At 43.7% G+C, this 144179-nt stretch overlaps 1 protein-coding gene across 1 annotated transcript; it reads right to left on the minus strand.

The window, feature by feature from the left end:
* Positions 1 to 9146: 9146 nt before the first annotated feature.
* On the minus strand, positions 9147 to 105535 carry LOC309569075 (vomeronasal type-2 receptor 26-like; the record flags this gene model as incomplete). Its single annotated transcript, XM_082274838.1, has 5 exons — positions 9147 to 9431; positions 12008 to 12299; positions 86795 to 87698; positions 102258 to 102381; positions 105491 to 105535. The coding sequence occupies 5 exons, from the start codon at positions 105533 to 105535 to the stop codon at positions 9147 to 9149; spliced, it is 1650 nt and encodes a 549-aa protein (XP_082130964.1).
* Between the last annotated feature and the right edge of the window lie 38644 nt (positions 105536 to 144179).

Here is a 144179-nt window from a genome sequence, read left to right on the forward strand (position 1 = left end):
ACATCTGTAACTGAAGCCAAGCTAGCCAACAAGCCACCATTAGAGGAAGGAAAATCCTTGAGAGAATAAATTGTAAACTGAAGCTTAACCTTGAGGAAATCCTATGGGGGTCACATTCACAAACTCACAAATATAGTATATTACACAAGAATCCACAATTGGTGTTTGTGATCCAATAAGATAAGATTTACTCGAGGTTAAGCTTCAAATGTACAAGTTATTTCTCTCAATGATTTTCCTTCCTATAATGCTGCACCGTGGCTGGCTTGGTGTCAGTCAGTTGTCTAGAAGAAAATACACTTTAATATTATTTATTTGGTTGAGGGTTAAATGAACCCCTAGTACTTGCCTAGACACTTTTAGTGTGAAGCAACGGAACGGATTATGGATTGGAAATGGACACATTGGACAGGACAATCTTCAAAAACAAACCATCAGTGCTATAAAGCTATAAAACAAGACTGGTGATGTGACTGACTGGTGACTGGCGGCAGACTGAATTAGTAATTACTAATTCATTAAAAACATGAATTAGTAATTATTTCAGTGCTTAGCATTTGGGAACATGTAGGTTTTTCTGTAAGAACACTAGATGATCCACATGCTCAGGTTTAAGACTGCTTCTTTTCGCTGTTATAACATCTCCTGCAGTAGAGAAAACCCGCTCTGCAGATACACTTGTACCTGGGATACACAAGTATTGCTTTGACAGCTGAGAGAGGAGGGGGAATATGACCTCATGCTCACGCCACCATTTTAAAGGGTCCTCAGTGAGAGGCAGAGGTGGGGCTTTACAATATTTTTCCATTTTGTCTTCTGCCTTGGCATAGGGGGTCTTAGGTTCTATTGCACCATCAGTGAAAGACTGCCCCAGCAAAGTCATGAGCAGCGATGTTGTGGCCTTTTTTTTGGGAGGAGAATGGCTGTCCTCAATGGGTGTTGTTTCTTCTTCCACAGTTGCTTTTTCCCTAGGCACTTCATCCACATTTGTCCTTCTATTAGATGTAATCTGTGTGTTTGAACAAAAGATAATAGTATAAGAAGAGCTGAACTGACTAAGAGTGTGATTCATTGATGAGGTGTGGGAAACTGCACGGTAATCCATACCATACAGTTCCACTTCCCACACCGCATCAGTGAATCAGGGCATGTTATTACACAACACAATGTAGCTGAGCTTCTAGCTGTCTGGCAGGAAACATGATGAAATTCTAATTACCTCCAAAGATGCAGCCTCCTCAGTCACTCCTCTGTATATCTCCGATCTCTCCTCCTCTGTGAGAATAAAAGGCAGTCCTTTAAAGCGAGGATCCAAAGCAGAGGCTGCATGAAGGATCTTCTTCTCTGCCTCACTGCTGTACCTCTTCAGGAGATCTGTTTTGATGGCATTCTTGATCTCATGGGTCATGGCTGTGTCTCCCATGGTGTCTGTCATGCTCTGGAGCAGTTGTGCATTTAGAGGGGCAATGAGAGACACTGTTGGGTTGCGCTCTTCTGACATCAGCAAGGTTGCATCCTTCATTGGCTTTATTGCACTCACAGCGTCCTCTGCATTTGACACATCTGTTTCATTGAGAGTGCAGAGATCAGACTCTCCTTTTCTGACTTCTGGAGACAGCAAGGTGGCACAAACTGCAGGTTGTTGTTCTAAGAACCTCTCGACCATGTCATATGCGCTGTTCCATCTTGTTGGCACATCAGTTATTAGCTTATGATTCTTCAGGCCCAGACATTTCTGTTTCTCTTTTAGACAGTGGCTTGCTCTAGTGCTGCGATGGAAGAATGTGGATATTCGTCGCACTCTGGCGAGAAGCCTGGAGAGTGTGGCCCCTTTCAGTGCCCGCTGACATGCAAGATTGAGTGTATGGGCAAAACATTTAACATGAGGAAATTTACCAACTTGAGCTGCAACTATCATGTTCGCCGGTCACAAGCACTACAGATTTATCAGACAGCTGCCATTCTTCCACAACATGAGACAATAGCTCTGCCAGATGAGCACCTGTGTGAGACTCATAAATGGCTCTTGTTTGCAACACATGTGACAAGACCTGCCAGTCCTTAGTAACGTAATGTGCTGTTATTGTAACATAGGACTCCGTTGTGACTGACGTCCATGAATCACACGTTATTGCGACTCGACTGGCTTGCTTCATTGACGCAAGTACCTGAGCTTTGGTGTCGTGGTAGAGTGCAGGTATAACGTTTTCTGTAAAGTGTCTGCGTGATGGGATCTTATAACGTGGCTCTAGCGTCTTCACAAGGTAGCGAAACCCGGCGTTGTCCACAACTGAGTAAGGCCGTAGGTCCTTGGCGATGAAAGCTGCCACAGCTTTGGTTAGTTTCTTCCCTTTTTCTGAGTTGGGCGGATAAGTTGACAGTATGGCATCAATTCTTGGCTGATCTGGGTCTAGCAGTCTTTCCTTGGCAGTGGTGGCACTGCTGGTGGCGACAGGTGTTACTAACTCAGAGTGAAAACGGCTAACATGGTTTCTCAAGTTCGTAGTATTCCCTAGGTATTTAATTTTTGTGTGACAGGCTTTACACACGGAGTGTGTCTTGTCCAACTCACGCTTCCCTGTGTGTTCGTAAAATCCGAAATGTGCCCAGATGATTGCTCTTAAAACGCTAGGTGCATTTTTTATCTCTCGATCTTTTTCTCCTTCTGCCATATTTACCACCATACTACCACGTATGTGACGGAGACGGATGACGTAAGTTGCCAAACTCTGTCAGTGTTTAAAAAAAAAAAAAAAAAAAAAAAACTTGTAAACTAAGCCGCAACAAATCAACAAAGCAACATCTTTCATAAAATATGACTGTCTGTCTGTCTGTCAGACTCCCTTCCTTGCATGCACTGAGCCAAAACCCCCGGGGCCCCCCCTTACCCCACAGCTGCCTGTGACAGTGACAGTGACACTGACAGAGACCCCCTTCCCCCCACAGCTGAGCTGACTGCAGTCTGACACACTGACAGAGACCTGGGTGGATGTCCCACACCTTCCCCAATCCCCCACAGCACTGACAAACACTGAGAGTGAGTGAGTCCCCCCCTTGCCCAGACCCCCACACTGACAGAGACCTGAAAGTCCCACACCTTCACCAATCCCCCACAGCACTGACAAACACTTGAGTGAGATTGAGTCCCCCCCTTGCCCAGACCCCCACACTGACAGAGACCTGGATGTCCCCCACACCTTCCCCAATCCCCCACAGCACTGACAAACACTGAGTGAGTCCCCCCCTTGCCCAGACCCCCATAGCTGACTGACACTGACACTGACAGAGACCCCCAGGCCCCCACTGACTGACCCCCCTGGCTGCCAGACTGCCACAGCAGAACAGTACCCCCGGGCCCCGACCGACCGTCCCCTGTCCCAGCCCCCCCCCCATCACAGACATCCCCCAGAGATACAGACGAGAGACCCCCATGAATGATAACACAATTATCTGTTCCGACATACCTGCTGTGTGACTGTGTGGGTTGTTGTGCACTGCATTGCAGAGGAGGACAGGTGCTGTGCTGCTCTCTGGGCTCTGTGGCGGGCGGCTGGCGTCACTGGCAGTGGCGTGGCGTGGCGGCTGGGCCTCCAGGGCCTGTCGGCTACGGTGAGGTGAGGCTGGCGGCGCTGGCTGGCTGCGATGGGGACGCACTTGGGGCTCCTCGCTCCTGTGTGTGGACTCACTGGACTGGCGGCTTCTGGCTTGGATGGCTGGCTGGCTGGCTTCTAGGCCGCAGGTGGGACGCCGATACACGCGGGGGATGTCTTGCTGCGCCTTGGCCCGGGTCAAAGAGGCGGAAGGGGAGGGACGGAGCCTTTTTATTAAGCTCCCGCCACTAACCCACCAATCAGCTGCCGATCCTGCGATCTTGTGATTTTTTATTTTTTTTTCCCTTGCGCGATAGGGCGTGGCCGCGGCTGATGTCGTCATTTCGTATAATCGATTATGCCGGCAGCCCGCATCGATGCAGAATCGCGAGGGGTCGAATCACGATGCATTGATCTTTCGATTATATTCCCCAGCCCTAATGATAGAATTATGCAGTGCTTCTACTTGTACTATATATCCATGCCACCACCATGTGCACAGTAATCTCCCTGACTACTCAATGGCATATGAAATAATACAAAAAAACAATAACAACAACAAACTTGTGTTAAAATGCAGGTGGGAGGCTTATTGGAATCTGGAAGCCCCTTTTAAAAATAAGGGGGCCTCCAGATACCCCCCCTCCCATGTGAATGAGTAAGAGGGACATAGTAGTAAATATTTATGTGGGGGTGGGGGCGTGTCACAATCAAATAAAAAAAATCCCTTTTGGCTATTATATCATAATAGCCAAAAGGGACTAAGAGAACCCCAAGTCCCCAATCATGGAGCCTGGAGTAGAGGGATGTTTGGTTTGTCATATAATACACAGAAAGGTAAATATATAAAATGATACAAAATCTTTATTAGTGTATAAAATATGATATAGGTTTGTAAATTACACAATGTGTCAAAATGGTCCACTAGGCTCTACATTGTTTAATTTACAAACCTATATCATATATATACTATATTTTCAAAAGTATTGGGACACCTTTCTTTACACACACATGAACTTTAATGGCATCCCAGTCTTAGTCCGTAGGGTTAAATATGGAGTTGGCCCGCCCTTTGCAGCTATAACAGCTTCAACTCTACTGGGAAGGCTGTCCACAAGGTTTAGGAGTGTGGGAATGTTTGACCATTCTTCCAGAAGCGCATTTGTAAGGTCAGGCACTGATGTTGGATGAGAAGACCTGACTCTCAGTCTCTGCTCTAATTCATCCCAAAAGTATTCTGTTGGCTTGAGGTCAGGACTCTGTAGAGGCCAGTCAAGTTCCTCCACCCCAAACTTGCTCATCTATGTCTTTATGGACCGTGTTTTGTGCACTGGTCCAAATCATTTGGTGGAGGGGGGATTACGGTGTGGGGTTGTTTTTCATGGGTTGGGCTTGGACCAGTGCACAAAGCAAGGTTCATAAAGACCTCAACCCAATAGAACATCTTTGGGAAGAATTAGAGCGGAGACTGCGAGCCAGACCTTCTCATCCAACATCCGGGCCTGACCTCACAAATGCGCTTCTGGAAGAATGGTCAAACATTCCCATAAACACACTCCTAAACCTTGTGGACAACCTTCCCAGAAGAATTGAAGTTTTTATAGCTACAAAGGGTGGGCCAACTCAATATTGAACCCTACGGATGTGCGTGTAAAGGCATGTGTCCCAATACTTTTGGTAATATAGGGTATATACAACTAAAATCATACTTTATCCCTTGTATGAAATAACACATAGGAAGGAATTTTATTTGGTCTGTTTCTCTCCAATCGATCATTTTCCTTGTTTATAATGTCTGAAATTAACGTTCCAATAAATATTTGTAATTGGGGAAGTGAGGTGGTGGACTACTAATAGCGATGGAAAATTCTGCCACATATTATTTTAATATCTATTGCTGATTAGCACTGTATTACTACTCTTCCTCCAAGTGCACAGAGATCTGTACAAAGCAGGGCCGTCCTAGATCATGCTCCAAGATATGCTTAGTCAAGGTGTATCCTGCAGGTTTCAGAGAAAAGGCAATCAAGATGTACAGAGTAACAGATCTCTGGCAAAAACAGAGTTCTTTGACCTCTTCGGTGACAAAGGAAGTCCAACTCCATACACCTTGAAGACTTGTTCTGGAGTTGTAGAGACGACAGGGAGAAGAGCAAACAACTACATCATTGAGTCATTAGATGGAAAGACAAAGGTGACTCTTCCTACCCTCATAGAATGTGATGAGATACCAGACGACAAGTCAGAGATCCCCACACCTGAAGTTGCTCGTCATCACCCTCATCTAGTGAGAATAGCCGACCAGATACCAGCACTAAATCCAGATGCTGCAATCACCCTTCTACTTGGGAGAGATATCCTCAGAGTGCACAAAGTCAGAGAACAGTACAATGGGCCACACAACGCACCATTTGCACAACGCCTTGATCTCGGATGGGTCATCGTTGGAGAGGTATGTTTAGACGGACTGCATAGACCAGCAAAGGTAAATGTTTACAGAACACATCTGTTACAGAATGGTCGTACATCTTGTCTTTACCCATGTACCAACAGTCTACACATTAAAGAGAGATTAGGTAACCTAACACATCAGCGGAGTATCCAGAGGTGCATGGAAGACTTCGCCTCAACTGGAGATACAGATGAACTGGGTTGCAAAGTGTTTGAAAGAACACGAGACGAAGACAAGCCAGCACCCTCGGTGGAAGATACACTCTTCCTTGAGATCATGGACAGAGAAGTCTTCAGAGACAAGTCAGGCAGCTGGGTAGCCCCTCTACCATTCCGGTCACCACGCCATCGCCTTCCTGACAACAGGGTACAAGCTGAAAAACGCTTCACGTCGTTGCAACGCACTCTACAAAGAAAGCCAAGTATGAAGAAACACTTCCAAGCCTTCATGCGAAAGATCTTTGACAACGAGCAAGCAGAAAGGGCACCACCACTACAGGAAAACCAAGAACACTGGTACTTACCAATATTTGGGGTGTACCATCCTCAGAAACCAGGTCAGATACGTGTAGTATTTGACTCTAGCGCGAAGCATGAAGGCATCTCACTAAATGATGTTCTTCGCAGCGGACCTGACCTGAACAATACACTCCTTGGAGTACTCATCAGGTTCAGAAAATAACTCGTAGCAGTAACAGCAGACGTACAACAGATGTTCTACTGTTTCCTTGTTCGAGAAGATCACAGAGACTACTTAAGGTTCCTGTGGTATGCAGACAAAGACTTTAACAAAGACATCACAGAGTACAGGATGAAGGTACATGTGTTTGGAAACAGCCCTTCTCCAGCTGTAGTTATCTACAACTTGAGACGAGCAGCACAGCAAGATGAAGGACATGGTCAAGAAGCCAAACAGTTCTTCATGAAGAACTTTTACGTAGATGATGGACTTGCTTCTTTCTCCAGCAACGAAGAAGCTATTAAGGTCTTGAAAAGTACAAGAGAAATGTTGGCAGAATCCAACATAATATTGAATAAGATAGCTTCCAACAGCAGCAGAGTTATGGAAGCATTTCCAACGGAAGACCGTGTTAACCACTTGCCGACCGCCGCACGACTATCTACGTCGGCGGTCAGCCCCTCACAGGCAAACTAACGTAGGGCTACGTTGCTTGCTTGTGAGGGTCTAGGGAGCGAGCGCGCGCCCCCGGAGGCACGCTCCCGCTCCCGCGTGGTCACGGACCCCCCCGCGCGTGTGACCAGCGGACCCGATGTCCGCCGGCCACTCGGCGATCGGCGGGGGAGAGGGAGAATGTCAGGCAGCTTGTGTAAACAAACTGCCTGTCATTCTCCTCGCTGCAAAGACACTGATAAAACGGATCTGGTATGTAGATCCGTTGATCAGTGTCCTTACAGCTAGAGCCACAGCCAATCACAGTAGAAACCACGCCCCTAGGGACACACACAGCCCCTCCCTTCCAAATAAAGTTAACCCCTTCACTACCAGTGTATTTTTACAGTAACAGTGCATATGTATAGCACTGATTACTGTAGAAATGTCACTGGTAACCCCAAAAGTGTCAAAAATGTCAGTCAAGGGTCCGATCTGTCCGCCGCAATGTCGCAGTACCGCAAAAAAAATCGCAGATCGCCGCCATTACGCGTTAAAAAAAAAACCAACAAAAATGACAAAAATCTTTCCCTTTGTTAGTAAACGCGATAACTTTTGCGCAAACCAATCAAAATACGCTTTTTGCGATTTTTTTTACCAAACATAGGTAGCATAAAACAAATTGGCCGAAAATTTTTAAAAATTTTGATTTTTACATTTTTTTTTGGGGGAATTTCATATAAAAAAATGTGAAAAATATTGCTATTTTTGCAAAATTGACGCTCTTTTTTTGTTTATAGCGCGTGATCAAAAAATCGCACAGGTGATCAAATACCACCAAAAGAAAGCTCTGTTTGTGGGAAAAAAAGGACGTCAAATTCGTTTAGGTACATCGTCACACGACCGCGCAATTGTGCGTTAAATTCACGCAGTGCCGAATCGCAAAATACCCCCTGGTCGGAATGGGGGTAAAATCTTCCGGGGCTTAAGTGGTTAAAGACTTCAAAGACTTGGATCTAGGAACACCCTTGCAGAGAAGTCTTGGGCTTAGTTGGGACCTGAAGACTGGCAGTTTCACCTTCAAGGTCGCCAGAGAAGTGAAGCCATTTACAAAAAGAGGTGTCCTATCTACAGTCAACAGTCTTTATGACCCCCTGGGATTCGTAGCACCTATCATCATGCAAGGCAAAGCTCTTTTGAGACAGTTCACTATTGAGCAAGAACAAAGTGACTGGGACGTACCTCTACCTGAAGAGAAGGAAATGCAGTGGAAGTTGTGGAAAGACTCATTGTTAGAGCTTGAACAACTCAGCATCCCAAGACTGTACGCACCTGTTTCCTAATCTGCTACAAAGAGAAGAGAAATATGCGTATTCTCTGACGCTTCCACTATGGCTATCACAGCTGTAACCTACCTTAGGGTAATAGACACTGAGGGACAAAGCCATTATGGGAAAATCTAAACTGGCTCCGAGACCTGCTCATACTGTCCCAAGTCTAGAACTTTGTGCTGCTGTCTTAGCTGCAGAGATGGCAGACATGATTACGACAGAACTGGACATTGAGATCCATGCAGTGAACTTTTATACAGACAGCAAGATTGTGTTAGGATATATTTACAACGCTTCAAGAAGATTTTATACATACGTGGCCAACAGAGTGACACGTATCAGAAAGTCTACAAGTCCAGAACAGTGGCATCACATCAGCACGGACAAGAACCCAGCTGATCACGGGACAAGACTAATGTCAGCCGCTGTACTCAAGCAAACTAACTGGTTCGTAGGTCCTTCCTTTCTTGGTAAGCCAGAAACCAAAGAGACTACTCAGGTAGAGAGACTTTTCAGCTCATAGAACCAGATCAAGACAAAGAGGTAAGACCTCAAGTTGCAGTTTGCAAGACTTTAGTTACAAGAGACAGTCTGGGTGCCCATAGATTTTAAAGGTTTTCCAGCTGGAAGTCGCTGACCCGTGCAATCGGAAAACGTATCTGTCTAGCCAGATACTCCTGCAGAGCTACCAATACTGATCAGCGTAGCAAAGACCACCTTGAACAAGCCAAGGTCACGATCATCAGATGCGTCCAGCAGGAAGTCTTTAAAGTAGAAATCCAAAGCCTTCTGAAAAAGGAAGAGATTTCTCGACACAGCTCGCTCCAGAAGATGGAACCAGTGACAGCTTCCACAGGAGACTTTGACCTCAAGGACTTGTACACCAAGCAATGGAGACAAGTTCAAAGTCTTGCGGACATTTTCTGGAAGAGGTGGAGACAAGAATACCTGGTGACACTCCAGTCACGCAAGAAATGGCAAGATGAACAAGTGGCCTATTGGACTCATTGTGGGAACTGATCCTAGTAGTGATGCTAAAGTTGAAAAGTTGAAGTTACAGTTGTTAGACAGGGCACTCCCAAGGTGTATGCTAGGCCAATTTCTGAAGTCGTTTTACTTCTGTCCAATGGTTAGTGGCATAACAAAAAGTATGCCAGGTGGGGAGTGTGCTGCCTTCGCACTGTATATCTTGTACCTGGCACTCAGCAGTGTCTGTCCCTTTAAGACCCTCCATTTTCTTGTAGCCTAGGGGCGGGTCTTCTCCCTTCTGCTTTGGGCAAGTCTAAACTTGTCTATCCATTCCAGCGTGAGCCACCATAGGGAACAGACATAGGACCTCTCAAGCTAATCTATTGCAAATCTGATGAACACCAAAAGCCTGTAAGTAAAGGATTTGCTAGTTCAGCCTGTATAGAGGGATGTTAGACCTTTTTTATAGATAATATGTGTTCCAGTATGTAGTAAGCACGTGTTAGTTAGTCCCTATCTTCTGCATAACTATGTATAATGTATGATGTTGAATAGCCATACTTATACCGGTCTTTCATATGTTTGTTTTACAGTTTTACCACACGCATACTTTTATGTCCTCTAATGTCCACCACATATCTGCTTATTCATATGTAAAGGCACATGTATGGATTATATCTCAGTAAAGGTTGCATCAAAGAAACCAGCGCTTCTTTCATTGAGATTTGGTTATTACTTGATGTGAAGCTGTGTACCTCAAGCAACACACAGCCGAGACATTACAACAGTTACACAGTAGGTGAGGTTGAATAAAGACAATAGTCCATCCAGTTCAACCTGTGTAGGTGTGTGTGGACATAATCATTTCTCATACCCCTGAATGTTTTCATCCTTGAGATGTACGTCCAAGAGTCTTTTAAAAATACCCATACTCCCCGCAGTTACTACCATTTTGTGGCAGGGCTTTCCACAGTCTTGTAGCCCTTACTGTAAAGAACCCCCCGCGTAGCCTGTGGTTAAATATATTCTCCTCTAAACGCATTGTATGGCCTCGTGTCCTCATGCATTCCTTGCGACTGAATAGTTTTTTTTTCTGTGCTCAGATCACCATTGAGGTATTTTTAAATTGCTATCATGTCCCCTCTCACACGTCTCTTCTCCAGGGAGAATAAATCTAGTGCTTCTAAATGCTCTTCGTAATTAAGGTCCTCGAATCCCCTAATAAGTTTTGTTTCCTTTCTCTGTACTCTCTCAAGCTCCAACACATCCCTTCTGAGGACTGGCGAACAGAACTGGACAGAATACTCCAGATGTGGTCAGACCAGAGTTGTCTAAAGTGGTAGGATTATAGTTTTATCTCTGGAATACATCTATTTCCTTATGCATGCCAAAATTCTGCCAGCTTTGGCAGCTGCAGCTTGACATTGCATACTATTGCCTAATCTATCTTCCACCAAAACCCCCAGATCTTTCTCCATTTTTGATACCTCCAGAGGTTCCCCCCATAGCTTGTATATTGCTTTTATGTTAGTGGTCCCTAAGTGCAGTGCCTTGCACTTATCCACATTAAACCTCATTTGCCATGTAGTTACCCAATGTTATTTTGTTCAGGTCATTCTGCAAGATTTCTGCCTCCCAATGCAAAGTTATTGCCCTGCCCAATTTTGTGTCATCTTCAAAAATTGAGATTGAGCTACTGATCCCTTCCTCAATGCTGTTTATGAATAAATTGAACAAAATTGGTCCCAGAACTGAGCCTTTGGGAACCACATTTACCACCCCAGACCAGTCCGAGTATGCATTGTTTATTACCACCCTTTGGACACACCCTTTAACCAGTTCCGTATCCAAGAGCAAACCTTATAGTCGATGCCTGTCGCCCTTAATCTATAAATCAAGCGCTTGTGGGGAACTGTATCAAACGCTTTAGCAAAATCCAGGTACACCAAATCCACTGGTCTCCCACTGTCTACCTCACAACTAACCTCCTCGTAGAATGTTAACAGATTGGTTTGACAAGAACGCCCTTTTGTAAACCCGTGCTGATTACTATTGATGATGTTGTTTCGTTTAGAAAACTCTTGGATATAGTCCCTTATCATCCCCTTGTAAAGCCATTATTATTTCTGATGTTGGCCGCCTGAGAACTTGTCAAAACTTAAAATCCAACAGACTCGGTGCACATAACAGGGAAGAGATGGAGACTGCAATGACATCATTGACCAAATATAGCCATGGCCGGGGATTAACAACCATGTAAGCCAATAACATTGATGACTTTGCAATTCCAAGCTTCCTAAAATACTACTTCTATATATGATCAACAGGGGGCTGAATGGGAAAAAGTTCAGGCATTTGTCCATATTCCAAAACAGTCAAAGATTGGACTGAACCATTGACCCATCCCTTCACTGCACTGCCTTCTTTTATTAGAACAATGTTATACTTTTGTGACGCTTTGCCACAAGGGCTTTTTGTCCCCCTTTGACCCACCTCACCATAAAACGACTATCTGTCCTAACCGTATGTAAAATAGAAAATTCTGCTTTTCTTACCTGGGTGTAACCATACAGATTCAGCAGCTGTGCCATTTGGAGAGTGGTGTCAGAATTGAGATCTCCAATGAAACCAGCCAGAGCCCCCCGCTCCATACAGGAATAATTTGGAGCTTCCATTGTATGTCCAGACAATATCTGTAGAACATCTTTTATAGCTTTATTCACATGTCCACAAGAATCATACACATGATATCCCAGAGATATGTTGGGAAGAATATCTGGATTGCTGTTTATCTCATCAATAGCAAATATAAAAGCCAGGAGATGTCTGTATTCTCTGTCATAAACCCTGCAGACAATGGATAGTTTAGCAATGGTCTAAGCACAAGAAAATCTTTATGGCAAATTGTATGACACATTTTATCTGCAGATCTATGGTGGGATTGGTGGCCGTGTGCATTGCATTGTGAAACACTATAGTGAAATTCAATCATTCCTGCACTTATATGAGCTATAGCAGTGGTTGGCAATTTAGGAGGCATAGAGGACCTCAGCTTCAGCCCCTGACATCACCAAGTAACCGCACATTATATTCAGTAGATGTAATGCTATGGAAGAGGGTCAGAGAATGCAGACGAAAGCCCCGTACACACGTAGCTATTGTCGGCCGAACGATCGGCCGTCTTTTGTCCGGTGCTGTCCTGTCGGCTGAAAAGTGCTAAAGACTGCACACGAATTTTGTCGGCAGACAACAGCCGACTGCAGAAGTGATGTCATGTGATGGTTAACTTTCCGTGTCTTTTTTCTTTTCTGAGCATGCCCAGTCTTGCTAATCTGCTGTTTGTCGGCCAAATTCTGTACTGACTTGCAAACAATCGGCCGTTCTGGTGACGGCCAACAAAAATTTTAAAGTCTGCACGCCAGATTCTGTTCGGCCGAAAATTCGCTGTCGGTTGTCGGAAGCATCATACTAACAAGCCGACAATCGGCCGATCAGTCGGTGGCCGAATATTTACGGCCGACAATCGCTACGTGTGTACGGGCCTTTAGTAGAGTAAAGGGTCAGAGACAGGGCCAGTTGGAGCCTGCAGACATGCCATAGGAGACAAGCAGGCACTGCAATTTGGGGGGGGGGGGGCGGGCATGTACCAATACCATAATAAAAAAGTGTCTCTCCCTACACAGTAGTTTCAGCTCTCCATAAAAGCTCCCACACATTAACAGTATGGCTGATTTAAGTTCACTTTGTTTTCATAAAGTTGTCTGGTTTATTGATTCCTTATTATATTGGCTGCGACCAGAATAATGACTAGGGAGGAGCTTCCGGTTGGGTTGAAGGTTCGGACCAAATTTTGCTTGTTTGGATGATAGGTAAACAGCTGAACTAATTTTATGTTTGGCCCGGTCAGACCTCGGGCAAGGCTGGAAGAGATACATTTGGTATCAGTATTACTACCACTGATAAATGTGACCGCTTCCCTTCTGGCTGCTTATTAGGAAACCACAAATAATCCGCTCTGTCACTAAATCGTGTTGTCGGGATAGATCTGAAATGTTAGACAAAGTGATTGATGATGGATTTACATTATGGAGATTTTTTTTTTCTTTTAAATAAAGGACATGTCAAAAATTGCAGTGTTGTTATTTCTTTACTTTTTCTATGAATGTGTAGGGGTACTGTGTACCACTTACTAATTCACATAGGAAAGAGGGCCTGTATCTGGGGTTTCCAATAATCCCCCCCAGAACCCCACAACCACTAGGCCAGTGTAGTGGGAAAGAGACTTGTGTCCTCATCATTCTGGTGTTTTGCCAGTGGGACCCTCCTGGAAAGGTACCCCCCCCACCAATGTTAGGGGCATGTGGGCTGGTATAGTTCAGGCGGGGAGGCTGAATTCCTACTTCCCTTTTCCTGTCCTGACAGGGGGATTGATCATATACAGAATGGGTCAGGTGTGGATTTGGTTGGAACCTATTGTTTTTTTTTTTTTCTTTTCTTTTTTTTGCCTGGAATTTTTCATCACAATCAATATCAAACTCAAATAGTCTGGCATGAATATTTATGGGGGGAGGCCATTTTTGGGGAGTCCCCCCTTGATATCTGACCCTCATCGGGGATAAGGGTAATTCATACATCTTTAGGGGGAATTATACACTTTTATGTTTTGTGTGGGGTCCACCATTATTACCCATCCCAGACCCTCACCTGGGATAAGAGTCTGCCATAGATTAGGTGAATCCTCAGCTGTTTGGTCGGTGGCTGAAGCTGTAATTTACCAGCAATTTAAACTTATTTTTTTTTTCATCTGTAAATGTAAATGCTGTAGTAGGTTGTATACATCATGCAGATGTGTCACTTCACTGGCAGAGTCAGGGCACCCCCAAGGAGTGTTAGTTATTTTTTTTGTTCCTGTTTGCTCTGCCTATATTACCTCAAACAGTCTAATCATGCCCCTCCCCCCCCCACCACCACCACCACCACCACAATTTTTTGGTCTTTATCTTTAACAACAAAACAATCCTCCCATATTCTAGAGTTGAGGAGAAGGGGAGACATTCTATAGTTTAGCAAAAGAAACTTGGCAGGGCTGACACCTTGTCTTGCAATTTTATTTCACAAATAGTGCAGTGCTGTCAGCCCACAACAGGAACCGATCAATGGGAATTTTTCTGTGACTGCATTGTCTTTAATCCTTTCACTGTCAGAGACACTTTTGTATGAAATAATAAAATGCCTGATAATTAGTTAAAATTCCCCAAATATTATTTATTTTATGAAAGCAAAGACCCTGCAGAATACCATGGTGGTAGCTCTAAGGTTTTATGATATTAGAGTAGCTGTTTATGAAATAAACAATTTCAGTAAAAATACAATAAAAGTAATCTTACTGAACACAAACGACTTTGGAACAACTTTTTGGTAAAATATAAAATATGAAGTTGTTCCGAGTAAATAGAAACCCAACATGTAAAGCCCTAAAATTGTGCAGCCGGTGAAAAGGTAAATGCAATGCCGGCCATCAGAAACAGAAATACTATATAATGTTATTGTGACGCCTTAAAATGCCTTTCCAACCAAAACCTTTTCTCTTTTGGACAGCCACTTTCCGGGGCTCCATTAGAGAGATTTTCCCTCACTTCCTGTCCTGCAGATAACAGATTTACCAGACAGGAAGAAAGGAAAAATCTGCAATAGGGACACAGACAGAAATAAATGACTGACAGGGATTCCAGCCTTCCAGTACTTTACTAAAACTGTGTTCATTTCTGTGCTGCTATTGGAGAGATTCCCTCACTTTCTATGGTAAAATGTTATCTGCTGGACAGGAAGTGAGGGAAATCTCTTGTTCCTTGTAGAAGTCACATGTTTCCTGGAAACAATTGAGCCCCAGTCTGCAGTCAGATCCTCTTGCTGTTATGGAGCCCCAGATAGCAGTAAAAACCTGAAAGGGATTCTCTATCATTCCACACTATATTCAAACCTAAAAAAAAAAAGGTTTGGGGTCATTAAGTGAAAAAGTCATTTCAGGTCCCATTCACACTTGTGTATTGTGGTAAAAATGCTCTCCTTAACACGTAACAATGCATGACAAAGCACCTTCTCTATGGGCAGTGCAATGCGGTGTCATTCATTGTGAATTGCACCCCAATGTATTGTACAGTGGATCCCAACACACAACGCACCTCTAGGCACCATAATACACATAGCATGAGCTGAGGGGTGCTGACTTATTAAAAAAAGGGTCATGCATGATTTTTCATCCATTGTGGTGGATTGGCAGCTATTCATAATGAATGAATGTGACCATTAACACCCGGCAATGGAACACCTAAATGTGAATGGACCATATGTGGTTTTCATGAACACATTCAAGGATATGCTTTGATTTTATATAAATGCAATGTAACAGACTGAATGAGTCCTGCACATTATCACACAAATCTCCTAAAGACACAGCTCTGTAGATCAGATTGGAAGTTTTACATTTTATTTTTTTTGTCAAAACATTTTATTGAAATTAAACATAGTACACAGAAAGCATTACAGATATGCAAAGAAAAACCGTAGAATGTGCCGACTTGAGTCATTACATACAGTTAGAACTGGAGCAACAAACACAACGATATAAACCAATCTAACTGTACCTGTAATTGAGAGTACTGAGACAGGGAAAGCCTTACAGAAATAGTAGGGAGTGGGGGGTCAGAAGTTTTACAATTCATATTTCACTTACGCTGAACACATGAGATTTTTAATACGTTTTCCCTTCTGATTCCACACTGACACTGCAGAATGTACAGCGAATATCCCTCCTATAATGATGTCTCCATCCTGAGAATACTTGTACTCAAATGTATAATTCCCCATAGTCATATCACAGCGGTGAGCAGAGTTCTGGGTGTCAGATGTGCAGGGGGTCACACACAAAGCCAACAACCACAATATTCTATGTGGGTATCTGAAGACAACATGGCCGGGTCTCTGATAGACTCCAATGACTTCTTCCTCTTCTCCTGACCTCATCATCACTGACAGCAGCACAGGATCCTGACACTGATTTCATGGCTCAGCTGAAGGCTGTGAGAGTGTCGGGTTTATAAAGAATAATTCTGTTATTTATTACTGATAGACTGGAATATGAATCTGCTTATAGAGAAGGAAAAAAAAGGCCAAACCTAAAATACACAGAATCCATCTTTGTCAGCACTGTAGAAAGTGAAGGTTATAAAAATACCATTATGACATATTGTACATGAAACAGAAAAAATGAGACGTTTGATGGCCAAGAATGCTATATTTATTAATATTATTATCGTCCTCCATCCACTAACTCACTCCCAGGTGATCGCCAATCACTTAAAAAATAAGATTGGGGCAGAGTCTGGCCGCAAACCAAGATGGCCGAGTGATCTCTCCTCACTACAGCCACGGGGGAACAAATAGTGTTCATAGCCCACACCAGCCACCGAATTAATACCACTGGCAGAGCACTGATCCTTGGCAACAATGCCGACATGTCCAGGAAGCAAAATTCGCCCACTGGGTCCCGCAAACTAACAGAGTTCTTCAGCAGCTCACAGCCCCAAGATTTCCAAGTTGGCACCAGCTCGAGACATAGAGCAGCGCCTCCGGCTGCTAACTGAGCCTCTCCTCCGACCCCTGCATGCTTCTTCAGCAGCATCCATGGGCTGCACTATCCCACCAGGGATTCACTCCAAGGACAGCCATAAAAGAGCAGTAACATCTCCATTTCCCTCACCTTCACAGCTAGCACCAGTGAGTAAGAAACATATTTCCTTTCAACACCCTCATGCTTCTGACCATGAAACTGACTCTGATGAAGAACATGAAGCCTTCCTAGCTGGTCTGCACACCACTGACAATCCAGTGTCTGAGACTACCCTGAAACACATGCTAATATCGCTACAAAAAGATCTCAGGATGGATCTTCACAGGTCCATATCCCATATGCAATCCTAAATATATGACCTGGGAGATCGCACTGATACTGAGGAGAAACAACTCCATTCCTATGTTGGGGCCTATAATGAATTGCTAGACGCAATTCAGAGGTATTTCAGAAAATGACTCCTCTGCAGATCTTACTACATATTTTCAGCAAATCGGTCACCATACTACATCTAAAACAAGGCATGAAACAACTGCAAAATGTGGGCTTTTCCCCTTCATCAGGACTTTCCAACTCTAACAACATGCCCTCAGCCCGCATCCTTGAGCCCTGGCACTGTGTGAACAACACCTGAGTTTGCCTTTACTTGGGATTCACCTTGACATACTGCAGCCTTACAGTATCTCACAAAAATGAGTACACCCCTCACATTTTTGTAAATATTTTATTAGATCATTTTCATGTGACAACACTGAAGAAATTACACTTTGCTACAATGTAAAGTAGTGAGTGTACAGCTTGTATAACAGTGTAAATTTGCTGTCCCCTCAAAATAACTCAACACACAGCCATGAATGTCTAAACCGCTGGCAACAAAATTGAGTACACCCCTAAGTGAAAATGTCCAAATTGGGCCTAATTAGCCATTTTCCCTCCCAGGTGTCATGTGACTCCTTAGTGTTACAAGAACTCAGGTGTAAATGGGGAGCAGGTGTGTTAAATTTGGTGTTATCGCTCTCACTCTCTCATACTGGTTACTGGAAGTTCAGCATGGCACCTCATGGCAAAGAACTCTCTGAGGATCTGAAAAAAAAGAATTGTTGCTCTACATAAAGATGGCCTAGGCTGTAAGAAGATTGCCAAGACCCTGAAACTTAGCTGCAGCATGGTGGCCAAGACCATGGTATACAGAAGTAAGTGTTGGCCTGTATAGGCCCCAAAAATTAGCCCACATGGGTTTAACTGACAGCAAAGAATATAGTGTATTTCATGGCTGGAGGTATATTAGGCATTCACACGGTATACAGAAGTAAGTGTCGGCCTGTATAGGCCCCAAAAAATAGCCGACATGGGTTTAACTGGCAGCAAAGAACGTCGTCTATTTGATGGCTGAAATTAGCCCACATGTGTTGAACTGACAGCAAAGAACATAGTATTTGATGGCTAGAGGTACATTAGGCCTTCACAGGATAAAGAATTAAGTGTCGGCCTGTATAGGCTCCAAAAATTAGCCCACATGGGTTTACCTCACAGCTAAGTACGTAGTATTCTGTGGCTGAAGGTACATTAGGCATTCACACAGTTTACATAAGTAAGTGTCAGCCTGTATAGGCCCCAAAAATTAGCCCACATGGGTTTAACTGACAGCAAAGAACGTAGTATTTGATGGCTAAAGGTACATTAGGCTTTCACAGAATACAGAAGTAAATGTCGGCCTGTATAGGCTCAAAAAATTTGTTCACATGGGTTGAACTGACAGCAAGAACGTAGTATTTCATGGCTAGAGGTACATTAGGCGTTCACAGGATAAAGAAGTAAGTGTCGGCCTGTATAGGCTCCAAAAATTAGCCCACATGGGTTTACATCACAGCTAAATACGTAGTATTCTGTGGCTGAAGGTACAATAGGCATTCACACAGTTTACATAAGTAAGTGTCGGCCTGTATAGGCCCCAAAAATTAGCCCACATAGGTTTAACTGACAGCAAAGAACGTAGTGTATTTGATGGCTGGAGGTACAGTAGGCATTCACAGTATACAGAAGTAAGTGTCAGCTGTATAGGCTCCAAAAATTAGCTAACATGGGTTGAACTGACAGCAAAGAACGTAGTATTTGATGGCTAGAGGCACATTAGGTTTTCACAGGATACAGAAGTAAATGTCGGCCTGTATAGGCTCCAAAAATTTTTTCACATGGGTTGAACTGACAGCAAAGAATGTAGTATTTGATGGCTAGAGGTACATTAGTCTTTCACAGGATACAGAAGTAAGTGTCGGACTGTATAGGCTCCAAAAATGTATTCACATGGGTTGAACTGACAGCAAAGAATGTAGTGTATTTGATGGCTGGAGGTACAGTAGGCATTCACAGTATACAGCGGTAAGTGTTGCATGTATAGGCCCTAATAATTAGCCCACATGGGTTTAACTAGCAGCAAAGAACGTAGTGTATTTGATGAATGGAGGTACAGCAGGCATTCACACAGTATACAAAAGTAAGTGTTGGCCTGTATAGGTTCCAAAAATTCGCTCACATGGGTTGAACTGAAAGCAAAGAACATAGTATTTGATGGCTAGAGGTACATTAGGCATTCACACAGTATACAGAAGTAAGTGTCGGCCTGTATAGGCCCCAAAAATTAGCCCACAGGTTTAACTGACAGCAAAGAACGTAGTGTATTTGATGGCTGGAGGTACAGTAGGCATTCATAGTATACAGAAGTAAGTGTCGGCCTGTATAGGCTCCAAAAATGAGCTCACATGGGTTGAACTGACAGCAAAGAACGTAGTGTATTTGATGGCTGAAATTAGCCCACATGGGTTTAACTGACAGCAAAGAACGTAGTGTATTTGATGGCTGAAATTAGCCCACATGGGTTTAACTGACAGCAAAGAACGTAGCATTTTTGATGGCTGGAGGTACAGTAGGCATTCACAGTATACAGAAGTAAGTTTCGGCCTGTATAGGCTCCAAAAAAATAGCTCACATGGGTTGAACTGACAGCAAAGAACATAGTATTTGATGGCTAGAGGTACATTAGGCATTCGCACAGTATACAGAAGTAAGTGTCGGCCTATATAGGCCCCAAAAATTAGCCCACATGGGTTTAACTGACAGCAAAGAACGTAGTGTATTTGATGGCTGAAGGTACAGTAGGCATTCACAGTATACAGAAGTAAGTGTCGGCCTCTATAGGCTCCAAAAATTAGCTCACATGGGTTGAACTGACAGCAAAGAAGGTAGAATGTGATGGCTAGAGGTAAATTAGGCTTTCACAGGATACAGAAGTAAGTGTCGGCCTGTATAGACTCCAAAAATGTGTTCACATGGGTTGAACTGACAGCAAAGAACGTAGTATTTGATGGCTAGAGGTACATTAGGCATTCACAGGATACAGAAATAAGTGTCTGCCTGTATAGGCTCCAAAAACTAGCTCACATGGGTTGAACTGACAGCAAAGAACATAGTATTTGATGGCTAGAGGTACATTAGGCATTCACACAGTATACAGAAGTAAGTGTCGGCCTGTATAGGCCCCAAAAATTAGCCACAAGTTTAACTGAAAGCAAAGAACGTAGTGTATTTGATGGCTGGAGGTACAGTAGGCATTCATAGTATACAGAAGTAAGTGTCGGCCTGTATAGGCTCCAAAAATAAGCTCACATGGGCTGAAGTGACAGCAAAGAACATAGTATTTGATGGCTAGAGGTACATTAGGCATTCACACAGTTACAGAAGTAAGTGTCGGCCTATATAGGCCCCAAAAATTAGCCAACATGGGTTTAACTGACAGCAAAGAATGTAGTGTTTTTAATGGCTGGAGGTACAGTAGGCATTCACAGTATACATAAGTAAGTGTCGGCCTGTATAGGCCCCAAAAATTAGCCCACATAGGTTTAACTGACAGCAAAGAACGTAGTGTATTTGATGGCTGGAGGTACAGTAGGCATTCACAGTATACAGAAGTAAGTGTCAGCTGTATAGGCTCCAAAAATTAGCTAACATGGGTTGAACTGACAGCAAAGAACGTAGTATTTGATGGCTAGAGGCACATTAGGTTTTCACAGGATACAGAAGTAAATGTCGGCCTGTATAGGCTCCAAAAATTTGTTCACATGGGTTGAACTGACAGCAAAGAATGTAGTATTTGATGGCTAGAGGTACATTAGTCTTTCACAGGATACAGAAGTAAGTGTCGGACTGTATAGGCTCCAAAAATGTATTCACATGGGTTGAACTGACAGCAAAGAATGTAGTGTATTTGATGGCTGGAGGTACAGTAGGCATTCACAGTATACAGCGGTAAGTGTTGCATGTATAGGCCCCAATAATTAGCCCACATGGGTTTAACTAGCAGCAAAGAACGTAGTGTATTTGATGAATGGAGGTACAGCAGGCATTCACACAGTATACAAAAGTAAGTGTTGGCCTGTATAGGTTCCAAAAATTCGCTCACATGGGTTGAACTGAAAGCAAAGAACATAGTATTTGATGGCTAGAGGTACATTAGGCATTCACACAGTATACAGAAGTAAGTGTCGGCCTGTATAGGCCCCAAAAATTAGCCCACAGGTTTAACTGACAGCAAAGAACGTAGTGTATTTGATGGCTGGAGGTACAGTAGGCATTCATAGTATACAGAAGTAAGTGTCGGCCTGTATAGGCTCCAAAAATGAGCTCACATGGGTTGAACTGACAGCAAAGAACGTAGTGTATTTGATGGCTGAAATTAGCCCACATGGGTTTAACTGACAGCAAAGAACGTAGTGTATTTGATGGCTGAAATTAGCCCACATGGGTTTAACTGACAGCAAAGAACGTAGCATTTTTGATGGCTGGAGGTACAGTAGGCATTCACAGTATACAGAAGTAAGTTTCGGCCTGTATAGGCTCCAAAAAAATAGCTCACATGGGTTGAACTGACAGCAAAGAACATAGTATTTGATGGCTAGAGGTACATTAGGCATTCGCACAGTATACAGAAGTAAGTGTCGGCCTATATAGGCCCCAAAAATTAGCCCACATGGGTTTAACTGACAGCAAAGAACGTAGTGTATTTGATGGCTGAAGGTACAGTAGGCATTCACAGTATACAGAAGTAAGTGTCGGCCTCTATAGGCTCCAAAAATTAGCTCACATGGGTTGAACTGACAGCAAAGAAGGTAGAATGTGATGGCTAGAGGTAAATTAGGCTTTCACAGGATACAGAAGTAAGTGTCGGCCTGTATAGACTCCAAAAATGTGTTCACATGGGTTGAACTGACAGCAAAGAACGTAGTATTTGATGGCTAGAGGTACATTAGGCATTCACAGGATACAGAAATAAGTGTCTGCCTGTATAGGCTCCAAAAACTAGCTCACATGGGTTGAACTGACAGCAAAGAACATAGTATTTGATGGCTAGAGGTACATTAGGCATTCACACAGTATACAGAAGTAAGTGTCGGCCTGTATAGGCCCCAAAAATTAGCCACAAGTTTAACTGAAAGCAAAGAACGTAGTGTATTTGATGGCTGGAGGTACAGTAGGCATTCATAGTATACAGAAGTAAGTTTCGGCCTGTATAGGCTCCAAAAAAATAGCTCACATGGGTTGAACTGACAGCAAAGAACATAGTATTTGATGGCTAGAGGTACATTAGGCATTCGCACAGTATACAGAAGTAAGTGTCGGCCTATATAGGCCCCAAAAATTAGCCCACATGGGTTTAACTGACAGCAAAGAACGTAGTGTATTTGATGGCTGAAGGTACAGTAGGCATTCACAGTATACAGAAGTAAGTGTCGGCCTCTATAGGCTCCAAAAATTAGCTCACATGGGTTGAACTGACAGCAAAGAAGGTAGAATGTGATGGCTAGAGGTAAATTAGGCTTTCACAGGATACAGAAGTAAGTGTCGGCCTGTATAGACTCCAAAAATGTGTTCACATGGGTTGAACTGACAGCAAAGAACGTAGTATTTGATGGCTAGAGGTACATTAGGCATTCACAGGATACAGAAATAAGTGTCTGCCTGTATAGGCTCCAAAAACTAGCTCACATGGGTTGAACTGACAGCAAAGAACATAGTATTTGATGGCTAGAGGTACATTAGGCATTCACACAGTATACAGAAGTAAGTGTCGGCCTGTATAGGCCCCAAAAATTAGCCACAAGTTTAACTGAAAGCAAAGAACGTAGTGTATTTGATGGCTGGAGGTACAGTAGGCATTCATAGTATACAGAAGTAAGTGTCGGCCTGTATAGGCTCCAAAAATAAGCTCACATGGGCTGAAGTGACAGCAAAGAACATAGTATTTGATGGCTAGAGGTACATTAGGCATTCACACAGTTACAGAAGTAAGTGTCGGCCTATATAGGCCCCAAAAATTAGCCAACATGGGTTTAACTGACAGCAAAGAATGTAGTGTTTTTAATGGCTGGAGGTACAGTAGGCATTCACAGTATACATAAGTAAGTGTCGGCCTGTATAGGCCCCAAAAATTAGCCCACATAGGTTTAACTGACAGCAAAGAACGTAGTGTATTTGATGGCTGGAGGTACAGTAGGCATTCACAGTATACAGAAGTAAGTGTCAGCTGTATAGGCTCCAAAAATTAGCTAACATGGGTTGAACTGACAGCAAAGAACGTAGTATTTGATGGCTAGAGGCACATTAGGTTTTCACAGGATACAGAAGTAAATGTCGGCCTGTATAGGCTCCAAAAATTTGTTCACATGGGTTGAACTGACAGCAAAGAATGTAGTATTTGATGGCTAGAGGTACATTAATCTTTCACAGGATACAGAAGTAAGTGTCGGACTGTATAGGCTCCAAAAATGTATTCACATGGGTTGAACTGACAGCAAAGAATGTAGTGTATTTGATGGCTGGAGGTACAGTAGGCATTCACAGTATACATAAGTAAGTGTCGGCCTGTATAGGCCCCAAAAATTAGCCCACATAGGTTTAACTGACAGCAAAGAACGTAGTGTATTTGATGGCTGGAGGTACAGTAGGCATTCACAGTATACAGAAGTAAGTGTCAGCTGTATAGGCTCCAAAAATTAGCTAACATGGGTTGAACTGACAGCAAAGAACGTAGTATTTGATGGCTAGAGGCACATTAGGTTTTCACAGGATACAGAAGTAAATGTCGGCCTGTATAGGCTCCAAAAATTTGTTCACATGGGTTGAACTGACAGCAAAGAATGTAGTATTTGATGGCTAGAGGTACATTAGTCTTTCACAGGATACAGAAGTAAGTGTCGGACTGTATAGGCTCCAAAAATGTATTCACATGGGTTGAACTGACAGCAAAGAATGTAGTGTATTTGATGGCTGGAGGTACAGTAGGCATTCACAGTATACAGCGGTAAGTGTTGCATGTATAGGCCCCAATAATTAGCCCACATGGGTTTAACTAGCAGCAAAGAACGTAGTGTATTTGATGAATGGAGGTACAGCAGGCATTCACACAGTATACAAAAGTAAGTGTTGGCCTGTATAGGTTCCAAAAATTCGCTCACATGGGTTGAACTGAAAGCAAAGAACATAGTATTTGATGGCTAGAGGTACATTAGGCATTCACACAGTATACAGAAGTAAGTGTCGGCCTGTATAGGCCCCAAAAATTAGCCCACAGGTTTAACTGACAGCAAAGAACGTAGTGTATTTGATGGCTGGAGGTACAGTAGGCATTCATAGTATACAGAAGTAAGTGTCGGCCTGTATAGGCTCCAAAAATGAGCTCACATGGGTTGAACTGACAGCAAAGAACGTAGTGTATTTGATGGCTGAAATTAGCCCACATGGGTTTAACTGACAGCAAAGAACGTAGTGTATTTGATGGGTGAAATTAGCCCACATGGGTTTAACTGACAGCAAAGAACGTAGCATTTTTGATGGCTGGAGGTACAGTAGGCATTCACAGTATACAGAAGTAAGTTTCGGCCTGTATAGGCTCCAAAAAAATAGCTCACATGGGTTGAACTGACAGCAAAGAACATAGTATTTGATGGCTAGAGGTACATTAGGCATTCGCACAGTATACAGAAGTAAGTGTCGGCCTATATAGGCCCCAAAAATTAGCCCACATGGGTTTAACTGACAGCAAAGAACGTAGTGTATTTGATGGCTGAAGGTACAGTAGGCATTCACAGTATACAGAAGTAAGTGTCGGCCTCTATAGGCTCCAAAAATTAGCTCACATGGGTTGAACTGACAGCAAAGAAGGTAGAATGTGATGGCTAGAGGTAAATTAGGCTTTCACAGGATACAGAAGTAAGTGTCGGCCTGTATAGACTCCAAAAATGTGTTCACATGGGTTGAACTGACAGCAAAGAACGTAGTATTTGATGGCTAGAGGTACATTAGGCATTCACAGGATACAGAAATAAGTGTCTGCCTGTATAGGCTCCAAAAACTAGCTCACATGGGTTGAACTGACAGCAAAGAACATAGTATTTGATGGCTAGAGGTACATTAGGCATTCACACAGTATACAGAAGTAAGTGTCGGCCTGTATAGGCCCCAAAAATTAGCCACAAGTTTAACTGAAAGCAAAGAACGTAGTGTATTTGATGGCTGGAGGTACAGTAGGCATTCATAGTATACAGAAGTAAGTTTCGGCCTGTATAGGCTCCAAAAAAATAGCTCACATGGGTTGAACTGACAGCAAAGAACATAGTATTTGATGGCTAGAGGTACATTAGGCATTCGCACAGTATACAGAAGTAAGTGTCGGCCTATATAGGCCCCAAAAATTAGCCCACATGGGTTTAACTGACAGCAAAGAACGTAGTGTATTTGATGGCTGAAGGTACAGTAGGCATTCACAGTATACAGAAGTAAGTGTCGGCCTCTATAGGCTCCAAAAATTAGCTCACATGGGTTGAACTGACAGCAAAGAAGGTAGAATGTGATGGCTAGAGGTAAATTAGGCTTTCACAGGATACAGAAGTAAGTGTCGGCCTGTATAGACTCCAAAAATGTGTTCACATGGGTTGAACTGACAGCAAAGAACGTAGTATTTGATGGCTAGAGGTACATTAGGCATTCACAGGATACAGAAATAAGTGTCTGCCTGTATAGGCTCCAAAAACTAGCTCACATGGGTTGAACTGACAGCAAAGAACATAGTATTTGATGGCTAGAGGTACATTAGGCATTCACACAGTATACAGAAGTAAGTGTCGGCCTGTATAGGCCCCAAAAATTAGCCACAAGTTTAACTGAAAGCAAAGAACGTAGTGTATTTGATGGCTGGAGGTACAGTAGGCATTCATAGTATACAGAAGTAAGTGTCGGCCTGTATAGGCTCCAAAAATAAGCTCACATGGGCTGAAGTGACAGCAAAGAACATAGTATTTGATGGCTAGAGGTACATTAGGCATTCACACAGTTACAGAAGTAAGTGTCGGCCTATATAGGCCCCAAAAATTAGCCAACATGGGTTTAACTGACAGCAAAGAATGTAGTGTTTTTAATGGCTGGAGGTACAGTAGGCATTCACAGTATACATAAGTAAGTGTCGGCCTGTATAGGCCCCAAAAATTAGCCCACATAGGTTTAACTGACAGCAAAGAACGTAGTGTATTTGATGGCTGGAGGTACAGTAGGCATTCACAGTATACAGAAGTAAGTGTCAGCTGTATAGGCTCCAAAAATTAGCTAACATGGGTTGAACTGACAGCAAAGAACGTAGTATTTGATGGCTAGAGGCACATTAGGTTTTCACAGGATACAGAAGTAAATGTCGGCCTGTATAGGCTCCAAAAATTTGTTCACATGGGTTGAACTGACAGCAAAGAATGTAGTATTTGATGGCTAGAGGTACATTAGTCTTTCACAGGATACAGAAGTAAGTGTCGGACTGTATAGGCTCCAAAAATGTATTCACATGGGTTGAACTGACAGCAAAGAATGTAGTGTATTTGATGGCTGGAGGTACAGTAGGCATTCACAGTATACAGCAGTAAGTGTTGCATGTATAGGCCCCAATAATTAGCCCACATGGGTTTAACTAGCAGCAAAGAACGTAGTGTATTTGATGAATGGAGGTACAGCAGGCATTCACACAGTATACAAAAGTAAGTGTTGGCCTGTATAGGTTCCAAAAATTCGCTCACATGGGTTGAACTGAAAGCAAAGAACATAGTATTTGATGGCTAGAGGTACATTAGGCATTCACACAGTATACAGAAGTAAGTGTCGGCCTGTATAGGCCCCAAAAATTAGCCCACAGGTTTAACTGACAGCAAAGAACGTAGTGTATTTGATGGCTGGAGGTACAGTAGGCATTCATAGTATACAGAAGTAAGTGTCGGCCTGTATAGGCTCCAAAAATGAGCTCACATGGGTTGAACTGACAGCAAAGAACGTAGTGTATTTGATGGCTGAAATTAGCCCACATGGGTTTAACTGACAGCAAAGAACGTAGTGTATTTGATGGCTGAAATTAGCCCACATGGGTTTAACTGACAGCAAAGAACGTAGCATTTTTGATGGCTGGAGGTACAGTAGGCATTCACAGTATACAGAAGTAAGTTTCGGCCTGTATAGGCTCCAAAAAAATAGCTCACATGGGTTGAACTGACAGCAAAGAACATAGTATTTGATGGCTAGAGGTACATTAGGCATTCGCACAGTATACAGAAGTAAGTGTCGGCCTATATAGGCCCCAAAAATTAGCCCACATGGGTTTAACTGACAGCAAAGAACGTAGTGTATTTGATGGCTGAAGGTACAGTAGGCATTCACAGTATACAGAAGTAAGTGTCGGCCTCTATAGGCTCCAAAAATTAGCTCACATGGGTTGAACTGACAGCAAAGAAGGTAGAATGTGATGGCTAGAGGTAAATTAGGCTTTCACAGGATACAGAAGTAAGTGTCGGCCTGTATAGACTCCAAAAATGTGTTCACATGGGTTGAACTGACAGCAAAGAACGTAGTATTTGATGGCTAGAGGTACATTAGGCATTCACAGGATACAGAAATAAGTGTCTGCCTGTATAGGCTCCAAAAACTAGCTCACATGGGTTGAACTGACAGCAAAGAACATAGTATTTGATGGCTAGAGGTACATTAGGCATTCACACAGTATACAGAAGTAAGTGTCGGCCTGTATAGGCCCCAAAAATTAGCCACAAGTTTAACTGAAAGCAAAGAACGTAGTGTATTTGATGGCTGGAGGTACAGTAGGCATTCATAGTATACAGAAGTAAGTTTCGGCCTGTATAGGCTCCAAAAAAATAGCTCACATGGGTTGAACTGACAGCAAAGAACATAGTATTTGATGGCTAGAGGTACATTAGGCATTCGCACAGTATACAGAAGTAAGTGTCGGCCTATATAGGCCCCAAAAATTAGCCCACATGGGTTTAACTGACAGCAAAGAACGTAGTGTATTTGATGGCTGAAGGTACAGTAGGCATTCACAGTATACAGAAGTAAGTGTCGGCCTCTATAGGCTCCAAAAATTAGCTCACATGGGTTGAACTGACAGCAAAGAAGGTAGAATGTGATGGCTAGAGGTAAATTAGGCTTTCACAGGATACAGAAGTAAGTGTCGGCCTGTATAGACTCCAAAAATGTGTTCACATGGGTTGAACTGACAGCAAAGAACGTAGTATTTGATGGCTAGAGGTACATTAGGCATTCACAGGATACAGAAATAAGTGTCTGCCTGTATAGGCTCCAAAAACTAGCTCACATGGGTTGAACTGACAGCAAAGAACATAGTATTTGATGGCTAGAGGTACATTAGGCATTCACACAGTATACAGAAGTAAGTGTCGGCCTGTATAGGCCCCAAAAATTAGCCACAAGTTTAACTGAAAGCAAAGAACGTAGTGTATTTGATGGCTGGAGGTACAGTAGGCATTCATAGTATACAGAAGTAAGTGTCGGCCTGTATAGGCTCCAAAAATAAGCTCACATGGGCTGAAGTGACAGCAAAGAACATAGTATTTGATGGCTAGAGGTACATTAGGCATTCACACAGTTACAGAAGTAAGTGTCGGCCTATATAGGCCCCAAAAATTAGCCAACATGGGTTTAACTGACAGCAAAGAATGTAGTGTTTTTAATGGCTGGAGGTACAGTAGGCATTCACAGTATACATAAGTAAGTGTCGGCCTGTATAGGCCCCAAAAATTAGCCCACATAGGTTTAACTGACAGCAAAGAACGTAGTGTATTTGATGGCTGGAGGTACAGTAGGCATTCACAGTATACAGAAGTAAGTGTCAGCTGTATAGGCTCCAAAAATTAGCTAACATGGGTTGAACTGACAGCAAAGAACGTAGTATTTGATGGCTAGAGGCACATTAGGTTTTCACAGGATACAGAAGTAAATGTCGGCCTGTATAGGCTCCAAAAATTTGTTCACATGGGTTGAACTGACAGCAAAGAATGTAGTATTTGATGGCTAGAGGTACATTAATCTTTCACAGGATACAGAAGTAAGTGTCGGACTGTATAGGCTCCAAAAATGTATTCACATGGGTTGAACTGACAGCAAAGAATGTAGTGTATTTGATGGCTGGAGGTACAGTAGGCATTCACAGTATACATAAGTAAGTGTCGGCCTGTATAGGCCCCAAAAATTAGCCCACATAGGTTTAACTGACAGCAAAGAACGTAGTGTATTTGATGGCTGGAGGTACAGTAGGCATTCACAGTATACAGAAGTAAGTGTCAGCTGTATAGGCTCCAAAAATTAGCTAACATGGGTTGAACTGACAGCAAAGAACGTAGTATTTGATGGCTAGAGGCACATTAGGTTTTCACAGGATACAGAAGTAAATGTCGGCCTGTATAGGCTCCAAAAATTTGTTCACATGGGTTGAACTGACAGCAAAGAATGTAGTATTTGATGGCTAGAGGTACATTAGTCTTTCACAGGATACAGAAGTAAGTGTCGGACTGTATAGGCTCCAAAAATGTATTCACATGGGTTGAACTGACAGCAAAGAATGTAGTGTATTTGATGGCTGGAGGTACAGTAGGCATTCACAGTATACAGCGGTAAGTGTTGCATGTATAGGCCCCAATAATTAGCCCACATGGGTTTAACTAGCAGCAAAGAACGTAGTGTATTTGATGAATGGAGGTACAGCAGGCATTCACACAGTATACAAAAGTAAGTGTTGGCCTGTATAGGTTCCAAAAATTCGCTCACATGGGTTGAACTGAAAGCAAAGAACATAGTATTTGATGGCTAGAGGTACATTAGGCATTCACACAGTATACAGAAGTAAGTGTCGGCCTGTATAGGCCCCAAAAATTAGCCCACAGGTTTAACTGACAGCAAAGAACGTAGTGTATTTGATGGCTGGAGGTACAGTAGGCATTCATAGTATACAGAAGTAAGTGTCGGCCTGTATAGGCTCCAAAAATGAGCTCACATGGGTTGAACTGACAGCAAAGAACGTAGTGTATTTGATGGCTGAAATTAGCCCACATGGGTTTAACTGACAGCAAAGAACGTAGTGTATTTGATGGCTGAAATTAGCCCACATGGGTTTAACTGACAGCAAAGAACGTAGCATTTTTGATGGCTGGAGGTACAGTAGGCATTCACAGTATACAGAAGTAAGTTTCGGCCTGTATAGGCTCCAAAAAAATAGCTCACATGGGTTGAACTGACAGCAAAGAACATAGTATTTGATGGCTAGAGGTACATTAGGCATTCGCACAGTATACAGAAGTAAGTGTCGGCCTATATAGGCCCCAAAAATTAGCCCACATGGGTTTAACTGACAGCAAAGAACGTAGTGTATTTGATGGCTGAAGGTACAGTAGGCATTCACAGTATACAGAAGTAAGTGTCGGCCTCTATAGGCTCCAAAAATTAGCTCACATGGGTTGAACTGACAGCAAAGAAGGTAGAATGTGATGGCTAGAGGTAAATTAGGCTTTCACAGGATACAGAAGTAAGTGTCGGCCTGTATAGACTCCAAAAATGTGTTCACATGGGTTGAACTGACAGCAAAGAACGTAGTATTTGATGGCTAGAGGTACATTAGGCATTCACAGGATACAGAAATAAGTGTCTGCCTGTATAGGCTCCAAAAACTAGCTCACATGGGTTGAACTGACAGCAAAGAACATAGTATTTGATGGCTAGAGGTACATTAGGCATTCACACAGTATACAGAAGTAAGTGTCGGCCTGTATAGGCCCCAAAAATTAGCCACAAGTTTAACTGAAAGCAAAGAACGTAGTGTATTTGATGGCTGGAGGTACAGTAGGCATTCATAGTATACAGAAGTAAGTTTCGGCCTGTATAGGCTCCAAAAAAATAGCTCACATGGGTTGAACTGACAGCAAAGAACATAGTATTTGATGGCTAGAGGTACATTAGGCATTCGCACAGTATACAGAAGTAAGTGTCGGCCTATATAGGCCCCAAAAATTAGCCCACATGGGTTTAACTGACAGCAAAGAACGTAGTGTATTTGATGGCTGAAGGTACAGTAGGCATTCACAGTATACAGAAGTAAGTGTCGGCCTCTATAGGCTCCAAAAATTAGCTCACATGGGTTGAACTGACAGCAAAGAAGGTAGAATGTGATGGCTAGAGGTAAATTAGGCTTTCACAGGATACAGAAGTAAGTGTCGGCCTGTATAGACTCCAAAAATGTGTTCACATGGGTTGAACTGACAGCAAAGAACGTAGTATTTGATGGCTAGAGGTACATTAGGCATTCACAGGATACAGAAATAAGTGTCTGCCTGTATAGGCTCCAAAAACTAGCTCACATGGGTTGAACTGACAGCAAAGAACATAGTATTTGATGGCTAGAGGTACATTAGGCATTCACACAGTATACAGAAGTAAGTGTCGGCCTGTATAGGCCCCAAAAATTAGCCACAAGTTTAACTGAAAGCAAAGAACGTAGTGTATTTGATGGCTGGAGGTACAGTAGGCATTCATAGTATACAGAAGTAAGTGTCGGCCTGTATAGGCTCCAAAAATAAGCTCACATGGGCTGAAGTGACAGCAAAGAACATAGTATTTGATGGCTAGAGGTACATTAGGCATTCACACAGTTACAGAAGTAAGTGTCGGCCTATATAGGCCCCAAAAATTAGCCAACATGGGTTTAACTGACAGCAAAGAATGTAGTGTTTTTAATGGCTGGAGGTACAGTAGGCATTCACAGTATACATAAGTAAGTGTCGGCCTGTATAGGCCCCAAAAATTAGCCCACATAGGTTTAACTGACAGCAAAGAACGTAGTGTATTTGATGGCTGGAGGTACAGTAGGCATTCACAGTATACAGAAGTAAGTGTCAGCTGTATAGGCTCCAAAAATTAGCTAACATGGGTTGAACTGACAGCAAAGAACGTAGTATTTGATGGCTAGAGGCACATTAGGTTTTCACAGGATACAGAAGTAAATGTCGGCCTGTATAGGCTCCAAAAATTTGTTCACATGGGTTGAACTGACAGCAAAGAATGTAGTATTTGATGGCTAGAGGTACATTAATCTTTCACAGGATACAGAAGTAAGTGTCGGACTGTATAGGCTCCAAAAATGTATTCACATGGGTTGAACTGACAGCAAAGAATGTAGTGTATTTGATGGCTGGAGGTACAGTAGGCATTCACAGTATACAGCGGTAAGTGTTGCATGTATAGGCCCCAATAATTAGCCCACATGGGTTTAACTAGCAGCAAAGAACGTAGTGTATTTGATGAATGGAGGTACAGCAGGCATTCACACAGTATACAAAAGTAAGTGTTGGCCTGTATAGGTTCCAAAAATTCGCTCACATGGGTTGAACTGAAAGCAAAGAACATAGTATTTGATGGCTAGAGGTACATTAGGCATTCACACAGTATACAGAAGTAAGTGTCGGCCTGTATAGGCCCCAAAAATTAGCCCACAGGTTTAACTGACAGCAAAGAACGTAGTGTATTTGATGGCTGGAGGTACAGTAGGCATTCATAGTATACAGAAGTAAGTGTCGGCCTGTATAGGCTCCAAAAATGAGCTCACGTGGGTTGAACTGACAGCAAAGAACGTAGTGTATTTGATGGCTGAAATTAGCCCACATGGGTTTAACTGACAGCAAAGAACGTAGTGTATTTGATGGCTGAAATTAGCCCACATGGGTTTAACTGACAGCAAAGAACGTAGCATTTTTGATGGCTGGAGGTACAGTAGGCATTCACAGTATACAGAAGTAAGTTTCGGCCTGTATAGGCTCCAAAAAAATAGCTCACATGGGTTGAACTGACAGCAAAGAACATAGTATTTGATGGCTAGAGGTACATTAGGCATTCGCACAGTATACAGAAGTAAGTGTCGGCCTATATAGGCCCCAAAAATTAGCCCACATGGGTTTAACTGACAGCAAAGAACGTAGTGTATTTGATGGCTGAAGGTACAGTAGGCATTCACAGTATACAGAAGTAAGTGTCGGCCTCTATAGGCTCCAAAAATTAGCTCACATGGGTTGAACTGACAGCAAAGAAGGTAGAATGTGATGGCTAGAGGTAAATTAGGCTTTCACAGGATACAGAAGTAAGTGTCGGCCTGTATAGACTCCAAAAATGTGTTCACATGGGTTGAACTGACAGCAAAGAACGTAGTATTTGATGGCTAGAGGTACATTAGGCATTCACAGGATACAGAAATAAGTGTCTGCCTGTATAGGCTCCAAAAACTAGCTCACATGGGTTGAACTGACAGCAAAGAACATAGTATTTGATGGCTAGAGGTACATTAGGCATTCACACAGTATACAGAAGTAAGTGTCGGCCTGTATAGGCCCCAAAAATTAGCCACAAGTTTAACTGAAAGCAAAGAACGTAGTGTATTTGATGGCTGGAGGTACAGTAGGCATTCATAGTATACAGAAGTAAGTGTCGGCCTGTATAGGCTCCAAAAATAAGCTCACATGGGCTGAAGTGACAGCAAAGAACATAGTATTTGATGGCTAGAGGTACATTAGGCATTCACACAGTTACAGAAGTAAGTGTCGGCCTATATAGGCCCCAAAAATTAGCCAACATGGGTTTAACTGACAGCAAAGAATGTAGTGTTTTTAATGGCTGGAGGTACAGTAGGCATTCACAGTATACATAAGTAAGTGTCGGCCTGTATAGGCCCCAAAAATTAGCCCACATAGGTTTAACTGACAGCAAAGAACGTAGTGTATTTGATGGCTGGAGGTACAGTAGGCATTCACAGTATACAGAAGTAAGTGTCAGCTGTATAGGCTCCAAAAATTAGCTAACATGGGTTGAACTGACAGCAAAGAACGTAGTATTTGATGGCTAGAGGCACATTAGGTTTTCACAGGATACAGAAGTAAATGTCGGCCTGTATAGGCTCCAAAAATTTGTTCACATGGGTTGAACTGACAGCAAAGAATGTAGTATTTGATGGCTAGAGGTACATTAGTCTTTCACAGGATACAGAAGTAAGTGTCGGACTGTATAGGCTCCAAAAATGTATTCACATGGGTTGAACTGACAGCAAAGAATGTAGTGTATTTGATGGCTGGAGGTACAGTAGGCATTCACAGTATACAGCGGTAAGTGTTGCATGTATAGGCCCCAATAATTAGCCCACATGGGTTTAACTAGCAGCAAAGAACGTAGTGTATTTGATGAATGGAGGTACAGCAGGCATTCACACAGTATACAAAAGTAAGTGTTGGCCTGTATAGGTTCCAAAAATTCGCTCACATGGGTTGAACTGAAAGCAAAGAACATAGTATTTGATGGCTAGAGGTACATTAGGCATTCACACAGTATACAGAAGTAAGTGTCGGCCTGTATAGGCCCCAAAAATTAGCCCACAGGTTTAACTGACAGCAAAGAACGTAGTGTATTTGATGGCTGGAGGTACAGTAGGCATTCATAGTATACAGAAGTAAGTGTCGGCCTGTATAGGCTCCAAAAATGAGCTCACATGGGTTGAACTGACAGCAAAGAACGTAGTGTATTTGATGGCTGAAATTAGCCCACATGGGTTTAACTGACAGCAAAGAACGTAGTGTATTTGATGGCTGAAATTAGCCCACATGGGTTTAACTGACAGCAAAGAACGTAGCATTTTTGATGGCTGGAGGTACAGTAGGCATTCACAGTATACAGAAGTAAGTTTCGGCCTGTATAGGCTCCAAAAAAATAGCTCACATGGGTTGAACTGACAGCAAAGAACATAGTATTTGATGGCTAGAGGTACATTAGGCATTCGCACAGTATACAGAAGTAAGTGTCGGCCTATATAGGCCCCAAAAATTAGCCCACATGGGTTTAACTGACAGCAAAGAACGTAGTGTATTTGATGGCTGAAGGTACAGTAGGCATTCACAGTATACAGAAGTAAGTGTCGGCCTCTATAGGCTCCAAAAATTAGCTCACATGGGTTGAACTGACAGCAAAGAAGGTAGAATGTGATGGCTAGAGGTAAATTAGGCTTTCACAGGATACAGAAGTAAGTGTCGGCCTGTATAGACTCCAAAAATGTGTTCACATGGGTTGAACTGACAGCAAAGAACGTAGTATTTGATGGCTAGAGGTACATTAGGCATTCACAGGATACAGAAATAAGTGTCTGCCTGTATAGGCTCCAAAAACTAGCTCACATGGGTTGAACTGACAGCAAAGAACATAGTATTTGATGGCTAGAGGTACATTAGGCATTCACACAGTATACAGAAGTAAGTGTCGGCCTGTATAGGCCCCAAAAATTAGCCACAAGTTTAACTGAAAGCAAAGAACGTAGTGTATTTGATGGCTGGAGGTACAGTAGGCATTCATAGTATACAGAAGTAAGTGTCGGCCTGTATAGGCTCCAAAAATAAGCTCACATGGGCTGAAGTGACAGCAAAGAACATAGTATTTGATGGCTAGAGGTACATTAGGCATTCACACAGTTACAGAAGTAAGTGTCGGCCTATATAGGCCCCAAAAATTAGCCAACATGGGTTTAACTGACAGCAAAGAATGTAGTGTTTTTAATGGCTGGAGGTACAGTAGGCATTCACAGTATACAGAAGTAAGTGTCGGCCTGTATAGGCTCCAAAAACTAGCTCACATGGCTTGATCTGACAGCAAAGAACATAGTATTTGATGGCTAGAGGTACAGTGTGCATTCACACAGTATACAGAAGTAAATGTCGGCCTGTATAGGCCCCAAAAATTAGCCCACATGGGTTTAACTGACAGCAAAGAACATAGTGTATTTGATTGCTGGAGGTAAAGTAGGCATTCACAGTATACAGAAGTGTCAGCCTTTATAGGCTCCAAAAATTAGCTTACATGTGTTGAACTGACATCAAAGAACATATTATGTGATGGCTGGAGGTACATTAGACATTCACAGTATAGAGAAGTAAGTGTCGGCCTGTATAGGCTCCAAAAATTAGCTCACATGATTTGAACTGACAGCAAAGAACATAGTATTTGATGGCTGGAGGTAAAGTAGGCATTCCCAGTATACAGAAGTAAGTGTCGGCCTGTGTAGGCTCCAAAAATTAGCCTGTATGGGCTTAACTGACAGCAAAGAACGTAGTGTATTTGATGGCTGGAGGTAAAGTAGGCATTCACAGTATACAGAAGTAAGTGTCGGCCTGTATAGGATCCAAAAATTAGCTTACATGGGTTGAACTGACAGCAAAGAACATAGTATTTGATGGCTAGAGGTACATTAGGCATTCACACAGTATACAGAAGTAAGTGTCGGCCTGTATAGGCCCCAAAAATTAGCCCACATGGGTTTAACTGACAGCAAAGAACGTAGTGTTTTTCATCACTGGAGGTACAGTAGGCATTCACAGTATACAGAAGTAAGTGTCGGCCTTTATAGGCTCCAAAAATTAGCTCACATGTGTTGAACTGACAGCAAAGAATGTATTATTTGATGGCTGGAGGTACAGTAGGCGTTCACAGCATACAGAAGTAAGTGTTGGCCTGTATAGACCCCAAAAAATAGCTCACATTGGTTGAACTGACAGCAAAGAACATAGTATTTGATGGCTAGAGGTACATTAGGCATTCACACAGTATACAGAAGTAAGTGTCGGCCTGTATAGGCCCCAAAAATTAGCCCACATGGGTTTAACTGACAGCAAAGAACGTAGTGTTTTTCATCACTGGATGTACAGTAGGCATTCACAGTATACAGAAGTAAGTGTCGGCCTGTAGTTTAGGATCCAAAAATTAGCTAACATGGGTTTAACTGACAGCAAAGAACATAGTGTATTTGATGGCTGGAGGTAAAGTAGGCATTCACAGTATACAGAAGTAAGTGTCGGCCTGTATAGGCTCAAAAAATTAGCTCACATGGGTTGAACTGACATCAAAGAACATAGTATTTGATGGCTAGAATTACATTAGACATTCACACAGTATACAGAAGTAAGTGTCGGCCTGTATAGGCCCCAAAAATTAGCCCACAGGTTTAACTGACAGCAAAGAACGTAGTGTATTTGATGGCTGGAGGTAAAGTAGGCATTCGCAGTATACAGAAGTAAGTGTAGGCCTTTATAGGGTCCAAAAATTAGCTCAAATGTGTTGAACTGACAGCAAAGAACGTAGTATTTGATGGCTGGAGGTACATTGGACATTCACACAGTATACAGAAGTAAGTGTCAGCCTGTATAGGCACCAAAAATTAGCCCGTATGGGTTTAACTGACAGCAAAGAACGTAGTGTATTTGATGGCTGGAGATAAAGTAGGCATTCACAGTATACAGAAGTAAGTGTCGGCCTGTATAGGATCCAAAAATTAGCTTACATGGGTTGAACTGACAGCAAAGAACATAGTATTTGATGGCTAGATGTACATTAGGCATTCACACAGTATACAGAAGTAAGTGTCGGCCTGTAAAGGCCCCAAAAATTAGTCCACATGGGTTTAACTGACAGCAAAGAACGTAGTGTTTTTCATCACTGGAGGTACAGTAGGCATTCACAGTATACAGAAGTAAGTGTCGGCCTGTATAGGCCCCATAAATTAGCCCACATGGGTTTAACTGACAGAAAAGAACGTAGCATTTGATCGCTAGAGGTACATTAGGCGTTCACAGGATACAGAAGTAAGTGTCGGCCTTTATAGGCCCAAAAAATTGCCACACATGGGTTTAACTGACAGCAAAGAACGTAGTGTATTTGATGGCTGGAGGTACAGTAGGCATTCACAGTATACAGAAGTAAGTGTCGGCCTGTATAGGCTCCAAAAATTAGTTCACAAGGGTTGAACTGAAAGCAAAGAACATAGTATTTTATGGCTAGAGGTACATTAGACATTCACACAGTATACAGAAGTAAGTGTCAGCCTGTATAGGCACCAAAAATAGCCTGTATGGGTTTAACTGACAGCAAAAAACGTAGTGTATTTGATGGTTGGAGGTACAGTAGGCATTCACAGTATACAGAAGTAAGTGTCGGCCTGTATAGGCTCCAAAAAGTAGCTCACATGGGTTGAACTGACAGCAAAGAATGTATTATTTGATGGCTGGAGGTACAGTAGGCATTCACAGCATACAGAAGTAAGTGTCGGCCTGTATAGACCCCAAAAATTAGCTCACATTGGTTGAACTGACAGCAAAGAACATAGTATTTGATGGCTGGAGGTAAAGTAGGCATTCACAGTATACAGAAGTAAGTGTTGGCCTGTATAGGCTCCAAAAATTAGCTCACATGGGTTGAACTGACAGCAAAGAACGTATTATTTGATGGCTGAAGGTACAGTAGGCATTCCCAGTATACAGAAGTAAGTGTCGGCCTGTATAGGCCCCAAAAATTGGCCCACATGTGTTTAACTGACAGCAAAGAACGTATTGTATTTGATGGCTGGAGGTACAGTAGGCATTCACAGTATACAGAAGTAAGTGTCGGCTTGTATAGGCTCCAAAAATTAGATCACATGGGTTGAACTGAAAGCAAAGAACATAGTATTTTATGCCTAGAGGTACATTAGACATTCACACAGTATACAGATGTAAGTGTCAGCCTGTATAGGCACCACAAATTAGCCCGTATGGGTTTAACTGACAGCAAATAACGTAGTCTATTTGATGGTTGGAGGTACAGTAAGCATTCACAGTATACAGAAGTAAGTGTCAGCCTGTATAGGCCCCAAAAATTTGCCCATTGGGTTTAACTGACAGCAAAGAACATAGTGTATTTGATGGCTGGAGGTACAGTAGGCATTCTCAGTATAAGTAAGTGTTGGCCTGTATAGGCCCCAAAAATTTGCCCACATGGGTTTAACTGACAGAAAAGAATATAGTATTTGATGGCTAGAGGTACATTAGGTGTTCACAGGATAAAGAAGTAAGTGTCGGCCTGTATAGGCCCCAAAAATTGGCCCACATTTGTTTAACTGACAGCAAAGAACGTAGTGTATTTGATGGCTGGAGGTAGAGTAGGCATTCAAAGTATTAAGAAGTGTCGGCCTGTATAGGCTCCAAAAATTAGCTCACATGGGTTGAACTAACAGCAAAGAACGAAGTATTTGATGGCTGGAGGTACAGTAGGCATTCACAGTATACAGAAGTAAGTGTTGGCCTGTATAGGCTCCAAAAATTAGCTCATTGAATATTTCATTTTTTTTTTGTCACAGGTGTTTGAAAAATGACTAAAAATTTTTTTTTTTTTTACACAAAGTTTTTATGAAATGATATATCACACATGCCATGGGTATATGTGCAATTACACCCCAAAATATATTCTTCTGCTTCTCCTGAGTACAGGGATACCACATATGTGAGACGTTTTGGGAGCCTAGCAGTATAGGGGAGCCCGAAAACAAATCACCACCATCAGAATTTCAAAGTGCGTACATTTTTCATTGCATTCTCTCACTACCTATAATGGTTTAGGAGGCCCTGAAATGTCAAGATACCACAACCCCCCCCCCCCCCCAAATGACCTCATTTTGGAAAGTAGACACCCCAAGTTGTTTGCTGAGAGGAATGGTGAGTCCATGGAATATTTTATTTTTTGCCACAAGTTTTGGGAATATTACAATTTTTTTTTATTTATTTTTTTAACACAATGTTGTCACTAAAAGATAAATTTCTCACACATGACATGGGTATATGTGGAATGACACCCCAAAATACATTCTGCCGCTTCTCCGGAGTATGGGGATACCCCATGTGTGAGACTTTTTGGGAGCCTAGCTGTGTTCGGAACCCCGAAAATCAATCACCATCTTCAGGTTTTCTAATGGTGTCAATTTTTGATTTTACTCCTCACTACCCATCACAGTTTGGAGGCCCTGAAATTTCAAGATAGCACAACCCCCCCCCCCCCAAATGACCCAATTTTGGAAAGTAGACACCCCAAGCTATTTGCTGAGAGGCATGGTGAGTCCATGGAATATTTTATATTTTGCCACAAATTTTTTTAAATTTTTTTTTTTAACACAAAGTTGTCACTAAATGATAAATTGCTCACACATGCCATGGGTATATGTGGAATGACACCCCAAAATACATTATACTGCTTCCCCTGAGTACAGGGATACCCCATGTGTGAGACTTTTTGGGAGCCTAGCTGTGTACAGGACTGCGAAAACCAATCAACACTCTCAGGTTTTCTATAGGCGTAAATTGTGCATGTCACCTCTGCACTACCTGTCACAGTTTCGGAGGCCCTAAGATTCTAAGATAGCACAACCCCCCCAAATTACCCCATTTTGGAAAGTAGACACCCCAAGCTATTTGCGGAGAGGCATGGTGAGTCCATGGAATATTTTATATTTTTCCACAAGTTCCGGGAAATATATATATATATTTTTTTTTTACACAAAGTTGTCAGTAAATGATATATTGCTCACACATGCCATAGGTATATATGAAATGACACCCCAAAATACATTCTGCTGCTTCTCCTGAGTACAGGGATACCCCATGTGTGAGACTTTTTTGCAGTCTAGCCGAGTACAGGACCCCGAAAACCAATCTCCACTTTCAGGCTTTCCACGAGCGTAAATTGTTGATTTCACTCCTGACTACCTATCACAGTTTCATGGAAGAGAGGAAAGCGCCTCTTGAGTGTTGTAAACAATTTATTAACAATAAAATAGTAGTAACTCACATGGAGGTTATAATTACCGTGTAGGGCGTCACGCTCCGGAGGCTGGATGTATGCTGAATCCAAGTGGTGTCCGGCAGTCCGGGAAGGCTATGGAGACCTGCTCTGACATCTTCCGGGTGGACACGGTGGGGAAGCTTGAACAGCGGCCGGCGGCGTCTGACGTCACGGGTGCAGAGAAGGGCAGTGAGGGCAAGCCGGGCTTCACAACGCGTTTCGGAGCATGCCTCAATATCGGGTTCAGGTATGCGCACTCCTTTCTCCAGTGTCCAGGCCAGGGGGAGAGAGCAAACTATATAGTCCACGGGTGGGCGTGTACTATAGTAAAGGCGGCAATGCTAGGAACAGGCTTAAAGTGGCAATGAAGTCTATGGAAACAACAGAAACTGCACTGCTAGTTGTGACCACTCTTTGCCTGGATGGATTGTAATTGTGAAAGTATATCAGTAGTAGCAGTTGTAATAGCAATAATATCATTAATGTGACAGCAGTAATGGTAACAACAGTAAAAACAATAGGAGAGGGTATACATACAAGGCTCCCTGTAAAGTTAACAAGGCTGATATGGATGCAGGGAGAAAATTGTGTGACAACATTATTTTAGACTGTACCGGTCTTAGTAACTGTAAATAGGAAAAATGTGGGAAGGACTGTGTGATTAATGATTGGTATATTATATGTAAATTTTATATGTATGTGGGTGTAAGGATGATGATAATGGGTATGGTGATAGTGTTCACTGGGATAGGTAGATCATGGGGATAGTACTAAATATACAAAATAAGTGGTACATTATTGGTAAAAATATATGATATATATAAAAAAAAAAATATATATATATATATATATATATATATATATATATATATATATATATATATATATATATATATATATATAAAATATATAGGTGGAGATCGAATGAAACCAAAATATGGGCCAAGATAGGGGATTGATATGTGGGGAAGGGGGGGGAAACTAAGGGGGAGAGGAGGGGGGAAAAATTAATATAATAATATAATAATGAATAAAGAGGAGGGGGTTTTGGGGGGGGGGGAGAAAGAGGGGGTGGAAGGCTTGGGATTATATTTACAAAATGTGGTATTGATGAACATGACAATGTATTATATTATGAAATAAACCTGAAATAGCAACAAAACAATGTTAGATGGGGCAATAGTGGCTGGATGGGTAGTGGGGGGACTAGAGAATGGTATTAACGTCGAGCTCCTCATTTAACCCGTTAGGGCTGAGGCTGTCTAAAGTGTAGATACAGAACTTTTCACGTTCACATAGTAATGCAAAACGTTCTGCTGCTGGTAGATTTCTGGGGATGGATTCGAGGATCCAAACCCTTAGTCCGGCAGTGGATTGTTGGTGAAAATCTAGAAAATGTTGGGGGACACTGTGTAGGTCACAACCAGTTTTGATGAAGCGTCGGTGTTTACCAAAACGCTGTCTTAAGGGACAGATGGTGCGTCCTATGTACAGGAGTGGACATGGACAGGACAGGCAGTACACTACATGATCAGTGGAGCAGTTATGGAAATCGTTGAAAGTGTAAGTTGTACCTTTATGAGAGAATGATTTTTGACCATGTTGTACAAATTCACATGTCTTGCAGAGGGCTTTTTTCCACTGAAACATCCCTTTAAGGGGTACGAGACAGAGGGGATTGGATTTGGGTTTTTTTAATTTACTAGGAGCGATTTTGGCCTTGAGGGAAGGTGCCCTACGATAAGTGATCTGGGGTTTATCATGAATATTGGCGGAAAGGAGGGGATCCTGTTTCAGGATACACCAGTGTTTTAAGAAAATGCTTTCCATTTTTTTGTGTCGTCCATGAAATTGGGTGATGAATCGGACAGTAGAGTCGGACGTGGGGTTGTCTTTTTTGGGGGGTTTTCCAGGAAGGTAAGTGTTATAAGCTGTGTCGATCTGTGTGTTAGGGTAACCCTTGTCCAGAAATTTATTTTTGAGATGGTTGCTTTGGATGATATAATCTGAGTCTCTTGTGCAGTTTTGCCGGAGACGGCAGAACTGCCCTTTGGGGGTATTTTTTACCCATAATTTAGATATGAGTTACCAGCAGTTGGTTTGGTATAGTTGTGGGAGATTATGGTGCTGCCATCATGGCCTAGCTTTAGATCTAAATAGGCTAGTTTCTCATGATGCCAGGCAAAAGTGAATGATAGGCCAAAAGGGTTATTATTGCAGTGGTTTACAAATTCTTGAATGATGGTGGACGGGCCGTCCCAGATGATAATAAGGTCATCAATATAGCGTCCATAAAATATGAGGTGATGGGTGTACGGGTTATTGTGCCAGATGAATGAGTTTTCCCAAAAACCCATCGTGAGGTTGGCATAGGACTCCTCCCTAATTTACCTATCACAGTTTCGGAGGCCATTAAATGCCAAGACAGCACAACCCCCCTTCCAAATGACCCCTTTTTGGAAAGTAGACACCCTAAGCTATTTGTGTTTTGCAGATCTCACTTTTTGTCACAAAGTTTTGGAAATTGAAAAAAAAAAATGAGAGCTGCAAAATACTCAAAATGCCTCTCAGCAAATAGATTGGAGTGTCTACTTTGCAAAATGGGGTCATTTGGGGAGGTTTTGTGTCATCTTGGCATTTCATGGACTTCAAAATTGTGATAGGTAGTAAGGAGTGAGATCAACAATTTACGCCCTTAGAAAGCCAGAAGGTGCGGATTGGTTTTCCGGGTCCTGTACGTGGCTAGACTGCCAAAAAGTCTCACACATGGGGTATCCCTGTACTCAGGAGAAGCAGAAGAATATATTTTGAGGTGTCATTTCACATATACCCATGGCACGTGTGAGCATTATATCATTTACTGACAACTTTGTGTAAAAAAACAAAAAAAAAATAATAATAATAATTTTCCCGAAACTTGTGGCAAAATCTAAACTATTCCATGGACTCATCATGCCTCTCAGCTAATAGCTTGGAGTGTCTACTTTGCAAAATGGGGTCATTTGGGGGGATTTTGTGCTATGTTGAAATTTCAGGGCCTCTGAAACTGTGACATGTAGTGCAGAGGTAAAATAAGCAATTTACGCCATTAGAAAACTTGAAGATGGGGATTGGTTTCGGGGTCCCGTACACAGCTAGGCTCCCAAAAAGTCTCACACAATTGTCATCTTCCCGAAATTTAGGGCAAAATATAAAATACTCCATGGACTCAATATGCCTCTCAGCAAATAGCTTCGGGTGTCTACTTTTCAAAAAGGGGTAATTTGGGGGGTGTTTGAACTGTCCCAGCATTTTATGCTCAATCTTATCCACACATCACCCACTCTTCTAACCACTTGAAAACCAAGCCTTTTCTGTGACTTTTTGTTTACATGAAAAAATATATTTTTTTTACTAGAAAATTACTTTGAACCCCCAAACATTATATATTTCTTTAAAGCAGAGGCCCTACAGAATAAAATGGTGGATGTTGCAAATTTTTTTTGTCAGATTGTATTTGCGCACAGATTTTCCAAGCGCAATTTCTGCGAAAAAAAAAATTAAATTTATTGCACAAATACACTATATAATTCCAATTTGTTTGGTAAAATTTAAAAGATGATCTTATGCGGAGCACATAGATACCAAACATGACATGCTTTAAAAATTGTGCGTGCCTGTGCAGCGGCAACAAACTAAGTACATTTTTAAAAGCCTTTAAAAGTCTTTACAGGTTACCACTTTAGACATACAGAAGAGGTCTACTGCAAGAATTACTGCACTCCACTTGGCGTTCGCGGCAATACCTCACATGCATGCTGCAATTGCGGTTTACATATGACACTAGACCAACGCTTGCGTGCGCCATTGCGCGCAAGCACGGGGGGACAGGGCAGGGGCTTGATTTTTTTTTTTTGCATTTTATGTTATTTTGACACCTTTCCTTTAATTTGTTTTTTAATCATTTTTATTGTTATCACAGTGAATTTAAATATCCCCTATGATAGCAATCTGTAGTGACAGGTACTCTTTTTTAAAAAAATTGGGGTCTTTTAGATGCTAGATCTCTCCTCAGACCTTAACGCATCTGACCACACAAAAATTGGTGTGATAAAATACTTTCCCAATTTCACAATGGCCCTGTTTATTTCTGGCGAAACAGAAGTCCCAAAATGCTCGTAGCTTCCGGTATCTTAGGCCATAGAGATGATTGGAGCCATTCTCATCTCCAATTAGCTCTATGGTTAGATAATTGAACCACCGGCTGCACTCTCGGGTTAACCGGTGGGACAGGAGAGCCCGAGAAAAACCACGGAAGGCGGCGGTGGGAGGGGGGTCCTACACTGTGTCGTGCTGTACCCTACCTTAAAACTCCACTAGTGTATGGTAGCGCTCAAAACATTCCCCGATGCAGAGACCAGGTTGGTCAGGACATTTGGGACAATAAAAGCGGGTGTCACGCCTACATCCGCGCCTGCTACAGACACGACATCTTCTTTGGGGGTAAGTTTGGGTAGGGGTACGTGGGAGGACATATGGGAAATGTCTCTCATGAAGCTCACTGCATCTGGAAGGGGAAGTTGGGCAGGCATGCCTCCTGGGTAAAGGTAGGCAAGGATGATCGCTTCCTGGAATTCCTGGAAGGATCCAGTTCGTCCTGACACCCTGTATAGGACAAAGGCGTTCATCATAGCCAATTGGTATAAGTAAACAGACACTTTTTTGTACCAGCGTCTGGCTTTACGGGCAACTAAATACGGCTCCAAAATGTGGTCGTTAAGGTCCACCCCTCCCATATTAAGGTTATATTCGTGGTCACAGAGGGGTTTCTCCATAACGCCAGTTGCCGTAGGAATTTGGATCGTCGTGTCTGCGTGAAGGGAGGACAGAACATAAACATCCCGTGTATCCCTCCACTTCACTGCAAGCAATTTGTCCGTTTTCAAGCAGGCTCTCCCCCCGACTAAGATGGGAATTTACAAGCCGTTGGGGGAAGCCCCGGCGATTAGGTCGCACGGCGCCACATTGTAACGCTCTGGCGTTTATTTTAGTGAACTGGATTTGCAGTTTCCACTCAGTAGTCCTGTAGAGATGTGTTGAATCACCATATCCAACTCTCCAGACTCATCATTGTGGCCCAGCCTGCTTCAGCATGCACATACACAGACACTCAGATAAGATGTTCCTGGAGTGATAGATTGTATGTGATAGTATAGAGGTGATGTGCTGAAGGGACAGGCGTGAGTAGTGATAGCAATGATAGGCACTCAGGTAGTAATGTTCAGGAGTGTTAGCAGATGGTGATAGATAGTATGCAGGTAGGTTAGCAATCATGTACAAGTAACAGGTGGTAAGGGACAGCAGATGAAGTGTACAGGAGATGCTAACTTAGTGCAAGGATATAGATGGTAGTAGGCTCAAGAGCTAGCAATCTAGGTACGGTGCAGATGATAGATTAGCAACAGTCTATAGTATACAAGAGTAGATAGTGTAAGTTGATAGGAAGGAATCCCCTGCGGGGTACTTATCACTAGTTGATTTAGCGAGATGAGGGGTCCGGTAGTGAGATAAGGATCAGGTAGCGAGATACAGGACCAGTAGCGAGATACAGGATCAAGTAGCGAGATACAGGATCAATCCAGGTATTGTGGAAATAGCTGGAGGCTTCGGCAGCGTCAGACAAGGCTGTATAACAAGCGGTTTGCACGAACGCCTTGTGAGTGAAAGCCGGCGATTGAAATAGCCGCTCAGAGCGGCGCCTAGTGGTGACGTCATGCGGTGATTGAAGAGATAGGCAGCTATATGCGTTCCACCTAGCTGAATGGTGGAACGCAATGCGGAAGAATTAAACTAGAAGGGTACCGAAGGTACCAGAATCTTACACACATGCGCCAATTTGTAATTCAGAAAGATGACTAAATAGTGGCACGCTTGTGTAGAAGTTGTCCACGTACAAATGGTACCCCTTTCCGGATAAGGGTGACAGCAAGTCCCAAACTATCTTGCCGCTGCTCCCTATGTAGTCTGGGCAGTTCGGGGGCTCCACAGTGCTATCTTTTCCCTCATAGACCCGGAAACTAACTGTATAACCTGTGGCCCTGTCACATAGTTTATACAGCTTGACCCCGTACTTGGCACGCTTGCTGGGGAGGTACTGTTTCATAGCAAGGCGGCCAGTAAATTTAATCAGGGACTCGGAGTCGTCAACGCAGACAACTTGTTCGGGGGTAAACAAGGCTGCAAACCGCTGAATGAAGTGGTCTATGAGGGGCCGTATTTTGTGGAGCAGATCATATGCAGGGTCTCCCCGAGGACGACAGATTTCATTGTCACTGAAATGCATAAATTTGAATCATATTTCGCCCTGGACATGGAGCCAGAGTACATGCGCATATGGTGAAGTGGGCTAGTGGACCAATATAACCGCAATTCAATCTGTTTAGTTATGCCCATGTGGAGGGAAAGGCCCAGAAAGATTTTAAAATCGGAAACCGTTATAGGTTTCCAGCCGATTGGTCTGGCAAGGGGCGAATTTGGGTTGGCGGCGATGAATTGTTGTGCGTATAAATTTGATTGATCCACAATAGATCTGAAAAGATTTTCCGTGAAGAACAACTCAAAAAATTTCAGGGGCGTAAAACCAGCTGTCTCCACGTGGATTCCAGGTTGGGCAGTAAATGGGAGAAGTACTGGCACTGTAGAATCAGTGGGTTGCCAATTGGGATATGCCAGTGCATCAGGGAGGGCACTATGGGCTCTACAGGCCTATCTTCGAATACACGGTGGCTGCGGGCCACTACTCGTGCTAGCCAACGCACCAGCTTCAACTGCACTTATGGGACTCGCCACGTCACCAAGTGATACTGCAGTGCTGGTTGTAGTAGGTCAAGGGTGTACTAGGCCGCTGGCGCTTGCTAGGTCGCCAGAAGGATGAGCGGCACTAGTAACGACACTCTGCTCCATACGAGCACCCTGTGATTCCTGCATGTCAACAACTCTAGAATGGGGTCGGGTACGCCTGGGTCTAACAGGGACCCATCCGTCGTCGGAACTATCTGTGAGGGAGCCGCTGCTGTCATCAGGTTCGTACACTGACAGTAATTTGGCCAGTGTAGCTTCCCCATCGCTATCATCTGACACGGCCAGTATACTATAAGCCTCTTCACCACTGTACAAATGTTTGGACATTTTGGTAACTAAATTTACCTGTACAGTGGTGTTGACTCACAGGTAATAAAAGCAGCTGGTTGTCATGGAATATTTCAAGTGCTACCAAAAAAAACTGCTAATGCTAGCAGGGATCAGGCCTGACTCTGCTAACACAGCGGTTTTGTGTGTTGTGTTTTTTTGTAAGTGACAGTAATCTATTGATTACTACACTTACCTGGGTGGGCTGAGAAGAGGGGTTAAACGCAGGCGCTGACAGGAATTAGTGCTGACCGTGCAAACACCGCATTTTGAGAACACTAAACTATGGGGACGCTAATATAGTTCTGATCAGATCAGATATTGATCTGTTCAAACACTATACTAGTAATGGAAGTGTATGTGTGCGTATGTGTGTGTGTTTGTGTGTGTGTTAATCACGGGGTTATTTCTAACTATGCGCCGTGGATCTGCGCTATCTTAGACTCACGCTAACACTAGCTAATGTCACCTGTGTCACTAATAAAAGTGATCAGAAAAAAAACTGTACACTATAAAAGTGACACTGTGACAGGGCAATGAAGGGGTTAACTGGGGGTGATCGGGAGGGGGGGTCAGGGGGATAAATCTTTATTGGGGGGTGGCGGGGACCCTAAACCTCCTTTGGGATAGAAACTAACTCGCTAGCGCAAACTCAAGTCACAATCACACTGATACAAAATACAGTAAAAACAGTATATAGGTGACATGGGTGGGGGGGTGGGGATTGGTCAGGTGACATGGGTGGGGGGATGGGGATGTAAGAGTTTGGACCACATTGTAATGTTTTTTTATGTATGAAATATTCCGACACATCTCCTCCAAATGTCTCATCACCTGCCCCTCCCCCGCACAGCAGTGTAAGGGGTGTGTCCAGTGGCATTAAGCTGATGATGATTGGTGCAGTAGATGAGGAGGATTGTCAGTTCATAGATTAGCTTCATCAGGAGATATAGGAGGCTGGTTAGGTGACATGGGTGGGGAAGGGGGATTGGTCATGTGACATGGGTAGGGGAGGGGGATTGGTCAGGTGACATGGGTGGGGGATAGGGATTGGTCAGGTGACATAGGTGGGAGATGGAGTTTAGTCCGGTGGCACAGGTGGGGGATGGGGATGTAAGAGTTTGGTCCACATTGTAATGTACTTTTATGTATGAAATATTCCGACACTTCTCCTCCAAATGTCCCATCACCTGCCCCTCCCCCGCACAGCAGTGTAAGGGGGGTGTCCAGTGGCACTCTGCAATATTATATAATGACAGAGACTAGGGTTGAGCGGACACCTAGATGTCCGTGTTCGACGGGTTCGGCCGAACTTTAAAAAAAAGTCCGGGTCCGTGTCCCGGACTTTTACCGAACTTTTCCCAGACACCGAACCCCATTGAAGTCAATGGGGACCCGAACTTTCAGGCACTAAAATGGCTCTAAAACACCAAAGGAAAGGGCTAGAGTGCTGCAAATGGCAGCAAAACGTAATTAAGAGCATGGCAAGTGCTCTGCAAACAAATGTGGATAGGGAAATAACTTAAAACAACAAAAAAAAACAGAAAAATAAAACAATGTTCTTCTTCATCTCTGAAGGACGAGGCCCATATGGAGTAGGAGGGAGGTTGAGGTGGTGGTGGATGTGGCGGTGTCATAGGCGTGCGCACAGGGTGTGCCGGGTGTGCCTGGGCACACCCTAATCACCTAGGGCACATAGCATTGCCAGTGAGGAGATGGGAAAGATCTCCCTCGGACCTGCTCTGCTCTATTTCTCTTTGCCAGCAGGGAGAGTAATGTATCGGGGCCATGTACATGTATATTTCAACTTTGGGGTGCACACCCTAATGCAATAGGCTGCGCACACCTATGGGCGGTGTAGGTGGAAGCGGCGGTGGAGGAGGACCAGGGCCGGATTAAGAGCATCATGGGCTTGGTGCTGAGGATTTTGAAGGGCCTTAAGGGCCGTGCCTTGGCATGCACCCAGAGGAGGAAGGGTGCAGCCATGCATGCCTAATTCAACATGGGATGCTGTCTCTGAAGCCCATAAACACATCCATGCATCGGCAACTGTCCTTCCTTGTCCGGCCTTCACGCTGTGTGGGGAGGTTCTGAGGGTGCTGCCTGGGGAAGCGAGCATAGAAGCATAGAAGCCAGACATCTGTGTTTACAAGTGACAGAAGAGCGGTAACAGTGAATATGGCCAACCCGGGGCCTATATAAAAGGTAGGGGCCTGGAGCTGCAGCTCCAATAGCCCCTACGTTAATCTGGCACTGAGGAGGAGGACGAGGTAGCCAACACTGCTTCTTTTCAGAAATTTTAAATGAGGGTACACCCCAAAAGAGTGAGAAAGAGCAAAAATGGAACAATGGGTGGGTAAGGTCGGTATCCATTGCTATTCTGCACAAGGTACGGAAAAGTCCTGTGGGATCCATGCCTGGTTCATTTTAATGAACGTGAGCTTGTCCACATTGTCTCTGGACAGGCGGCTGCGCTTGTCTGTTATAACGCCCCCAGCCGTGCTAAATACCCGTTCAGATAATACACTGGCTGCAGGGCACGCCAGCACCTCCAAGGCATAAAGGGCAAGCTCAGGCCATGTGCCCGATTTGGAGACCCAGAAGTTGAAGGGGGCAGACCGTCATTCACTACATGTAGGCGTGTGCACACATACTGCTCCACCATGTTGGTAAAATGCTGCCTCCTGCTAAGACGTTCCATCTGAGCTGCTGGTGCTGCTGTTTGTTGTGGCGTGCTGACAAAGCTTTTCCACATTTCGGCCATGCTAACCCTGCCTTCTGAGGTGCTGGCGGTACCCTGGTTGCGTTGGCGACCTCCTCCTCCTCCTCCTCTGCCTTGTGCTTCCACTGTGGCCCCGCTGTCAGATGGGAATGCCAGCAGCATCGCGTCTACCAGCGCGCGCTTGTACTCGCGCATCTTGCGATCGCGCTCCAGTGAGTGAATTAAGGACGGTACGTTGTCCTTGTAACGGGGATCCAGCAGCGTGGCCACCCAGTAATCAGCACAAGTTAGAATGTGGGCAACTCGGCGGTCGTTGTGGAGACACTGCAGCATGTAATCGCTCATGTGTGCCAGGCTGCCCAGAGGCAACGAAAGGCTGTCCTCTGTGGGAGGTGTATCGTCCGTGTCCTCTGTATCCCAGTGATGGCCATGAGCTGGCCTGGGTGCCACCCTGCTGTGAACATGGTTCCATCTCCTCCTCCAGCTCCTCCTCCTCCTCATCCTCCTCATCCTCCAGAACTGTGCCCCTGCTGGACAATTGTGTCCCTGGCGTTTGTGTGTGCAGGAACCCACCCTCGGAGCCCCTTGCGAATGACTGCCTTGAAAGCCTTGGAAATGTTACCTCTTCATCCTCCTCCTCCTCATCCTGTGCCTTATCCTCTTCCATCATCGCCCGAATTGTTTTTTCAAGGAGGCATAGAAGTGGGATAGTTAAGCTGAGAACGGCGTCATCGCCACTGGCCATGTTGGTGGAGTACTCAAAACAGCGCAACAAGGCACACAGGTCTCGCATGGAGGCCCAGTTATTGGTGGTGAAGTGGTGCTGTTCCGGAGAGCGACTCACGCGTGCGTGCTGCACCTGAAACTCCACTATGGCCTGCTGCTGCTCGCACAGTCTTTGCAGCATGTGCAAGGTGGAGTTCCACCTTGTGGGCACGTCACATATGAGGCGGTGAGCGGGAAGGCCGAAGTTACGCTGCAGCGCTGCCAGGCGAGCAGCAGCAGGGTGAGAACGCCGAAAGTGCGCACAGACGGCCCGCACTTTCTGCAGCAGCTCTGACATATCGGGGTAGTTTTTAAGGAACCTCTGCACCACCAAATTCAGCACATGCGCCAGGCAAGGGATGTGCGTCAAACCGGCTAGGCCCAGAGCTGCTATGAGATTTCGCCCGTTATCGCACACCACCAGGCCGGGCTTAAGGCTCGCTGGCAGCAACCACTCATTTGTCTGCTGTTCCATGCTCCTCCACAACTCCTGCGCGGTGTGTGGTTTGTCCCCCGAACAGGCAAGTTGTAAAACTGCCTGCTGTCGTTTACCCCTGGCTGTGCTGAAGTTGGTGATGAAGGTGTTACGCTGTCCGGATGAGGAGGCGGTAGAGGATGAGGAAGCGGAGTAGGAGGAGTTAGGAACAGGAGGCAAACTGAAGCGCCCTGCAATCCTCGGTGGTGGAAGGACATGCGCCAAATTGCTATCCGCCTCAGGCCCATCCGCCACTGCATTTACACAGTGTGCTGTTAGGGAGATATAACGCCCCTGACCGTGCTTACTGGTCCACGTATCGGTAGTTAGGTGGACCTTGGCACAGATGGCGTTGCGCAGTGCACACCTGATTTTTTCCCCCACTCGGTTGTGCAGGGAAGGGATGGCTTGCCTGGAAAAGTAGTGGCGGCTGGGCAAGACATACTGTGGGACAGCCACCGACATAAGCTTTTTAAAACTGTGCGTCTCCACCAGACGGAATGACAGCATTTCAAAGGCCAATAATTGTGAAATGCTGGCATTCAGGGCCAGGGATCGCGGGTGGGTAGGGGGGTACTTCCTCTTCCTCTCAAGTGTTTGGGAGATGGAAAGCTGAACGTTCCACGGGACATTGTGGAGATGGTTGTTGGTGACCCAGGTGGTGGTGTTGCTGACAGATCGTCTGTTTGCGGGGTGGCAAGTGCCGGTATGACTACAGATGTGGCTGGAGCGGCCGAGACTGCAGCAGAAGAGGAAGCAGGATGAGCCAGAGACGTTTCTTGGTTTTGAAGGTGTGTACTCCACTGCAGCTCGTGCTTTGCACTTAGATGCCTGATCATGCAGGTTGTGCTCAGGTTGAGAAGGTTTATGCCTCGTTTCAGGCTCTGATTGCACAGGGTGCAAACCACTCGTGTCCTGTCATCAGCACATTTTCTAAAGAACTTCCACGCTAGAGAACTCCTTTAAGCTGACTTTGGTGCGCTCGTTCCCTTGCTGCGTTGGGCAGTAGCGGGCATAGTGTCTAGGGCACTGCCGCTCCGCTTCTGCACCCTGCTCCCTCTTCTGCTGTGCTGGTGGCTCTGTGCGACCACCGCCTCTTCCTCCAAACTACTCAGGTCACCTGCATGACGTTCATTCCATGTGGGGTCGAGGACCTCATCGTCCTCCACATCATCTTCCACCCAGTCTTCACCCCTGCCCTCCTTGTCGGTCTCCACAATGCTGAACGCCGCAGCAGTTGGCACCTGCATTTCATCATCATCGGAGACGTGCTGCGATGGTCCTTGCATGTACTCATCTTGAGAAATAAGTGGTTGGGCATCGCTGCACTCAATCTCTTCAACTTCTGGGGCAGGGCTAGGTGGATGGCCCTGGGAATCCCTGCTGACAGAGTCTTCAAAAAGAAGAAGAGACTGCTGTATGGATTGGGGCTCAGACTGCTTGCCTGATTTCCAAGGGGGTGTGGTGAAAGACGGTTGGACATTGGCTGCAGGTGCCAACTCTGACCTTTCTGCAGTAGACTGGGTGGGAGACAATGTGAAGGAACCGGAGGCACTGTCAGCAACCCAATCTACTATCACCTGTACTTCTTCAGGCCTCATCACGTCTAGAGGCGCATGATGCCCTACCAAATACTGATGAAGGTTCTGTCGCCTACTCACACTTGAGGAAGGTGTTTGACTTGTGTGTGTAGCTGGCACAGATTGACCACGTCCTCTCCTTGCAACAGGAGCTCTACCAGCAGCACCACGACCCAGGCCACGGCCCTTATTTGACGGTCTCCTCATATTTCTGTAATTTAAGATCTTGCCCTAGAAAGGTGTTTATTGAATAGCGGAACAAAACAACAACAGTATCGCACGTGTGTATCTCACAGTCAAATATGCAAACTATGCTGCAATTTAATGTTTTTTACACCAAAAGGGTGTATATTGAATAGCGTAATAGGATAAAAAACTGTGTATCTCACACGTACAAACACAGACTAGGCCCGATTAAATTTTTTTCTACCCTAAAGGGAGGATGAGGAAGAGGAGTAGGAGGAGTTGGGAACAGGAGGCAAACTGAAGCGCCCTGCAATCCTTGGCGGGGGAAGGAGATGCGCCAAACTAATTTAAAAGGTGTATCTCACACGTACCGATACAGACTATGCCGTAATTTAATTTTTTACACTCCAAAAGGGTGTATATTGAATAGCGGAATAGGAAAAATTTTATAATACAGTGTATCTCACACGTACAAACACAGACTAGGCCCCGCCGATTACAATTTTTTGTACCCTAAAGGCAGGATGAGGAAGAGGAGTAGGACGAGCAGGCAGGAGGCAGACTGAAGCACCCTCAAAACCTCGGCAGTATGAGATGCGCCCCAAAAATTGGAAAGGTGTATCTCACACGCACACGTACCGACACAGACTATCACGCAATTTAATTGTTTATAACTAGGGTTGAGCGGACACCTAGATGTCCGTGTTCGACGGGTTCGGCCGAACTTTAAAAAAAAGTCCGGGTCCGTGTCCCGGACTTTTACCGAACTTTTCCCGGACACCGAACCCCATTGAAGTCAATGGGGACCCGAACTTTAAGGCACTAAAATGGCTCTAAAACACCAAAGGAAAGGGCTAGAGTGCTGCAAATGGCAGCAAAACGTAATTAAGAGCATGGCAAGTGCTCTGCAAACAAATGTGGATAGGGAAATAACTTAAAACAACAAAAAAAAACAGAAAAATAAAACAATGTTCTTCTTCATCTCTGAAGGACGAGGCCCATATGGAGTAGGAGGGAGGTTGAGGTGGTGGTGGATGTGGCGGTGACATAGGCGTGCGCACAGGGTGTGCTGGGTGTGCCTGGGCACACCCTAATCACCTAGGGCACATAGCATTGCCAGTGAGGAGATGGGAAAGATGTCCCTGGGACCTGCTCTGCTCTATTTCTCCTTGCCTACAGGTACATGGCCCCGATACATTACTCTCCCTGCTGGCAAACACATGCATGTGTATTTCAACTTTGGGGTGCACACCTTAATGCAATAGGCTGCGCACACCTATGGGCGGTGTAGGTGGAAGCGGCGGTGGAGGAGGACCAGGGCCGGATTAACAGCATCATGGGCTTGGTGCTGAGGATTTTGAAGGGCCTTAAGGGCCGTGCCTTGCCATGCACCCAGAGGAGGAAGGGTGCAGCCATGCATGCCTAATTCAACATGGGATGCTGTCTCTGAAGCCCATAAACACATCCATGCATCGCCAACTGTCCCTCCTTGTCCGGCCTTCACGCTGTGTGGGGAGGTTCTGAGGGTGCTGCCTGGGGAAGCGAGCATAGAAGCCAGACTTCTGTGTTTACAAGTGACAGAAGAGCGGTAACAGTGAATATGGCCAACCCGGGGCCTATATAAAAGGTAGGGGCCTGGAGCTGCAGCTCCAATAGCCCCTACATTAATCTGGCCCTGAGGAGGAGGACGAGGTAGCCAACACTGCTTCTTTTCAAAAATTTTAAATGAGGGTACACCCCAAAAGAGTGAGAAAGAGCAAAAATGGAACAATGGGTGGGTAAGGTCGGTATCCATTGCTATTCTGCATAAGGTACGGAAAAGTCCCGTGGGATCCATGCCTGGTTCATTTTAATGAACGTGAGCTTGTCCACATTGTCTCTGGACAGGCGGCTGCGCTTGTCTGTTATAACGCCCCCAGCCGTGCTAAATACCCGTTCAGATAATACACTGGCTGCAGGGCACGCCAGCACCTCCAAGGCGTAAAGGGAGGGCTCAGGCCATGTGCCCAATTTGGAGACCCAGAAGTTGAAGGGGGCAGACCCGTCATTCACTACATGTAGGCGTGTGCACACATACTGCTCCACCATGTTGGTAAAATGCTGCCTCCTGCTAAGACGTTCCATCTGAGCTGCTGGTGCTGCTGTTTGTTGTGGCGTGCTGACAAAGCTTTTCCACATTTCGGCCATGCTAACCCTGCCTTCTGAGGTGCTGGCGGTGCCCTGGTTGCGTTGGCGACCTCCTCCTCCTCCTCCTCTGCCTTGTGCTTCCACTGTGGCCCCGCTGTCAGATGGGAATGCCAGCAGCATGGCGTCTACCAGCGTGCGCTTGTACTCGCGCATCTTGCGATCGCGCTCCAGTGAGTGAATTAAGGACGGTACGTTGTCCTTGTAACGGGGATCCAGCAGCGTGGCCACCCAGTAATCAGCACAAGTTAGAATGTGGGCAACTCGGCGGTCGTTGTGGAGACACTGCAGCATGTAATCGCTCATGTGTGCCAGGCTGCCCAGAGGCAACGAAAGGCTGTCCTCTGTGGGAGGTGTATCGTCCGTGTCCTCTGTATCCCCCCAGCCACGCACCAGTGATGGCCATGAGCTGGCCTGGGTGCCACCCTGCTGTGAACATGGTTCCATCTCCTCCTCCAGCTCCTCCTCCTCCTCATCCTCCTCATCCTCCAGAACTGTGCCCCTGCTGGACAATTGCGTCCCTGGCGTTTGCGTGTGCAGGAACCCACCCTCGGAGCCCCTTGCGAATGACTGCCCTGAAAGCCTTGGAAATGTTACCTCTTCATCCTCCTCCTCCTCCTCATCCTGTGCCACATCCTCTTCCATCATCGCCCGAATTGTTTTTTCAAGGAGGCATAGAAGTGGGATAGTTAAGCTGAGAACGGCGTCATTGCCACTGGCCATGTTGGTGGAGTACTCAAAACAGAGCAACAAGGCACACAGGTCTCGCATGGAGGCCCAGTTATTGGTGGTGAAGTGGTGCTGTTCCGCAGAGCGACTCACGCGTGCGTGCTGCAGCTGAAACTCCACTATGGCCTGCTGCTGCTCGCACAGTCTTTCCAGCATGTGCAAGGTGGAGTTCCACCTTGTGGGCACGTCACATATGAGGCGGTGAGCGGGAAGGCCGAAGTTACGCTGCAGCGCTGCCAGGCGAGCAGCAGCAGGGTGAGAACGCCGAAAGTGCGCACAAACGGCCCGCACTTTCTGCAGCAGCTCTGACATATCGGGGTAGTTTTTAAGGAACCTCTGCACCACCAAATTCAGCACATGCGCCAGGCAAGGGATGTGCGTCAAACCGGCTAGGCCCAGAGCTGCTATGAGATTTCGCCCGTTATCGCACACCACCAGGCCGGGCTTGAGGCTCGCTGGCAGCAACCACTCATTTGTCTGCTGTTCCATGCTCCTCCACAACTCCTGCGCGGTGTGTGGTTTGTCCCCCAAACAGGCAAGTTGTAAAACTGCCTGCTGTCGTTTACCCCTGGCCGTGCTGAAGTTGGTGGTGAAGGTGTTACGCTGTCCGGATGAGGAGGCGGTAGAGGATGAGGAAGCGGAGTAGGAGGAGTTAGGAACAGGAGGCAAACTGAAGCGCCCTGCAATCCTCGGTGGTGGAAGGACATGCGCCAAATTGCTATCCGCCTCAGGCCCATCCGCCACTGCATTTACCCAGTGTGCCGTTAGGGAGATATAACGCCCCTGACCGTGCTTACTGGTCCACGTATCCGTAGTTAGGTGGACCTTGGCACAGATGGCGTTGCGCAGTGCACACCTGATATTTTCCCCCACTTGGTTGTGCAGGGAAGGGATGGCTTGCCTGGAAAAGTAGTGGCGGCTGGGCACGACGTACTGTGGGACAGCCACCGACATAAGCTTTTTAAAACTGTGCGTCTCCACCAGACGGAATGACAGCATTTCAAAGGCCAATAATTTTGAAATGCTGGCATTCAGGGCCAGGGATCGCGGGTGGGTAGGGGGGTACTTCCTCTTCCTCTCAAGTGTTTGGGAGATGGAAAGCTGAACGCTTCCACGGGACATTGTGGAGATGGTTGTTGGTGACCCAGGTGGTGGTGTTGCTGACAGATCGTCTGTTTGCGGGGTGGCAGGTGCCGGTATCACTACAGATGTGGCTGGAGCGGCCGAGACTGCAGCAGAAGAGGAAGCAGGATGAGCCAGAGACGTTTCTTGGTTTTGAAGGTGTGTACTCCACTGCAGCTCGTGCTTTGCACTTAGATGCCTGATCATGCAGGTTGTGCTCAGGTTGAGAAGGTTTATGCCTCGCTTCAAGCTCTGATAGGACAGGGTGCAAACCACTCGTGTCCTGTCATCAGCACATTTTCTAAAGAACTTCCACGCTAGAGAACTCCTTTGAGCTGACTTTGGTGCGCTCGTTCCCTTGCTGCGTTGGGCAGTAGCGGGCGTAGTGTCTAGGGCACGGCCGCTCCGCTTCTGCACCCTGCTCCCTCTTCTGCTGTGCTGGTGGCTCTGTGCGACCACCGCCTCTTCCTCCAAACTACTCAGGTCACCTGCATGACGTTCATTCCATGTGGGGTCGAGGACCTCATCGTCCTCCACATCATCTTCCACCCAGTCTTCACCCCTGCCCTCCTTGTCGGTCTCCACAATGCTGAACGCCGCAGCAGTTGGCACCTGCGTTTCGTCATCATCGGAGACGTGCTGCGATGATCCTTGCATGTACTCATCTTGAGAAATAAGTGGTTGGGCATCGCTGCACTCAATCTCTTCCACTTCTGGGGCAGGGCTAGGTGGATGGCCCTGGGAAACCCTGCTGACAGAGTCCTCAAAAAGAATAAGAGACTGCTGTATGGCTTGGGGCTCAGACTGCTGGCCTGATTTGCAAGGGGGTGAGGTGAAAGACGGTTGGACATTGGCTGCAGGTGCCAACTCTGACCTTTCTGCAGTAGACTGGGTGGGAGACAATGTGAAGGAACTGGAGGCACTGTCAGCAGCAAACCAATCTACTATCGCCTCAACTTGTTCTGGCCTCATCACTTCTAGGGGCGTTTGATGCCCTACCAAATACTGATGCAGGTTCTGTCGCCTACTCACACTTGAGGAAGGTGTTTCACTTGTGTGTGTAGCTGGCACAGATCGACCACGTCCTCTCCTTGCAACAGGAGCTCTACCAGCAGCACCACGACCCAGGCCACGGCCCTTATTTGACGGTCTCCTCATATTTCTGTAATTTAAGATCTTGCCCTAGAAAGGTTTTTATTGAATAGCGGAATAGGAAATATGATCCAAAAAAGTGTATGTATCTCGCACGTACAAAACCACACTAGGCCCCAATTACTATTGTTTCTACCCCTAAAAGGATGGATGAGGAGTAGGAGGAGTATGGAACAGACAGCACCCTCAAATCTTCAGAAGTATGAGATGAACCCCAAAAACTTGGAAAGGTGGATCTCACACGTACCGACACAGACTATCCCGCAATTCAATTGATCCTCAAAGGTTTTTATTGAATAGCGGAATAGGAAATATGATCAAAAAAAGTGTATGTATCTCGCACGTACACAACCACACTAGGCCCCAATTACTATTGTTTGTACCCCTAAAAGGATGGATGAGGAGTAGGAGGAGGAGTATGGAACAGGCAGCACCCTCAAATCTTCAGAAGTATGAGATGAACCCCAAAAACTTGGAAAGGTGGATCTCACACGTACCGACACAGACTATCCCGCAATTCAATTGATCCTCAAAGGTTTTTATTGAATAGCGGAATAGGAAATATGATCAAAAAAAGTGTATGTATCTCGCACGTACACAACCACACTAGGCCCCAATTACTATTGTTTGTACCCCTAAAAGGATGGTTGAGCAGTAGGAGCAGGAGTATGGAACAGGCAGCACCCTCAAATCTTCAGAAGTATGAGATGAACCCCAACAACTTGGAAAGGTGGATCTCACACGTACCGACACAGACTATCTCGCAATTGAATTGATCCCCAAAGGTTTTAATTGAATAGCGGAATAGAAAATATGATCAAAAAGAAAGTGTATGTATCTCGCACGTACACCACCACACTAGGCCCCAACTACTATTGTTTGTACCCCTAAAAGGATGGTTGAGCAGTAGGAGGAGGAGTATGGAACAGGCAGCACCCTCAAATCTTCAGAAGTATGAGATGAACCCCAAAAACTTGGAAAGGTGGATCTCTCTCACACGTACCAACACAGACTATCCCCCAATTTAACTGATCCCCAAAGGTTTTTGATTAAATAGCGGAATAGAAAATATGATCCAAAAAAAGTGTATGTATATCACACGTACACAACCACACTGGGCCCCAATTACTATTGTTTGTACCCCTAAAAGGCTAGATGAGGAGTAGGGGGAGTATGGAACAGGCAGCACCCTCAAACCTTCAGAAGTATGAGATGAACCCCAACAACTTGGAAAGGTGGATCTCTCTCACACGTACCAACACAGACTATCCCCCAATTTAACTGATCCCCAAAGGTTTTTGATTAAATAGCGGAATAGAAAATATGATCCAAAAAAAGTGTATGTATATCACACGTACACAACCACACTAGGCCCCAGTTACTATTGTTTGTACCCCTAAAAGGCTAGATGAGGAGTAGGGGGGGTATGGAACAGGCAGCACCCTCAAACCTTCAGAAGTATGAGATGAACCCCAACAACTTGGAAAGGTGGATCTCTCTCACACGTACCAACACAGACTATCCCCCAATTTAACTGATCCCCAAAGGTTTTTGATTAAATAGCGGAATAGAAAATATGATCCAAAAAAAGTGTATGTATATCACACGTACACAACCACACTGGGCCCCAATTACTATTGTTTGTACCCCTAAAAGGCTAGATGAGGAGTAGGGGGAGTATGGAACAGGCAGCACCCTCAAACCTTCAGAAGTATGAGATGAACCCCAACAACTTGGAAAGGTGGATCTCTCTCACACGTACCAACACAGACTATCCCCCAATTTAACTGATCCCCAAAGGTTTTTGATTAAATAGCGGAATAGAAAATATGATCCAAAAAAAGTGTATGTATATCACACGTACACAACCACACTAGGCCCCAATTACTATTGTTTGTACCCCTAAAAGGCTAGATGAGGAGTAGGGGGGGTATGGAACAGGCAGCACCCTCAAACCTTCAGAAGTATGAGATGAACCCCAACAACTTGGAAAGGTGGATCTCTCTCACACGTACCAACACAGACTATCCCCCAATTTAACTGATCCCCAAAGGTTTTTGATTAAATAGCGGAATAGAAAATATGATCCAAAAAAAGTGTATGTATATCACACGTACACAACCACACTAGGCCCCAATTACTATTGTTTGTACCCCTAAAAGGCTAGGAGTAGGGGGAGTATGGAACAGGCAGCACCCTCAAACCTTCAGAAGTATGAGATGAACCCCAACAACTTGGAAAGGTGGATCTCTCTCACACGTACCAACACAGACTATCCCCCAATTTAACTGATCCCCAAAGGTTTTTGATTAAATAGCGGAATAGAAAATATGATCCAAAAAAAGTGTATGTATATCACACGTACACAACCACACTAGGCCCCAATTACTATTGTTTGTACCCCTAAAAGGCTAGATGAGGAGTAGGGGGGGTATGGAACAGGCAGCACTCTCAAATCTTCAGAAGTATGAGATGAACCCCAAAAACTTGGAAAGGTGGATCTCTCTCACACGTACCAACACAGACTATCCCCCTTTTTAACTGATCCCCAAAGGTTTTTGATTAAATAGCGGAATAGAAAATATGATCCAAAAAAAGTGTATGTATATCACACGTACACAACCACACTAGGCCCCAATTACTATTGTTTGTACCCCTAAAAGGCTAGATGAGGAGTAGGGGGGGTATGGAAAAGGCAGCACCCTCAAACCTTCAGAAGTATGAGATGAACCCCAACAACTTGGAAAGGTGGATCTCTCTCACACGTACCAACACAGACTATCCCCCAATTTAACTGATCCCCAAAGGTTTTTGATTAAATAGCGGAATAGAAAATATGATCCAAAAAAAGTGTATGTATATCACACGTACACAACCACACTGGGCCCCAATTACTATTGTTTGTACCCCTAAAAGGCTAGATGAGGAATAGGGGGAGTATGGAACAGGCAGCACCCTCAAACCTTCAGAAGTATGAGATGAACCCCAACAACTTGGAAGGGTGGATCTCTCTCACACGAACCAACACAGACTATCCCCCAATTTAACTGATCCCCAAAGGTTTTTGATTAAATAGCGGAATAGAAAATATGATCCAAAAAAAAGTGTATGTATATCACACGTACACAACCACACTAGGCCCCAATTACTATTGTTTGTACCCCTAAAAGGCTAGATGAGGAGTAGGGGGGGTATGGAACAGGCAGCACCCTCAAACCTTCAGAAGTATGAGATGAACCCCAACAACTTGGAAAGGTGGATCTCTCTCACACGTACCAACACAGACTATCCCCCAATTTAACTGATCCCCAAAGGTTTTTGATTAAATAGCGGAATAGAAAATATGATCCAAAAAAAGTGTATGTATATCACACGTACACAACCACACTAGGCCCCAATTACTATTGTTTGTACCCCTAAAAGGCTAGGAGTAGGGGGAGTATGGAACAGGCAGCACCCTCAAACCTTCAGAAGTATGAGATGAACCCCAACAACTTGGAAAGGTGGATCTCTCTCACACGTACCAACACAGACTATCCCCCAATTTAACTGATCCCCAAAGGTTTTTGATTAAATAGCGGAATAGAAAATATGATCCAAAAAAAGTGTATGTATATCACACGTACACAACCACACTAGGCCCCAATTACTATTGTTCGTACCCCTAAAAGGCTAGATGAGGAGTAGGGGGGGTATGGAACAGGCAGCACCCTCAAACCTTCAGAAGTATGAGATGAACCCCAACAACTTGGAAAGGTGGATCTCTCTCACACGTACCAACACAGACTATCCCCCAATTTAACTGATCCCCAAAGGTTTTTGATTAAATAGCGGAATAGAAAATATGATCCAAAAAAAGTGTATGTATATCACACGTACACAACCACACTAGGCCCCAATTACTATTGTTTGTACCCCTAAAAGGCTAGGAGTAGGGGGAGTATGGAACAGGCAGCACCCTCAAACCTTCAGAAGTATGAGATGAACCCCAACAACTTGGAAAGGTGGATCTCTCTCACACGTACCAACACAGACTATCCCCCAATTTAACTGATCCCCAAAGGTTTTTGATTAAATAGCGGAATAGAAAATATGATCCAAAAAAAGTGTATGTATATCACACGTACACAACCACACTAGGCCCCAATTACTATTGTTTGTACCCCTAAAAGGCTAGATGAGGAGTAGGGGGGGTATGGAACAGGCAGCACCCTCAAATCTTCAGAAGTATGAGATGAACCCCAAAAACTTGGAAAGGTGGATCTCTCTCACATGTACCAACACAGACTATCCCCCAATTTAACTGATCCCCAAAGGTTTTTGATTAAATAGCGGAATAGAAAATATGATCCAAAAAAAGTGTATGTATATCACACGTACACAACCACACTAGGCCCCAATTACTATTGTTTGTACCCCTAAAAGGCTAGATGAGGAGTAGGGGGGGTATGGAACAGGCAGCACCCTCAAACCTTCAGAAGTATGAGATGAACCCCAACAACTTGGAAAGGTGGATCTCTCTCACACGTACCAACACAGACTATCCCCCAATTTAACTGATCCCCAAAGGTTTTTGATTAAATAGCGGAATAGAAAATATGATCCAAAAAAAGTGTATGTATATCACACGTACACAACCACACTAGGCCCCAATTACTATTGTTTGTACCCCTAAAAGGCTAGATGAGGAGTAGGGGGGGTATGGAACAGGCAGCACCCTCAAACCTTCAGAAGTATGAGATGAACCCCAACAACTTGGAAAGGTGGATCTCTCTCACACGTACCAACACAGACTATCCCCCAATTTAACTGATCCCCAAAGGTTTTTGATTAAATAGCGGAATAGAAAATATGATCCAAAAAAAGTGTATGTATATCACACGTACACAACCACACTAGGCCCCAATTACTATTGTTTGTACCCCTAAAAGGCTAGGAGTAGGGGGAGTATGGAACAGGCAGCACCCTCAAACCTTCAGAAGTATGAGATGAACCCCAACAACTTGGAAAGGTGGATCTCTCTCACACGTACCAACACAGACTATCCCCCAATTTAACTGATCCCCAAAGGTTTTTGATTAAATAGCGGAATAGAAAATATGATCCAAAAAAAGTGTATGTATATCACACGTACACAACCACACTAGGCCCCAATTACTATTGTTTGTACCCCTAAAAGGCTAGATGAGGAGTAGGGGGGGTATGGAACAGGCAGCACCCTCAAATCTTCAGAAGTATGAGATGAACCCCAAAAACTTGGAAAGGTGGATCTCTCTCACACGTACCAACACAGACTATCCCCCAATTTAACTGATCCCCAAAGGTTTTTGATTAAATAGCGGAATAGAAAATATGATCCAAAAAAAGTGTATGTATATCACACGTACACAACCACACTAGGCCCCAATTACTATTGTTTGTACCCCTAAAAGGCTAGATGAGGAGTAGGGGGGGTATGGAACAGGCAGCACCCTCAAACCTTCAGAAGTATGAGATGAACCCCAACAACTTGGAAAGGTGGATCTCTCTCACACGTACCAACACAGACTATACCCCAATTTAACTGATCCCCAAAGGTTTTTGATTAAATAGCGGAATAGAAAATATGATCCAAAAAAAGTGTATGTATATCACACGTACACAACCACACTAGGCCCCAATTACTATTGTTTGTACCCCTAAAAGGCTAGATGAGGAGTAGGGGGGGTATGGAACAGGCAGCACCCTCAAACCTTCAGAAGTATGAGATGAACCCCAACAACTTGGAAAGGTGGATCTCTCTCACACGTACCAACACAGACTATCCCCCAATTTAACTGATCCCCAAAGGTTTTTGATTAAATAGCGGAATAGAAAATATGATCCAAAAAAAGTGTATGTATATCACACGTACACAACCACACTAGGCCCCAATTACTATTGTTTGTACCCCTAAAAGGCTAGGAGTAGGGGGAGTATGGAACAGGCAGCACCCTCAAACCTTCAGAAGTATGAGATGAACCCCAACAACTTGGAAAGGTGGATCTCTCTCACACGTACCAACACAGACTATCCCCCAATTTAACTGATCCCCAAAGGTTTTTGATTAAATAGCGGAATAGAAAATATGATCCAAAAAAAGTGTATGTATATCACACGTACACAACCACACTAGGCCCCAATTACTATTGTTTGTACCCCTAAAAGGCTAGATGAGGAGTAGGGGGGGTATGGAACAGGCAGCACCCTCAAATCTTCAGAAGTATGAGATGAACCCCAAAAACTTGGAAAGGTGGATCTCTCTCACACGTACCAACACAGACTATCCCCCAATTTAACTGATCCCCAAAGGTTTTTGATTAAATAGCGGAATAGAAAATATGATCCAAAAAAAGTGTATGTATATCACACGTACACAACCACACTAGGCCCCAATTACTATTGTTTGTACCCCTAAAAGGCTAGATGAGGAGTAGGGGGGGTATGGAACAGGCAGCACCCTCAAATCTTCAGAAGTATGAGATGAACCCCAAAAACTTGGAAAGGTGGATCTCTCTCACACGTACCAACACAGACTATCCCCCAATTTAACTGATCCCCAAAGGTTTTTGATTAAATAGCGGAATAGAAAATATGATCCAAAAAAAGTGTATGTATATCACACGTACACAACCACACTAGGCCCCAATTACTATTGTTTGTACCCCTAAAAGGCTAGATGAGGAGTAGGGGGGGTATGGAACAGGCAGCACCCTCAAACCTTCAGAAGTATGAGATGAACCCCAACAACTTGGAAAGGGGGATCTCTCTCACACGTACCAACACAGACTATCCCCCAATTTAACTGATCCCCAAAGGTTTTTGATTAAATAGCGGAATAGAAAATATGATCCAAAAAAAGTGTATGTATATCACACGTACACAACCACACTAGGCCCCAATTACTATTGTTTGTACCCCTAAAAGGCTAGATGAGGAGTAGGGGGGGTATGGAACAGGCAGCACCCTCAAACCTTCAGAAGTATGAGATGAACCCCAACAACTTGGAAAGGTGGATCTCTCTCACACGTACCAACACAGACTATCCCCCAATTTAACTGATCCCCAAAGGTTTTTGATTAAATAGCGGAATAGAAAATATGATCCAAAAAAAGTGTATGTATATCACACGTACACAACCACACTAGGCCCCAATTACTATTGTTTGTACCCCTAAAAGGCTAGGAGTAGGGGGAGTATGGAACAGGCAGCACCCTCAAATCTTCAGAAGTATGAGATTGTGTTCACTGTACCCCACAAAGATTGAGTTCACTGCACCCCACAATGATTGTGTTCACTGCACCCCACAAAGATTGTGTTCACTGCACCTCACAAAGATTGTGTTCACTGTACCCCCCAAAGATTGTGTTCACTGCACCCCACAAAGATTCTGTTCACTGTACCCCACAAAGATTGTGTTCACTGCACCCTAAAAGGATGTTGTTCACTGCACCCCACAAAGATTGTGTTCACTGCACCCTAAAAGGATGTTGTTCACTGCACCCCAAAAAGATTGTGTTCACTGTACCCCCCCAAAGATTGTGTTCACTGCACCCCACAAAGATTGTGTTCACTGCACCCCAAAAAGATTGTGTTCACTGTACCCCCCAAAGATTGTGTTCACTGCACCCCAAAAAGATTGTGTTCACTGTACCCCCCAAAGATTGTGTTCACTGCACCCCACAAAGATTCTGTTCACTGTACCCCACCAAGATTGTGTTCACTGCACCCCAAAAAGATTGTGTTCACTGTACCCCCCAAAGATTGTGTTCACTGCACCCCAAAAAGATTGTGTTCACTGTACCCCCCAAAGATTGTGTTCACTGCACCCCACAAAGATTCTGTTCACTGTACCCCACAAAGATTGTGTTCACTGCACCCCAAAAAGATTGTGTTCACTGTACCCCCCCAAAGATTGTGTTCACTGCACCCCACAAAGATTCTGTTCACTGCACCCCACAAAGGATTTTGTTCACTGCACCCCAAAAAGATTGTGTTCACTGCACCCCAAAAAGGATTTTGATCACTGCACCCCAAAAAGGATGTTGTTCACTGCACCCCAAAAATGATTTTGTTCACTCCACCCCAAAAAGATTGTGTTCACTGCACCCCACAAAGATTGTGTTCACTGCACCCCAAAAAGATTGTGTTCACTGTACCCCCCAAAGATTGTGTTCACTGCACCCCACAAAGATTCTGTTCACTGTACCCCACAAAGATTGTGTTCACTGCACCCCAAAAAGATTGTGTTCACTGCACCCCAAAAAGGATGTTGTTCACTGCACCCCAAAAAGGATGTTGTTCACTCCACCCCAAAAATATTGTGTTCACTGCACCCCACAAAGATTGTGTTCACTGCACCCCAAAAAGATTGTGTTCACTGCACCCCAAAAATGATTTTGTTCACTGCACCCCAAAAAGGATTTTGTTCACTGCACCCCAAAAAGGATGTTGTTCACTCCACCCCAAAAAGATTGTGTTCACTGCACCCCAAAAAGATTGTGTTCACTGCACCCCACAAAGGATTTTGTTCACTGCACCCCAAAAAGATTGTGTTCACTGCACCCCAAAAAGGATGTTGTTCACTGCACCCCAAAAAGGATTTTGTTCACTGCACCCCAAAAAGATTGTGTTCACTGCACCCCACAAAGGATTTTGTTCACTGCACCCCACAAAGATTGTGTTCACTGCACACCAAAAAGGATTGTGTTCACTGCACCCCAAAAAGATTTTGTTCACTGCACCCCAAAAAGATTGTGTTCACTGCAGCCCAAAAAGATTGTGTTCACTGCAGCCCAAAAAGATTGTGTTCACTGCAGCCCAAAAAGATTGTGTTCACTGCAGCTCACACACAGAAAAATGGATGTGGATCACTGACACCTGCCTATCTCCAATCCCACACCACACAGCAATATCGATTGTAGTTTGTAGAACACAGTTTCCCTAAAATTCAGCAGACTCTGTCCCTAACAGGATTGAGAAGAGATCGTAGATCAGGATTGAGTGCAGATTCACCCCACCCCCCACACAGCAATATCGATTGTAGTTTGTAGAAGACACTGACCCTATAATTCAGCAGACTCTATCCCTAAAATGCCTACAACTCGCCCTGCCTAAACACTCCGACCTGTCCCTCAATTCTATCCGGACACAAATGGTTTTTTCCTGCCTATCTTTCCCTAATCAGCAGCCAGCACATTGATGTGTGCTCTGTCCCTTAGCTAAGCAGCAGAATGACGCTGCTGCGGCGGCTGCCTCGAACTTATAAAGACTTGGTCACATGCTTCAGACGGCCAATCACAGCTACTAAGACATTTGCAGGCATGGCTGGGATGGCTTAAGGCACACCAGTTAAACGATTGTTGATTGGCTGTTGAAAGCCCGCCATGAAAAGAGCGCCAAAGCATGCAAAACCCGGAAATAAAACGACCGAACATGGATTTTTACCCGAACATACAGTAAAGTGTCCGTGTCCGTGTTCGGGTAAAAAAAATCCAATTATTCGGTACGAACACGAATAATACAGTCCGTGTTCGCTCAACACTATTTATAACCAAAGGTTTTAATTAAATAGCGGAATAGAAAATATGTTAAAAAAAAAAGTGTATGTATCTCACACGTATACAACCACACTAGGCCCCAATTACTATTGTTTGTACCCCTAAAAGGATGGATGAGGAGTAGGAGTATGGAACAGGCAGCACCCTCAAATCTTCAGAAGTATGAGATGAACCCCAAAAACTTGGAAAGGTGGATCTCACACGTACCGACACAGACTATCCCGCAATTTAATTGATCCCCAAAGGTTTTTATTGAATAGCGGAATAGGAAATATGATCAAAAAAAGTGTATGTATCTCACACGTACACCACCACACTAGGCCCCAATTACTATTGTTTCTACCCCTAAAAGGATGGATGAGGAGTAGGAGGAGTGTGGAACAGGCAGCACCCTCAAATGTTCAGAAGTATGAGATTGTGTTCACTGTACCCCACAAAGATTGTGTTCACTGCACCCCAAAAGGATTTTGTTCACTGCACCCCAAAAAGATTGTGTTCACTGTACCCCACAAAGATTGTGTTCACTGCACCCTAAAAGAATTTTGTTCACTGCACCCCAAAAAGATTGTGTTCACTGCACCCCACAAAGATTGTGTTCACTGCACCCCAAAAGGATTTTGTTCACTGCACCCCACAAAGATTGTGTTCACTGCACCCCACAAAGGATTTTGTTCACTGCACCCCAAAAAGATTGTGTTCACTGCACCCCACAAAGATTGTGTTCACTGTACCCCACAAAGATTGTTCACTGCACCCCACAAAGATTGTGTTCACTGCACCCCAAAAGGATTTTGTTCACTGCACCCCACAAAGATTGTGTTCACTGCACCCCACAAAGGATTTTGTTCACTGCACCCCAAAAAGATTGTGTTCACTGTACCCCACAAAGATTGTGTTCACTGTACCCCACAAAGATTGTTCACTGCACCCCACAAAGATTGTGTTCACTGTACCCCACAAAGATTGTTCACTGCACCCCACAAAGATTGTGTTCACTGCACCCCAAAAGGATTTTGTTCACTGCACCCCACAAAGATTGTGTTCACTGCACCCCACAAAGGATTTTGTTCACTGCACCCCAAAAAGATTGTGTTCACTGCACCCCACAAAGATTGTGTTCACTGTACCCCACAAAGATTGTTCACTTCACCCCACAAAGATTGTGTTCACTGCACCCCACAAAGATTGTTCACTGCACCCCACAAAGATTGTGTTCACTGCACCCCAAAATGATTTTGTTCACTGTCCCCCACAAAGATTGTGTTCACTGCACCCCACAAAGGATTTTGTTCACTGCACCCCAAAAAGATTGTGTTCACTGCACCCCACAAAGATTGTGTTCACTGTACCCCACAAAGATTGTTCACTGCACCCCACAAAGATTGTGTTCACTGCACCCCAAAAGGATTTTGTTCACTGCACCCCACAAAGATTGTGTTCACTGCACCCCAAAAGGATTTTGTTCACTGCACCCCACAAAGATTGTGTTCACTGCACCCCAAAAGGATTTTGTTCACTGCACCCCACAAAGATTGTGTTCACTGCACCCCACAAAGATTGTGTTCACTGCACCCCAAAAGGATTTTGTTCACTGCACCCCAAAATGATTGTATTCACTGTACCCCACAAAGATTGTGTTCACTGCACCCCAAAAGGATTTCGTTCACTGCACCCCAAAAAGATTGTGTTCACTGCACCAAGATTGTGTTCACTGCACCCCAAAAAGATTGTGTTCACTGCAGCCCACACACAGAAAAATGGATGTGGATCACTGACACCTGCCTATCTCCTATCCCACACCACACAGCAATATCGATTGTAGTTTGTAGAACACACTTTCCCTAAAATTCAGCAGACTCTGTCCCTAACAGGATTGAGAAGAGATCGTAGATCAGGACTAAGTGCAGACCCCACCCCACACAGCAATATCGATTGTAGTTTGTAGAACTCACTTTACCTAAAATTCAGCAGACTCTATCCCTAAAATGCCTACAACTCGCCCTGCCTAAAACACTCCGACCTGTCCCTCAATTCTATCCGGACACAAATGTTTTTTTCCTGCCTGTCTTTCCCTAATCAGCAGCCAGCACGTTGATGTGTTCTCTCTCCCTGATCTAAGCAGCAGAATGACGCTGCTGCGGCGCTGCCTCGAACTTATAAAGACTTGGTCACATGCTTCAGACGGCCAATCACAGCTACTGATACATTTGCAGGCATGGCTGGGATGGCTTAAGGCACACCAGTTAAACGCTTGTTGATTGGCTGTTGAAAGCCCGCTATGAAAAGAGCGCCAAAGCATGCAAAACCCGGAAATAAAACGACCGAACACAGATTTTTACCCGAATATACAGTAAAGTGTCCGTGTTCGGGTAAAAAAAATCAAATTATTAGGTACGAACACGAATAATACAGTCCGTGTTCGCTCAACACTAATAGGGACACATTATCATATGGACAATATTCCTTACACTATCCCCTCCCCCAACCAATCACTCCATGACACCCAGACTAGACATGAGCGCTTCACTTCATTCCCAATCAAAATTCAGACCTATTTTATTGCTATTTGAAAATTTAGATGTATCCGAATTTCTAAATTACAAAAGCGATGAATTTAAAAGAATCTGAAATAACAAAATTAAAATTTCAGATAGAATTTTTATTCAAATTGGATTTGAATCAAATTCAAAATGTTTTTGAAGTCAATTTGAATTTTAATTGTTTCAAATTTGATTCAAATTGGAATTTTCAAAAACAATAAAAATGAAAAGAAAAGAGTAAAACAGAACAAAATAGAATAGAAAATAAAGGAATAGAATAGAATAGAAAAAATTCAAATTTCAAATAATATAAATTGGAATTGGAATAGAACAGAAAAGAATACAGTAGATTAGAATACAAAAAAAAACAATAGAATAAAATAAAATATAATTAATATAATGATTTCTCAAAATTTGAATAAAATAAATTCAAATTGTAATAGAATACAAAAGAATAAATTGAAACAGAATGGAAAAACAATATTTTAGTATAATATAAAAAGAATATATCCATTATTAGAAATTTGAATTTTGAATAAAATCAATTCAAATTAAAACAGAATAGAAAATAATAAATTATAAAAGAAAACAAAAGGAAAAAAAAAAAACTAGCATAGAATAAAATAGAAAAGAATATAACTATCTTCCAAAATGTTCAAAAATAATACATTTCAATTCAAATACAAAAAATATAATAGAAAAGAAAATAATAGAATAAAAAAGAAGAGAATAGAATAGTATAGAATAGAATAGAATAATAATAGAATAAGAGTCTCCACTCTAATTCCTCCCAAAGGTGTTCTACCGGGGTTGAGGTGCAGGCCAGTCAAGTTCCTTTACCCCAAACTCGCTCATCCATGTCTTTATGAACCTTGCTTTGTGCACTGGCGGAGTCATGTTGGAACAGGAAGGGGCCATCCCCAAATGTAATTGGTTTTTTTTGTTGACAATCTTTTTCATAATAATTGGGGGGGGGGCAGTGAACAGTATTAGAAGAGCAGTGGATGGTGTCAGTAGTTTTTTATATTTATTATTTTGTACAATTACATTTTTTTAACAACATTTTTTACACGATAATTTGTAAAGGGGGGGGGGGGGCAGTGGATAGTTGGATGGTGTGAGTAGGGCAGTGGACAGTGTCAGTAGTTTTTTGTTTTTATTATTTTATTTTCTAGCATTTTTTTACAATTTTATTTTTATTGTTTTTTTTTCACATTTATTTTTTTGCAAATATTTTTTTTCACAGTGCTTTTTTTTTTTTGGGGGGGGGGGGGCGGCAATGGATGGCATCAACAAAGCAGTGGACAGTGTCAGTATATTAGTGGATGGTGTCTTTAGTTTTTTTATGTCTTTTATTTTTTTCAAATACATTTATTTTTAAAATTCCTTTTTTTTCACAACACCTTATTGGGGGAGGGGGTTAGGGCAGTGGATTGTGTTAGTAGGACAATGGATGATGTCAGTAGTTTTTTTGTTATTATTTTATTTACTATTATTTATTACAATTGTATTTGTTATTATTTTTTTACATTTTTTTTTAAATAATTGTTATTTACAGTGCTTTTAGGGGGCAGTGGTTGGTATCAGTAAAGCAGTGGACAATGTCAGTAGAGCAGTAGACTGTGTGAGTTGTTTTTTTTTTTTCCAAATATATTGTTTTTGTTTTTTTTTTACAATTACATTTTTTTAACATGTCACAATCCTTTTTTTGGGGGAGGGGGCAGTGCACTGTGTCAGCAGTGAAGTGGACAGTGTCGGTAGTTTTTTATATGTATTTATTTTTTTAACTAATTTTTAGTAAGTTATTATAAAATTCATAAAATGTACTCTTTTTTATCACAATCTTTTTTTCTTGGGGGTGGGTAAACGATGTCTTTGGTTTTTCATATTTTATTTTTATTATTTTTCTACTATTTATTTTTTAATCTGTAATATGATTCTTTTTTTTTTAATCAGCCCTGTTAGTGAAATATTGGGGGTGTGAACAGACCCCTGACATCTCCCCTTTGAGATAGAAAGAGTGAGTGAGGAAAAATATTCCCCCACCCCTTTCTCTGCAGCCTCAGCTGCACTGAATATGAACAGAGACAGAGGCTCCTCCCCATTCATACACTGAAGCAGAGGAAACACAGGTATGATTGGACAGTCAGTGATGACTCAGAAAAGGGAGGGGGCGGAGCCCAGAGAATTGTAGTCCCTCAGTGCACAGTATTACATGATTTGTACTGGAGGGAGTATGAACCCCCAACACACTGATTAGATTGTAAGCTCCTATGAGCGAGACCTTCCTATCCCTCTTCTATTTTATTGTATTGTAACTGTACTGTCCCCCTTTATATTGTACAGCGCTGTGCACACTGTGTGCTGTATAAATCCTAAATAATAATAATTATAATAATAATAATAATATTTTCTAGAAATCAACATAAGAGTTTAATAATTTACAAAAAAATGCCATAAATACAAATGATTGTAGCTCCTATGTGTGCTGTATTATATGATGTGCTCTGGGTCCCAATTTAAATAAAAATAAAACTAAATAAAATAAGTAATAATTTAAATTAAAAAAAAATTATAAATTAAATTTAAAAAGGACCCCCAACAATTATTGTAAGAGTTAAAAATCAGCATTAGAGCATCATTTATTCACAGAAAGAAAAAAGAAAACTCCTAAAAGTTTGTTGTTCCTTTATGTGTAATAATAAATTATTTGCCCGGTTTGAACAGAACTCCCAACATCCATTTATAATCTAGAAATAAACATTAGAGTCTCATTTATTCACAGAAAATAATATTTTGTTCCTTTATGCACAGGAGTAAATTATTTGCACCAGGCCCCCGTTTTGAACAGAACCCCCAACATATGTAAACAATACAGAGCTCCGCCCTGTCAGTGGGGGGTGGGATGGATTTTGTTTCCCTGCAAAGCACATCCCTTAGTGAAAGCCCCTCCCCCACAGTACAAATAAACACTGGCTAGGCACATATTTAACCCTTTGATCACCCCTGATGTTATCCTCTTCCCAGCCAGTGTCATTAGTACAGTGACAGTGCATATGTTTTAGCACTGATCACTGTATTGGTGTCACCGCTTCCCAAAAAGTGTCAGTTAGTGTCAGACTGTCCGCCGCAATGTTGCATTCCCGCTATAAGTCGCTGATCACCGCCATTACTAGTATAAAAAAAAATTCCAGTATATCCCCTAGTTTGTAGATGTGATCATTTTGGCGCAAACCAATCAATATACGATTATTGGGATTTTGTAGCAGAATAAAAATCGGGATAAAATGATGAAGAAATTCGATTTTTAACATTTTTGATTGGAAGTTTTATAGAAGAAAGTAAGAAATATTGTTTTGTTTTTTTAATTGTCTGTATTTTTTGTTTATTTAGAAAACAAAAACTGCAGAGGTGATCAAATACCACCAAAATAAATCTCTATTTGTGGGGAAAAAGGACATAATATTTTGTTTGTGTACAGGGGGGTAAATCTTCCCTAGGTCGTACCAAATCTCCTCTGTGACTAATGACCCAGAAGAGACGAGAATTTCATCACCACAGGGGGCGGAGCCATCATTCCCCAGATTCTATATCGGGGAAAGCTGCTACTCAAGCATGGTCTGTGCTTTATTAGCTGCAGTGGGGGCCGGGGGAGACATTAGGGGTCTAATAGTCCCCCGATGTCTCCATAAAGAGAACCTGTCACCTGTTCATACTATCACACCGGGACTTGTTACCCCCCTCCCCCCTTGTGACAGCAATAAAGGGAAATAATATTGATCTGTATTATGTACGGCATCTTTGGGCAAAATGTGCAAAAGCATCAATAATTGGAATTTCATCATTAATAGAAAATTAGAGCTACAATGTACACATTAAACAGCACTGTACAATTTTTATCAATTAATTGCATAGAGATAGTTATAAAAAAAAAAAAAAAAGAAAAAAAAATTATTATAATAATGTTGCTGTTACTAAAATTGTATTTTGTTAATTTAATTTATATTAATTTAATTATACTTTAATTAATTTAATGTAATTCAATGTAATGTATTTATTATTTATTTCATTTTATTATCACCATTTTTTATTTGTATTGTATTAATATTCACATAAAATAAATGGGTGAATGAATAGGTAAAGTGAAGGAGAGATAGTAAGACTTGTATGATGACAGTTTGTATTGGAAAGCAGATGGTGATCGGTAAATTCAGCGTCTGTTTCCTGGGGGAATCCGGCAGAAACTTTCATCCAATAAAATCTCAGGTTTATTCTTTGGTGACTTAGTTTCTTCTTTTGTTGTATTGTGAATGGAGCGTTCCCAGCACTGTAATCATGTGTGGGTCTTGTGATGTCTCTAGTGAGCGCTCAGCTCAGGTGTCAGTAGTCCCGGGAGAACGGCACACAGAAGGTTTACAATGACTCTAAAAATGAAGAATGAGAGATTGGACAGAAACTTTCATCCAATAGAACAAACTCCGGCTCTTCCCTGAAGAAGATGTCTAATAATATTTTACTAAAGAATCGCTTTCCAGTATCAGCAATGCTGAGATATAAAAGTTTTAGGTTTAGTAGTTTCTTTTGCTGGATATTCAGTATATATTATATTTAAAATATAGATGCAAGATTACAAAATAATATAATTGTTATTAGAATGTAAAATAATAATAAAAATGCATATGATAATTAAAGATTAAATTCACTGTTCAATAAAATAATAATAATAATAATAATAATAATAATAATAATAATAATAATAATAATAATAATAATAAAGAAGTATTAATATTATTATTATTATTGTTATTATTATTATTATTATTATTATTATTATTATTATTATTATTATTATTATTATTATTATTATTATTATTATCATTAATGAACTTATAATTTGTGAAGAAAGGTTATATAATATAATATATGTAAAGAAATCAGGTGCGCTGCCCTAGTGCATATGTGCAACATACAAAATGATGCAAACAAATAAACCAAAAATGCAATAATAATGCAAAAAAATGAAAATGTATGCAATTCATGTAAAACAAAAAATGTCCAGAAGGTGACTAGTGATACACCAATGTGCAATAAACGTCCATGTTATAAGTCCATAAATAAAGTGCAAAAAATGGTGACATAAACTTCCAGCTTGGGGAAAGGTGAACTGTGATTGGAAGGTGCAAAGTCCCACCACCAGCTTGGCCTCTTACCAGAAGTTAAACGTTAAGGGCATATATGAATATGACCGCTCCAAAGGTCATGCAGCCAGGTAGAAAAGTTCCCAGAAATACAGAAGGCACTCTGACACACTTGTGCTCCCTAGACTCTTACTGGACAAAAGCCAAACAAGAAGCCTGGTTCTATGGTGATGAGTGGTCCTGCCGGGGGTTACTGGACTCTAGGATGGCTGATGTAGTTGCTTGTGTCCAAGAGGAACAGATCCAGTCAGAAAGCCTGATGAAAGAAGATCCTGCCAAAGGTGACTAGACTCTGATTGGCTGCTGAAACTCCTTAGTATGGTTGACCTCAATAATAGGGGACACAACAGAGGGGACCGCAATAGTGCATTACCAACAGTAGATTTTTATTAAAAACAAATGGTTGCACTTACAGTTGTGAAGACAATAATAGCGAGTTCCCTCACGGAGGAGCTGTATGGCGGGGTCCGCCTGCAGTGCGGACCGCTGCCTGGTCTAGATGTGATGACGCAGCGCCTCCTCTCTGATGCGTTTCTCCCAATAGGGCATCCACTTAGATCATTTTGTATGTTGCACATATGCACTAGGGCAGCGCACCTGATTTCTTTACATATTCTACAACATACACTCTAAGGTATCAGCACACCCTATATTGAATCAGCGCACTTTCCTACCCACCACATATATAATATAATATAATATATATGGGTGGCTTGTTTATGAAATTCACCTACAAGACCAAAAATCTTGCTTTTTTTTTAACCACTTCCATACAGAGCAGTTAGACCCCCTTCCTTCCCAGACCAATTTTCAGCTTTCAGCACTCTCACAATTTGAATGACAATTGCACAGTCATACTACACTGTAACCAAACAAAATTTTTATCATTTTTTTCACACAAATAGAGCTTTCTTTTGGTGGTATTTGATCACAACTGGGGGTTTTTTTCTTCGTGATATAAGCAAAAAAAGAGCAAAAATTTTGAAAAAAAAAACACTTTTTTTTAGTTTCTATCATACAATTTTGCAAAAAATTAATTTTTCTTCATACATTTGGGCCAAAATTTATACTGCTACATATCTCTGGTAAAATTAACCCAAATTAGTGTATATTATTTAGTCTGTGTGAAAGTTATTGAGTCTAGAAGCTATGGTACCAATTACTGAAAATTGATCACACCAGATGTACTGATGGCCTATCTCCTTTCTTGAGGCCCTGAAATGTCAGGACAGTACAAATACCCCCCAAATGACCCCTTTTTGTAAAGTAGACAGTCCAAGGTATTTAGTAAGAGGCATGGTGAGTTTTTTGAAGATATAATTTTTTCCCACAATTCTTGGGAAAATTAAGAAAAAAATGTTTTTTTCTTTTTTTTCCCAAAACGTTGTCAATTTATAAGCTATTTCTAACACAGCATGTACACAGCAAAAATGACACCCCAAAATTCATTCTGCTACTCCTTCTGAGTATGGTGATACCACATGTGTGAGACTTTTACACAGCCTGGCCACAAAAAGAGACTCCACGTCCAAGTAGCACCATAAGGCATTTTAGGAGCATAAATACACATAAAACTTTCATACTACCTATCACACTTTTCAAGGCCCTAGAGCACCAATACAATGGAAAAGTCCACAAAATGACCCCATTTTGGAAAGCAAACACTCCAACGTATATTCTATGAGGCATTATGGGTCCTTTGAACATGTCATTTTTTTCAACAAGTTCTTGGAAAATGTGGGAAAAAAATAAAAACTTTTTTTTTTTCACACAAATTTGTCAATTTATAGGATATTCCTAACACATAGCATGTACACAGCAAAAATGACACCCCAAAATACATTCTGCCACTCCTCCTGAGTATGGCAATACCACATGTGTGAGACTTTTTCACAGCCTAGCCATATAGAGGGGCCCAACATCCAAGGAGCATCATCATGCATCCTAGCCACTTGCCTAGGCCTATTTTTGACATTTGGTGTTTACAAGCTAAAATCAGTTGTTTTGCTAGAAAACTGCTTAGAACCCCCAAACATTATATATTTTTTTTAGCAGAGACCCTAGAGATTAAAATGGAGATTATTGCAATATTTTTTATCACACCGTATTTGCGCAGCGGTCTTCCAAACGCAATTTTTTTGGAAAAAAATCACTTTTTTTAATTAAAAAATAAGAAACCAGTAAAGTTAGTCCAATTTTTTTCCATAATGTGAAAGATAATGTTACGCCAAGTAAATAGATACCCAACATGTCATGTTTCAAAATTGCGCACGCTCACGGAATGGCGACAAACTTTGGTACTTAAAAATCCCCATAGGCGACAATTTAAAAATTTCTACAGGTTGCCATCTTTGAGTTACAGAGGAGGTCTAGGGCTCAAATTATTCCCCTTGCTCTAACGATCGCGGCGATACCTCACATGTGTGGTTTGAACACCGTTTACATATGTGGGCGGGGTTTCCGTATGCGTTGCTTCTGCGGCGAGGGGACAGGGCGCTTTAATTTTTTTTTTTTTACTATTTATTTTATTTATTATTTTTTATTTTTACACCGTTTAACAAAAAAAAATGGATCATTTTTATTTCTATTACAAGAAATGTAAACATTACTTGTAATAGAAAAAGGCACGACAGGACCTCTTTTTTGTGAGATCTGGGGTCAAAAAGTCCTTAGATCTCACAAGTACACTAAAAGATAGAAAAAAAAAATTATTATATAAAATGAAAAAAAAAAAAAAGGACCTTTAAACCGGTTGCTAGGCAACAACATTTTCCGTAGCTCCGGTCCTCCAAGACCATAGAGTCAAGTGAGGGCAAGCTTGCCCTCACTCGACATCCTGTCTGTGAGGATCCGGGACCGGATCATTTTCCCCACTGCCGGCGGGTCCGGTAAGCGGGGAAAAGGACCGGACGCGGTGGGAGGGGGGGCACCTCTTCCGCCATCCTGGAAGGGTGATCCCACGGCGAATCCGCTGCTGGGACCACCTTTATCGGAAAGCCAACCATCCACCGTTTAAAAAAATACCAGGGTTATGGCAGCTATCTGCTGCCATAACACCGGTATTTAGGTTTAAACGGAGGACGTATATAAACCTTTTTGGACTTGGACATGGTGGCTGTATGAAGGGTGACAGGTACTCGGGTACTTTGTTGGGCAGGTGACAGGTACTCTGGTACTGATGAGCAGGTGGCAGGTACTCGGGTACACCGATAGGCAGGTGACAGGTACTCGGGTACTCTGATGGGCAGGTGACAGGCAGGTGATAGGTACTGATGAGTAGTACTGATACTGATAGGTGATACTGTACTGATGGGTACTGATGATCAGTACTGATACGTGATAGGTACTGATGAGTACTGATGAGTAGTGATGGGTACTGATGAGCAGGCGGCAAGTACTCGGGTACTTCAGGCGTCAGGTACTCTGATGAGCAGGTGGAAGGTACTCGGGTACTCTGATGGGTAGGTGACAGGTACTCGGGTACTCTGATGGGTAGGTGACAGGTACTCAGGTACTCTGATGACGGGTACTCCGTTGACAGGTACTCAAAGTACCCGAGTACCTGTCATCAGAGTACCCGAGTACCTGTCATCAGAGTACCCAAGTACCTGTCATCAGAGTACCCGAGTACCTGTCATCAGAGTACCCGAGTACCTGTCATCAGAGTACCCGAGTACCTGTCATCAGAGTACCCGAGTACCCGTCATCAGAGTACCCAAGTACCTGTCATCATAGTACCTGCGTACCCGTCATCATAGTACCTGCGTACCCGTCATCATAGTACCTGCGTACCTGTCATCAGAGTAACTGCGTACCTGTCATCAGAGTACCCGAGTACCTGTCATCAGAGTACCCGAGTACCTGTCATCAGAGTACCCGAGTACCTGTCATCAGGGTACCCGTCATCAGAGTACCTGAATACCTGTCACCAGCCCATCAGAGTACCCGAATACCTGTCACCAGCCCATCAGAGTACCCGAGTACCTGTCATCTGAGTACCTGATGGGCTGGTGACAGGTATTCGGGTACTTTGATGGGCTAGTGACAGGTGCTCTTTATTGGGGGGGGGGCAATCAGTGTGGTTGGGGTGCACTGTAGTTGGTAACTAGCTGTTACCACACTCTCTTCCTCACACAGGATCAGTGTGTGAGGAGGAGAACACGGTGACAGCTAGTTACCGTGTTCTCTGTTGACATTTGTGACCGGCTGTGATTGGACACAGCTGGTCACGTGGTAAAGAGCCAATTTCATTGGCTCTTTACCTAGATCGGGGATCAACTCTGTCCGAGGGACGCGCATTGCAGAGAGAACGAGAGGCTTGTGCTGGAGCCGCTCATGTGATCGGCTGTGATTGACACAGCCGATCACATGGTAAACAGCCAATTTCTATTGACTGTTTACCTTGATCAGGGATGGGCTATGTCCGAGGGACGAGCCTCATCCCTGATCGCTGCGCTGCGCGCCCCCGGGGGCCCGCAGTAGCAGCTAGAACAGGCGGACGTCATATGACGGCCGCCCAGATCTGTACAACCACTATGCCGACGTCATTTTACTATGACTCGGTATGGAAGTGGTTAAACACTTTCTCTCATTTACACCCCCTATGGAACAGAGCAATTTTTACATTTCTCTATGAACCTATTGATTAAAAAATAAAAAAGCAATACATATATCATTTCTCTTAGGACAAAAATGTACTTTTATTGCTGATATTGACTTGCAAAGATGATTGATTCATAGACAAAAAAAAAAAAGACAAACGTAAAGCCCAAATTTTACAATTTATAACATTTATAAATAATAAAGGATGTCATAAAAAAACAAAAAAAAAATGTGAACATCTCAAAAATTATATTTAAGGCTCGGTTCACATATATGCGATGCGGGAAGGCTGCGAATTCGCAAAACTGTATGGCTAAACTCGCACCGCACAGCTGATCGCATGTAATGTCGGAGCAGTGCGCTCCGACATTACATGCGAACCCGGCACTCGCAGAAGTGTGAACCGGGTCTAAAGGTGCTATTCAGATAATATATATATATATATATATATATATATATATATATATATATATATATATATATATATATATATATATATATATTTTTTGCCTCATAAAGTTAAAATTCCCCCAAAAAAGAATAGAAAAGCATTTTGGTTCATTTGTACTTTTTTTATTTGTATGCAATCCATAGAAAAAAAAAGTATCCAAACTTAAAGCGGTACTCCAGGATAAATGTATAGAAGCGGTAGAAGTACCACCTTTATATATGATGCTCGGCTCCCACCAAACAGGGGGCTAAATGGGCAAATGTTCAGATATTTGGATGATGGAACAACCACAGGTCAGTCCAAAGCTAAGTTGAGACCAAAATGTTGGCTCATCCCTATTCTTCTCCTATAAGACCATCCCTGCCCCCCACCGTCATGTGGTAGGTAATATTTCTAAGTCATTTGATTAAGTGGTCAGCAGAAGGGTCCACTAGACCACAGGCACATGGTCCAGCAAGTCATGGCAGAGATGTTATTTATCATTCATCACCCACTGGGCAGAAAGGATGCAGGATGACATCAGTTGGCTACAAACTTTTCTATTCTGCTTCAGAAGATCCTGTAAGTCAGTTCCTACCTAGGAATAGCTGCACCACCAGGATGGGGACATGTGCCAGAGAAGGCACATATGTGAACCTACCCTGCTGAAGGGCAGACAACAAGCTGATGATGATGTCATACATGACTTTTCCTGGCACATGATGGTGTGCCGCCTCTGGACCTGCCCCTGCAGAACTTACAGAATCTCTGCCCCAGTGTGGATCCTGTCCCCTAGGTATACCAGCTGTAACACTGCATGGCATCATTGTGCCTAAAGCCATTGTATATCTCCTGAACACTTGTGGGGGATTGCTGTTTCAGAGACAACTCACCTGCTGCAATCTGCTCATTCTATGGCCGGCATATAGTATCCTGCCTAAACACAGCTAAAGGTTGTGATGAAAATCTGATAACATTTACCACCCTGATTCATTACTGGGAAAAATAATAATTTCTTAGTTCTAGCTGCAGTCTACTTACTCTCTCCCTCAGAAAATGTGGTCTGGCCAAAAAGTATTACACGCTTAGCAGCAAATCTGTCACATTTTTCCTTATTCAGTCTGTGAAAAGGAAAGACAATTTTTTACTTACACATGAAATCCGTCTACTCTCTCCCTCATAAATTGTGACTTATCCAATGAAGGCCTGAAAAATGTGCTGCAATTCTGTTCAATTTTTATATTTTTAATTTAAAACTAAAAGTATCTAATTTTTTGTTTCCAGATGGAAGATGTCACTCAGAAATTGAAGCTTCCCCATACACACCTAATATTGGTGGTGCAAATCTCTAACATTTTCCCATCTTCAGTCTTCAAAGCAAGATAAAGATTTTCCCTTTCCAGTCTCTGAATGAAGATTCTCATTTTTTACTTTCCAGATGTAATATTCCCCCTCAGCCACTGGAAGAGTGCAGCCTGTCCATACAAGTGTAATATCTTCAGAGCAAAACTATAAAATGTTTTCCTTTTCTGTCTCTGAAATCAAGACACAGAATTTTACCCCATCCGTCTCTCAATCCAGACACTCATTTTTTTATTTCCAGATATAATATTCGTGCTTCATCACTCAGAAATGTCAGCCGGCCATTCCAGGTTTAATATTTGTGGACAATTCTTTACATTGTAATACCTTTTTATCCCTCTATTTGGTGGGATTGTGTGGGGCAACCCAGATATAGACAACTACAAAGGAAAAAAAAAAATCTTTAAAACATTATTTTATTTCACAATATAGAACTGAACACTTCTTTCTTCCCAGTCTCAAGACTAATTTTTTTCAGATATATTATTATCAATCACCCGGAAACTGCAGCCTGTCCATACTTATATCTGTAGAGCAAACCTGTAACATTTTTCCATTTTCAGTTTCCTAATAATTACATTACTTTTTTATTTACAGATGCGATGTGCTTACTCTCTCCATCAATAATTGCAGCCTGTCCATTTATTTATTTCCAGATGTGAGATGTCTGCTCAGTCATTACAATTTGCAGTCTGTGCATAGAGGTCTAATATTTGTGGTGTAAAACTCTAACATTTTTTCCTTGCCGTTCTCTGAATAGAAAGACACAATTTTCTTCTCTCCGAATGTAACATGCCGGCTCAGTCTGTCTAAAAGGCGCAGTGACTGCGGTGCATGACTGTAAAATGTTTGCTTTGTCAGTCTCTGAATCAAGAAATAATTATTGTTTTGTTTTTTATTTCCAGATGTAATATTCCTACCTAATAACTCACAAATCACAGCCTGTCCATACAGACATAAAATCTATGCTGATAAACTCTATATTTTGGCCTTCTCAGTCTCTGAATCAAGACACTATTTTGTTTCCAGCTTGTATTAGTGTCACTTGTGACTTCAGTTAGTGTGAGAGACAGTTAGTGGTAGTTAGAGGGAGTCCCAGATAGGTTTAGGGTCCCCTCCATATATCCCCTAATAAAGATTTAATCCCCTGATCACCCCCAGGTAACCCCTTCATTGCCCTGTCTCAGTGTCACTATTATAGTGTACTGATCTTTTTTATGATCACTGTATTAGGTGACATCAGTTAGCTGTAACATTAGTTAGCATCAATCCAGGACAGCGTCAGATTGCCCACCGCATATTTAGTAATACATTTTTACACTTTGATTGCCAGTGACACACACACACTAAACACCTCCATTACTAGTATAGTGTCTGAACTGATCAACATCTTTGACCTGATCAGAACTATACTAGCGTCCCCAATAGTTTAGTATAATGTTCCCAAAATGCAGTATTAGCAGGACCAGCCCCAACACCTGCCAGCACATCATTTATGGGTCCATTCTTCACAGGAAGGTGAGGAGATCAGATACGCTATATGGCCAAATATTTGTAGTCACCTAAACATCACATCTATATGGGCTGTTTGAGCATCCCATTTCAAAATTATGGTCACCTTTGTGCCTATAACTGCTTCCACTTTTCTGGGAAGACTGTTCACAAGATTTGGAATGTATCTGTGGGAATTTGTGCCCATTCAACCAAAAGAACCTTAGTGAGGTTAGGTACTGATGTTGGATGAGAAGACTTACAGTAACTCACAATTAGGCTGAGGTCAGGACTGTGTTTATGACATTTGAATTCCTCCACACCAAACCTATTAACCACTTACCGACTGCTCACCGTCGATTTACGTCGGTACAGTGACGCTAAATACCGGGATTATGGCAGCAGATAGCTGCCATAACCCCAGTATTTTTCAAAACACCGGACAGTCCTCTTTCAAGATTCACCGTGGGATCACCCTTATGGTGCAGTGGAAGAGGTGCCCTCCCCTCCTACCGCATCCCGGTCATTTTCCCTGCTTACCGGACCTGCCAGCAGCGGGGAAAATGATCCGGTCCTCTCTCCTCACAGACAGGAAGTCGAGTGAGGGCAAGATGGCCCACACTCGAATCTATGGTCTTGGAGGATCAGAGCAACATCAAACGTCGTCTAATAGCAACTGGTTTAAAGGGCCAATTTTTTTTCAGCAATTTTTTTTTCTTTTTTAGTGTAGATGTGAGGTGTGAGGTCTTTTTGACCCCAGATCTCACAATAAAGAGGTCCTCTCATACTTATTTCTATTACAAGGGATGTTTACATTCATTGTGTTAGGAATAAAAATGATCATTTTTTTTTTAAAAAAACTGTGTAAAAATAATAAATAAAATAAATAGGAAAAAATAAAAAAATTAAAGCGCCCTGTCCCCATTAGCTTGGGCGCAGAAGCGAACACATACGCAAGTTCCGCCCATATATGTCAACGGTGTTCAAACCACACATGTGAGGTATCACCGCGATTATTAGAGTGAGAGCAATAATTTGAGCCCTAGACCTCCTCTGTAACTCTTATCTTGTAACCTGTAGACATTTTTAAAATGTCGCCTATGGGAATTTTTAACTACCAAAGTTTGTCGCCATTCCACCAGCGCGCGCAATTTGTAAGCATGACATTATGGGTATATATTTACTTGGCATAACATTATCTTTCACATTATAGAAAAATTTTGGCTAACTTTACTGTTTTATTATTTTTTAATTAAAAAATGTGTTTGGAAGACCGCTGCGCAAATATGGTGTAATAAAAAATATTGCAACAATCGCCATTTTATTCTCTAGGGTCTCTGCTAAAAAATATATAATGTTTGGGGGTTCTAAGTAGTTTTCTAGCAAAAAAAAAAAAAATTTAACTTGTAAACAACAAGTGTCAGAAATAGGCTCGGTCCTTAAGTGGTTAATCCATGTCTTTATGGAGCTGGATTTGTTCTCAGTCATGCTGGAACAGAAAAGGTTGAAAGAAAACAACTGCCTACATATACTGTATAGCAGGGGTGTCAAACTCAATTTCATTGCGGGTCACATCAGAAGTATGATTGCCCTCAAAGGGCCGGTTGTGTCTGGGATGCACTACGTACAGAGTGCAGAGTTCAGGAGTGCATTATGTGCAACCCCCCCAAAGCTTCCTCACATCTCTCTCTCCTACCTGGTCCGAATCTAGTACATTTGTGTGTAGGTGGTTCTGCATTACCTTGCAGAGAGATTGTTCCGTCTCTCATATTCTGGAGATCTGTCCCTGCCGTGCCCCACCATAAGCGCGTGTAGAGATCTGTTAGTTCCAGGAGCCCCTGAGAGCCAAGTTGTTCCTTTTAAACATAGAAGGCTTCTGTGTATACAAATAACAGTGAGGAGGGGGAGAGGAGGGGGAGATTCAGAGGTGGTGGAATGGAGTTCAGTTCCTGCTGCAAATGCCACATGACAAGGCCTGCGGGTTGATCTTAAAGCTTCCTCTCTTATCGCACTCCAATCAGTGTGTGAGAGCAAAGTGGGAGCAAGCGGCTAAGTACAGGTGTTGGTTACATGGTGTGATGTTTTGATTGGTCACAGCATTTTTTTGTGCCCGGCATCGTTCATTGGACAGTGCAGTCACACTATTTTGTTTGTGCATGTTAGGGGTCATGTAAGAGCAAGAAAACAATTAAGCTCCAAAATAGCATCTCATCCTATAACATCCATCTTCCATCCAATTATGTACAATAAGCAGACAGAAGGCAGTTAATATACACAAAAAAAATAAAATAATAATGATGATAACGATGATTGAACAATATTACTGAATGTGTTTAATCTGGTCTACAGCATTATACATTGAATCAATGAATTACATTTACAGCATTCTTTTCCCCAGCATTGTACCTCTTGTATTCAGCTCAGGTTTTAAAAGTAAAATGTAGAGTTTTGGAGAAAACATACACAATAATATTCCAGCACTGGAGGTCAATATGGCGAATATCTCCACAGCCACCATGTATTTCCCTGTGGTGCTCAGATAGGCCGGGATCATGGCAATCCAGACACTGCAGAACACCAGCATGCTGAAGGTGATGTACTTGGCCTCATTAAAACTGTCCGGTAATGTCCTCACCATGAAAGCCAGAACAAAACTCACAGCTGCCAGAAACCCCATATAACCCAACATAGAGTAGAACCCGATAACTGACCCTTCATTACACTGAATGATGATCTTCCCAGGATAGGAGTCCATGTCATACTCCTGAAATGGTGGAGAGATGGACAACCAGAGAATGCAATTCATAACCTGAATGGATGAGCAGAATAACATGACTGTATTGGGAAGTTTGACTCCCACCCATTTTCTACAAGAGCTTCCAGGTCTGGTGGCTTTGAAAGCAACAAAGACCATGATGGTTTTGGCTAGGATAGAAGATGCTGAGATGGTGAAGGGAACTCCAAAAGTGACTTGTTGCAGCATACAGGTAATATCCACAGGACGGCCAAGGAAGAGGAATACAGACAGGAAACTCAGTATGAGGGAGAGGAGCAGAATGAAGCTGAGGTTCCGGTTATTGGCTTTGACTATGGGAGTTCTCCGAAACCAAAAAAATAATCCAAGTATAAAGAGAGATGTCATAACAAATATGACTGAAGTTACAGAAAAAAATAAAACTAGAATATCCTCCTCGTATGATAAATACTCATTGACTTTGTCAATACAAATATTTTTAGCTTTGTTAGGCCATTCATTTTCAGGACACTTCTTGCAGATTTTACTGTCTGTAGAGTAAAAATAAGTGAAAATAACATTAGGCACGGTACACCGAGAATGCAACTATTTGATGATATTGAATATTTTTTCAGTAATTTTCTTAACCACTTTAAGACCGGAGGATTTGGCTGCTCAATGACCAGGCCCCTTTTTTAAACTTGGCACTGCATGAATTTAACTGACAATTGCGCGGTCATGCAATGCTGTACCCAAACAAAATTAAGTCCTTTTTTCCCCACAAATAAAGCTTTCTTTTGGTGGTATTTGATCACCTCTGTGCTTTTTATTTTTTGCGATATTAATAAAAAATAAGAGGAAAAATTTGGAGAAAAAAATTACATTTTCAACTTTGTCTTTTAAAAAATATCCAATATACTCAATTTTTGTCATATATTTTGGCCAAAATGTACTGTATTTAGCTACATGTCTTTGACAAAAAAAATCATAATAAACATATTTTTATTGGTTTGCGCAAAAGTTGTAGCGTCTACAAAATATGATGTAAATACTTGAATTTATGAAGCTTTTACTTTCTGACTGCCTATCTCATTTCATGAAGTGCTAAAATGGCAGGGCAGTACAACCCCCCCCCCCCCCCAAATTACCACATTTTGGAAAGTAGACATCCTAAGGAATGTCCTGAGAGGCATGTTGAGCTCATTGAATATTAAATTTTTTTGTCATAGGTGTTTAAAAAATGTCTAAAACAAAATTTTTTTTTACACAAACTTGTCATTGAAATTATATATTACTCACGCATGCCATGGGTATATGTGTAATTACACACCAAAATATATTCTGCTGCTTCTCGTGAGTACAGGGATACCACATGTGTGAGACTTTTTGGAAGCCTAGCTGTTTACGGGACCCCAAAAACCAATCACCACCTTCGGAATTTCTAAGGGCGTAAATTTCTCATTGCATTTGCTCACTACCTATCACGTTTTAGGAGGCCCTGAAATGTCAAGACACCATAACCCCCCCAAATGACCCCATTTTGAAAAGTAGACAACCCAAGCTGTTTGCTGAGAGGCATGGTAAGTCCATGGAATATTTTATATTTTGCCACAAGTTTTGGGAAAATTACATTTTTTTTTCATTTATTTATCTTTTAGCATAAAGTTGTATTTAAAAGATACATTTCTCACACATGACATGGGTATATGTGGAATGACACCCCAAAATACATTCTGCTGCTTCTCCTGAGTACAGGGATGCCACATGTGTGAGACTTTTTGGGAGCCTAGCTGTGTACGGGACCCCGAAAACCAATCACCACCTTCAGATTTTCTAATGGCGTAAATTGTGCATTTCACCTCCACACTACCTGTCACAGTTTCAGAGGCCCTGAAATTTCAAGATAGCACAAAACCCTGCCAAATAACCCCATTTTGCAAAGTAGACACTCCAAGCTATTTGCTGAGAGTGGTGGTGATTGATTTTCGGAGTCCTGTACGTGGCTAGACTGCCAAAAGTCTCACACATGGGGTATCCCCATACTCAGGAGAAGCAGCAGAATGTATTTTTGGGTGTTGTTTCACATATACTATACCCATGGCATGTGTGAGCAATACAGTGGAACCTTGGTTTACGAGTACCTTTATTTACAAGAGTTTTGAAAGACGAGCAACATTTTTTTTAAAAAACTGTCTTGATATACCAGCACTGTCTTGATATACGAGCAGTTTTATACACTAAAAGCATGCCATCCCCTCTGTTAATGCACTCTTTTACATACCATTATGTGTCCCAGTGCTTGTACTGTATATAAACATGCCAATTTATATTGTTTCAGAGTGTCCCTGCACTTACTGTATATGCCTCGTCAGAAGGGGCCGATCACTCCTTCTGACGTCATCTGAGGAGGAGGGGAGGAGAGAAGCAGAGGGCTGCAGTGAACAGCCAGACAAGCTCTCATACAGTATAATCGGCAACTGTTATGTACAGCACGGACACAGGGACACATAATGTTTAACAGAGGAGATGGCATACTTATACTGTACAGTAATGTACTTTATATATAATAACAGCATATCTTTATATTACTATAAATGCTTGTGGAACGAATCATCTGAGTTTCAATGCTCTCCTATGGGAAAACTTGCTTTGATATATAAAATATTCCATGGACTCACCATGCCTCTCAGCAAATAGCTTGGAGTGTCTACTTTGCAAAATGGGGTCATTTGGGGGGGGGTCGTGCTATCTTGAAATTTCAGGGTCTCTGAACATGTGGTACCCCTGTACTCAAGGGAAGCAGCAGAATGTATTTCGGGGTGTCATTTCACATATACCTATGGCATGCGTAAGCAATATAAAAAACAAAACAAAACAAAAAAAAAAAAAACAAGTTGTCACCTTTCCGAAACTTAGGGCAAAATATAAAATACTCCATGGACTCAATATGCCTGTCAGCAAATAGTGTTGGGTGTCTACTTTCCAAAAAGGGGTAATTTGGGGGGTGTTTTAACTGTCCTAGCATTTTATGCTCAATCTTAGCCACACATCACCCACTCTTCTAACCACTTGAAAACCAAGCCTTTTCTGTGGCTTTTTGTTTACATGAAAAAACATTTTTTTTACTAGAAAATTACTTTGAACCCCCAAACATTATATATATTTTTTAAAGCAGAGGCCCTACAGAACAAAATGGTGGATGTTGCAATTTTTTTTGGCACGGGGTATTTGCGCACAGATTTTACAAACGCAATTTATGCAAAAAAATACATTTTTATTAAATTTAATGCACAAATACACTATATAATTCCTAATTGTTTGGTAAAATTTAAAAGATGATCTTATGCTGAGTACTTAGATACCAAACATAACTTGTTTAAAAATTGTTGGTGGATTAGCCTACTAGAGATAATGCAGTGCTGGATCTATTGATCACTAATGACCCAGACCTAATCTCGAAGGTAGGAGTCCAGGACAACCTGGGCTCTAGCGATCACAGGATGATCACATTTAACGTAAATAACAATATAACAAGACAAGAGGGGAACATAAGAACCCTAAACTTCAGAAGGGCAAGCTTCATGTTCTTTTATTGGGTATGTTTTTTAGAGAGGTATGTTTGAGAGCAGATTTTTTTTTTTTTTTTTCAAAATTGTCGGTCTTCTTTTATAGCGCAAAAAATAAAAAATGCAGTGGTGATCAAAAAACACAAAAGAAAGCTCTATTTGTAGAAAAAAAAATCACCCACATTTTATTTGTGTACAGTGTTGCACGGCTGCGCAATTGTCAGTCAAAGTAACAGTGCTGTATTGCAAAAGAATGGCCTGGTCATGAAGGGGGTAAACCTTCTGGAGGTCAAGTGGTTAATTTACCTTAACATTTTTTGGAGTTATGATGTAATATTAAATATGAATTAAATACCATTAGGGTTGAGCGAACCCGGACTGTATTGTTCGTGTTCGTACCAGACTTTTGGGTATTCGGTACCCTGACCCGAACCCGGACATTTTACTGTATGTTCGGGTACTGTCCGTTGTTCGGTAACGTGATTTTAATGTTTTGGCGCGGTTTTAATGGAGTGCTTTCAACAGGGGCAAGGCAGCCAATCAGCAAGCGTTTAACTAATGTGCCCTAGAAGCCATCACAGCCATGTCTAGTAATGGCATGGCTGTGATAGGCCAGTGCAGCATGTGACCCAGACTCTATATAAGCTGGAGTCACAGATCGCCGCGCGTCACTCTGCTAATACTACTGTAGGGAGAGGTTCCTGACTGCTGCTGCTGAGGGACAGAAAGGACTTTACTATAGAGCGAGGCTGGAGAGATTGCTTTTAGGGAAAGCATAGGAGGAACAATCTGCTTTATCATACAGCGATCTACATTGATTTGATTTTGTGGGGTGCAGTGAACAATGTTTTTGCCAGGAGGGAGAGATAGGAGTTTACTGTAGGGCCAGGGAGAGATTGCTTGTAGGGAAAGCATAGATAGGAACAATCTGCTTTAATCAGACAGCGATCTACATTGATTGTATTGTCTGGGGGTGAAGTAGAACGATCTTTATGCCCTGACATGAGCCAAGTGAGGAGGAGAAGGGAGAAGCAAAAAAATGTTATCAGTCTGTTAGGCGTGCGGTGCTGCACATTTCATGGAACCTCAGTGCATATGTGTGTGCTTAATCTGCATTTAAAAAAGAAAAAACATTTTTTCCTTCATAATTAACTTTAAAGACTGTATGCCAGACAGACATTGCTTTTCTAACCTGCTCTTCAAAAAGCACCAATGTGAGGGAAAAATAATTATTTTACAGTATTTAGGGTAAAACATTTTTTTTTTCAGTTTTTCATTCATACATTACAGTGCGATACACCCATTGCATACTGTTGTATTGCGCCATGCAATAAAAAAACTATTTAGGGGACAAAAGAGTTGATTGCGGCCCTGTCCCCATATGTTACAGTGACATACACCCATTGCATACTGTTGTATTGCGCCTTGCAATAAAAAAACTATTTAGGGGACAAAAAAGTTGATTGCGGCCCTGTCTGCATATGTTACAGTGAGATACACCCATTGCATACTGTTGTATTGCGCCTTGCAATAAAAAAACGATTTAGGGGACCAAAAAAGTTGATTGCGGCCCTGTCTGCATATGTTACAGTGAAATACAGGGTTGAGCGAACCCGGACTGTATTGTTCATGTTCGTACTGGACTTTTGGGTATTCGGTACCCGGACCCGAACCCGGACATTTCACTTTATGTTCGGGTACTGTCCGTTGTTCGGTAACGTGATTTTAATGTTTTGGCGCGGTTTTGATGGCGTGCTTTCAACAGGTGCAAGGTAGCCAATCAGAAAGCGTTTAACTAGTGTGCCCTAGAAGCCATCACAGCCATGTCTAGTAATGGCATGGCTGTGATAGGCCAATGCAGCATGTGACCCAGACTCTATATAAGCTGGAGTCACACAGCGCCGCACATCGCTCTGCTAATACTACTGTAGGAAGAGGTTCCTGTTGGTAGCTGCTGCTGAGGGAGAGATAGGACTTTACTATAGGGCAAGGCTAAAGAGATTGCTTGTAGGGAAAGCATAGGAGGAACAATCTGCTTTATCATACAGCGATCTACATTGATTTGATTTTGTGGGGTGCAGTGAACGATGTTTATGCCAGGAGGGAGAGATAGGAGTTTACTGTAGGGCCAGGCTGGAGAGATTACTTTAAGGGAAAGCATAGGATAGGAACAATCTGCTTTAATCAGACAGCGATCTACATTGATTGTATTGTCTGGGGGTGGAGTAGAGCTGCACATTTCATGCAACCTCAGCGCATATGTGTGTGCTTTATCTGCATTTAAAAAGAAAAAACATTTTTTCCTTCATATTTAACTTTAAAGACTGAATGTCAGACAGACATTGCTTTTCTAACCTCCTCTTCAAAAAGCACCCATGTGAGGGGAAAATAATTATTTTACAGTATTTAGGGTAAAAAAAATATTTTTCAGTTTTTCATTCATACATTACAGTGCGATACACCCATTGCATACTGTTGTATTGTGCCGTGCAATAAAAAAAAACTATTTAGGGGACAAAAAAAGTTGATTGCGGCCCTGTCTGCATATGTTACAGTGACATACACCCATTGCGTACTGTTGTATTGCGCCTTGCAATAAAAAAACTATTTAGGGGACCAAAAAAGTTGATTGCGGCCCTGTCTGCATATGTTACAGTGACATACACCCATTGCGTACTGTTGTATTGCGCCTTGCAATAAAAAAACTATTTAGGGGACCAAAAAAGTTGATTGCGGCCCTGTCTGCATATGTTACAGTGAGATACACCCATTGTGTACTGTTCTATTGCGCCTTGCAATAAAAAAACTATTTAGGGGACCAAAAAAGTTGATTGCAGCCCTGTCTGCATATGTTACAGTGAGATACACCCATTGCGTACTGTTGAATTGCGCCTTGCAATAAAAAAACTATTTAGGGGACAAAACAGTTTATTGCTACCCTGTTCGCATATGTTACAGTGACATACACCCATTGCATACTGTTGAATTGCACCTTGCAATAAAAAAAAACTATTTAGGGAACAGAAAGATATTAAATTGTGGCTTATTCTGTATCTGTGAGATACACTCGTTGGATACTGTTGTTCTAGTCCGCTATTCAATAAACACCCATTTAAGGAAAAAATATTACATTGCGGCTTAGTCTGCATATTTTACTGTGAGATACACTCGTTGTATACTGTTGTTCTAGTCCACTATTCAATAAACACCCATTTAGGGGAAAATTATTAAATTGCGGCCTAGTCTGTATCTGTACGTGTGAGATACACCCGTTGTATACTGTTGTTCTAGTCCGCTATTCAATAAACACCCATTTAGGGAAAAAATATTAAATTGCAGTCTAGTCTGTATCTGCACGTGTGAGATACACCCGTTGTATACTGTTGTATTGCGCCTTGCAATAGAAACCCATTTCGGGAAAGATCCCAAATTCGATAAATATGAGGAGAAGGTTAAATAAGGGACATGGCCTGGGTCATGGTGTTGCTGGTGGAAGTCCTGTTGCAAGGAGAGGACGTGGTCGATCTGTGCCAGCTACACGCACAGGTGAAACACCTTCCTCAGCTGCGAGTAGGCGACAGAACCTGCAGCAGTATTTAGCAGGGCCTAATGTGCCTCTACAAATGTTGAGGCCAGAACAAGTACAGGCGATAGTAGATTGGGTTGCTGACAGTGCCTCCACTTCCTTCACATTGTCTCCCACCAAGTCTTCTGCTGAAAGGTCAGAGTTGGCACCTGCAGCCAATGTCCATCAAACTGTCACCACATGCCCTTGAAAATCAGCCAAGCAGTCAGAGCCCCAATTCATGCAACAATCTCTTTCTCTTTTTGATGACTGTTAGCATGGTTTCCCAGGGCCATCCCCCTAGCCCTTCCCTAGAAGTGGAAGAGATTGGCACCAATGCCCAACCACTTATGTTTCCAGATGAGTACATGGGAGGACCATTGCAGCACGTCTCTGATGATGAAGAAACACAGGTGCCAACTGCTGCGGAATTCCGAATTGTGGAGACCGACAATAGTTGTAGGGGTGAAGACTGGGTGGAAGACGATGTGGAGGACGATGAGGACCTCAACCCCACATGGAATGAACGTCATGCAGGTGACCTGAGTAGTTTGGAGGAAGAGACGGTGGTCGCACAGAGCCACCAGTACAGCAGAAGAGGGAGCAGGGTGCAAAAGCGGAGCGGCCGTGCCCTAGACACTATGCCTGCTACTGCCCAACGCAGCAAGGGACCGAGCACACCAAAGCCAGCTCACAGGAGTTCCCTAGCGAGGCAGTTCTTCAGACAATGTGATGATGACAGGACACGAGTGGTTTGCACACTGTGCAATCAAAGCCTGAAGCGAGGCATAAACCTTCTCAACCTGAGCACAACCTGCATGACCAGGCATCTAAGTGCAAAGCACGAGCTGCAGTGGAGTGCACACCTCAAAAACCAAGAAAGGGCTCCTCCTGCTTCCTCTTCTGCTGCTGGAGTCTCGGCCTCTTCATCCACCTCTGTAGTGACAGTGGCACCTGCCACCCCGCAAACAGAGGATCCACCAGCAACACCACCACCTGGGTGACCAACAACCATCTCCACAATGTCCCGTGGAAGTGTTCAGCTTTCTATCTCCCAAACACTGGAATGGAAGAGGAAGTACCCCCCTACCCACCCGCGATCCCTGGCCCTGAATGCCAGCATTTCAAAATTCCTGGCCTTTGAAATGCTGTCATTCCGGCTGGTGGTGACTCAGAGTTTTAAGAGCCTGTTTGGGTAAAAAACCGCACACCACGCAGGAGTTGTGGAGGGGCATTGAACAGCAGACCGATGAGTGGTTGCTGCCAGTGAGCCTCAAGCCCGGCCTGGTGGTGTGCGATAACAGGCAAAATCTCATAGCATCTCTGGGCCTAGCCGGTTTGACTCACATCCCTTGCTTGGCGTATGTGCTGAATTTGGTGGTGCAGAGGTTCCTTAGAAATTACCCCGATATGTCAGAGCTGCTGCACAAAGTACGGGCCGTCTGTGCGCACTTTCGGCGTTCTCACCCTGCTGCAGCTCGCCTGTCAGCGTTGCAGCGTAACTTCGGCCTTCCCGCTCACCACCTCATATGTGACTTGCCCACAAGGTGGAGATTCAGCTGCAGCACGCACGCGTGAGTCGCTCTGCGGAACAGCACCACTTCACCACCAATAACTGGGCCACCATGCGAGACCTGTGTGCCTTGTTGCGCTGTTTCGAGTACTCCACCAACATGGCCAGTGCCGATGACGCCATTCTCAGCTTAACTATCCCACTTCTATGCCTCCTTCAAAAAACGATTTGGGCGATGATGGAAGAGGATGTGGCACAGGAGGAGGAGGAGGAGGATGAAGAGGTAACATTTCCAAGGCTTTCAGGGCAGTCATTCCCAAGTGGCTCCGAGGGTGGGTTCCTGCACACACAAACATATCATCTTACCACAAAGAAACGCCAGGGACACAATTGTCCAGCAGGGGCTTAGTTCTGGAGGATGACGAGGATGAGGAGGAGGAGATGGAGGAGGATATGGAACCATGTTCACAGCAGGGTGGCACTCAGGCCAGCTCATGGCCATCACTGGTGCGTGGTTTGGGGGATACGGAGGACACAGAGGATACACCTCCCACAGAGGACAGCTTTTCGTTTCCTCTGGGCAGCCTGGCACACATGACTGTTTACATGCTGCAGTGTCTCCGCAATGACTGCCGAGTTTCCCACATAGTAACTTGTGCTAATTACTGGGTGGCCACCCTGCTGGATCTCCGTTACAAGGACAACGTACCGTCCTTAATTCACTCACTGGAGCATGATCGCAAGATGTGCGAATACAAGCGCATGCTGGTAGATGCTCTGCTGGTGGCATTCCCACCTGACAGCCGGGGCACAGTGGAAGCACAAGGCCAAGCCAGGGGAGGAGGAGGAAGAGGTCGTCAACGCTGCCAGGGCACCACCAGCACCTCAGAAGGCAGGGTTAGCATGGTCGACATGTGGAAAAGCTTTGTCAGCATGCCACAACAAGCAGCAGCACCAGCAGCTGATATGGAACGTCTTAGCAGGAGGCAGCATTTCACTAACATAGTGAAGCAGTATGTGTGCACACGCCTAGACGTACTGAATGACGGGTCTGCCCCCTTCAACTTCTGGGTCTCCAAGTTGGGCACATGGCCTGAGTTTTCCCTTTACGCCTTGGAGGTGCTGGCCTGCCCTGCAGCCAGTGTATTATCTGAATGGGTATTTAGTACGGCTGGGGGCGTTATCACAGACAAGCGCAGCCGCCTGTCCAGAGCCAATGTGGACAAGCTCACATTCATTAAAATAAACCAGGCATGGATCCCACAGGACTTGTCCGTACCTTGTGCAGAATAGTCATGTATACCGGCCTTACCCAGCCATTGCTGGATTTCTTACTCTTTTGGGGTGTACCCGAATTTACATTTTTTTTTATTAAAAACCAATGTTCGCAGCTATTAAGATGCCATGCTATTAAGATGATTTTGATGCAATTTTCAGCCCTCTAGCCCTTTCCATGTTTGTTTTAGTTTTTTAGTTATGTTTGCATTTTAGTGCTCAAAAGTTCGGGTCTCCATTGACTTCAATGGGGTTCGGGATCGGGACAAAGTTCGGGTTAAGTCCGGGTCACGAACCCGGATTTTTTTTTCAAGTTCGGTCAAACCCGACGAACCCGAACATCCAGGTGTTCGCTCAACTCTAAATACCATACAAAACAAACACATTGTTTGGAACAATATATATGGTGAATACAAACATGTGAAGGGAGGACAGAACAACAACATTCCATGTGTTCATCCACTTCACTTCAATCACTTTGTCCATTTTCAAGCAGGCTCTCTCCCCCGACTAAGACCGGACTCTACAAGCCATTGGGGGAAGCCCCGGTGATAAGGTTGCACGGTGCCAAATGTGCCAATTTGTAATTTGAGCAGGTGACTAAATAGTGGCACGCTTGAATAAAATAAAATAAAAAAATTGTCCACGTACAAATGGTACCCCTTTCCGAATAAGGGTGACACCAAGTCCCAAACTATATTGCCGCTGCTCACTATGTAGTCTGGGCAGTTGGGGGGCTCCACAGTGCTATCTTTTCCCTCATAAACACGGAAACTGACTGTATAGCCTGTGACCCTGTCACACAGCTTATACAGCTTGACTCCGTATCTGGCACGCATGCTGGGGAGATACTGTTTGATAGCAAGGCGGCCAGTAAACTTAATCAGGGGCTCATCAACGCAGACAACTTGTTGGGGGGGTAAACAAGGCTGCAAACCGCTGATTGGAGTGGTTTACAAGGGGCTGAATTTTGTGGAACTGGTCATATCCAGGGTCTCCCCGAGGATGACAGAGTTCATTGTCGTTGAAGGGCATAAACCGCAGAACCCTGGACATGGAAGCAGAAAACACGCGCATATGGTGAATTGGGTTAGTGGACCAATATAACCGCAACTCACTCCTTTTGGTTATGCCCATGTTAAGAGAAAGGCCCAGAAAGATTTTAAACTCGGAAACCGTTATAGGTTTCCAGCCAAATTGTCTGGCAAGGGACGAATTTGGGTTGGCGGCAATGAATTGGCCAGCATATAAAACGCTTTGGTCCACAATAGATCTGAAAAGATCTTCCATGAAAAACAGCTCAAAATAATGAAGGGGAGTAAAATTAACTGTTTCCATGTGGATTCCGGGTTGGGCAGTGAATGGAGGAAGTACGGGCGCTGTAGAATCAGTGGGCTGCCAATTTGGATATGCCAGCGCATCAGGGTGAGCACTATGGGCTCTACGGGCCTGTCTTTGAATTTTCGGTGGCTGCGGCCACTACTTGTGCTAGCCATCGCACCAGCTTCAACTGAACTTATGGGATCCGCCATGTCACCAAGTGATACTGCAGTGCTGGTATGTCTAGGTCCAGGGTGTATTAGGCCGCTGGTGCTTGCCAGTTCACCAGAAGTGTGAGCGGCACTAGTACCGACACTCCGCTCCATACGAGCACCCTGCAATTCCTGCACCTCAGCAACTCCAGAATGGGGTCAGGTACACCTGATCCTAGCAGGGACCTATCCATCGTTGGAGCTATCTGTCAGGGAGCCACTGCTGTCTACAGGCTCATATACTGACCCTAATTCTGCCAGTGAGGCTTTCCCATCGTTCTCATCTGACATTGTCAGTATCCGCTAGGCCTCTTCACTAGTGTACGAACGTTTGGTATTTTAGCAACTAAATTTACAGGTACACTAGTGTGACTCACAGGTAAAAAAAGTACCTGGTTGTCGAGAAATATTTGGTCGCTACAAAAAAAATTGCTAGTGCCAGCAGAGATCAGGCCTGACTCTGCTAATGCAGCGGTTTTGTGTGTTGTGTTTTTTGGAAGTGACAGTAATCTATTGATTACAGCAGTTGCTGGCAGGGTGTTAAATATTTATTGGGAGGGTGACGGGTATCCTAAGCCTAAAAGTAACAGTTGCAAGCGCTAAACAAGTCACAAGTCACACTATTACAGAAATATAGACAAATGCTATATACTGTCTATAGTGTGCAATGTGACAGGGGGTGTAGGGGTTAACAGGGGGTGATTAGGGGGTTAAATATTTATTTGGGGGGTGTAGGTGACCCTAAACCTACTTGGGACATAAACTAACTCACTAGCGCTAACTGAAGTCACAATCACACTATCACAGAAAACCACTATATACCTGTATATAGTGTGCAATGTGACAGGGGGGAAGGGGTTAAATGGGGGTGATCAGGGTATTAAATCTTTATTGGGGGGTGGCGGTTATCCTAAGCCTAAAACTAACGGTTGCAAGTGCTAAACCAAGACACAAGTCACACTAATACAGAAATATATTAACTGCTATATACTGTTTACAGTGTGCAATGTGACAGGGGGTGTAGGGGTAAACTGGGGGGAAGGGTGATCGGGGGTTAAATGTACCTAGCTAGGTGTGCTGAAGTGTGCTGTGTGCAGTACTCACATTTTGATCCTCTCTCTTCTCTCGATGAATCCAAAAAGGATTTTGGGAGGAGAGAGAGGGTCATTTCTGTGCCTGTGTTTACATTACACAGGCACAAGTCAGTCTGTGATTGGTCAGGACCGATCAACAGGTCCAGGCTAGGCACACAGTTAACCCGTTGATCGCCCTAGATGTTTGACCCCTTCCCAGCTAGTGTCATTAGTACAGTGACAGTGCATATTTTTAGCACTGATCACGGTTGTGGTGTCACTGGTTCCCACAAAGTGTCAAAAGTGTCAGTTAGTGTCCCATAGTCCACCGTAATATCGCAGTACCGCTATATTTTTCTGATCGCCGCCATTACTAGCTTAAAAAAATTCCAAAAATATATCCCATAGTTTGTAGATGCTATAACCTACGCATAAACCATTCAATAAATGCTCATTGGGATTTTTTTTACCAAAAACATGTAGCAGAATTCATTTTGGCCTAAATTTATGAAGAAATTTGATTTTTCATGTTTTTTTATTGGGTATGTTTTTAGAGAGGTATGTTTGAGAGCAGATTTTTTTTTTTTTCAAAATTGTCAGTCTTTTTATTTTTTATAGCGCAAAAAAATAAAAAATGCAGTGGTGATCAAAAAACACAAAAGAAAGCTCTATTTGTAGAAAAAAATTACCTACATTTTATTTGGGTACAGTGTCGCACGGCTGTGCAATTGTCAGTCAAAGTAACAGTGCTGTATTGCAAAGGAATGGCCTGGTCATGAAGGGGGTAAACCTTCTGGAGGTCAAGTGGTTAATTTACCTTAACATTTTTTGGAGTTATGATGTAATATTAAATATGAATTAAATGCCATACAAAACAAACACATTGTTTGGAACAATATATATGGTGAATATCTTAAGAAAGCTTTAGTCATGAACAAAAAGTGATGATGCCCTACTAAAAATAAAAGCACCTTCAGCCTCAGTGGTGGCCATGACACAGTCTATCTGTAACCCTAACATGTATGTAACAATCACATTCCCTTATTTTACCATTTTTGGTCTCTTCAGTGAAATCATTTTCCAGACCACTTTTAGGTAAGTGCAAAATTGTTGGAGGCTTTCTCACGCAGACAGTAGGAGGAAGATGATTCCCATTGATTGCTTGAGAAAGTCTCCAACACTCCCAGAAGGGTCAGAGGTAGAAGAAAAGTGCAGCAATCTTTACCAAAAAAGGCAGAAAGGCGCCATCAGTAATCATTAATTCCATACAATGTAGGGAGATGTTCAGCCTGCAAAGTGTAAAGTGGTTACAGAATCACTTTAACCACTTCCCGCCTGGTTGTGTTATCCTGACCGGACGTCATATGACGGCGGCAGGATAACACAGCTCTGGCCGCCCCCCGGGGGCACGCAGAGCGGAGATCGGTGATGCGAGGTGTCAGTCTGACACCCTGCATCTCCGATCTCGGTAAAGAGCCTCTGACGGAGGCTCTTTACCATGTGATCAGCCGTGTCCAATCACGGCTGGTCACATAGTAAATAGGAACAGCCGTTGATCGGCTTTCCTTAGTTCGTGCCTGACAGGCACGAGTAAAGGAGCGCCGATCGGCGGCTCCCCTGACAGGGGGGGGGTCGGCACTGGTAATCAGATCATTGATTACCAGTGCAGACCCTTGGGGGGGGGATGCCACTAGATCCACCAGGGATGCCCACTATGACACCAGGGATGCCCACCATGACCCCAGGGATGCCCACTATGGCCACCAGGGAGCCCCCCATTGCCCTCCCCATCAGTGCTGCCCGCCAGTGTCCTCACTATCAGTGCTGCCCACAAGTGCTCATCATTGCCATCCTTTAGTGTCGCCCACCAGTGTCCATTATTGCCCACCAGTGCCGCCTATCAGTGCCCATTAGTGCCCATCAGTGCCGCCCGTCAGTGCCGATCAGTGCCGCTCCATCAGTGCCCACCAGTGCTGCCTATCAGTGCCCATTAGTGCCCATCAGTGCCACCTATCAGTGTCCATCAATGCCGCCTATCAGTGCCCAGCAGTGCCGCCTATCAGTGCCCACCAATGCTGCATATCTGTGCTACCTATCAGTGCCACATATCAGTGCCTATCAGTGCCGCATATCAGTGCCGCCTATCAGTGCCACCCCATCAGTGCCACCCCATCAGTGCCTCCTCATCAGTGCCTCCTCATCAGCGCCTGTCAGTGCAGTCTCATCAGTTCAGGTAAAAACTTATTTATTTACAAAATTGTATAACATAAACAAAAAAACTTTTTTTTTTTTTCAAACTTTTCGGACTTTTTTTATTTGTTTAGCAAAAAGGAAAAAACCCACAGATGATCAAATACCACCAAAAGAAAGCTCTATTTGTGGGGGGAAAATGACATAAATTTGGTGTAGGTACAGTGTTGCATGACCGCGCAATTGTCATTCAAAATGCAACATCGCTAAAAGGGGAAAATTGGCCTGGGCAGGAAGGGAGGGAAGTGCCCTGTATTAAAGTGGTTAAGGGACTTTAAAAGTTTTCATTTTCTAATTCAATATCAGAGTTTCTATTTAAATAAATATAAAGCTTACCGGATTGGTTTGATATTTCTCCTTCTGAACATGGAGCACAATTATAACAACATGGGTGATATCCTTCTCTTACAGATTTTCTGAACCCTGGAAGACATTCCTCGGAGCATCGACCCCTTGGGACCTAAGATAATATGGAAAGATATGAACTATTCAAGAGTAAAACTACTGTAGGTAGGGATTGAAAAACAGTTTGGACAAACACCTACATTTGCAGAGCGTTTGCCCCACCGAACACCTTGCAATGCACTGAGTGCTGCATAGTGCATTCTGTGCCCTGATTGGGCAAAGCTTTGCCCAATCAGGGTGCAGTGTAAGCTGGTTGTTAGAAAACTGTGTGGGTCCCCCCCAAAATCCCCAAAATCCCCGCCAGACCCTTACACGGGCTGGCTGCCTGGCAGGTCAGTAAAGAGGGGGGGGTGAGCAAGAGTCCCCTAAACCATACCAGGCCACATGTTCTCAACATGGGGGATGGGTGCTTTGGGACAGGGGGGGCATTTTTTTTTATATTTCAGGTCGCTGGGACGCGTATTTACATTGAGGGACATTGTGTTTTTATTTTATTTTTTTGATAAAGGAATTGTCAAAAACGTGTTTATTACTTTTTGACACTTTTTTGCTGAATGAATAGGAGTACTATGTACCCGATACTCATTCACATGGGGGGCTGGGATCTGGGGGTCCCTTTGTTAAAGGGGGCTTCCAGACTCCGATAAGCCCCCACCCAAAAACCCCTACAACCACTGGCCACGGTTGTGGGGATGAGGCCCATGTTGAGGTCATGGGGTCTTTTATGGTTCAGGAGGGGGAACGCTTGCTCCCCCCCTTTTCCTGACCTGGCAGGCTGCGTGTCTAAATAAGGGTCTGGTAGGGATTCTGAGGGGAGCCCACACCATTTCTTTTTTTACATTTTGGAGTAGGGTTCCCCTCCAAATCCACATCATTACGGAAGGGTCGGATATGGACTGGGGGGACCCCATGCCATTTTTTACTTTATTTTTGTTTTTTTATTTTTATGCCGGCAATTGAAACCATGAGTCATTTTAAATGGGATTTGACTTGTTTTTTGTTTTTTTTTTTCTTTTGAAATGTCATTTTATCTGTAACATGTTTGTTGTGGAATTTTTCCTCAGGTACAAAATACCTGTTACCTGTTAGTCAGTGATACCAAATCAGACAATATATAGCTATATATATAATGAGATCAGACAAGACTCAAGATGGCTGAATCATAGTGACCTGATTTATTACAACATTGCTGGAGTTTAAATATACTCCAAAATGGGTTTGTCATTACAATCTGACATACAAGAAATGGGTTGTTATTAACATCTTTTGTCCAATCAAAGTTAACAACTAATTATAGTAAGCATTGGGTTAATCTATATTGTGATTCTCTTGTCATCAGGGAATTTTCGGTGATGGTCATAAGAAGTTTCCAAAGGGACTTTTATTAGAAGTTATTATTATTGGCTCTGTGGTCAGCTGTCCAGACAGAGTTGATATCCTGAGAGATAGGGAATTTCCACTGTTTCGGTCATCTGATATATTCTTAGCTTTTGCAAGCTCAGTGACACATGCAAAGAAATCAAAGTGAAATGAGAATAATTAACTCAAAAACACATTTTGCTTAAGTCAACCATTTTGAATGCCAATCAAGGCATCCTGAGAAGTGAAGAAAAAGGTATCCTGTAAAGGCCAATAAGGTCAAGGTATGCCACGTCATGTTTCATGCATGCTAAAGATGCACTGCTTTACAGGCACATTAAGGGGACCCCCAGGCAGTATATTTAAAGAAAGTTTTCATTTTTATTGTTGCACCTTAAGCATAATTACAATCACTGCTCCTGAGAAAAAACAAAAAAGCCCTTTACATACAGTCATTTTGAACTGCATTATCTCTCAGGACTTGATGAACACCCCAACTTCATTATATCCCTCCAGAATGTGATCCACAAAGTCTGCAGTATTGATATCTTTACTCCAGGAGGTTACCATCATGTGGTGGAGGGATGTTGACAATCGTACCTCTAGTGAACAATAGATATCCGATATTGAGTAACGCTGACCATTAACTAAAGTATCCAGAAAGGAAGTCCAGAATCTCTGGGACATAATAGCACATATTCTTGATACATAGTCCGATAACTGCTAAGCCTAGAAAGCGTTATGGTGATATTTAAGGTGATATTTCTCAGTCAATGTAGAAAATTATTCAAGGACCCCTGAGGACATATCAACAAAAACAGGGATTCAAAAGGTATTCAACCTTAGTTAGCCCTTTAAAAAAAAACACAGTCTGAAGGCTTCATGTTGTGCAGCTTGCGGGAACATCGGGTTACCATTAATAGGCAAGTGTGGTTGGAGACGAGCGGGGAGAGATTCAGTCATTTCCTGACTTCCCTCCATGTGATGATGGTATCCCGCAGTGGAAGATGATGCTGAAGGGGGTTGGGGAAGAGACCTCAACTTGCTGTGGAGCAGGGCAGTTAGATTAAAGGGATGCAACAGTCATGCTCTTGAGTGAATATAGCTTTAAGCTGACTTCACCTAATATAAACCTGCCCTTCAAAATACAGTCCTTGCCTCATGCTGCCAAACAGATCAGATCCATCACTCTCATTATTGTCTGCCACATCCTCTGTCCACTTACTCACTCACTGCCCAAGAGATTGCAAATTATTTTAAAAACTAGATTGGTAAAATTGTTGATGAGACCTCCACTGCCCAGCTATACCCCCCCACACCCGACATATGATGTCTACAAACATATCATCTTACCACAAAGAAGTTGCTATGCTTTTGTCTGATACCCACCTAAACCCCCCCCCCCCCATGGACCCCATTCCTTGCCTTTTTTTTTTTTTACAGACTAGCTGGTAAGTGTGCTGAAGTACATTTCTTAAGTTTTCTGACATTTTTATAAATGTCAGTTGGTCAACAATGTCCGTGAACAGACATACTCTGTTGTCGGTCTCAAAGACTTCCCCCCACTGAACCAAATGCACACTCAGAGAGCAGCCCACCAGCTCGATTGCGAACTTGACAAACTCTCAGGCAACCACCCCCAGATGCTACTCCTGCTTGATGGATATAGGGACAGTATCTGGATACAGAGGGCCTTGAGATGCAGAAGTCCTCCTCTTCCTCCTAATGCTCTGCCTTCAGTTCCCTTCACATAATGCCATGCAGTGAGTTCTCCAGTCACTGATGCATGCACTGTCACAACTTACCATTCTTGTTGCCCCCCTGAAATGATGACAATACAGTGCATGCATCGTGTATCAGAAGCCACTGGCATGGGGGAAAAAAGCCCAGCTTCCCCGAGCCTGTCCTTGTGCCATACTAACCGAGGTACTCATAAATGGTCCTCCACTGCATGTACAGCTGCTTCAGCAGGGGGCTGCTCCCCATTCCCTGGCAAGCCAGGCTGCATACCTGGAAATAGGTTTGATAGGGATTTTGAGGGGACCACATACAGTACACTTTTTTCTTAAAGGGATATGTGCATTATAATGAAATCGTGACCCACACTGTGTTTGTGGGCTTCTGTCAGTATACAGCTTCTTTTAGTCTTAAACATAGATATCAAATATCCTAGCCACCCCCATACAAAGCTAGCCGACAACTTAGTTTGTACAAGTTTTGGAACCTTCTCCTTTATTGAACAACTCACACAGTTTATATTCAGCATGGCCATCTCCCTACTGAGCAGATTACCCCATCAGGTCAGGGATTGCCTGATTACATTATCATATGCAGATGAAATTGTATACAGAAATAGAATTAACCTGAATTAATTATCTAGCCATCTGGACAGAAACAATATGTGAGATCATTAACAATTATCAATGGGACAGACAGGCTTAATAAAATACACATCACATCTTAATACACAGACAATAGGAAGGGACAACCATTGACAGACTGTCCATCTCTGACATTTGAAATACAATACACGTTATCAGAAGTGTAAACACAGAACCCCCAGTAGATAACAGGTGAGTATATCAGCATATTCAACGATGTGTGGAAGATAGGGGGTTGAGCTGATGATATTAGCATCTGTTATAAGTCTGACTGCACCTGAGTAGTGCATTTTGGGGCGCCTCGTGATGTTAGATCCCTATAAAAGAGCTGTCAAACTCAAAACAGTTCATAGCGCAGGAAGCGTCCGGAGAAGCAGGAGCTTCTTTTTTTTTTTTTTTTTCTGATCATCGGGGGACACTATTTTTTTTTATTTTTTAATAAAGGACTTTTCCAAAACTGGCTTTTGTCTTTATTTTTTTGTACACTTTTTTGGTGAATGGGTAGGGGTACGATGTACCTGATATCCATTCACATAGGGGGAGGGCAGATCTGGGGGCCCCCTTGTTAAAGGGGGCTTCCAGATTCTGATAAGCCTCCACCCCAAAGACCCCCACAACCACAGCCCACGGTTGTTGGGAAGAGACCCATTTCCCCATCAACATGTTGGTAAGGTGCCCCAAAGCACCCACCTTCCCATGTTGAGGGCATGTGGCCTGGTATGGTTCAGGGGGGGCATTCACTTGCCCCCACCCCCAGCCAGGCTGTGTGCTCGCATAAGGGTCTGGTATGGATTTTAGGGGGAACCCAAGGACATTTTTTTAATTATGGTGATGGGTTCCTCTTAAAATCTATACCAGACACGAGGGGCCTGGTATGGACCGGGGGGAGGGGGAACCCACGCCCTTTTTGTTTTCAGCAATGCTGACATAAACTGATATAAACTGATAGTGCCTATATATATATATATATATATATATATATATATATAAAACTTTGTGGTATACACTGCACTGATCTCTGATCTCAACAAACTGTTAAAAAAAAATCTCTATCCATGCCAGCAATGTATTATAAACTATAGAATTCCACTTATAAATCACCTACTGCTGAGGGATTCAAACCCACAACCTCATAATTGCAAGGCTGGTGTTCTACCAGCTACTCCACCATCAAGCACGCCCAGGCTAGTATCACTTTCCGTGCCTAACTAACTAACTCCTATCTTACCCTACACACAGTGGATGAGATAAAAGTTAGGGAGAGTGTTTTCCCACAGGTGGTGGAATACAAGGCTTGCAATTGAGATGGCCAGCAAATGATTTACTGGAATCAGAGGTCAGAGTCCATGATAATGCAGGAACTCGATGTTCCTGCAAAGAAGCCCATTTGTTCAACAAACAAGCAAACAGCCAATGTTCAACTCAAAGCTCACCCCTACTGGTTACACAGTTCCTGTCTTAGAGAGATAAAACTCCTTCACTGCACTATAGAGCTGTATTTTACCCCAGGGCTGCTCTCCTGATTTGGACTGCCAACCACTCCTCATCTCCATTACATAGGGTTCTTCTGTAGCTCACAGAAGATTTCTAGGAAAACCAAATACATTGTTTCATATGCTGTCTATGTTTAGTGATCAGGAAGTTACAAGGACACTGGAATTATGGCACAGTAAAGAAGTATTTTCTGTACTTTCAAAAATTGTATTTAGCCTGAAAATAAGAAAACACATGCAGCCACCACATCCAAGGACTGGCAGTGGGGCATTATATTACATGTTCTTGGGCTTAGAAATTGTTTAGTGATCTCTACTATGATATTGTCCAGTAAAAGTTCATCAAGCAATTTTAAAATAAATCTCCTTGCGACACAAGGCTGTCCAACCTCAGAGACAGGAAAGAAGCCCCAAACCAAGATACTACCTCCACCATGCTTCACAGTGTGTGTGGGGGGGAGGGTTGGTGTTGATGAGCTTTATTTTTTCAAGAAAAAAAAGCATTTCATATTCTACTGACCTCACTATACTACTCACAGAATAGTGCCCTGTAGCCATTGTGGCCATTTCAAATCTTTAGGCACAGTTGTTAAGTTCCTCTTCTCTACAGGTCTTCTATGGACATCCTATGTTCTTGCTGTGAACTTTACAGCAAATTTCTTTCATTTTCAGTTTAACATTGAGGCCTTTAAATATGCGTTTGTGGCTCTTTTGTCTTCCTGCATTGTTACAATTATTGATAAAAAATCCTCTTAAGCTTTTTTTGATCATGGCTTGAGTCACGTGATCAGAACCTTCTTTAGTAGAATAGACTGTGCCAGACATTGATTGGTCTTTTTAATTGGGCAGGATACCATTAAGCCACACCTCAAACCTCTCATTAATTAGAGTAGCGGAGTCTGAATACTATATTTTCTGACTGTCACTAACAGGTTCAGACATATTGGGCTCCATTCACAAAAGCAGATCACATGTGGTATTTAGGTGTTTTCCCAAATACCGAATGCGATCCTGAAAATGTCAATTCACTATTGCTTTATGCAGTATTTACCGCATAAAGCAAAAACGGTAACTAACCACATAAAACAGGAGTGAAAGAAAGCCAATTTTCAAAAGGAAAATAAATAAATAAACGCATGAGGTAAAGAAGTAGTGGTCCCGGCATGCGATATTTAGGGAACTGGCAGGCGACCGCATCATTAACAACCAGTAAACAACATTGTTTTTAAAGGAGCGTGTGGCTCCCTCGTCCTTGACAAATGATAAGTTGTCATCTGTCAGCATTGTTACCCGCTGACAGTTGAATGTAAAAAAAAAGAATTGTCGGGGGCGTGGCCGGTGGCCGGAGATAATGCACACCTAGTTCAGAGCTCCGTCAGAGTGGGATTGTAACGGCGGCTCACAGCGACAAGGGAGGCAGCATTTCAAACCCATTGAAATGCCGATTACCACCCTAGAGCCCTACTCTCCACATGGGGAAACGCAAATCGGGGGAAGGACCCCACAAACTCACGGACTTCTTCAGCACAGCGGGGCCTCAGAGGATCCAAAATGGTGCCGGCTCCACAGCGCTGACACACACACACAAAGCAGTGGCTGCTGCTGTGTCTCAGGAGACAGGCCGACCCAGGCAGGAGCACACACAGGAGGGAGATGACTGCCCTGGCTCCTCAGTATTTCAAAGCCCAGTAAAACTGAGGAGAAAACTGGACATAGGAAATACCCAAGTAAGTGCCTCTCCCTCTACTCTACCCACCCCACCTGACATTAATCACTTTGGGGAACAACTGGATGCTTTTCCCATTGCTGGCCAACCCATAATTAATTCAACTATGAAGGACATGCTTATTACCCTGTGGGGGGGGGGGCTCTGCAACATGACACGTCATGCTTCATTAAAACAAACCAGGGTGGAAATTGAGGCTCTAGGCAAGAGGATTGATCATGTGAAATTTAACATGAGTGATTACATTCAAGCTCATAATGAGTTAGTGGATGCACATGATGCTCTGTTGGAAGAAATGCGCAATATGAAAATTATTTTTCAGATTTGGAGGACTGCTCCCACCGCAATAATATAACGTTTCACGGCATTGCTGAGTCGGTTCCTCCGCTCATATTTACAAAAGGTGATTGCTGAACTCCTCCCTGACGTACAAGGTCAAGATCTGATAATTGACAGAACCCCTAGGCTCCCTAAACTGTCCTTCTTACCCAAGAGGGTTCCTAGATATGTCATAGCAAAAATGTTTTTTTTTCCATGTAAAAGACCGGCTAATGCATTTTGCAAGGCAATGCCCTACGCAGGCATCTCATTGTACACAGATTTGTCGTTCTTGCTGTTTAACCTGCACAACTATCATTGGTGCCCCATGCATTCTTCTACTATCTCCTCTGTCCATATGGCGCTCTCTAAACGAGCTCACTCCCATCTGTTACCATGGTACTGAAATTACTATCACTTAATGCACAGGGGCTAAATAACCCGCACAAAAGGAGATCTCTTTGGAAAGATGCTACAACCAAGCAAGCAGACATTCAATGCGTGCTGGAGACACATTTCACTGCACTAAACCCACCTAAAATGTTCTCACAAGTCTTTTCAGCATTTTTTCTAGGCGAACTATACTAAAAAGCAAGGGGGTGTCCTGATGGCATTCAGAGACACTCTATCCTTTCACCTCTTGGACCTCATAGTGGATGTCAATGGTCGGTACCTTATTGTTGTGGCAACAGTGAATAACGTTACCTACACCCTAGTCACTTTATATGCTCCTAATACACATCAACAAAGGTTTGTCCAGAAAGTACTTAAGAGGGTGAGATCAATCCAGAAGGGTGACGTTCTCTTATGTGGGGACTTTAACATCACCATGGATGCATCTATGGATTCCATTGCTGGACCTCACAAGAAGAAGATAGGTCTGGCCCCCTTTGTTTCTCAAGAGGACCTTGATGACCACTGGCATTGTTTGAATCCCACTGGAAGGGACTTTACTTTCTTTTCTAATCTGTAATCTTCCTATTCCAGAATTGACTTTTTTCTGACTGACCGTAAGCTCTTACTAAAAGTTACTGGTGCAGAAATTGCCCATATCTCCTTGTCTGACCATGCGCAGTTCTTCCTTGAGATTGCGGATAGTCACCCCAGATTTAATACCTCCTTATGGAGGAACAATACATTTCTACTAGCTGATCCTGCCTGCTCTGAGGAAATGAATGCCTGTCTTAAGGATTTTTTTTTTCTTCAATGCAGAAGGATCGGAAGATATCTTTAACCTATGGTGTGCTCACAAGGCATTCGCTAGGGGATTGCTGATATAGATGAATGCCAGAGATAAGAATATAAAAACCCGGTATGTCTCTTCTCTTCTGGAGGAAATTGCTCGGTTGGAGAAATTGCATAAAACCACCCTGCAGGACTCGGTTCTCACTGAACTCACTAAGATTCGGTCAGATCTCAGACTAGCCCTATTAGGTAACCATGACAAATATATCCTGAAATTAAAAACATCTTCCTACTCACAGAGGAACAAGGCGGGGAAATGATTGGCCAGACAACTACAGCGTCAGTGCAATAAGACCCGTATCTCCCAACTGACTCACCATGCTAGGGGCACCTTTGCCATTAGTCCGCATGACATAGCGCAACATTTTTGCGATTATTACTATTCATTATACAACCTGAAGGATGACCCTAGTGTGCACCAGCCCTCCCTAGAGTCAATTAATGCTTTTCTGGACAAGTTAAAACTTCCCTCGATAGATGCCCCGACCCTGAAGACCCTTAATAGCCCTCTAGAACCTCAAGAAGTTGCCAAGGCAATTAAAAGTCTCCCAATCCACAAGTCGCCTGGTTCAGACAGCCTATCCCTTGAATATTATAAAGCATTTTCTGAAATTCTCACACCTTACTTGACAACTCTTTTTAATAAGGCAATCTCCTGGAAGCTGTTATCACTCTCCCGAAGCCGAGTAAAGATCCCACCCTCCCTCAACACTACTGACCTATATCTTTGCTAAATTCAGATGTAAAGATATACGCAAAGGTACTAGCGAATAGATTCTTAGATATCACCCCAACCCTTATTGGCCCAGAATAAGACGGTTTTGTTAAAGGCAGACAGGCGCCGGACGGCACAAGGAGGATGATTAATATCATACACCAGGCCGGGACTCGTCAACTGCCTTCCGTGCTCCTCAGTTTGGATGCGGAAAAGGCTTTTGATAGAGTCCATTGGCTATACCTGGATAGGTGTCTGATCCAAAAGCCTCCCTAGCCAAAGTCCAACATGTAGTGGATACCTTTGGCCAGGAATCTTATTATAAGCTTAACATGACCAAATGTCAAGCGACTGAGAGTGTTGTGCGACTGAAAGTGTTGTGCGACTGAGAGTGTTGTGCGACTGAGAGTGTTGTGTGTCTGATCGGGCTGTGCGACTGAGAGTGTTGTGCGACTGAGGGTGTTGTGTGTCTGACTGGGCTGTGCAACTGAGAGTGTTGTGTGACTGAGAGTGTTGTGCGTCTGACCGGGCTGTGCGATTGTGAGTGTTGTGCGACTGAGTGTCAAGTGAGTGTAGTGGAGTACAGAGGGTGAGAAGGTAGAGTTAGGAAGCCAGGAAACAGCCACACAGGACAGACTTTAATTATTAAATCCCCATTAGATTAGATTAGTAGGTACAATGCCCGGCGGGTGTGGAGATGCGACTCGGTGTACATCTTGTGGTATGTATGCGTTCCTCGATCATTCGATCGAGGGTGAATTCAAATGCGCAAACTGCAAGCATGTTGCTTCCCTGGAAGCTCAGGTCCTGAATCTAGGGAGGCAGCTGGCAACACTGAGCCAAATGTCCAATAATGAAGGAGAGCCAGGATCGTACCAGTCAGGCGCAGGTAGGGGCCTGCACAGAGGTGGGCGGAGTATTGGAGGTGCAGGCATCAGAGCAGAGTAGAGGGGTGACAGTTAGAAGGGGTAGAAGGGGACAAGGCAAGGAGGCTGGTCCCGGGCTGGAGCACCCCAATAGATACGCCCCGTTGCGTGATGTTGGGGAAACCAGTCAGGGACCAGCATTGCTGGAGCAGAGCGACGCCCCTAGCTGCCAGGGGAAGAACTCCTCCAGTGAGGCCGGGAGAAAGGGAAAGGAAAGACAGGTGCTGGTGGTAGGGGACTCAATTATTAGAAGGACAGAGAGTGCAATCTGTCACAAAGACCGTGTGCGCCGAACAGTCTGTTGTTTACCGGGCGCTTGGGTTCGGCACATCGCGGATCGGGTGGACAGATTATTGGGTTGGGCTGGGGAAGACCCAGCTGTCATGGTACACGTGGGTACCAATGACATAGGCAGAGGAAGATGGAGAGTCCTAAATGATTTCAGGGACTTAGGAGCTAAGTTGAGGACTAGGACCTCCAAGGTAGTATTTTCAGAAATACTACCTGTACCTCGAGCCACACCAGAGAGGGAGATTAGGGAAGTTAACAAGTGGCTGAGGAGCTGGTGTAGTAAGGAGGGTTTCGGGTTCCTGGAGAACTGGGCCGACTTCTCAGTCGGCCACCAGCTCTTTGGTAGGGACGGATTGCACCTAAATGGGGAGGGTGCAACCGTACTGGGTGAGAAGATGGCCGAAAAGTTAGAGGGGCTTTTAAACTAGGTGATGGGGGGGAGGGTACAGATGTAGAATTAGCCAGTGGAAAGCAAGATTCAGAGGGCAGAAATGGGGGCATTAGCGGTAGGGTGTTCGAAACTCCTAAACCCAGGGGGGGGTATGGGGAAAAATCAAGAAAGCTGCCAAAAAACATCAAATGAGGATATATGTAACCGGGCAAAATTACAAGGCTTGTATACCAATGCCAGAAGCCTGGCCAACAAGATGGGAGAGCTGGAGCTGCTGATGTTTGAGGAGGACTTAGATTTTGTGGGGATAACTGAGACTTGGTTTGACAGCTCTCATGACTGGATGGCGACCATTCAGGGGTATTCCCTTTATCGCAGAGATAGAGAAGGTAAAAAAGGGGGAGGTGTATGTCTGTATATTAAGTATACAGGTAAATATGAGGGATTATATTAATAATGGAGCTATGGACGAGGCAGAATCCCTATGGGTAGAACTTCAAAGGGAAGGTACTGTGGGGAAGGTAATATTGGGCGTATGCTATAGGCCCCCCAACCTGAGGGAGGAGGGGGAGGCGGACCTCCTTTTACAGATAGGATTGGCAGCAAGGATGGGAAATGTCATTATAATGGGGGACTTTAATTATCCAGATATAGACTGGGCAGAAGGAACCGCGCATTCAGCCAAGGCTCGGCAGTTCCTAAATGTTTTGCAGGACAATATCATGGGTCAGATGGTGAATGCACCGACAAGAAACAATGCTGTACTTGACCTACTGATTACCAACAATACAGATCTGCTCACGGATATAGAAATATGGGACAATTTAAGGAAACAGTGACCATAGGTCAATAAGTTTCAGAATTAATTATAGTAATAGTAAACACAAGGGTAATATAAGGACACTGAATTTCAAAAGAGCCAATTTCCCAAAACTGCGCTCTCTGCTAGAAAATATCAAATAGGATAGAACCCTTGGAATAAAGAACACGGAGGAAAAATTGGAATGCTTCAAAAGCATACTTAACAAGGGGATTGACCAGTGCATTCCAAAGGGAAATACATTTAAAAGAGCAAAACTAAACCCTGGGTGGCTAAACTCCAACATAAAAATGCATATTAATGCTAAAGGAAAGGCCTTCAAAAAATACAAGGCTGAGGGGTCATTGGCAGTATTCAAGCATTACAAAGAGTGTAATAAGAAATGTAAAGACGAAATCAGGGCGGCTAAAATAGAACACGAGAGACATATAGCGGAAGAGAGTAAAAAGAACCCCAAGAAATTATTTAAGGATATATACAGTAAAAAAGCGAGGCCAGAACACATTGGCCCCATAAAAGACGATAAGGGAGTTTTGGCCACTGAGGACAGGGAAAAAGGCGGTAGTGTTAAATAATTTCTTCTCTTGAGTCTTCACAAAAGAATTGGGGGGCTACACTAACCCAGCTTGTAAGACCAAACTAAACAACACACCTCAGGAAATACCGTCATGGCTAACAGAAGATAGACTTAGAACTAAACTAGAGAAACTTAACATAAATAAATCACCGGGACTGGATGGCTTGCATCTGAGGGTTCTTAAAGAGCTCAGCCAGATGATTGCCAGACCATTATTCTTGATCTTTAAGGATAGTTTACAGATGGGTATGGTGCCAGCTGATTGGAAAAAAGATAATGTGGTACCAATATTTAAAAAGGGGCCGAGATATATCTCGGGTAACTATAGGCCGGTCAGCCTAACATCAGTAGTCTGCAAGATTTTGGAGGGGATGTTAAGGGACCACATACAAGACTTTAGTAATGAAAATGGCATTATTAGTAGTAATCAGCATGGATTCATGAAAAATCGTTCTTGCCAAACCAATCTATTAACCTTCTATGATGAAGTGAGCTGCCACCTAGATAAAGGTAAGCCTGTGGATGGGGTGTACCTGGACTTCGCAAAGGCCTTTGACACCGTTCCCCACAAATGCTTACTGTACAAACTAAGGAAGGTAGGTATGGACCATAAGGTGAGTACCTGGATAGAGAACTGGCTCCAGGGGAGGTTGCAAAGGGTGGTGATTAATGGGGAGTACTCAGATTGGGCGGGTGTGGAAAGCGGGGTCCCCCAGGGTTCTGTCCTGGTGCCAATCCTGTTTAATTTATTCATAAATGATCTAGAGGAGGGGAGATCGAGTAAAATCTCAGTATTTGCGGATGATACTAAACTAAGCATGCCAATATCTTCTGGGCAGGATGTGGAAACCTTAGAAGTGGACCTGAACAAAATAATGGGGTGGCAACTACATGATAGATGAGGTTTAATGTTGAAAAATGTAAAGTAATGCACCTGGGTGCCAGAAACCAGAAAGCAAGCTACTCACTAGGGGGGGAACCTCTGGGTGAGTCTAAGATGGAAAAGGACCTGGGGGTACTGACAGACAACAGGCTTGGCAGTGGCATGCAATGCAAGCAAAGCCAACAGAATACTGGGATGTATAAAAAAGGGGATTCACTCCAGAAATAAAGAGATTATTCTCCCACTCTACAAGACTCTGGTCCGGCCACATCTGGAGTATGCTGTCCAGTTCTGGGCACCAGTCCTCAGGAAGGATGTGCTGGAACTGGAGAAAGTCCAGAGAAGGGCAACAAAAATAATTAGGGGAATGGAGGACATCTGCTATAAAGAAAGACTACAAGCACTGAACTTATTCTCTCTGCAGAAGAGACGATTGAGGGGGGATATGATATCAATGTACAAATATTGTACTAGCAACCCTAGCGTATGGAAAAACCTATTCAGAGAAAGGAAATACAATAAGACACGTGGCCACACACTAAGACTAGAGGAAAGGCGGTTTAACCTTAAAATACGCAGGGGGTTCTTCACTGTAAGAGCGGTAAGGATGTGGAATTCTCTTCCACAAGCAGTGGTATCAGCAGGGAGCATTGATAGTTTCAAAAAACTATTAGATGGGCACCTTAAAGACCACAACATGCAGGGGTATACAATGTATGGTTAGCAGCAAACACACACACATCATAGGTTGAACTGTGTCTTTTTTCAGACTCACTAATTATGTAACTATGTAACATAGCCCATGATACTCTGTCCCGCTTGAAGGGCGCACCGACCTTGTGCATTACCACTTAAAAGTTTATTAAAATCAAAGAAGGGTAGCGTACAATATACTCACAAACGTAGCATATGAACAAGCATATAGGAAATGGGCACCGCTCGCTTCCAGGACACTTCTCTACTGCTGGATAGCGTGATGGTGTCCTCAAAACCTGATGTGGCTTACGTGTTTCGAGGGAAGACCCTCTTCCTCAGAGCCAAAATCGCCACTGACCCACCATGCACTCCTAGGAAGTTATATAGCCAGTGGCCACCGCCCACACCACCCCGACCCCGCCCTGGGAGGGGCAAAAGGTCAGGGACAGGTGTAGGAGAAAACAAACTGGGGTGCGTGTCCCAATGGTCAGGTGCATGCAATAAATGATGTTCATAATATCGCAGTAGCACTGAGTGCAAAACAACCAAGGATAGCATGATGGTGGTAATGGCCCAAAAAGTTTTGTATGGATACTTGTGATACAGGAGAAAGAAATATATGTATACATAAATAATAAACAAATACATAGATGATGACAGATGATAGTTAATACTGAAGCATTATACTCAAAAGTATCATTAGGAATCAATGATCAGTGGAGGTCAATAGATCAGTATATGATCATATGAATACCATGATTGGTAACAGATAGGGTTGAGCGGACACCTAGATGTCCGTGTTCGACGGGTTCGGCCGAACTTTAAAAAAAAGTCCGGGTCCGTGTCCCGGACTTTTACCGAACTTTTCCCGGACACCGAACCCCATTGAAGTCAATGGGGACCCGAACTTTAAGGCACTAAAATGGCTCTAAAACACCAAAGGAAAGGGCTAGAGTGCTGCAAATGGCAGCAAAACGTAATTAAGAGCATGGCAAGTGCTCTGCAAACAAATGTGGATAGGGAAATAACTTAAAACAACAAAAAAAAAAACAGAAAAATAAAACAATGTTCTTCTTCATCTCTGAAGGACGAGGCCCATATGGAGTAGGAGGGAGGTTGAGGTTGTGGTGGATGTGGCGGTGACATAGGCGTGCGCACAGGGTGTGCTGGGTGTGCCTGGGCACACCCTAATCACCTAGGGCACATAGCATTGCCAGTGAGGAGATGGGAAAGATCTCCCTGGGACCTGCTCTGCTCTATTTCTCCTTGCCTACAGGTACATGGCCCCGATACATTACTCTCCCTGCTGGCAAACACATGCATGTGTATTTCAACTTTGGGGTGCACACCTTAATGCAATAGGCTGCGCACACCTATGGGCGGTGTAGGTGGAAGCGGCGGTGGAGGAGGACCAGGGCCGGATTAACAGCATCATGGGCTTGGTGCTGAGGATTTTGAAGGGCCTTAAGGGCCGTGCCTTGCCATGCACCCAGAGGAGGAAGGGTGCAGCCATGCATGCCTAATTCAACATGGGATGCTGTCTCTGAAGCCCATAAACACATCCATGCATCGCCAACTGTCCCTCCTTGTCCGGCCTTCACGCTGTGTGGGGAGGTTCTGAGGGTGCTGCCTGGGGAAGCGAGCATAGAAGCCAGACTTCTGTGTTTACAAGTGACAGAAGAGCGGTAACAGTGAATATGGCCAACCCGGGGCCTATATAAAAGGTAGGGGCCTGGAGCTGCAGCTCCAATAGCCCCTACATTAATCTGGCCCTGAGGAGGAGGACGAGGTAGCCAACACTGCTTCTTTTCAAAAATTTTAAATGAGGGTACACCCCAAAAGAGTGAGAAAGAGCAAAAATGGAACAATGGGTGGGTAAGGTCGGTATCCATTGCTATTCTGCATAAGGTACGGAAAAGTCCCGTGGGATCCATGCCTGGTTCATTTTAATGAACGTGAGCTTGTCCACATTGTCTCTGGACAGGCGGCTGCGCTTGTCTGTTATAACGCCCCCAGCCGTGCTAAATACCCGTTCAGATAATACACTGGCTGCAGGGCACGCCAGCACCTCCAAGGCGTAAAGGGCAAGCTCAGGCCATGTGCCCAATTTGGAGACCCAGAAGTTGAAGGGGGCAGACCCGTCATTCACTACATGTAGGCGTGTGCACACATACTGCTCCACCATGTTGGTAAAATGCTGCCTCCTGCTAAGACGTTCCATCTGAGCTGCTGGTGCTGCTGTTTGTTGTGGCGTGCTGACAAAGCTTTTCCACATTTCGGCCATGCTAACCCTGCCTTCTGAGGTGCTGGCGGTGCCCTGGTTGCATTGGCGACCTCCTCCTCCTCCTCCTCTGCCTTGTGCTTCCACTGTGGCCCCGCTGTCAGATGGGAATGCCAGCAGCATGGTGTCTACCAGCGTGCGCTTGTACTCGCGCATCTTGCGATCGCGCTCCAGTGAGTGAATTAAGGACGGTACGTTGTCCTTGTAACGGGGATCCAGCAGCGTGGCCACCCAGTAATCAGCACAAGTTAGAATGTGGGCAACTCGGCGGTCGTTGTGGAGACACTGCAGCATGTAATCGCTCATGTGTGCCAGGCTGCCCAGAGGCAACGAAAGGCTGTCCTCTGTGGGAGGTGTATCGTCCGTGTCCTCTGTATCCCCCCAGCCACGCACCAGTGATGGCCATGAGCTGGCCTGGGTGCCACCCTGCTGTGAACATGGTTCCATCTCCTCCTCCAGCTCCTCCTCCTCCTCATCCTCCTCATCCTCCAGAACTGTGCCCCTGCTGGACAATTGCGTCCCTGGCGTTTGCGTGTGCAGGAACCCACCCTCGGAGCCCCTTGCGAATGACTGCCCTGAAAGCCTTGGAAATGTTACCTCTTCATCCTCCTCCTCCTCCTCCACATCCTGTGCCACATCCTCTTCCATCATCGCCCGAATTGTTTTTTCAAGGAGGCATAGAAGTGGGATAGTTAAGCTGAGAACGGCGTCATTGCCACTGGCCATGTTGGTGGAGTACTCAAAACAGCGCAACAAGGCACACAGGTCTCGCATGGAGGCCCAGTTAAATTAAATAGCGGAATAGAAAATATGATCCAAAAAAAGTGTATGTATATCACACGTACACAACCACACTGGGCCCCAATTACTATTGTTTGTACCCCTAAAAGGCTAGATGAGGAGTAGGGGGGGTATGGAACAGGCAGCACCCTCAAACCTTCAGAAGTATGAGATGAACCCCAACAACTTGGAAAGGTGGATCTCTCTCACACGTACCAACACAGACTATCCCCCAATTTAACTGATCCCCAAAGGTTTTTGATTAAATAGCGGAATAGAAAATATGATCCAAAAAAAGTGTATGTATATCACACGTACACAACCACACTAGGCCCCAATTACTATTGTTTGTACCCCTAAAAGGCTAGATGAGGAGTAGGGGGGGTATGGAACAGGCAGCACCCTCAAACCTTCAGAAGTATGAGATGAACCCCAACAACTTGGAAAGGTGGATCTCTCTCACACGTACCAACACAGACTATCCCCCAATTTAACTGATCCCCAAAGGTTTTTGATTAAATAGCGGAATAGAAAATATGATCCAAAAAAAGTGTATGTATATCACACGTACACAACCACACTAGGCCCCAATTACTATTGTTTGTACCCCTAAAAGGCTAGGAGTAGGGGGAGTATGGAACAGGCAGCACCCTCAAACCTTCAGAAGTATGAGATGAACCCCAACAACTTGGAAAGGTGGATCTCTCTCACACGTACCAACACAGACTATCCCCCAATTTAACTGATCCCCAAAGGTTTTTGATTAAATAGCGGAATAGAAAATATGATCCAAAAAAAGTGTATGTATATCACACGTACACAACCACACTAGGCCCCAATTACTATTGTTTGTACCCCTAAAAGGCTAGATGAGGAGTAGGGGGGGTATGGAACAGGCAGCACCCTCAAATCTTCAGAAGTATGAGATGAACCCCAAAAACTTGGAAAGGTGGATCTCTCTCACACGTACCAACACAGACTATCCCCCAATTTAACTGATCCCCAAAGGTTTTTGATTAAATAGCGGAATAGAAAATATGATCCAAAAAAAGTGTATGTATATCACACGTACACAACCACACTAGGCCCCAATTACTATTGTTTGTACCCCTAAAAGGCTAGATGAGGAGTAGGGGGGGTATGGAACAGGCAGCACCCTCAAACCTTCAGAAGTATGAGATGAACCCCAACAACTTGGAAAGGTGGATCTCTCTCACACGTACCAACACAGACTATCCCCCAATTTAACTGATCCCCAAAGGTTTTTGATTAAATAGCGGAATAGAAAATATGATCCAAAAAAAGTGTATGTATATCACACGTACACAACCACACTAGGCCCCAATTACTATTGTTTGTACCCCTAAAAGGCTAGGAGTAGGGGGAGTATGGAACAGGCAGCACCCTCAAACCTTCAGAAGTATGAGATGAACCCCAACAACTTGGAAAGGTGGATCTCTCTCACACGTACCAACACAGACTATCCCCCAATTTAACTGATCCCCAAAGGTTTTTGATTAAATAGCGGAATAGAAAATATGATCCAAAAAAAGTGTATGTATATCACACGTACACAACCACACTAGGCCCCAATTACTATTGTTTGTACCCCTAAAAGGCTAGATGAGGAGTAGGGGGGGTATGGAACAGGCAGCACCCTCAAATCTTCAGAAGTATGAGATGAACCCCAAAAACTTGGAAAGGTGGATCTCTCTCACACGTACCAACACAGACTATCCCCCAATTTAACTGATCCCCAAAGGTTTTTGATTAAATAGCGGAATAGAAAATATGATCCAAAAAAAGTGTATGTATATCACACGTACACAACCACACTAGGCCCCAATTACTATTGTTTGTACCCCTAAAAGGCTAGATGAGGAGTAGGGGGGGTATGGAACAGGCAGCACCCTCAAACCTTCAGAAGTATGAGATGAACCCCAACAACTTGGAAAGGTGGATCTCTCTCACACGTACCAACACAGACTATCCCCCAATTTAACTGATCCCCAAAGGTTTTTGATTAAATAGCGGAATAGAAAATATGATCCAAAAAAAGTGTATGTATATCACACGTACACAACCACACTAGGCCCCAATTACTATTGTTTGTACCCCTAAAAGGCTAGATGAGGAGTAGGGGGGGTATGGAACAGGCAGCACCCTCAAACCTTCAGAAGTATGAGATGAACCCCAACAACTTGGAAAGGTGGATCTCTCTCACACGTACCAACACAGACTATCCCCCAATTTAACTGATCCCCAAAGGTTTTTGATTAAATAGCGGAATAGAAAATATGATCCAAAAAAAGTGTATGTATATCACACGTACACAACCACACTAGGCCCCAATTACTATTGTTTGTACCCCTAAAAGGCTAGGAGTAGGGGGAGTATGGAACAGGCAGCACCCTCAAACCTTCAGAAGTATGAGATGAACCCCAACAACTTGGAAAGGTGGATCTCTCTCACACGTACCAACACAGACTATCCCCCAATTTAACTGATCCCCAAAGGTTTTTGATTAAATAGCGGAATAGAAAATATGATCCAAAAAAAGTGTATGTATATCACACGTACACAACCACACTAGGCCCCAATTACTATTGTTTGTACCCCTAAAAGGCTAGATGAGGAGTAGGGGGGGTATGGAACAGGCAGCACCCTCAAATCTTCAGAAGTATGAGATGAACCCCAAAAACTTGGAAAGGTGGATCTCTCTCACACGTACCAACACAGACTATCCCCCAATTTAACTGATCCCCAAAGGTTTTTGATTAAATAGCGGAATAGAAAATATGATCCAAAAAAAGTGTATGTATATCACACGTACACAACCACACTAGGCCCCAATTACTATTGTTTGTACCCCTAAAAGGCTAGATGAGGAGTAGGGGGGGTATGGAACAGGCAGCACCCTCAAACCTTCAGAAGTATGAGATGAACCCCAACAACTTGGAAAGGTGGATCTCTCTCACACGTACCAACACAGACTATCCCCCAATTTAACTGATCCCCAAAGGTTTTTGATTAAATAGCGGAATAGAAAATATGATCCAAAAAAAGTGTATGTATATCACACGTACACAACCACACTAGGCCCCAATTACTATTGTTTGTACCCCTAAAAGGCTAGATGAGGAGTAGGGGGGGTATGGAACAGGCAGCACCCTCAAATCTTCAGAAGTATGAGATGAACCCCAAAAACTTGGAAAGGTGGATCTCTCTCACACGTACCAACACAGACTATCCCCCAATTTAACTGATCCCCAAAGGTTTTTGATTAAATAGCGGAATAGAAAATATGATCCAAAAAAAGTGTATGTATATCACACGTACACAACCACACTAGGCCCCAATTACTATTGTTTGTACCCCTAAAAGGCTAGATGAGGAGTAGGGGGGGTATGGAACAGGCAGCACCCTCAAACCTTCAGAAGTATGAGATGAACCCCAACAACTTGGAAAGGTGGATCTCTCTCACACGTACCAACACAGACTATCCCCCAATTTAACTGATCCCCAAAGGTTTTTGATTAAATAGCGGAATAGAAAATATGATCCAAAAAAAGTGTATGTATATCACACGTACACAACCACACTAGGCCCCAATTACTATTGTTTGTACCCCCAAAAGGCTAGGAGTAGGGGGAGTATGGAACAGGCAGCACCCTCAAACCTTCAGAAGTATGAGATGAACCCCAACAACTTGGAAAGGTGGATCTCTCTCACACGTACCAACACAGACTATCCCCCAATTTAACTGATCCCCAAAGGTTTTTGATTAAATAGCGGAATAGAAAATATGATCCAAAAAAAGTGTATGTATATCACACGTACACAACCACACTAGGCCCCAATTACTATTGTTTGTACCCCTAAAAGGCTAGATGAGGAGTAGGGGGGGTATGGAACAGGCAGCACCCTCAAATCTTCAGAAGTATGAGATGAACCCCAAAAACTTGGAAAGGTGGATCTCTCTCACACGTACCAACACAGACTATCCCCCAATTTAACTGATCCCCAAAGGTTTTTGATTAAATAGCGGAATAGAAAATATGATCCAAAAAAAGTGTATGTATATCACACGTACACAACCACACTAGGCCCCAATTACTATTGTTTGTACCCCTAAAAGGCTAGATGAGGAGTAGGGGGGGTATGGAACAGGCAGCACCCTCAAACCTTCAGAAGTATGAGATGAACCCCAACAACTTGGAAAGGTGGATCTCTCTCACACGTACCAACACAGACTATCCCCCAATTTAACTGATCCCCAAAGGTTTTTGATTAAATAGCGGAATAGAAAATATGATCCAAAAAAAGTGTATGTATATCACACGTACACAACCACACTAGGCCCCAATTACTATTGTTTGTACCCCTAAAAGGCTAGATGAGGAGTAGGGGGGATATGGAACAGGCAGCACCCTCAAACCTTCAGAAGTATGAGATGAACCCCAACAACTTGGAAAGGTGGATCTCTCTCACACGTACCAACACAGACTATCCCCCAATTTAACTGATCCCCAAAGGTTTTTGATTAAATAGCGGAATAGAAAATATGATCCAAAAAAAGTGTATGTATATCACACGTACACAACCACACTAGGCCCCAATTACTATTGTTTGTACCCCTAAAAGGCTAGATGAGGAGTAGGGGGGGTATGGAACAGGCAGCACCCTCAAACCTTCAGAAGTATGAGATGAACCCCAACAACTTGGAAAGGTGGATCTCTCTCACACGTACCAACACAGACTATCCCCCAATTTAACTGATCCCCAAAGGTTTTTGATTAAATAGCGGAATAGAAAATATGATCCAAAAAAAGTGTATGTATATCACACGTACACAACCACACTAGGCCCCAATTACTATTGTTTGTACCCCTAAAAGGCTAGATGAGGAGTAGGGGGGGTATGGAACAGGCAGCACCCTCAAATCTTCAGAAGTATGAGATGAACCCCAAAAACTTGGAAAGGTGGATCTCTCTCACACGTACCAACACAGACTATCCCCCAATTTAACTGATCCCCAAAGGTTTTTGATTAAATAGCGGAATAGAAAATATGATCCAAAAAAAGTGTATGTATATCACACGTACACAACCACACTAGGCCCCAATTACTATTGTTTGTACCCCTAAAAGGCTAGATGAGGAGTAGGGGGGTATGGAACAGGCAGCACCCTCAAACCTTCAGAAGTATGAGATGAACCCCAACAACTTGGAAAGGTGGATCTCTCTCACACGTACCAACACAGACTATCCCCCAATTTAACTGATCCCCAAAGGTTTTTGATTAAATAGCGGAATAGAAAATATGATCCAAAAAAAGTGTATGTATATCACACGTACACAACCACACTAGGCCCCAATTACTATTGTTTGTACCCCTAAAAGGCTAGGAGTAGGGGGAGTATGGAACAGGCAGCACCCTCAAACCTTCAGAAGTATGAGATGAACCCCAACAACTTGGAAAGGTGGATCTCTCTCACACGTACCAACACAGACTATCCCCCAATTTAACTGATCCCCAAAGGTTTTTGATTAAATAGCGGAATAGAAAATATGATCCAAAAAAAGTGTATGTATATCACACGTACACAACCACACTAGGCCCCAATTACTATTGTTTGTACCCCTAAAAGGCTAGATGAGGAGTAGGGGGGGTATGGAACAGGCAGCACCCTCAAATCTTCAGAAGTATGAGATGAACCCCAAAAACTTGGAAAGGTGGATCTCTCTCACACGTACCAACACAGACTATCCCCCAATTTAACTGATCCCCAAAGGTTTTTGATTAAATAGCGGAATAGAAAATATGATCCAAAAAAAGTGTATGTATATCACACGTACACAACCACACTAGGCCCCAATTACTATTGTTTGTACCCCTAAAAGGCTAGATGAGGAGTAGGGGGGGTATGGAACAGGCAGCACCCTCAAACCTTCAGAAGTATGAGATGAACCCCAACAACTTGGAAAGGTGGATCTCTCTCACACGTACCAACACAGACTATCCCCCAATTTAACTGATCCCCAAAGGTTTTTGATTAAATAGCGGAATAGAAAATATGATCCAAAAAAAGTGTATGTATATCACACGTACACAACCACACTAGGCCCCAATTACTATTGTTTGTACCCCTAAAAGGCTAGATGAGGAGTAGGGGGGGTATGGAACAGGCAGCACCCTCAAACCTTCAGAAGTATGAGATGAACCCCAACAACTTGGAAAGGTGGATCTCTCTCACACGTACCAACACAGACTATCCCCCAATTTAACTGATCCCCAAAGGTTTTTGATTAAATAGCGGAATAGAAAATATGATCCAAAAAAAGTGTATGTATATCACACGTACACAACCACACTAGGCCCCAATTACTATTGTTTGTACCCCTAAAAGGCTAGATGAGGAGTAGGGGGAGTATGGAACAGGCAGCACCCTCAAATCTTCAGAAGTATGAGATTGTGTTCACTGTACCCCACAAAGATTGAGTTCACTGCACCCCACAATGATTGTGTTCACTGCACCCCACAAAGATTGTGTTCACTGCACCTCACAAAGATTGTGTTCACTGTACCCCCCAAAGATTGTGTTCACTGCACCCCACAAAGATTCTGTTCACTGCACCCCACAAAGATTGTGTTCACTGCACCCTAAAAGGATGTTGTTCACTGCACCCCACAAAGATTGTGTTCACTGCACCCTAAAAGGATGTTGTTCACTGCACCCCAAAAAGATTGTGTTCACTGTACCCCCCCAAAGATTGTGTTCACTGCACCCCACAAAGATTGTGTTCACTGCACCCCAAAAAGATTGTGTTCACTGTACCCCCCAAAGATTGTGTTCACTGCACCCCAAAAAGATTGTGTTCACTGTACCCCCCAAAGATTGTGTTCACTGCACCCCACAAAGATTCTGTTCACTGTACCCCACAAAGATTGTGTTCACTGCACCCCAAAAAGATTGTGTTCACTGCACCCCAAAAAGGATGTTGTTCACTGCACCCCAAAAAGGATGTTGTTCACTCCACCCCAAAAAGATTGTGTTCACTGCACCCCACAAAGATTGTGTTCACTGCACCCCAAAAAGATTGTGTTCACTGCACCCCAAAAATGATTTTGTTCACTGCACCCCAAAAAGGATTTTGTTCACTGCACCCCAAAAAGGATGTTGTTCACTCCACCCCAAAAAGATTGTGTTCACTGCACCCCAAAAAGATTGTGTTCACTGCACCCCACAAAGGATTTTGTTCACTGCACCCCAAAAAGATTGTGTTCACTGCACCCCAAAAAGGATTTTGATCACTGCACCCCAAAAAGGATGTTGTTCACTGCACCCCAAAAATGATTTTGTTCACTCCACCCCAAAAAGATTGTGTTCACTGCACCCCACAAAGATTGTGTTCACTGCACCCCACAAAGATTGTGTTCACTGCACACCAAAAAGGATTGTGTTCACTGCACCCCAAAAAGATTGTGTTCACTGCAGCCCAAAAAGATTGTGTTCACTGCAGCCCAAAAAGATTGTGTTCACTGCAGCCCAAAAAGATTGTGTTCACTGCAGCCCAAAAAGATTGTGTTCACTGCAGCTCACACACAGAAAAATGGATGTGGATCACTGACACCTGCCTATCTCCAATCCCACACCACACAGCAATATCGATTGTAGTTTGTAGAACACAGTTTCCCTAAAATTCAGCAGACTCTGTCCCTAACAGGATTGAGAAGAGATCGTAGATCAGGATTGAGTGCAGATTCACCCCACCCCCCACACAGCAATATCGATTGTAGTTTGTAGAAGACACTGACCCTATAATTCAGCAGACTCTATCCCTAAAATGCCTACAACTCGCCCTGCCTAAACACTCCGACCTGTCCCTCAATTCTATCCGGACACAAATGGTTTTTTCCTGCCTATCTTTCCCTAATCAGCAGCCAGCACATTGATGTGTGCTCTGTCCCTTAGCTAAGCAGCAGAATGACGCTGCTGCGGCGGCTGCCTCGAACTTATAAAGACTTGGTCACATGCTTCAGACGGCCAATCACAGCTACTAAGACATTTGCAGGCATGGCTGGGATGGCTTAAGGCACACCAGTTAAACGATTGTTGATTGGCTGTTGAAAGCCCGCCATGAAAAGAGCGCCAAAGCATGCAAAACCCGGAAATAAAACGACCGAACACGGATTTTTACCCGAACATACAGTAAAGTGTCCGTGTCCGTGTTCGGGTAAAAAAAATCCAATTATTCGGTACGAACACGAATAATACAGTCCGTGTTCGCTCAACACTAGTAACAGACAATTCTGCTAAAAAACAATATTTAAAACAAGGGTAAAACACATGCATGATCAGACATCAGTAATCAGTAGATGGTGTTACAAACTCATTCCCCCAGAAAGCTAAACAGCGGAAAAATAGTGATGACGAACCTGTGCTGAGCTTTGCAGTATGAATGCTGCATGTTCACATCCAAATGTGTGCACGGTGCATCAGTGCACCACAGAAGCCCATAGGAAAAGGTACTCACAAGGGAGCCTTGGATGCTGCTGGGTGAGGATTTCCCTGACATCGGTGGGTACTTGCGAATCAAGGAGCGCATTCAGGAGGGTCCAGTGTTGTTACCAGCATTCCAAGCCATATATTGTTGGCCTGGAACACATACACTTCTGGGTGGGCGGGGCTTGGCCTCAAAGGTTACTTCCGGTTCCACCCCCAGGCTCCTGTGCTGGAAAGGAAGTCACCCACGGCCGCAGACCACTCCTCCTGCTTGTGCTGGCTCACGCCCACTCCCACTGCCACGACTGGGCAGAGGGGACAAACAGCCAGGCTAACTAAGTAAGGCACATGAGAGGAAGGGTAGGGAAGAGGGACACAACCAGATGTTGGTAAAAATGAAAAAATTAATAAAAAATAAAAATAAGAAGGCCAGGTGAATCGGCACTATTTTCTAAAAAAAAAAAAAAAAAAATTGCGTTGGTTCCCGAATCGCATACTACATATCCGGTATGTGTAATAAAAATATTAATATATATGGGAGTGAAGATGATCAGTATAACGGTATAGGCAATCACTAATGCATCAATCTGGTAAGTAATAAATTATGAAAAATTAATCGCATAATACACAGTGAAAATATGTAAAAAACAAAATGTAAAAAATGAAAATCTGAAGTGCACTGTGTAAAAAGGTATCGATAAAGATAATGGAAGAAGAATGTGGAACACAGGTCTTGAACACAGGAGGGCATTTGCATGAATCGTGTGGTAATGATATCATACTCAGTAAAAGCGTATTCCCCGCACTCTCCCATCCTGTAAGCAATGTTAATGTGACAAGATGTTAGAAGAGTGGGGGAGAACGCATGTAGGTGACTGCATAAATCTTGGCGCAAGGAAAGGCACAAGGGAACGCACAAGAAAATGCGCAGGGCCAGACATAACGGGCACTGAGGGGACAGGGAATATGCACTGTCACCGCAGTGGGGCATGCAGAGTGCCATCACCTAATGACCAAATATGGAGTGGACAGCCTGTCCATAAAAAGGCGCATGCAGTGGCGCCCTGAATGTCACCTGCACACATCTGGGAGAGCACAGGATATCAGCACAGCATGGTCAGAGTGCGAATCGGATAATACAGATGTTAGTGCATCCCAATCATAAGACGGAGTGCAACTCAATTTCTTCATTGAGGCCCTTGGGATTGAGAGATCCCAGAGTAAATATCCAATATGCCTCTCTTGTGCAAAGTTTCTGATATTTCTTCCCACTGTCCATATCATTGCTAATGGCTTCTATCCTAAAGACTCTTAACCCCTCCGTGCTGCTATTATGCCTATCCAGGAAGTGGCGGGGTACTGAATATTTCTCTTTTTGAAGGGTAATGCTACTCCTGTGCTCCCCTATCCTGACTCTTAAAGGGCGTGTTGTCCGTCCCACATATAAGAGCCCACAGGGGCACAAAAGACCATACACTACATGGGTAGTACCACAGTTAATGAATTGCTGTATTTTGAAGATTTTACCATCTGTGGAGGTGACTTCCTTTTTTCGGTGGCACATGTGTATGCAGGTACCACAATTGCTCACTCCACACCTGTAGCTACCCTTTTGGTCAAACACAGGGAGCCAAGAGTTGCTAAGCCCGTTCCTCTTGATCTTTCTGACCCTGCTTGGGGCCACTATGCTCCTCAACACTGGACCCTCCTGAATCCACTCCTTGATTCGCAAGTACCCACCGATGTCAGGGAAATCCTCACCCAGCAGCATCCAAGGCTCCCTTGTGAGTACCTTTTCCTATGGGCTTCTGTGGTGCACTGATGCACCGTGCACACATTTGGATGTGAACATGCAGCATTCATACTACAAAGCTCAGCACAGGTTCATCATCACTATTTTTCCGCTGTTTAGCTTTCTGGGGGAATGAGTTTGTAACACCATCTACTGATTACTAATGTCTGATCATGCATGTGTTTTACCCTTGTTTTAAATATCGTTTTTTAGCAGAATTGTCTGTTACCAATCATGGTATTCATATGATCATATACTGATCTATTGACCTCCACTGATCATTGTTTCCTAATGATACTTTTGAGTATAATGCTTCAGTATTAACTATCATCTGTCATCATCTATGTATTTGTTTATTATTTATGTATACATATATTTCTTTCTCCTGTATCACAAGCATCCATACAAATCTTTTTGGGCCATTACCACCATCATGCTATCCTTGGTTGTTTTGCACTCAGTGCTACTGCAATATTATGAACATCATTTATTGCATGCACCTGACCATTGGGACACGCACCCCAGTTTGTTTTCTCCTACACCTGTCCCTGACCTTTTGCCCCTCCCAGGGCGGGGTCGGGGTGGTGTGGGCGGTGGCCACTGGCTATATAACTTCCTAGGAGTGCATGGTGGGTCAGTGGCGATTTTGGCTCTGAGGAAGAGGGTCCTCCCTCGAAACGCGTAAGCCACATCAGGTTTTGAGGACGCCATCACGCTATCCAGCAGTAGAGAAGTGTCCTGGAAGCGAGCAGTGCCCATTTCCTATATGCTTGTTCATATGCTACGTTTGTGAGTATATTGTACACTACCCTTCTTTGATTTTAATAAACTTTTAAGTGGTAATGCACAAGGTCGGTGCGCCCTTCTCTTGTTGTTTTCTTATTGGGAATAAAATGCCATCTTTTACCTAGGCCTCCAGCTGACACCATCCACCTCCAAACTATATGGGGCCAATTTCCCACCCCTACTAATGATGTGAAACAGATAGAAAAAACTGTCCTGGCCAGGCAAAGAGGCTGCATTTAGGATGCAGCTCCTTCCTAAAATATTATACTTCTTTCGCACCCTCCCAATTCCCCTACCATCCAGCTTTTTTGCGAAAACTAATGCCCTTCTTAGGACCTTGATATGGTCCCGTAAAAGACCGAGAATAGCCATTAAAACGCTGGTGAATCGGCGGTCCCACGGAGTTGTAAGGCTCCCCAACCTCCTCTTCTACCATAAAGCCTCACTCTTTGACCAGATACAGTATTGAATACAGGCACCAGCTGTAAAACTTTGAATATCCATGGAAAGATCCCTGCTAGCCCATCAGGATCTGGGAGGGCGCTATTAGCTGCCTCATTCCTGTCCTCCTTGACACCAAATTCAACATCCTATCATCAAAGCTACATTGGATGCTTGGCGGTCTATGCTTACCATTCGCCATCAGCATCTAAATAGGACTCCTAAATAGGAGTGCTCTAGATATCCCGTTAGAAGCTTACAAATGGATCATCCCATTCTTTTTGATATCAGATTGGAAAAAGAGAGGTCATAATTTCTGGTAAAGCATTAAAGATAGCTCCCACCCCACTGATAGCTAAAAAAAATTGCACAAATTCGCTATTTATACAACACTAACAAACTTGCTTTTCAGTTATCCATTCCCACTAAGGCATGGGATTTTCTCAGGGGCCGCGTCAAGCCAAATACGTGGGGCATCTCCTTCTTTTATGACTTCTACGTGACTGCCCAAGCAAATTCGATAGGAACAAGCAGGGCTAAATGGGAATCTGAACTCCAAGTATCCTTTACAGATTTGCAATGGCATAAGGCCATCACGATCAATTATAAAATGTCTAAATGTGTTGATCATTGAGAACAACTTCTGAAAATATACCACGGATGGTACCTAACCCCCCACAGGCTCTCTAAAATCTATCCCTCCTCCAGCGAACTGTGCTGGAGACTTGCAATAATAAAGGTACTTTGTACCATATCCTATGGGATTGTGTTGTTATTCAACCATTCTGGATAGCAGTGGGGGCCTTGATTGGAGAAATTCTGGGCTCGAACTTCTCAGTCCTTCCTGCCATAGCACTATTGAACTTGGGAATCGATTCTATTCCTCCTCGGTATCAGACTGTAGTACTGCATATCTCGTTCGCAGCTAGACTACCATCACCCATCATTGGAAGTCACCTACGTCACCAAATGTACAGAAACTCACTTCACGGATTAACACCCAATGCCAATTTGAGAAATTATTAGCCATTAAAGATCATAGAATGCTTATCTTTTGCAAAAGATGGGTCCACTGGTTGTTACACCCTAGTGCCGCTAAAGGCCTCAAGCTCTGCTAAACTGTATGGCCTTACCGCCAAAGAGTATCCCCCCTCCTTTTCTTTATCTTCTTTCAGTGCCACGATTATCAACTGCTGACTTGAATACTTGCTCTCCCATACACATGGAGGTCCACTGCCCTTTAGAACTCAGAGGGCCCACCCCCCCGCCTGGACACAGTTTGCACCCATTTGGGGTGTTTGGGCGGGTCGGCCGTGGGCCTGTTAGAGAGCAGACACTAGAGGCTCCAATCTATGGGATATTGTACCTTTTTTGGGTTTGCTAATGTTGTGCATGTTTTACCTTGCAGGTTTAAAGTTGGGCTGCACTATTGCACCCTTGTACTACTGGCTATATTGCTGCAATCTATGATTTTGTTTCCCTTTGGTGCTGTTATGATTTTACCTGTTCCTTCTCCCTTGTTTGTTACGACTTGAAATAATTTAAATAAAAATATTCAACATTAAAAAAAAAAAGAATTGCCGGCAATGAAAAATTAAGAAAACAATGGTGTGGGGACCAAAATCCATACCAGACCCTTATCCAAGAATTCAGCCTCAGGTCATGAAAGGGTGGGTGAGGGATTGCCCTCACTCCTGAACCATGTCAGGCCACATGCCCTCAACATGGGGGAGTGCTTTGGGGCAGGGGGAGCTCTGCCCCCCCCCAAAGCACCATGTCCCCATGTTGATGAGCACAAGGCACTCCTCTGCACAACTCTGGCCATTGGTCTGGGGGGGTCTGCTGGCTGGTGGCTTATTGGAATCTGGAAACCCACTTTAATAAGCGGCCCCCAGATCCCAGCTGCCTCATGTAAATGAGTATGTCGTACAAAGTATCCCTAATCATTTACCATAAAAAAGTGAAGTGTAAAAAAAACACAGTAGGTAGTTTTTGACAAGGCCTTTGTAAAAAAAATAAAAATGTAAAAAAAAGTCCCCCAGTGTAGATCCATTGTTAATCATGATGCCGGATGCCACAGCTGACCCAAAGCTCTTGCCATCTGACAGCTCAGATGCCTAAACAAACTAAGAGGCAAGGCCACCCGGTGGCATCACCTGGTGGCCCCGCCCCCTTGCGGGCCGCCTTGTGTTTTCACCGGGTGACCACGCCCCTTTATTTATTTAGCAGTGGGAGTTTGCAGAGCTTTCAGACTCTGGAAGCCTTCGTCAGAAGCAGGGCTTTTTCCTTCAGGTCAGCTATGGCAGCAGGCATCATGATTGACAACGGATCTACACTTGGAGACTTTTTTATTTTTGTTTTACTAAAGGACTCGTCAAAAAGTGCCTCCTGTGTTTTTTTTACACTACACTTTTCTTTTGGTGAATGAGTAGAGTTACTATGTACCCCATACTCATTTACATAGGGGGATGGATCTGGGGTAGGGATCTTGGGGTCCCCTTGTTAAAGGGGGCTTCTAGATTCATATAAGCCCCCTGCCCTCAGATCCCGACAACCACCAGCCAGGGTTGTGGGGAAGAGGCCCTTGTCCGCATCAATATGGGCACAAGGTGCTTTGGGGGAGAAAGACCCACTACCCCAAAGTATCCCCCGTGTTAAGGGCATGGGGCCTGATATGGTTCAGGAGGGGGACATTTGCTCATTCCCCCACTCCTAAACTGCCAGGCAAGCATCTGCTAAGGATTTTGGTGGGGACTCTGTGCCATTTTTTTTTTAGATTTTGGCATGGGGTTCCCCCAAAAAAATCATACCAGGCCCAAAGGGGCAGTTATGGATTGGGGGGGACCCCACGCCATTTGTTTTCTTAATTTTCATTGCTGCCAATAAATTTTTTAGTTTGACCTCTGAAGACGTCTAGCCAATGATGAAATGCGTTAGGTGGAACACACTTTGTGACGTCACATGAGCTCGGTGGAACGCAAGCCGAAAGTGCCGCTCTCCACATCGTAGATCACTCGTGTGATGGCGTTTTATTTGTTTTATTCCTGATTTTTACTTGTTTTATCTTTTACTGTGATTTGTTATGGATTATCTGGACTGTGTGCAATAAAATATCAGTTTTAAACGGTACTGCACTATCTGGATTTTTCCTTTTTTATACATCCCTTACTGGAGGTGGATCACAGGAGGAGCATTGCTGCAGGAAAAGGTACCTGTCTGGAGGGAACGCATCCCGACCCTGGTGGGTCACTAAAGCTCGTATGGTCCTAGTGTCCTAAGGCACAAAGGACCCACGCAATCTGGTGAGTGTGAAATTCATCTATCTAGTCACGGTGGAACACAAGGAGGGACACCAGGGAGAGAGTGGAATCACCTATTACGAAGCACTAAGCACTATTCACTGTGCACTTTATTTTGAACTTTCATCACTAAGAAGTCACATTATTATAAACTTTTCTGCACATGAGCTTATTTTTGCACATGAACTTTAAGGAAATCTCATGAGAACACAATTTTTTTTTTGCACTTTATATTAACTTGTAAATTTTTTTATATTTATATTTATTATCATATTTATTAATTATTGCAATCTTATTTAAGTGTATTTAAGTATATTTAAAATCTTATATATCACTTGCATCAGATCACTGGGTTTTTATGTAATCTATAATTTTTAAAATTTGTAATTTGCAAAATAATTTTTAGCAAGCGCTATAGGTAATCTTATATATATAGATTACTTCACATTATAGCAAAAGTTTGGAACTGAACAAACAAACCATTAATGAACTAACATTAAAGTCTACGGGACTCAAACTGTAAAAATCAAAAGTGCCAATTTTGAAGGTTTATATACAAGTAAGTTGGCATACAATGGTTATGGGGGTCAGGGTATTATTTTAAATGAGCAGTGATTTACTGATGCTTAAAGAGGAAACATAAAAGTGAGAAATAACAAAAAAAAATCCTTTCAATACAGTGCCTGGGGGGGGTCTACCTGTAAAGGGAAACATCTGTACAGTGTATAGAAGCTGCTGTAGAAATAATTGTATTTATAAAGCCAAAAAAACGTGTTTCCTCGTAAAAAGTTACGTCTGGGAATGGACATAGCCTTTAACAGGGAAACGTGTCAGAAGGAGACAGGGGTTGAGACGTTATGTTACTGTGATCTGGGCCTGCTGGGGCTATCCAGGGTCCTCTCTTTCTCTAAGCTGCCTGACTGATTTTATACAATAGCTGTTTTAATAAAATTTCAAAGCATACATACTGCAACCTCTTTGCTTGTCCATATATCACATCTTGTCTGAGTGAGAGGTGAGAACCGGGTGTTGAGGCTGAGCTGCATGTGATCCATTCATCTGAACGATGTCAGCGCCTGTGATCAAGGAGCTGCATATAATATTTCACATCCAGAGCTGTATATGATCTCCTATAATTTAGAGATAATTTAATTCCGGTAAGAGGCAAATCTTTTCACATGGGTGGAGCACTGGAGAATTTTGCATATCACTGGGAAGCGGTGTATTTTATTTGCACAATTATTTGGAACCAACACCAGGACATTGATTTTGTTTGAATTTTTACTGCTAACACGGACATTTTTTTCACTAATTGACCATATTTTTGTTTTTGTATTTTTTCACTTATTGATTTATCACCGAATTAACTAGCTGAGTATATGGGATAGATAGCGCATGTTGAAACTGTTTTATTTTTTGCCTGTTTCCGGTATTTTTAATTTCCTGACAGACTCCATGGCAGCACACGTATGGGTAGGCTCCGACTCCTCTCCTACCCTATAGGACCCCACTCCCATAAATTTTTGCTCCAAGCCAGGAGCCGTGTTCCTTTTTTGTCCTCCTCCTGCAAGAGAAGTCTTACCTTATAGGATGCGTTTTCTTACATACCTGGTGGCGTGTGGCTTTTCTTGGATGATGCCTCTTCTATCTTAGTCCAGCAATCTCAGTATTATCTGGGTGGACCCGGGCAATTTAAAATGATGCCGGAAGATGCCATAAATCCTGAATGAGAGGTGGGCTGCATCGCTTGGCCAAACGTCCTTGCTACTAGCGGGAGGCCCTTTTGCCCTGATGCACACGCCAGTCTCCGGTTGAGGAACGTTCCAGGGTCTTCTGATGGTATCGGTGGTAATGTATTACTCATTTTGTATTTTGTGTTTTGCTTTTCCTGGTTGGTATGGCGGCTGGAGTGCTTCTGCGTTCAAGACCGCCGCTCTCGGCTCCTCCCCGGCTTCCCAGCAATCTCAATATTATCTGGGTGGACCCAGGCAATTTAAAATGATGCCGGAAGATGCCATAAATCCTGAATGAGAGGTGGGCTGCATCGCTTGGCCAAACGTCCTTGCTACTTGCGGGAGGCCCTTTTGCCCTGATGTACACGCCAGTCTCCGGTTGAGGAGCGTTCCAGGGTCTTCTGATGGTATCGGTTTTAATGTATTATTAATTTTGTATTTTGTGTTTTGCTTTTCCTGGTTGGTATGGCGGCTGGAGCGCTTCTGCGTTCCAGACCGCCGCTCTCGGCTCCTCCCCGGCTTCCCTGGTTCCCGATTGGGCGTTCAGGGCGAGGCTTGGTTCCCCGCAGTGGTTTGCTCATGAGCACACTCTATTTCCGGTCCTCGATGACACAGCGGCGTCATGGGGGCGTGGCTTTACGGCTCACGGGAAATTTAAACAGCTGTCTGAGCTGTCATTCTTGGGATGTCTGTGGGCTTTGCGGCGGCCTCCCCACACTGTGTCTCTGCCTGTGTTGGGTTAGTCCTGTGCTGGGTCAGTCCTGCACGAATGGGGGAGGGGAGGGGCGGCTGTGGGAAGGTAAGATTGGATTCTTACACCTTTCCTATCGCAGGTTATTTCGCTGTGATCTGCAATGGATGCCTCACCGCCCCCCGGTGGCCAGTCCCTGCGCAACAGGTGAGATTTATTTTAACTCTCGCTTGTTTGCCAGCTGGCTTACTGTAGCCTGAGCTTTCTTTCCTATGTTTTTCAGCCCATTTAGGTCTGACCAACGCCCTGCGTCTGGATCAAAGGATAGGTCACCTTCAGGCCATCATCATGCATCATCCAAATCAAGGCACCGTAGATCCAGGTCTAGATCTAGGCACCATGAGGATAATCCAGGCTCAGTTAGCCTACGGTCTTCCCGCCATTCTGACCGCCCCACACGCAAATCCTGCTGGGGCTGTAGGGCTGTAGTCCCTGAAGACAGATCCCTGTGTGACGCCTGATATTACATAGTTACATAGTAGGTGAGGTTGAATAAAGACAATAGTCCATCCAGTTCAACCTGTGTAGGTGTGTGTGGCTGTAATCATCTCACATACCCCTGAATGTTCTGATCCTTGAGATGTAAGTCTAAGAGTCTTTTGAAAGCCACCATACTACCCGCAGAAACCACCTCTTGTGGTAGAGAATTCCACAATCTTGTAGCCCTAACAGTAAAGAACCCCCCACGTTGCCTGAGGTTAAATCGCTTCTCCTCTAATCGCATTGTATGCCCTCGAGTCCTCATGCAATCCCTTCAAATGAACAGCTTTTTTTCTAAGCTAGGATCCCCATTAAGATATTTATAAATTGCTATCATGTCCCCCCTCAGGCGTCTCTTCTCCAGGGAGAATAAATCGAGCGATTGTAGACGCTCTTCATAGTCAAGGTCCTCCAATCCCCTAATTAGTTTAGTTGCCCTTCTCTGGACTCTCTCCAGCTCCAACACATCCCTCCTGAGGACTGGCGACCAGAACTGGACAGAATACTCCAGATGCGGTCGGACCAGAGTTTTATAAAGTGGAAGGATTATAGTCTTATCTCTGGAATACATCCCTTTCTTTATGCATGCTAATATTCTGCTGGCTTTGGCAGCTGCCGCTTGACATTGCATGCTGTTGCCTAATCTATCATCAACCAAGACTCCCAGATCCTTCTCCATTTTTGATTCCCCCAAGGGTTCCCCTCCTAACGTGTATTGTGTTTTTATGTTTTTAGTCCCCAAGTGCAAAACCTTACACTTCTCCACGTTAAACCTCATTTGCCATGTCATTGCCCACTCTGTAATTTTGTCCAGGCCATTCTGTAGGATATCTGTTTCATGCTGTGCAGTTATTGCCCTGGCCAATTTTGTGTCATCTGCAAAAACTGATATCGAACTACTGATCCCGTCCTCAATGCTGTTTATGAATAAATTGAACAAGGTTGGTCCCAGGACTGAGCCCTAGGGCACCCCGCTTACAACCTCAGACCAGTCTGAGTATGCGCTGTTTATTACCATCCTTTGGACACGCCCTTTAAGCCAATTACGTATCCAAGAGCAAACCCTGCTGTCGATACCTGCAGACCTTATTTTATAAATTAAGCGCTTGTGGGGAACTGTATCAAACGCCTTAGCGAAATCCAAGTACACCACATCCACTGGTCTCCCCCTATCTAGCTCACAGCTCACCTCCTCGTAGAATGTTAAGAGATTGGTTTGACAAGAACGCCCATTTGTAAACCCGTGCTGATTACTGCTGATGATGTTGTTGTCTTTAGCAAACTCTATGATATAGTCCCTTATCATCCCCTCCAGAAGTTTACATACTATTGATGTCAAACTGACAGGCCTATAATTTCCCGGGATATGCCTCTGGCCCTTTTTGAATATCGGAATCACGTTAGCTTTCTTCCAATCCCCTGGTACATCTCCTGTCCTAATACTGTCAGCAAAGATCAGGAACAGTGGTCTCGATATAACTTTACTGAGTTCCTTGAGTACTCTCGGATGTACGCCATCCGGGCCTGGTGATTTGTTAGTGTTAAGTTTATCCAGTCTTTCCCTGATTTCACCCTCTGTTAGCCATAGTGGCAAGTCCTGTGTACAGTCCATACAGTCATGGTCAGTGTACCCCTCCGTTTCCTGTGTAAAGACTGACGAGAAAAAAGCATTCAGCACGGTTGCTTTTTCAGTGTCCTCTGTAACCATCCTCCCATCATCGTTAATTATGTGTGCAATATGCTCTGCCCTAGTTTTTTTGCTGTTGATATATTTAAAGAATTTCTTTGGTTTTTTTTTACTATCCTCCGCTATTTGTCTCTCAAAGTTGATTTTAGCCATCTTGATTTCTTGTTTAGTGTTGAGCGAACACGGACTGTATTATTCGTGTTCGTACCGAATAATTGGATTTTTTGTACCCGAACACGGACACGGACACTTTACTGTATGTTCGGGTAAAAATCCGTGTTCGGTCGTTTTATTTCCGGGTTTTGCATGCTTTGGCGCTCTTTTCATGGCGGGCTTTCAACAGCCAATCAACAATCGTTTAACTGGTGTGCCTTAAGCCATCCCAGCCATGCCTGCAAATGTCTCAGTAGCTGTGATTGGCCGTCTGAAGCATGTGACCAAGTCTTTATAAGTTCCAGGCAGCCGCAGCGTCTTCATTCTGCTGCTTAGATCAGGGACAGAGCACACATCAACGTGCTGGCTGCTGATTAGGGAAAGACAGGCAGGAAAAAACCATTTGTGTCCGGATAGAATTGAGGGACAGGTCGGAGTGTTTAGGCAGGGCGAGTTGTAGGCATTTTAGGGATAGAGTCTGCTGAATTATAGGGTCAGTGTCTTCTACAAAGTACAATCGATATTGCTGTGTGGGGGGTGGGGTGACTCTGCACTCAATCCTGATCTACGATCTCTTCTCAATCCTGTTAGGGAGAGGCTGCTGCTGCTGAATTTTAGGGAAACTGTGTTCTACAAACTACAATCGATATTGCTGTGTGGTGTGGGATAGGAGATAGGCAGGTGTCAGTGATCCACATCCAATCTTTTTGGGCTGCAGTGAACACAATCTTTTTGGGGTGCAGTGAACAACGTCCTTTTTGGGGTGCAGTGAACAAAATCTTTTTGGGGTGCAGTGAACAAAATCCTTTTTGGGGTGCAGTGAACAACATCCTTTTTGGGGTGCAGTGAACACAATCTTTTTGGGGTGCAGTGAACAAAATCCTTTGTGGGGTGCAGTGAACACAATCTTTTTGGGGTGCAGTGAACAACATCCTTTTTGGGGTGCAGTGAACACAATCCTTTTTGGGGTGCAGTGAACACAATCTTTTTGGGGTGAAGTGAACAAAATCCTTTTTGGGGTGCAGTGAACAACATCCTTTTTGGGGTGCAGTGAACAAAATCCTTTTTGGGGTGCAGTGAACAACATCCTTTTTGGGGTGCAGTGAACAAAATCCTTTTAGGGTGCAGTGAACACAATCTTTGTGGGGTACAGTGAAGAGAATCTTTGTGGGGTGCAGTGAACACAATCTTTGGGGGGTACAGTGAACACAATCTTTTTGGGGTGCAGTGAACAAAATCCTTTGTGGGGTGCAGTGAACACAATCTTTGTGGGATGCAGTGAACACAATCTTTTTGGGGTGCAGTGAACAAAATCCTTTGTGGGGTGCAGTGAACACAATCTTTGTGGGGTGCAGTGAACACAATCTTTTTGGGGTGCAGTGAACAAAATCCTTTTTGGGGTGCAGTGAACACAATCTTTGTGGGGTGCAGTGAACACAATCTTTTTGGGGTGGAGTGAACAAAATCCTTTTTGGGGTGCAGTGAACAAAATCCTTTTTGGGGTGCAGTGAACAAAATCCTTTGTGGGGTGCAGTGAACACAATCTTTGTGGGGTGCAGTGAACACAATCTTTTTGGGGTGCAGTGAACAAAATCCTTTTTGGGGTGCAGTGAACAACATCCTTTTTGGGGTGCAGTGAACACAATCTTTTTGGGGTGCAGTGAACAAAATCCTTTGTGGGGTGCAGTGAACACAATCTTTGTGGGGTACAGTGAACAGAATCGTTGTGGGGTGCAGTGAACACAATCTTTGGGGGGTACAGTGAACACAATCTTTTTGGGGTGCAGTGAACAAAATCCTTTGTGGGGTGCAGTGAACACAATCTTTGTGGGGTACAGTAAACACAATCTTTTTGGGGTGCAGTGAACAAAATCCTTTGTGGGGTGCAGTGAACACAATCTTTGTGGGGTGCAGGGAACACAATCTTTTTGGGGTGCAGTGAACAAAATCCTTTTTGGGGTGCAGTGAACAACATCCTTTTTGGGGTGCAGTGAACAAAATCTTTTTGGGGTGCAGTGAACAAAATCCTTTGTGGGGTGCAGTGAACACAATCTTTGTGGGGTACAGGGAACAGAATCTTTGTGGGGTGCAGTGAACACAATCTTTGGGGGGTACAGTGAACACAATCTTTTTGGGGTGCAGTGAACAAAATCCTTTTAGGGTGCAGTGAACACAATCTTTGTGGGGTGCAGTGAACAAAATCCTTTTTGAGGTGCAGTGAACACAATCTTTGTGGGGTGCAGTGAACACAATCTTTGTGGGGTACAGTGAACACAATCTCATACTTCTGAACATTTGAGGGTGCTGCCTGTTCCATACTCCTCCTCCTACTGCTCAACCATCCTTTTAGGGGTACAAACAATAGTAATTGGGGCCTAGTGTGGTGGTTTACGTGTGAGATACATACACTTTCTTTTTGATCATATTTTCTATTCCGCTATTCAATTAAAACCTTTGGGGATCAATTAAATTGCGTGATAGTCTGTGTCGGTACGTGTGAGATCCACCTTTCCAAGTTTTTGGGGTTCATCTCATACTTCTGAAGATTTGAGGGTGCTGCCTGTTCCATACTCCTCCTCCTACTGCTCAACCATCCTTTTAGGGGTACAAACAATAGTAATTGGGGCCTAGTGTGGTGGTGTACGTGTGAGATACATACACTTTCTTTTTGATCATATTTTCTATTCCGCTATTCAATTAAAACCTTTGGGGATCAATTAAATTGCGTGATAGTCTGTGTCGGTACGTGTGAGATCCACCTTTCCAAGTTTTTGGGGTTCATCTCATACTTCTGAAGATTTGAGGGTGCTGCCTGTTTCATACTCCTCCTCCTACTGCTCAACCATCCTTTTAGGGGTACAAACAATAGTAATTGGGGCCTAGTGTGGTGGTGTACGTGTGAGATACATACACTTTCTTTTTGATCATATTTTCTATTCCGCTATTCAATTAAAACCTTTGGGGATCAATTAAATTGCGTGATAGTCTGTGTCGGTACGTGTGAGATCCACCTTTCCAAGTTTTTGGGGTTCATCTCATACTTCTGAAGATTTGAGGGTGCTGCCTGTTCCATACTCCTCCTCCTACTGCTCAACCATCCTTTTAGGGGTACAAACAATAGTAATTGGGGCCTAGTGTGGTGGTGTACGTGTGAGATACATACACTTTCTTTTTGATCATATTTTCTATTCCGCTATTCAATTAAAACCTTTGGGGATCAATTAAATTGCGTGATAGTCTGTGTCGGTACGTGTGAGATCCACCTTTCCAAGTTTTTGGGGTTCATCTCATACTTCTGAAGATTTGAGGGTGCTGCCTGTTCCATACTCCTCCTCCTACTCCTCAACCATCCTTTTAGGGGTACAAACAATAGTAATTGGGGCCTAGTGTGGTGGTGTACGTGTGAGATACATACACTTTCTTTTTGATCATATTTTCTATTCCGCTATTCAATTAAAACCTTTGGGGATCAATTAAATTGCGTGATAGTCTGTGTCGGTACGTGTGAGATCCACCTTTCCAAGTTTTTGGGGTTCATCTCATACTTCTGAAGATTTGAGGGTGCTGCCTGTTCCATACTCCTCCTCCTACTGCTCAACCATCCTTTTAGGGGTACAAACAATAGTAATTGGGGCCTAGTGTGGTGGTGTACGTGTGAGATACATACACTTTCTTTTTGATCATATTTTCTATTCCGCTATTCAATTAAAACCTTTGGGGATCAATTAAATTGCATGATAGTCTGTGTCGGTATGTGTGAGATCCACCTTTCCAAGTTTTTGGGGTTCATCTCATACTTCTGAAGATTTGAGGGTGCTGCCTGTTCCATACTCCTCCTCCTACTGCTCAACCATCCTTTTAGGGGTACAAACAATAGTAATTGGGGCCTAGTGTGGTGGTGTATGTGTGAGATACATACACTTTCTTTTTGATCATATTTTCTATTCCGCTATTCAATTAAAACCTTTGGGGATCAATTAAATTGCGTGATAGTCTGTGTCGGTACGTGTGAGATCCACCTTTCCAAGTTTTTGGGGTTCATCTCATACTTCTGAAGATTTGAGGGTGCTGCCTGTTCCATACTCCTCCTCCTACTGCTCAACCATCCTTTTAGGGGTACAAACAATAGTAATTGGGGCCTAGTGTGGTGGTGTACGTGTGAGATACATACACTTTCTTTTTGATCATATTTTCTATTCCGCTATTCAATAAAAACCTTTGAGGATCAATTGAATTGCGGGATAGTCTGTGTCGGTACGTGTGAGATCCACCTTTCCAAGTTTTTGAGGTTCATCTCATACTTCTGAAGATTTGAGGGTGCTGTCTGTTCCATACTCCTCCTACTCCTCATCCATCCTTTTAGGGGTAGAAACAATAGTAATTGGGGCCTAGTGTGGTTTTGTACGTGCGAGATACATACACTTTTTTGGATCATATTTCCTATTCCGCTATTCAATAAAAACCTTTCTAGGGCAAGATCTTAAATTACAGAAATATGAGGAGACCGTCAAATAAGGGCCGTGGCCTGGGTCGTGGTGCTGCTGGTAGAGCTCCTGTTGCAAGGAGAGGACGTGGTCGATCTGTGCCAGCTACACGCACAAGTGAAACACCTTCCTCAAGTGTGAGTAGGCGACAGAACCTGCATCAGTATTTGGTAGGGCATCATACGCCCCTAGAAGTGATGAGGCCAGAACAAGTGGAGGCGATAGTAGATTGGTTTGCTGCTGACAGTGCCTCCAGTTCCTTCACATTGTCTCCCACCCAGTCTACTGCAGAAAGGTCAGAGTTGGCACCTGCAGCCGATGTCCAACCATCTTTCACCTCACCCCCTTGCAAATCAGGCAAGCAGTCTGAGCCCCAAGCCATACAGCAGTCTCTTCTTCTTTTTGATGACTCTGTCAGCAGGGTTTCCCAGGGCCATCCACCTAGCCCTGCCCCAGAAGTGGAAGAGATTGAGTGCAGCGATGCCCAACCACTTATTTCTCAAGATGAGTACATGCAAGGATCATAGCAGCACGTCTCCGATGATGACGAAACGCAGGTGCCAACTGCTGCGGCGTTCAGCATTGTGGAGACCGACAAGGAGGGCAGGGGTGAAGACTGGGTGGAAGATGATGTGGAGGATGATGAGGTCCTCGACCCCACATGGAATGAACGTCATGCAGGTGACCTGAGTAGTTTGGAGGAAGAGGCGGTGGTCGCACAGAGCCACCAGCACAGCAGAAGAGGGAGCAGGGTGCAGAAGCGGAGCGGCCGTGCCCTAGACACTACGCCCGCTACTGCACAACGCAGCAAGGGAACGAGCGCACCAAAGTCAGCTCAAAGGAGTTCTCTAGCGTGGAA

Source organism: Pelophylax lessonae, assembly GCF_965119305.1.
Source record: "Pelophylax lessonae genome assembly, chromosome: 1".
Classification (NCBI taxonomy): Eukaryota; Metazoa; Chordata; class Amphibia; order Anura; family Ranidae; genus Pelophylax; species Pelophylax lessonae.